The sequence below is a fragment of the Rhinolophus hipposideros genome (genome assembly GCF_964194185.1).
Source record: "Rhinolophus hipposideros genome assembly, chromosome: 20".
NCBI classification, from domain to species: Eukaryota; Metazoa; Chordata; class Mammalia; order Chiroptera; family Rhinolophidae; genus Rhinolophus; species Rhinolophus hipposideros.
Genome location: NC_138066.1, coordinates 39,598,344 through 39,720,239, shown reverse-complemented (window position 1 = coordinate 39,720,239; position 121,896 = coordinate 39,598,344). Strand labels below are relative to the sequence as shown.

Sequence of the window (121,896 nt, the reverse complement as noted above, 5' to 3'; positions counted from 1 at the left end):
CTACAGCCTTCAAATGGAGGGGCGAAACTAAAAGAACTAAGAGTTGAGTTTGTTGTTGTCATTCTTCTGATATGATATTTTTAAATTCTTCAATGGGAATAATAACTCCTACCTCCTAAGCGGCTATGAGAGAACGAGATATGATGGGCTTAGCAGGACGCGGCAGTAGAAGTGATGGCTGAGCTGGAACAGCCATCTTAGATCATGAATAAGGGTTACACGCTGCAATGCCACTAGATCAAAGGACCTTGTGGAGAATGGCTGCCATGCCAGCCCTGGACTGCCAACCTCAACTTCAGTGGGAGGGGAAAATACACTTTCATTCCTTTTAAGCCACTGTCTTTCGGTCTCCATAACTCACAGCCAAATATAATTGTAACTTGATACCGTGTTCTATAAATGTTGGTTGTTATCCGTCACATGATTACAAGCATTTAATGTCTGTCTTCCCGCTAGACTGTAAGCTCGTTGAGGGCAGGGGCCCCGTCTGTCTGGTTCAGTACATCCCCAGGTCCCAGCCAGTGACGTACACACATCAGGTACTCAGTAAATGTCTGTTGACTGACTCCTGTTCACACCCTACACGTGCTCCCTGGGTCTGAGCACCCACCTTCGGGCGTCTTTTTCCTTTTCCCATCTCCCCCAGAAAATCTTCCCTGTCCCACCTCACTTCCTTCTGATTCCTCTTCTTACGGGTCTCTTGGAACTTATACTCTGTGTTACATACATGAAGTTGTCCTGCTATTGTTATGCTCTTTGGGGACCATTCTCTACTTAGTCCCTGCATATCCTTGTTTACCTGGACTGTAAGATACTCTGGCCGGAAAACACTTTCAGTTTTTCAATAGTTGGGAGCCTTAACCCCAATTCCTCACACTTGTACACAGTGGACAATAAATACTTCATGAAGAAAGGAAGGAAGGAAGAAAGAAAAGAAGGAAGGAAGGAAGGAAGGAAAGGAGGAAGGAAGGAAGGGAGAGAGAGAAGAAAACTGGACAAGGCCCCACGACTGAAGAGGAATGTTGGCATTTCAAGTTAGGGAGGGTGATTATTAAAAAGGAGAAATAAATAAGTAAGGTCAAAAAAGAGCGGTCAGGATGGTTGGGAGTGAACAAGAGAAAAGACGGTACACATAAAAAGATTAAGATGGAATGTACTTAACGCTACAGAACTACACACTTAAAAATGGTTAAGATGGAAAATTTTATATTATATGTATTTTACCACAATATATTTTTTTAAAGCAGCAGCAGCAAGGACCTGGGATCCCCGGAGCTCCTGGTGTCCCTCTTCCTGCTTGCCACCTGGAGGTGAGACAAGGTGGAGAGTGAGCCTTGAAAGGAAACATAATTGCTGCTCACAACCCTTGAAATTGCAGACCCTTCCAGGACTCTCTGCTCATGGGTGTGACCCTCATATTTCTAGATGCATGGAAAGCCCTTGTCTCCCAGCTCCCATATACCACTTATTTCTGAGTGACATATATGAGACCTCAGATGACATTATCTCACATGTGTGCACGTGCAAACACACACACCTCAATTAATTAGCTAAAAAACAACAACAACCAACTCAGAGACTGGTCGGGATCAGGGAATGCGGCCCAGCCTTGCCAGAGCTGAGCGGTTGATTGACAGGGAGGGCTATGGGCTCCTGAGGTCCCTGGGCTGGTGTTTAGTGTTAAGTCCAGGGCTCCAGCTCAGTCACTCTGGGCCTCTCACTGACTCACCCTGGAAGGGCTAGATCCAAGGACCAGGCGCCTGGAACAAAGCGCCAGATGGAAAGGGCATCTCACCCTCCATACTCAGCCCCTTATCACAGACCCCGGGCCCTATCTGGGTGGCACCAAGCCCAGGGGAGCACAAGGAAGGGAGTGCAGAGGAACAGGGTCAAGAACACAGGCCAGGGCCACTCTTTCCCACCTGGGAGCCTGCACAGGAGGCGGTGGGCCTGAGGGAGTAAATGGTATGGCCTGGAGAGGCCCTGGGAGAGGCAGGAGGATGAGGGTCAAGAGAGGGCGCCAAAACCAGGGAGGGCAGGAGGCCGGGCAGGAAGGGAATGATGGGAGGGGACAGGAGCACGGAGAGTGCAGAGGAAATGATGGGAGGGGCCGGGCTGCTCTCCAGTCATGAACCCCTGCGGTTTCCTCTTCAGGGGTCAGGGCTGGGACAGAAGAGCTCTGGGACATGTGGTGTTGTTCCAAAGTCGCTGTGTGGACCCAGAAAGGACCAGGATGGAGAGTCTGTACTCACCTTGGAGGGATCTGCTTTACCCAGACATGATGTGCTTGACAAAGGCTGGGAAAGAAAACGGAAATCAGCCACTGCACTTGGCCCCTCTCAGCTCTTTATTGCCCTTTTGGCTCCTTAAACGTCTTCCCCTTCCCTATATGGCCTGATTTCAAACCTTCCCACTACCCCTTTCCCAGACTGTGATTCTTCCTTTTATTTGGGGGTTGATGGGAGAAGGTGGAAGAGGGAAGAGACCTCACCTCTGCTCTGTGTCCACTCTTTGCTGATACTCAACATAGATGAAATGAGCTACATTACCTCAACTAATCCCCACAACCTTGAGAAAGGTGCCTGCATTGTCCTATTTCTCAGATGAGAAAACTGAGGCTCAGATAAGGTAAGTGACTTGATGAAGGTCACACAGTTAGTACATCACAGAGCTACCTCCAAAGTCCATGCTCCTTCCATTATACCAAGATGGAAAAGAACAACACCAAAGCCTATCTGGTGGCCATGTCCTCTAGCTCCTGGATCGGTTCTGCTCTGCAGACCCGCCCAGCCCAAACTGTGCCCCCTCTCTCATCCCTGGGTGCACGGGGAAGTGAGGTGTGACTGGATACCTTCATAATTGATGCAGCCATTGGCATCCTCTTGCCCAGCTAACAGCTGCTCCACTTCTGCCTCAGTCATCTTCTCTCCTGGGGAGGCAGGGGTGGGGTCGCAGTGGGCTCTTAATTCCAGATGGCAGAGAAGGGACAAGCAAAGCCCAAGCACTCCCTCCAGTCTGAAGGCCCTAGACGACCTGATCTGGGGAGTGGTCATATGAGCCTCCCCCTAAGATGCTGGAGTGGAGCCAAGGATCTTAAGACCCTTCCTCACCCCCAAGCCCTCTCCCTATGCCTTACAGCCACCACTGGCTGAGCAGAGCAGGGCCCCAGTGACAGGCAACAACAAGGGCAGGAGCCCTGGGTCCCGCCCTCAGGCCTTAGCAATCATCCCTGCTCCACTCTCCTCTCCTCCCAAACCCTGCTGAGCACACCCAGCTGGGGCAGCTGGTTCCTGCAGAGCCCGAGGAGCAGGATGTGATCCTCAGGTTGCAAGGACCCCCAACACCTGCCACCTGGGCCCCTCCCACCTCTCATTCTGCCCATGGGCTCTGGCTTCCCAGAGGGCGTACCCAGGGTGGCCAGGACATGGCGCAGCTCAGCGCCCATGACCGTGCCATTGCTCTCCTTGTCAAATACACGTAGCCCCTCCACAAAGTCCTCGTAGGTGCCCTGTTCCTTGTTGCGTGAGATGTGCTGCAGGATGGGCAGGAAGGTCTCGAAGTCCAGCATCTTGGCATTCATCTCTTTAGGTGGCATGGGAAGGAGAGAGAGTGATGTGAGCAGAACTACACAGGGAGCAGCGGGCCAGGAGGGGCCTCACCCCAGCTCTGCCCGGCTAGAACCCATAGAACCCATCCTGGCAGCACCCAGGGCTTAGCTGTAGCCACTTGCAGGTGGGGCACCCAGTCGGTGATCCTGGAGGGTGCAGAGCCCACGGGAGCAAGGCAGGCGGCTGGCTCTGGGGTACTCCTCTCAGTGAGAGGACGGGGGACAGAAAGGAAAAAGAACCTTGACTCCACTCAGACCTCTGAGCTCCGAGGGGAGTCAAGGGTGGCAACAGCAGGATTTGAGGGGCCCAAAGGGCCACACAGCCCAGGCCTCACATTCACAACATAGACCTTTTGACATGTGACAGACATACAGTCACAGAGTAAACTGATAGGATCGCAAAAAGAAAAGTTTGCGCAATTCTGTATTTGGGTCCCATTACTAGACCACACTGCCTGGAGCTACTCTGAATCAATCATTTCCATAAATTTGCCAATCTCTGGTGACTAGCACACTTTCCCCACATTGTAGTATGTTAAAAGCTTCAATTTAATAGATTAGGCCAGTTTTAAATACTACAAATGTTGGCATTTCTTTCTTTTATTACAACCCAGGAAACCCCCAAAATGGAAGTGCCCAGATATCTTTTGACCTCCAAGAAGCCCTGCTGACATGGACAAGCTCCTGGCCCCCCGGCCCTTTCCTGCCACAACCTGCACCGCACACTGGTGTCTTCAGTAGCAAGAAGAGGAAGGGAAGGGGGCCACAACCACGGGCAGAAGGAGGGGACCTATATGGGGGCCCAAGAAGACTCCAGAAACGGTCCACCCTAGGTTGGCTCCGCCCAGGTTGGCCTGGCCCCCACCTGGCGCCTACACCTCTGAGGAGAAGGACATGTGTGTTAGGGCAGTTGTTAACTGTACTGCCTCACATGGCAGATGATATTCACCAATGGGACACACTCCCTTGCACCATTCTCTAAACCCTCATTCACCAAAAGCAAATGAGTGGAAGATATCACAGAGCTAATCTTGACTCTGCTCTCATTTACATTAAATGAGTATTTTGCAATCCTGGGTGCTCTAACCATCATCAGACACAAAGTATTTGTGACAACAACTCACAGTGGCCACAGGACACCTCAGTGCAGTGGCATCTCAATTAAGAGCTCCTGAGTTGACCGTCCGGGACGGGGGTGGGGGGGTGGAGCTTAGTTAGCAGATTCCCACCAAGCCTCCCTGCCCCAGTGTCCCTGGCACACTTGGGTGTCAGAGAAAGATGGAATGTCGCTCCTGCCCGCCAGGAACAAGCCCAGGCCACATTCTTCAAGGGTCAGCTAAATGCTTCGGGATAAATTGTCAAAATAGGAGCAGGTAACCTAAGGAAGGGAGGCTGGTCTTAAGGCCTAACGCGGGAAAGCGAGAGAGGGCGGCGGACAGGGGGCAGACGCGGGCCAGAGCCCAGCGCCGGCGGCAGCGCAGACCCCGCGGACCTTCGGGCTTGGGCTTGCCCAGGACGCGCAGCACCTCCGCGTTGGTGGGGTTCTGGCCCAGGGCCCGCAGCACGTCCCCGCACTGCGCGTAGGTGATCTTCATCTCTCCGGTCGGGGTCCGGTCAAACAGCGAAAAGGCCTCTTTGAACTCTGCAGAGAGAAGAGCGGGCTGCAGCCTGCTGGGCGGGCGAAGGCGGCTGGGGCTGAGCAGCCTTCACCCGCGCTGTAGAGCGGGTCGATGTGGTCGATAAAACATTCCAGTATTCCCCGTCGGCCATCGTCCCAGCCTCTCCCTGGAGCCCACCCGCACCCGGTTTTCTGACAACTAAAGAGGCCGCCTGGTGCCTCCGTGACGTGTTGCAGGGCTGGGCCTGGGATCTCTTCTATCAGTCGGTTGTCTCATGATTCAGGGTCTCCTCTGCCTTCACCCCTCCCATCCACCTCTCCTTCCCCGGTGCAGGTGAGGTTCCTGACTGTTGAAAGTGGCAGGGAAGTGAAAGTAGCATGGGTGCAGGAGTCAGGATCCCTGGGTTCTCATCTGGGCTTGGCAGAGTAGCACAGGATAAGCCGGCTGGGTCTCTCGTTCCTTGTGCACCCCGGGGAGCATGGCTCCCCCCACTCAACCCTCCCAGTTACTGGGAGTGTCAAGGAGGTGGCAGTGTGAAGAGACACTCTGCAAAGTGGTAAGACCCGCTGGAAAGTCAGCTAGTAATATTAGTACTGCCTGCTCCAGGCTGAAAGAGGGCTCCCGAGCCAGGCCAGGTGATATGGTGGAAACGGCCAGACCATCCCACTCTGCCATTGACCCGCACCTGACCTTGGGCAAACTACTAACCTCTGAGGGCCTTCCTTTTCTTAGCTCTAAGTGGGGATACAATGTCCACCTGAGTGGGTTGAGGGGGGGAGGATTATAAATGGTTATTACCACGTTTTCCTGGTTCTTGAGCCAGCTCAGACCTGTAGGGACTAGTGAGTCCCTGCAGGGACCAGGGCAGGTGTCCAAGGGGCAAAGCTGAATTAAGGCCCTCCTGGGCCCTTGCAAAAAACCTTAATTCCTCATTAATTTGGATTCAAGTAATTCATTACTGGGGATAATTTGGATTGGGAATGGTATTAAAGTTACCTTATATTATCCACAGAGAAGTGGTTTACTAAGCAGATTAACAATATAAACCAAAGAAGAATGTGTAAACTACTTAGGAGAAAAGCTGTTTTTAATCCTCTCCAAGTACCTCAGGGACACATATTTCCTAGAGAAATATGGATTATTTACAAATCGTTCCACATATCAAAGCAGGTTCCCCCTGCTTTGTATGAATTTCAAGACACAAAACTACTCACCTTTCACATTACTGAATAATTGAGTTTAAATGCCATTTCCATTGCTTACTAGCTGTGTGACCTTGGGCAAGCAAATACTTAATGTCTATAAACCTCTTCTCTTCTATAAATGGCACCTACACCACAGGATTCTTAAATTACATTCAAATTAAATACAAGAACTTATGTAAAAGAATCTTAACACAATGAATGGCATAGAGGAAATAAATGCTCAAACAACGCTAGTATTATCTTACTGAGTTTAATCCCAACTTTACCATTTAACGGTGTGACCTGGGCCAAGCCACTTAATTTTGATAAACCTTGTTTTCCTCCTCTGGAACAAAGAAATAACACTGATCTCACAGCTTTGTTAGAAGGGTTTACTTTTTTTTTTCTTTTAACTTTCAAAACAATTGGTATGGCTTCTGGCACAAATTCAGTGCTCAATAAATATATATTTGTTAGTTAAATCTGAACTCCAACTTCTTGATCTTTTCCTCATTTGTTCAGAAGAGTGAAGTCAGATTTAATACCTAAAAGAAGAGTCTCCTCATAAAAGAAGAATGTAATGATATTTAACAGGAGGGTGGAACATGAGAAGTAAAGCAATAAGAACAACAATGGGCCAGGCTCGGAGCCGATCATTTTGCATGGATTACCTCATTACTAGTTACAAAAACATTGGGTATTACTATCCTCATTTGCCAGCGTGGATGTGACTTCCAACCAACTATTAAGGAAGCCAAAGAAATGGTGAAGAGGAAAAAGGACGAGACCTGCTGTCCATGCTAAAGCTCCAGCTTGCTGGGAAGCCTTGTACACACATAAAAACCAAACACTGAAGTTTAGCATTGCTACAGAAAAAAACAAAGCCATTGTAATCTTGAGGTATATGAGAGGTGATGTTCATGGGCCCAGAAGAAACCTTCTCTCAATAGTCTATAGCAGTCAGCTGTTTGCTAAAGCAATAAGTAATGGTATTTGCTCCTTTCCAGAAGGACATGGAAATAAATCTGCAGAGGGACCAGAGAAGGATGTCAAGGGTTAGAAGCTAGTTACTACGAGAAAAAAAGCATAAGAGAAGTTGGGGCCATATCACCTGGAGAGTATAAAGCTACAAAGAAATTTGATAACTCTCTTCAAATAGATGGAGGGTATCTAAAGGATGCTGAATAGTCACAGAATTTCTGAACTGAAAAGAACTGCACTTGGCAAATGAGAAAATTAAGGTTTAAAGAAGTGACTTGCTCAACATCTCATGACCAATAGTGGCAGGATTAGGGCCACTACCAAAGTCTCCTAATTCCCAATAATGTTCTTTCCAGCACAACATAAGAAAACCATCTTCAGCTTCACCAAAGAACAAATGAAGAGACAGCAGGGATAAAATTAAAGCAGAGACAAATCAGATCCAACGTAAGGAAGAATGTCTTCAAAGTCAGAGGGATGAAAGACTGGAATGAGTTAGGCCCCCAGCCCTGAAAATCTTCATGGAGGAACAGGCAACTGGCTGTCCCAGGTGACTTTAACCTCAAATGATTCCTATTTGAGAAATGAAATATTTTTATCATTAGTTTTCTAGTCCTCCTGGGTGCCGCTGTGTTTGTATATACACAAAAGTATATACTTAACTAACATGCATTAAAATTAAATTTAAGAATTTCACAGAACCCCAAACTATGGACTGAAAATGAGTACCCACAGGGTATTACAAAACAGAGTTAGATTCAATTCACTAGTTTCAAAATTCATCCACCAGCTCTCATGACCTATTTGTGGGTAAACTGCTGTCATTTTTTGGAGAGCAATTTGGCAATAACTATTTATAATTTAAAATGCACATATCTTTTGACCCACTGCTAGAAAGGTCCCTGGAGAAAGCACGCTAGTACCCCTAACTGTACACAACATGGAGGTCTATCAGCGTAGACCTGATTAAATTAAAAGGTATATCCATATGTAACAATCTATATAATTGCTTAAAAAAATTAAAAAGCAGAACTGTTTGTGTTAGCTATAAAAGTATATCTAAATATATTATTAAATAATATATTACATATTATTAAACCCAAATATATATTAAATAAAAGCTGTGGGATATAGTATGTATCACATGATTTGATTTGTGTAAACCATATACATATATACACATTCTGGTATATCACTATATATTTTTCTCAAAGGATACATAGACCTATTAATAGTGGTTGTCTTCGGGAGAGGGATCAGCATGAAAGGAAAGCAAGGGAACATGTTTTTAATTATTTACTTTTAAGTAGTATATGATTATTTTTTCTGTGTGCATGAATTAGTTTAATTTTTAAAACATAATATATGCTTAAAATCAAGTGATTGGATCAGGTGGCCTTTTAAAGTCCCTTCCAACTCCTATGCTTTTATGTCTGGGAGCCATTTGGTGGGGGAAACAGAGGGATAAGTTGCAATGACAGTGAGCCGCCACTGTAAAAGAGATATTATGTGATGAAACATTTCATTCTCAAAAAGAAAGACTCCTACAGAAGACAGGCTAAGGGGCAACCATCAAGTTGAAAGGTGGTAAATCCTGTGGCTTGTCTTGAAGCTGCACTAAATAACACTTTATGTAAGACAGAAAATAAATTGTCTTCCTTAAAGATGGAGAAAGGTTGCTGGTAGAGATCACAGGCAGACCAGGGCACCCCAAGTCATCACTGGCCCTGCCACCATTACTGGGTGAGCATCCTGGCAGACTTCAGGATGAGGGGAGAGGAAGCTCGTAACCTAAGGAGGGATTTCCAATGACAGGCACAGAAAGGATGGCTTCTCAACATCTTGGATAGTAGATTTTTGGAGGGAAAAAAAATGGCTGTGCACCTATTATGTTCCACCAACTGCCCGTGTGAGACTGGGCAAGCCACCTAGCTTGTCTGTGCCTCAGCTTTACCACCTGTAAAATGGGGTGGTAGCAGTCCTTACTTCACAGGGTTGTTGTGAGAATTAAATGAGTTAATCCATGCTTAAGTAATAACATGTAGGAAAAGTGAGCAAATAGGAAACCTATAGCAAATAACAGTTTGCTATTATGATGATGATGATGATTACTTTTACCGTGATGATGACAATTCCTCCTCCTCTTCTTCCTCCAGGAAGTGCAACAGAGAGGGTGTGGTGGGGCAGGTGGGGGTGTTAGTACTCACCTTCAATCTGGTCAGCAGTGAAGTCTATCTGTGGAGAGAGAAACACAGAGGAATGAGACTGCTAAAGGCTCCCACTGCAGTCAGCCAGGTCACATCCAACAGGCCACTGATGAGGAGGGAAGGAGACTGGGGCTAAGTGTAAAACACCAGTGTCCTGATGAATGGGACACGACTGACAGGCTATAAAATAATGTAGCCTTCAAAGCTCCCTCAGTACCACTTGTTGAGTGATAGCTCCAAGTGAGAGGGAAAGAGAAGAAGTGCTCTGGATAACGCTGGAACCTTCATTAACTCCCTATTATAATTCCTTTGGGTCAAATGTAAATTCCTTGTCCCCTTGGCCATAAACTGCCCTCACTTTCATCCCTTCACACTTTCCCTATTCCACAATCGTCCCACCAGCCACGTTTCCTCTCCCTTTGGCCTCCCCCCACTCCCCAGCCTTGCCCTCCCCTTTCTACCTCCTATTGACTTTAAATCATCTCCTTCAATGAAGCCTTCCCTCACCCCATCCCACCCAATCCCTCCTTAGCACAGGTCCCTCTTAGGCACGCTGGGACAGCAAGAGTCGTTTGGGTGGACCCTCGATGCCTCATCACTGTTTTCCAGTCATGCCTGTATATCCTGGCAACTTGGGCTCCCGTGGGGCAGGAATGTTTATTGTTCACAGAAATGTCTGGCACAGAGTAGGCACTCCAAAAATATTTATTGAGCAAAAGAGTAGATTTTGGCTTCCCCTCCGATGAAAAATAATTCAATTCTGAGTAGTAAGAGGAAGATAGGAGGCTCTGAAAATGAATGACAATGACCAAGCATGAGTCATCATTTTCATTTAGGATCTTGGCTGTGTGACTTCGTTATGTATCTACCTCCACCCCCCCAAGTCCCCTCTCCACCGGTGGTGGTAACCAATCCTGGAGCACCTTCTTCATGAATCACCTTCCCTAGTCTTAATTCTGAGCTGTGTTATGCCCATCCCAGGCTGACCTCCATTAATGAGGATCCTTGGAGGTGGCTGGAATGAGCTAGGAGACCGGGAAGGGAACTAGCTGTGCCTGGGAGTGGACAGTATCAAAGCTGGGGTGTTGGGGTGGTCAGGAAGTTAAAGGAAGCCTCTAAATGGGCCTAAGGATGATTTACATGACCTCTCTGAGGAAAGGTGCAGTTTGCCTTACTTTGAAATGTTTTAAGTCCCAGGAGCATATGTGTAATTTATATAAAAACACAACATCGGAATATATGGTAAGAACTACACACATTGTGGTTAAGTTTACTTTTGCACTATCTTTGAACGAAGAATCTTCTAAGTAAAGGAAATGGGTGAGTACAAACAATAGGGAAAATAGCCTTCATGAAAGACACCTATTTTTTTTCCACTTTAAAGCAACTTCAACCACCCACAGGATTTGAAGATCCAGACATGGAAAAGAGGGTTGCATCCATGGAGGAGAAATTTAGGGAAGTGGTTGGATGGAGGGAAGTGATAGGCCCAGTGGAAGGCACTCGTCTGATGCCCCTAGGCAGCTGTTGCCCAGACACCAGGGCCCAAGCCTGACAGCGGGGGCGTCCCACAGGAGTGGTGCCTCATCAGAACAAATCAGAAGTACAGGCATCTTGACGGGGAGACAGACAACTTTCCTTGCCAGGCTCTGTCCATAGAGAGAGTGATGTATGATCCAGAAAACCTTCAGGTACTTTCAAGATCTTACACGATGGCTCAGTTTCCCTACAGTGTGCCATGACCAAGCCCAACTGCCTCCATCTCTTGGCCAAGCCAGTTCTGCTTAATTCCTGCCCCTAATAGGGATCACCATAGATCAACCCCAGAGTGCTTGGCACAACTGCAGGGTCTCTGGCACTGTGATGGCTGGGAGGGATCCTGAGAGGACCAGGGAGGGTCATCCAATGAGAACCCAGGGTTTTCGTTTCCTGCCTACTTGTCACACAACCTGGTCCTGAGCTCCTATTTTGCTCTGATTCCTCACTACTGCCAGCCCTGACCTAAGGCTGATATCCCCAGGGGCCCACCACTCCTAACCTGTTATTAATAGCTTTTCTTACCAGTGGCTACTTGACCCCTTACATTCTGGTGCCAAGGCTTAGAACTGCTTTGCTCTCCAGAGGCCTCTGACCTGCTCCTTCTTAGGCCCATCCCCTCCCCGTTCCATTCCTTCCGCAGCTAGGCCAGATAGCTGGGAGGCCTAAAATGACTGAGTCAGCATGCAGGGCCTACATCGGCTCCAGAAAGAGGAAACTTCCAGAGTGAGGGGAGCAGGGCAAGGCAGAGACAGAATAGGGCTGGGCGGCAAAGACAGGCTAGAGAGCCAGTCTCAGCCGGGATGGGCCGTCTCTGCATACTCCAGACAGGAGCCCAGGCTGAGGCCACAGAAGGAGAGGCCTCTTTCCCCCCTTCCCCCACCAAAGAGAAAAGAACACCAGGCTCCTCTCACCCGCTGGAAAGGTCCCTGAGGGTGAAGCCCCCCCAGGCACAGGGAGTACGGCCCCTCCCTGTTTACTTCACTTTTTCCAGGTGACACCCCGGCACTTATCATCGTGTCTTTCCTCCATGTAGATATCATACCAGCTCTGAAGAAAGGGTTAGTCTCTTTCGCTTCACTATGGTGGCCCCCACAGTAAAAAAGGTGGGATGTTTGGTTGGTTGCACCTCCCTGCCATTCCCAATTGTGCTGCGCAAATTTGGGGTGACAGAGCAGGGCTTCCTCAGACAGGACAGAAACCTGTTCTGGAGGGGAAAGGCCTACAACCCCAAACACCCCTCCCCGGCCCCCAACACTTGCTCCCCCACCCCATGGGACGGTGGTCTGGCATGGGGACACCATAGCCTTCACCCCAGCCCAGCTGCCTTGAAGTAGGTCTCTGAGCTCCAGGCGAACAAGATCCTGAATGTCATCCCCACCCAGCTGCCTGAGGCTGAGGCTCACTCACCTTTACGCTCTTGGGGTCAAAGGCAGGCTCCTTGGGGGGCTCAGGAGCTGGGGCAGGGGCTGGGGCTGGGGCTGCCTTGGCCGCTTCCTTCTTCGGCTCAGGCTTCTTGGGAGGCATGTTGCCTTGTCAGGATCTTCCGTGGAGGTGGGACCTAAAGGAATCAAGATGCTGCGGAGCCTGGAGAGCAAGACAGGAGACTGGGCCGCCTCCCTCCCCTTTTATTCTGGGCAGGAACCCCCACAGAGGGGCTGGGTGAGAGCAAGAGCAACTGTTGCTGACTATAAAAGGAAGAAACACCAGCAGGGGACAGCTGACAACTGTGTATTGTCACCAGGTTTGGGGCTACCAGCCCCCTCCCCCCACTCATACTCCTCAAAGCCTCCACCTCTGGGACACGTTGACCCCTTCCTGCCAATTGGTAGAAACCCAGAGGGGCCAGGAAAACAGGCCCTCTCAAAAATGCCAGCGTCCAGCCAGAGAGATGAGCTGACTTGAGCAGTTGATAACCTTCACACAAAGCCCAGGGGAGGGTCAGGCTTTTTTTAGCCCCTCCTGAGCAGAGGCAGCCCACTGCACATTCCTTTTAAGTCAAGATCCTTTAAGCTGAGAGCCACTCTGGGGCCTGCGCGCTTGCCCTGAGGCTCAACTCTCAGGCCCGGAGCCCTGAAGCAACAGCTGGTCCAGCCGACACACACTGTCCCACCCCCGCCCTGGAAGATGGGTGAGGCCTCCCATCTTCCAGAGCAGGCATCCCAGAAACTCCACAGACCTCCAGTTCCCAGGTCTACCACCCCCGCCAACCTTATTCATTCATTCAACAAGTATCGAGCGGTTCACCTATGCCCAGGGGACCAGGGTAAGAGGCAGACAGGTGTGGCTGAGGAGTAATGAGACCAGAGGTCAGAAAATTGGGTCTCATTTTTACTATACCTCAAACTCATTCTGTGCCCCCTCTGTGTGTGTGTGTGTGTGTGTGTGTGTGTGTGTGTGTGTGTGTAGTACTTACTATATACCAGGCACTATTAAGTGCTATTCATATAAAATCTCATCAAATCTTCACCACAATCCCAGAAGGTAGATACTATTATTATTCCTATTTTACACATGGGGAGATTAAAAGTGGTATCAAGTAACAAGGTCACTTGACTAACGAGCTATGAGCTGGATTAGAACCTAAGAGTGTCTGATTCTAAAGTTTATGCTTGAATAATAGATATTAGAATCCCACTTGGGGGAGGAAACACGTATGTTTGTACGTTTGTCAGGAAGGTCAGGATGAATACACACTGAACTGTTCGTGGGAGACACCCCGAGGACCTAGGGGGCGAGGGCGGAACGATGACAGCAATTTGCAGTTTTTTAACTTTTTCACTTCCTGTATTAATGGAAATGTTTGTAATGAGCATGTGCTGTTTTTGTGGAACACGTTCAAGTCACTAAAATGTGCAGGTAAACAACATAAAAAAGCTTATCTACCACACAGAATTGCTTCCAGCTGAACCTTGAGACTCCGCAGTTCAGAGGTAAGGCGAACTCGTGCTGAGAGCACCAGAAGAGTCGCTTGGCCTTTCGAGGCCCAGTTTCCTCACCTGTCAAACCAGATTGCTAGACTACAGAACGTCTGTCCCTGTTAGCGCCTAAGCCTGCAGTGACAGGTGCCCTGCAGCCCACATCTGCCTGCTCCTAGTTTCCCTAAGCACACGGTCCATGTCCCAGACCTTTCTGAGCCCAAAGGGCCCTTAGAGATCACTCCATCCCATCTAGTTTTATAGGTGAGGAATCTAAGGCCCAGGGAGACTTTGGAACTGTTTGAAGACATTCAGCTGTTTACAGCCAAAGCTGAGCAGCTAATTCTGGTCCTTTGTACGGTGCTCGGCCACCACCCTACCCTGTATCCTGGACAAGCTCTCACCCCTAGTGGGACAAGAAACCTTCAAAGGAAACTGAAGAGAGAAAAGGGGCCAGGAACTGCCCAAGGGGATGCTAGAGCAAGAACAGAGCCCAAACCCTAGGCTCGTCCTCTTCCTGGACTGCCACGAAGGCTCCTTTGATCTTTTCCTGTCACCTCTTCCCCACTTCTGCCTCCCCTTCTCTCTTCCTTCTGACGTCTTGCCACCTTCTCCCACAGGCCCCTGCTTGCATCCTTCTCTTTCCCTGTCTGTCCCCTCCCTGACTACTTCATTTCTCAGGAGGTTTGGAGCTCAGGTTGCTGGTGATGAGGAAAAAGAAAGAGGAAGCTCAGCCTCGCTCCCCTCTACTCGCACCTGCATCCCCTTCCTGGACCACGTGTCCTGCGAGGTTTGCAGATACACAAACAGGTTTCTGTAGAAAGCTGCAGGCCAGAAGCTGGACAACCCAGACACTAGTCTGACTTTGCCAGCCACTTCCGCTCTCTGGGCCTCAACTTGCTTATCTCTAAAATGAGAGATAATCAGGAGCTTTCAAATGGTGTTCAACAGACACCTAAGGCCCCTCTGACTTGCTTCGGCTGCAAGGGAGGCAGAGAGGCCAGGTCTTGGAGCTCCCCCATCCCTGCCATTTCAATCAACACCACTCCTGGGGGCTTTATTTACTGGGTGTCCCACGATCATTTTCTAAGAAATGGCTCCATGGTTTAAAAGTTTTAAAACAATCACTGGATGAGATGCTCTCATGTCACATTCCAGTTAAAAAACAAGTTATTCTAATCATTCTAGAAAAAAGTTTGATCTTCAAAAGACAGAGAGATGGGAGGTTGGCCTTTCCTTCCTCTCTCTCTCTCTCTCTCTCTCGCCTCAGTTATTGGAAAATTTTAAAGTATACTTGGAACAACTTAGGTATGTGAATCTACTTTTTCAACTGTGAATTTTATAAAATCTAAATACAGATCAAGTATTTCAGATGAAAATTTATCCAAATTGAGATATGCTATAAAACACGTAGTGGATTTCGAAGACAAAAAAAATAATGTAATACATCTCATTAGTAAATTTTGGATGAACTGGGTTAAAGAGAATAAGTTATTTAAACATTTTAAATATATGCATACTAGAAGTATTACCCATTATTCAAGAACACATACAAACAAACAAAATACACATTAAAAATATCTGATGGTTGCCCAGCATGTAGTTTGGATGGGATGGGGCAATAAGAATTTTCCTTTTGGGACTAAATACATAATTAAACAAGAGAGGCCTCGCATGGACCGTTGATGAAAGAAGGCTATAAAATCAAGGAGAATGAGTAAGCTGATCCTCTGCATCTAAGATTCCTTGCCACCAAGGAAGGAAGAAAAAAGCAATGAACAACCTGAAGTCTCAGAGTCGCTTAAAAGCCCAGAGCACCAAAGGTAAAGGCAGAAAAGGAGTGGAACGGTGTCTAAAGCCAAAGTTTCAAAGACCATGATAACATTGGCTCTCAGAGCACTTTAAACCATCCCCTTAAACTTCATTTCCTCCTCTGCTTTCGCACAGGTGGAGAATGCTGCATGTTTGGCCTAATCACTCAACAGTCAGCCAAAATGGTTGAAGTTAATTTCTCGGCTGCAATTAAGACAGTGCCACCTAGTGACACATTTCTGAACTGAACCAAGGGAGGAGGACCCTGGGAGGGGACCAACAACAGGGGGTTAGAGTCCCATTCAGGATTTAAAAGAGAGGGCAGGACAGCTGGTGTTTAGCAAAGAAATTTACTGTTGAAAAGCAGCAAAGAGCGAGTTGGAATCTTCACCAGTCATCCAGTCTGCATTCTCCCAGTCATCCTGACAGCTGCAAGGGACTTTAGAGGTCAGAGAGGAGTTGACTTGCCCAAGGTCACACTATGAGTCATGGCAGACCTGAGAATACAACCCAGGACACTAAAGCAACTGTAGGAGCTGACAGGGGTTCCGTCAGGGAGAGGCTGGAGCCCCGTGCGGGCATGGAGGCCAGAAGGCATCACTGAAAGAGCAGGCCTGGCACCCTCAAGATGGATGGCGCTCAGTAAAAATAAGACTCAAACCCTTAGCAGGCACTTTTACTCAGCATTTAGGGATAAGCTTTTAATGCTAAGAATGATTCTCTTTTCTTGGTTTCCCTTTCCACCAACTTCTTTTACTTCTTGAATTCTGACTTCCTCTCTAGCATTCCACCTGTGGCTAGATATTGTGGGCTTCTCTTTAGGGCTTCTCTGCTGTTCTTATACCACCCAAGTTCTGCCACCGACCCTCCTGTCTTTTACTCTCATTCATTCATTCATTCATTCAACTAATTGAGCACCTACAATCTGTAGGCCTTTTTACTAAGGTGAGTAAGAGGCCATCCCTGGAGCTCACTGTCTGATGTGGAGGATGGAGATATATAAATAAATAGTATTAATATGATGATAAATACTCTCACAAAGGTGTGACGAAATATTACATAACCAAAAAGAATGCACATAGTTCTACCTGAAAAAATCTGTAGGGGCGGCCGGTTGGTTCAATGGTTAGAGCGCAGTGCTCATAACACCAAGGTCGCCGCCAGTGAGCTGCGCCCTCCACAACTAGATTGAATACAACGACTTGACATGGAGCTGATGGGCCCTGGAAAAACATACTGTTCCCCAATATTCCCCAGTAAAAATTTTTTAAAAAATCTGTATCTCCAGTCCCAACTTCTTTCCTAAATTGTTCCAACTTCACATTTTCAATGAACATTTGGACATTTGTCACCTCAGGCGCTTCAAACACAGTATATTTTTTATTTTTATTTTTTTAAGAAGGGCGCAGCTCACAGTGGCCCATGCGGGGATCAAACCGGCAACCTTGGTGCTACCAGCACCGTGCTCTAACCAACTGAGCTAACCAGCCACCTGTACCAAACACAGTATATTTTAAACCCAGCTTATCACTTATCTCCCAAATCATATTTGTGACACAAAACAAACAACAACAAAGCCCATTCAAGCCAATTATAGTGTATACTAAAGACTGGAATATAATCAAGTCTGTGTTTAATACATGGCTGTGCAATATATTTAGAGAAAAATGAAAGTCTACCTAGAAAAAAGAGAAACAGAGAATCTATTATTTGGTTGACATCCTCTCCAGACAAAATAGATATTTTCTTGTTTATCTAGCAGTCAGGCATATTATGTCCCTTCTGAGGAAAAGGAGATAATAACCAATATCATTCAATTCACTCTTTTTGGTCTAAGTTTGTAGTCACCAAGCAGCCTTGGTTGGTGTTCAAATGCCCTAAGGAGAAGGAATTGGATAAGAATATTTCTCACTGTAAATGAGTATTTTCATTGTCTATCTTTTTTCAGCTTCGACCATCTAGGACCCTAGAATAATGGAAATTTAGATCTGCCTCGACTCCCTGGCAATCTCTTTGCTGCATTCTGGGCCCCTACTCTCATCTCACCTCCAATCCACATAATCTTCAGCTGTCCGCATAATCTTTCTCAGATTCCATTCTCATGATGTCACTCCCGAGCTCAATCAGCAGCACCAGCTCCCTCAGTCTACTTTGTCAAATCTGAAGGCATCAGCCTGAAACCCAAAAGCTTATCAACTGTCTTCAACACCACCATTTCAGCCCAGCTTACACAGCCTCCACTCCAGGCAAGCTAATGTGCTTACAGTTTATCTTTTTCCCTGTGCTTTTGAAGTCTGCCTACCCCTCCTAGCCATCAGCCATGGAGCACACCTCAGAACTCACCTCAGCCGAGATGCATTTTCTGATTAGCCTCAACACTTCAGACACTGCCTTGACTTCAAATTCCTTAAGGAGTTATGTTCAAGGCCAGTGTGTTCTCTAGGTCCAGAAAGGGGGAAATCAAAAAAAACATCAGGTTAGGGGTGGCTGGTTAGCTCAGTTGGTGTGGCGACAGAGTCCCAGAGAGCAGTTTCCAGGCTCTTGGCCTCACGTGGAAAGATGCTGGCTCGGATAGTAGATGGCAGTCATCTGTGACTAACTGACTATCAGCTGTAACCAGTTTGCCAATTAGCCACTAATATAACTGCCACGGCTATGTTGGTTGGTTGGTCGGTTGGTTGGCAGGCAGAGAAGCAGACAGCAGGTTGCAGGCCATGTGGACCCAGCCTCCAGTGAGACTATAGTGGTATGACTCCCCTACGTATGGCTCCATGGGTGTTCCTTTTTGGCCTAGCCATATCCTGCGTTCTTATGTGGGGAGCGGGACTAGAGGCCCCGCAGGCCGCCCCGCACAACAAATGGCACAGCAAGCAGGGTCCCCCGCTCGACAGTTGGTTAGAGTGCAGTGCTCTTAACAAGGTGCCAGTTCAATCCCCATTTGGGCCACTGTAAGCTGCGTCCTCCACAACTAGATTGAAACAACTACTTGATTTGGAGCTGATGGGTCCTGGAAAAACACATTTAAAATAAATAAAAATTAAAAAAAAACAAAAACAAAATATCAGGTTATGACCAGTAAGAGATCAAATTATGTGGTCAAGTCATTTAATCATCAGATAGATTTATAATATTGTAATGTTGTTTATATTTGTGCAGGGCACTATGATAGGTGATGAGGACATCATGGTGGGCTAAAGTCCCCGCCTTTGTGGGACTTATATTAAAATACATATAATTAAAACTATCATACATACTATGAAGGAAAAGAACAAAGATGTAAGAGAGAATCATAGGGTGGAGCTAATCACTTAGATTAGGTAGGACGAGATATTCTGAGGACGTGATATTAAGGCTGAGGCCTGAAGGATAAGTGGAGTTTAACTGGTTAAAGAGTAAGGGGAAAGTGTTTTAGGAAGAAGTACTATGTGTAAAGGCTCCCACTTCAATCGGTCAGTCAATATTTTTTAAACACCTACTAAATGTAATGTTTTTCAAAGAGCAATAAGAGAAATATGACTTGGCCCTCCTTCAGGGACACAAGGTATACATAAATAGAATAATGAATTATATTAGTCTGCTCAGGGTGTTATTACAAAATACCACAGACTGGGCAGCTTAAACAACAGAAATTTCTTTTCTCACTGTTTTGAAGGCTAGAAGTCCATGATCAAGGTGCTAGCAAATTTGGTTTCTGGTGAGAACCCTCTTCCTGGCCACCTTCTCACTACATCCTCATACCATGTTTCCCCGAAAATAAGACCTAGCCAGACAATCAGCTGTAATGCGTCTTTTGGAGCAAAAATTAATATAAGACCCGGTCTCATTTTACTATACGACCGAGTATAATATAATATAATATAATATAATATAATATAATATAATATAATATAATACAATACAATATAATACCGGATCTTATATTAATTTTTGCTCCAAAAGATGCATGAGAGCTGATTGTCCCGCTAGGTCTTATTTTCAGGGAACACGGTATAACTTTTCCTTAGTGCATGTGCACAGGGAAGTGTGGTAAGAAAAAGAGAGCGAGCTCTCTGGTGTCTCTTCTTATAATAACACTAATCCTGTTGGATAAAGACCCCACCCTCTGACCTCATTACCCTTAAAAGCCCCATATCCAAATATAGCAACAATGGGTGTTAGGGCTTCAACATATGAATTTCAAAGGCATACAAATATTAAGTATGTAATAACAATCAATAAACAAAACATAATTATAGCAACAGAAGGAGTTTATTCCATTCATTCATTAAACAAATAAGAATGAGTGCCAATTATGTACCAGATACTGTTCTAAGTGTGGAGACTACAAACAGCTTCTGTCCTCATGGAGCGTATAGGCTAGATAGGAAGTAGACAATTCAACAATTTCAGTGAAGGGTGATGACAGTAATGACACACATGGTTAACACTAGAGTAATAGCAGGGATAGCCAACCTATCCCTGTATTCTAGTAGGTCAGAAAAAGCCTGAAGAAGTATGTTTGTGAGACAGGTTAGTTAACATGTTGTTAGGCAGACAGAAAGATCCCTGGTGGAATAAACATAAGACCACCATATCCTGAAACTTCAGGTACTGAAATAACTCCTTTACTCCAGGACAAAATGTAACAGCGCCTTGAGGTTAATAAATTATCTCATAAAATTCCTTTTGCCAGAGCAGATCTGATACATAAGAATGGGTTTGTTAATCCCTTTAGGGTGGGCAAACAGAACAAACCTGGTAGATGAATTTCATTAGAAGGCGCCAGCTCCCCTTCCCCAAACAGGCAAGGGAAGATATAAAAGTAAATTATCTCATAAAATTCCTTTTGCCAGAGCAGATCTGATACATAAGAATGGGTTTGTTAATCCCTTTAGGGTGGGCAAACAGAACAAACCTGGTAGATGAATTTCATTAGAAGGCGCCAGCTCCCCTTCCCCAAACAGGCAAGGGAAGATATAAAAGTAAGAGCTTTTGCCTCAGTCAGGGGGCCACTCCCATTTGTGAACCACCTCCTGCTCAGGAGCTGCAACACTTTGCTTTTAATAAACTATCCTCTTTTACAACTCCTCACTTCTCCTTGGTCCGTGCTTCCATTCTTCCGTTTCACGGGACACAATCCCGGCACTCACTCAATCACTCACTCACTCACAGGAAATATTCCTACATCATTTGCAGGATGGGCAGAGATAGCCATGGAAGAGAGTTCTGGACAGAGAAAGCAATACATGGAAAGCTTCTGAGGCAAGAAAGTGGGTCAAGAACTTCCATGTAACTGGTGAAGGGGAGGGAAGGAAAGTTTTCCCTCTACCCTCTTAGGTTCAGTATCTGGGGCCCTGCAATGTAAACTGACAAAAGACAGATTAACATAATTTTTAAAACAAGAGTTTATTTACACATGAAACATGCACAAACACAGGAGAATTCAGTGAGAAGTAACTCAAAGAGGTGGTTAGAATATGGGCCAATAAATTTGTGGCGAAGTGGCAAGACAAAGGAAAAAGGGTTAGAGCTCCGAGGGGTGATAAATTGTGGAAAGGTAAGTATATAGAGAAACTTATGAAAGATAAGGGTTATTTTAGTAAGGTTTGTTTGTGCAGACACAACTTAGTGCAAATCTGTCTCCAGTGATAACAGTTGTTTTCCTTCTGCTGGTATAGAAGAGGGGTGAGAAACACCTTCATAAAGGGAAATTTATATCCTGCTTTTAAGCAACTAGGGGAGGGAAAAGAGCATTCTCTGTGTTTGCTGTTTCTTAATTGCTTTCAGTTCAAAATAATCCTTATGCCAAAGTGGAATGTTCTAATCTCTTCACTAGAATGTAGAGTAAAAGAGGGAGACAGGTGAGATAAAGCTGAATAAGGAGGCGAGGACTAGACCTTAGAGGGCCTTATAAGACAAGTTAAAGGGTTTGGACTATATCCTCAGAACAATGGGGAATCCTGAGTTATGGGGTAAGGTTTAGGGAGGGGAGTTCTGACATGACCAGACTTATTTTTGGAGGTAGGTAAAACTGGAAGCAGGAAGAGACATGAAGGTCTATTTAAGAGGTAAAGTTAGTAGCGCTTTGTGACTACCGTGTTTCCCTGAAAATAAGACCCAGCCAGACAATCAGCTCTAATGCACCTTTTGGAACAAAAATTAATATAAGACCCAATCTTATTTTACCATTATATAAACCCGGTCTTAATATAATATAATATAATATAATATAATATAATAATATAATATAATATAATATAATATAATATAATACCAGGTCATATTAACTTTTGCTCCAAAAGATGCATAGAGCTGATTGATCTGTTAGGTCTATATTTTTGGAGAAATATAGTATATGCTACGGTTAAAGAAAGAGAGTGGTCCAGGTTTGGACAGTGGAGAAGAGGATGATGCCTTAAACAGGGACAGGAAATATTTCAAGTACTGTGAGGAATGAGGAGTTTCCCTGAGAATAAAGTACCTGTGAGATATTCAGATAGAGACATCCAGTTGACAACTAGGCATTTGGGTCTGGAGTTCTAAGAAGCAGTCTGGCTGGAGATACAGATTTTGGAGTAATTTTAGATGAAAATTATGAGAATGGATGGGTTTGCCTAGGAATAATGTGTAAGGTGAGATGGCCTAGAACAGAAGCATTCTAATGTTAGAGGGGCTGCCAAGGAAACGAATAAAGAACAGAGCAGTAGAAGGAAAACGAGGAGACTGTGTGATCAGAGATGACAAAGGAAAGGGATGATTTCACCAAGAGGAGTCAACATGGGGGGCGGAAAGAGCCTCAAGGTCAGGTTATATAAGGAGGATAAAAGGCAGCATGCAACAGGGACAAAAGAAGGGTACAGATAAGGAGGACTGAAGGAATTCAGAATTCAGAGGTAAGCTTACTCTGGGCTATCTTTCAGTGGTACCTGCATCTTGCCAAAGATACCATGTCTAGCTTCTTGAATACTTTCCTAAATGCTGGCCTCAAAATCTGATGGAACATAAAACAGACCAAGAGGCAGGTTAAGGAGGAGAGATAATTTACCATGTTTGGGATAATGCTCATTGTAACCCAACTCCACTCACCAGAGAAACATATATGGATAATGGGTGACAGTGGGGTGCCCAAGTGCTTGCTGGATGGTGAGTTTAAGTAGGGCAATCAGGAACAGAGAAAGAAGTAAAAATCCTCTGAAAGATCCCATCACAGAACAGCTTCAAACAATGTGGTCTTGCTGCGCACATAGAAAACTACAACAGATGTGTTAGCCCACTGAACAATAGTCACAAAAGAGATGCCCTTTTTTAGGGGGGGGAAAAATCCTTTAGGCAAATTCTAAGCTTAAGAGCCAGAGTGCCAAACATCACAGACTGTTTAAATGCTGACTCTAGATACACATATTCACACACACAGCAATATCATCTTTATGGATCCTGTATTTTAAGTTCCTTCATTTAAGTTTATAAGAATCCATTGCACACGTGTAAGACTTGGGTTGGCAGCACATTCTATGGAAAAAGAGCTGTGTTTGTAAAATGAACACAAGCTTAGCCTGAGCGAAGTGTCATGCGACTGCTAAGAAATGCAAATACAACTTTAGTCTACTTTAATAGAAGTGTCCAGATAATAAACAAGTAGTTTTACTGCATTCTGAATTAGAATAAATCTGGAGTGTTGTGTCAGTTAAATGCATCAGACTTTAAGAATACTTCTTACCCATCCCTTTCTTTCCATTTCCACTACCAGATTTTCTCATCTTGTACCTGGTAGATGTACAAAGACGGACTAATTATCAAACGCTCTCATCGCACACGCCTTTGGGAATTTCACTTTGCCATCAATTCTCACATGAAGAACTGGAGTCTATTTCTCCTCTAGTTGAATGCAGGCTGGCCCTGTGTCTTTGGCCAACAAGAAGTGATGGGGTTTAACTGACCGGCCTAGGTCTTAAGGGGCCCAATAACTTCTGCTTCCATCCTCTTGGTTGCCAACCACCAAGTCAAGAAGCTAGAGCTAAACTACTGACTGACGAGAAGCCAAGGTTGAAAGACAGCTGTGGAGAACCGAGGAGCTCAGTCAGCAGCCAGCACCAAGGCCTGAAACATGTGAGTCCTTGCATCTTTCAGCCCCAGTCAGACCAATGATGGTAATACTCTTTATCTGTGCTATCCAGTATGGAGGTCGGCCACATGTCTATTAAGTCCTTGGAATTTGGCCAGGGCATCTAATGAACTTCATTTTTAATTTCACTTGAATTTAACTAAACTTTAAAACAGCGAGTAGCTACCGTACTGGACAGTGTAGAGTATTGCCATTCAAATTCACCCAGCATAACCCTGTTGAAAGAACAGGGCACAGAAAATCACCGTAGCACCTACCCTTTATGGGGCTACAAGTACATAAGCAGTGATTACAGAGGGCTGGTGGATACGCGAGTTGCTTTGTCGACTGTTGTTTATAAAAACAGTCACACAAAGGAAGAGAGTGACCTATTCTAATCTGATTGCATCTGTATAAAATAAGAACCAGAAAGGGAAATTTCCATACAGTGTAATATACTATGAGTACCACATGTAACCTAGAAATGTTCTAACTAGAAAATTAACCTTCTCGTGGCCCAGATGGTTGGAGTGCCATGCTAACGCTGAGATCGCCAGTTCGATTCCCACGTGGGCCAGTGAGCTGCGCCCTCTACAGCTAAGATTGTGAACAAGGGCTCTCCCTGGAGCTGGGCAGCCGTGAGCAGCCGTGAGCAGCTGGAGGTCGGCAAGGACTGCCAGGGCTGCTGGAGCTCCTGCGGGCTGCTGTGCTGCCGTGGGCTACCGTGTGCCGCCAGGAGCGGCCCGTGGCCAGCGTAAGTGGCCTGTAGCCATCGTGAGTGGCCAGCAGCCGGCAAGAGCTGCTGTGAGCTGCTGACTGACGACTGGCGACCGACTGCCTCAGCCGGGGGAGCGCAAGGCTCCTAACACCACGTGGGCCAGGGAGCTGTGTCCTACACAACTAGACTGAGACACAACGGCTTGAACCGGAGTCGGGGGAGGAGGTGGAAGAAGGGGGGAAATTAACCTTCAAAAATGATATTTCTCATCTCCTGAAAAACAAAGTTTTACTAGTTCTCTGGTTCACATATTTTTGGGGGGAGGGGGCATGAAAGTAATTTGAGAGAACCTACTGCATTCGACAGCCACATACATTAATGTATTCATCTTATTTTTTTCCGACTAAGCACATAGAAGTTCAGAGAGCTTATAACTTGCCTTAGGTCCTAAAAATACGTGGTAGTGCCAAATTCAAAAGCAAGCCTCTGCCTTTCCAATTCACCAGAATGCCTCTCCAATCAAGAATAAAAAATTGAGATTTTCCATGACCTGGTCACGTAATATTTCCAGTTAATGCCTTACCTCTTCACAGACTGATCTCATTTCTGCTTTCCTTCACTTATTCTCCTTTTTTCCCTTCTCATTCTAAACCATTCTTCAAAGCCCAATTTGTCCCGTTTTCCTTCTGTGAAAAGTTCCTCATCTTAATCCCAATTAATTTCCCTCTTCTCTGAATTTTTACATCATTTATAATGGGCACCACACAAGGTAGCAGCACTTTTTTCCCTTAAGTAGACCGCAATCTCTTTGAGGACAGGGGCCATACTAAAACTCGGAAGGGTGGAAATTTCCTATTTCCCTCTGAGCTATGAAGAGGTACCTCTGGAATGGAGAAATGACCTGAATTCAATAGGCACATACTTCATGATTAATTAAACTCAGCGTCAAACTCCCGAGTTTTACCCTTTGCTTAATTGACCGCACACGAATTAATCCAGAAAGCTGAGGGGCGAATCAAGACGGCAGCCGGGCCACGTGACGATCCCCTCCAGCTCCAGCACGACACGCCCAGCCCGCTGGGTGCTGATTGGGCGTGGCCCAACCGAGGGTGGCCGATTGGGCGTGGCGTGCGTGAGTAGAGGCGGGGCCGAGAAGAGGAACCTATGCTCTGGGTCAGACTCGGTAGCCTCCGATAATCCTCGACAATTTCCGGCACCGGTCTCCTCCTCCGCCGGTTGGCCTCGGGTTTTTCCGGCCTCCTTCGGGCTTTTCCGTCTGGCTCCCGCGCGGATCTCTTCACTTCGGGTATTTCCGTGTCCCGCTCGGAAGTGCTCGGCCATCGCTCGGCCGCCCCCATCCCCCGGTAACGGTCGCTGGTGAGTTTAAATGAGCCGGGGCTGGCCGGGCCGGAGCCGCTACGGGGGGGGGCCTGAGGCACTACAGAAAGTGGGTTTGAGCCTCAAGGATGACGGTGCTGCAGGAACCCGTCCAGGTAACGATAACCCCCTTCTCTGAGGCTTGGCTCGCGGCCCCAGTCGGGAAGCCGCGTATGGCTACTCCGCGGCCTGGTGCGGCCTAGGCCCGGCTGCTTCTCCCGCCTCTCCTTGTGCCGGGTCCTGCCTGTCTTCTCGTCAGTTCCGAGGCCTTGCCCACAACCTAAGCCGTGTTGTCGCTGGGCCTACGTTACTTCTGCCCCGAGTGCGAGCGGCATTCGGCGATAATACCTGCCTTTCCGAGCCGACGTCCGGCCAGCCCTGCTGTCAGTCTAGGGGCCTGGTCCTGGCCGGGGTGAGAGAGCAGGGGGGGCGGGGGGCGGGGGGAACTCGCCCCAGGTGCTCGGTTACCTCCAGGATGATTGGGAAGCACGTTTGATCAGAGCTTGCGCGGTCTTCCTCAAGGTGGGGCAAGTTTGTGAGCGGGAGGGGGGGTGGTGGTTTGGGTCGGGTTTTGTCTTAGGTGCGAGGTTGGAGGGATCGGTCTTTTTAATACCAATTTCTATTGCGGTAACAGACTGAGTAGCCCACGTTGCTTTTCTCGTTCGGTGAATTCCCCACTGAACAATCATCTGAGAACTCCCAAGGCCTAGTGCTAAGGTGCAAGCACCTATACAAGGGGTGGGGGTGGGGGTGGGGGTGGAAACGGCAAATCTGGGGGTTGTTTTCCCATAGCCTCTGATGGGGATCAAGAGTGTTTCAGTTCTTGTTTATAAGGCGTCCAGGAAATGAAAGACCAAGAGTGGTTTTTCCATCTATCTCATGTCCTTTCCGCACCAAGGTATGCTTTGCCGCACGCTGCTCTGTTGGCATGGGAGAAACCCTACTGGATTGTAAGTGTGCGACGCAGTGCCAAGTCATTTCCCCCCTGCCATCTGAAGAAACCGAGTCTTTTGTCCCTTGGTGAGGGACCAGGTCCGGGAGACTTTCAATGCACCCTTTGATCTTTGACTTGATTTAAAAAGTTGACCTCTATCAACTATTGTCATTGAGTCATGGGACTTTCTTTATTTTGAAGTTATAAAGCAAGGAGCATTGAGAAGTTAATTCATATTACCCTTAATAGGCCTGTGATAGCAAATAGTAGATTTTTTAAGACATTACTGCTTCCTGTTTCCTTAATTCTTCTTCACCAGATGAAATGCCAATTTTCTTCTAGTTGGCTTCTTCTCTAGCCCTTTACATATAGCAGCTATTATTGGTTGAATTCATATAATGTGGGATTCTAGCTTAGGAAATTCACCTGTTTGTAAGTTGTACCAGTGCTTCCAAAGCTATTTGTTAACATCCAGATTCCTCTTACTAGTAAAGCGTCCCTTTTAAGATTTTTTTTTTTTTTGAGGCCTAACATGAAATTAGAAGTTACTATCTGTACCTTAAATGGATAAGTAGATCACTCAGTTGTTTAATTTGTCTCATATTCTTGTAATTTTGCCTTAGTAATTGATACATTTGCCTTCTCTTACCCCAAAAGGCTTCTAAAATGATAAACTAGTTGTATTGCTAGTTTATAACCACTATTTAATGATCATTTCAACTCGTATAAAAACATGGAGAAGAAAAGAAATATATAGCCTATGCCTACATAGTATCCCTCAGGTTTCCTTTTTTTTTTTTCCTTAAACTACTCTTGGCAGTAATACACTTAGGTGTTTTTAAGGCTTAAAAGTCAGATTTGGTTTGCTTGGGGTTTTTTCACACTACCTTTGCTCATTATATTCAGGGATGGTGGTAAGAAGCTTTAGGATATGGCTAGGTGAGAATTTTGGTTGTGACTTATAGTATACAAGTAAGATACCATTCAGGAAGGGATCTGGAGCCACTTGAGAGGAACAAGCAACTTTGGCTACAGTGATAAAGATCAACTGATCAGGGATAGTGCTGAAAATGGAAAGAATTAGGAGGAAAATAAAAATAGGACAGATAAATAAGATACTTTTTTTTAACTATGGCGAGTGATTGGATGTATTTGTATAGGAATGGAGTAAGTTGGAAAGTTGTTTCCTTTCTTGGCATAACTCAAGGTATTACTGGGCATAGGAAAAAGTTGAGAGAAAAGATGAGCAACTGTTTTCTGCTTTTTTTCTTTAAAATTTTAATGTAGGATAGTCAGTATGATATACCATGTAAGCCTAAATATAAGCTCCTCCATATTATTTCTCATAGTAAAAGTGTTACTTGTCTGTGGGGGTGCAAAAAAACCAGCTTTCGCCCCACCTTCTGTTTTCTAGCTGGGCTAATTATCAGATTAACACGAGACAGGTTAACAGTAGAAAATGTCCAAATTTTATTACAGATGTGCATGATGGAGTGTTATAAGAATGAGACATGAAGACACATTGGACAATTGAGGTTTATGTGCCATTTTAGTCAAAGGTGAAGTGGAGCAGGGGTCTGGGATTTCAAAGGAAAGTAGGCAATTCACAGGTAGACAAGAAAGAGCAAACATGTGGTAAACAAATTCTTGCTGGGCTACCCAGAAACAATGGGTCACAGAAGTAAGCTCAACAAACAGGCTTTGCTAGGCTTCTCACTTTCTTCCACATTTAGTTTATATTGAGGCTAAAAGAAGGTGATGCTCCCCTTCTTTTTCGATCTGAATTCCTTTAGACAGGTAAGGGGGGAGAGTCAAAGGTTCTGAGTCTTTTGTTTCTTAATAACCAGCTTAAAATCAATATGCCAGAAGGCATATTTTGGGTTGGCAAAACTTTGGTTCCCCTCAGATCTCTCCTATTATGAGACAGAGTTCTGTTAATTATTTTTAATATGACTGTTTGGGAAAGAAACTCACATAAATGAGTTCAATCAGTGCTAATTTGGATGTTTATAAAAGTCACCTGATTAAATTGATCTAAAAAAGCAAACACATTTTAATAGATTTATCAATTATTCCTGGGAGTAGGGCTTCACAGTTAGAAATGTTAGATGAAGTTGTAAACAAGCCTTGTGAAAATCACCTTACTAAGCAGTATAGTAAGTGGGTACCATACACCTCATATCGTTTTAGAGATCATTAGATAGTGAAGGTATACTTTTGGCTTGGGATAAGATGTACAGGGACAACAATCTAACATGGATTCAAAGAGTACCCTATTTCAAATAACTTAAAATTGAAGGTGGTCAGAAAAATGGTGTTAGGTGACAAAAAAAGGCTTCATTGCTGTCAAAGATATATGTGAACAGTTTCAGTAAAATTGTTCTATTCATTGAGAATAGAAAAAAATGAAATTTCTAAATATGTTTTGTGATTTTTAAAATATATGTGTGTAACTATTGATTAATCAATAGGCGTTGGAGTGTTTGATCGTCATTCAAAAATGTATATATTCATGTTAACTGAAACACATTTGTTTATGAATTTTTCTTTCGGAAAGTAGAAGATCACCATATATTTAGGTACAATATAGTATCTTGAAGACAGTGCTACATAGTACCTGAACTGAAAGAATAAACTTTGGGGAGTGAGGGTGGAGGAAGAAGTCATTGCAAGTACATAATAATTTAATTCCTTTATGGATTCGTGTCCTGATGTAGCCCTTTCTGGGCTTATGGTCTGTTAAGAGAGAAAACATTAACCAAGTAATCACAAATTAATATACAGACTGTGATCAGGATATTATAAATAGGGTGTGAGGAGAGAGACCTAATAGGAGGATCCTGACGCAGGTTCAGGTGTCAGGTTTGTAACTGGACCACCGAAGGAGGTACTGCAAAACAGCAAAAAGTTAAGCAGCCTCAATGACAAAAATCAAATAGGAAAGAAGGTTATGCGTCTGCTGTGTACCAAGCACAAAAAGAATATAAAAGACATTTTAAAACCTCTTAAAAGGAAGTCAAGAAAGACCTTTTTGAGCAAATAATATTGAATGTTATGCAGATTCTGAGATCTGAAGATTGCAAAAGAAATAGTAATTTGAAGAGCATTTAAGAGAAAACAGCATGAGCAGAGTCTCTAAGACAGCAGAACGTGGAGTTGGAAGAACTGAAAGAAGTCCAGTGTGGCTGGAGTTGCATAATAATGGAAGGCCATTTTCATTTCAAGGATATTGGGGAATCGTTGAAGGATTTTTAGCAGAGGGTTGTGAATGTTAAGATCTCTCTGGCTACTGTATGAGAAATGTATTTGGAGGAGGGAGGCAAGAGTGAAAAAGTCTTAGGATAAAGGTAATGTACACTAAAATGGTAACAATGGAGTAGGAAAGAGGTAGATAAATTCAAGAGATGTTTTGGATTTAGAACCAATGAGACAGGAAAACTGATTGGATGGGGGGAGGTTAATGACGGCTGCCTGGATTTCATTTTGGTGGTGCCATTTAATAAATGGAAAATCTTTTGAGGAGGAGATACGTTTGAAGGCGGACAATTAAGAATTCTGTCTTGTCCAAATTGAGTTGGAGACATTTGTGACACCAGCCAATAGAAATGTGACGGTATAACCTCTAATTTTTGAGGGGTCTAGTCTTGTTGGGAAGGTAAGAATGCTTAACAGGAACGATTGGATAATGTTGTAAGTCATTATGTATTTGGTTGCACAGATAACAAAGGAATTCAGAAAAGAGATCCTTGCAGACTGGAAAAATAGGAAAGGTTTCTTGAAGGAGTAGAACTTAAAGCTTTAGAAGATGGGAAGTCTTTGAATTGGGAGAGAAGAGGAAAACCATTTCTGGCATGGAACAGCAGGAGCAAAAGCCCAAAGTTGGGAGTGATGTGCAGGAACAGAAGAGTGAAATATTACAGCTTTGGCAAGAATGGAATTGACAGCAGCAAGAGATAAGGTTCTGCTAGCCAGGGAGAATCAGGTTACAAGGGACTTAACATCCAGGCTGAGGAGTTTAGATTTAATGTATTGTAATAAATAGCCATTGTAGGTTTTTGAAGTGAAGAATTATGTAATGAAAGCACTACTTTGGGAAGATTGATCTAGTGCTGTTGGGAAGGAGGGATGAGACAAGAGCTGCGGAGACATGCAGACGAGTAGAAAAATCCAGTTACATGGTAATATACACCAAGGTTTCTCTATCTTGGCGCTATTGATGCTTTGGGCAAGCTACCCTGTTTCCCCGAAAATAAGACGTAGCTGGACAATCAGCTGTAATGCGTCTTGTGGAGCAAAAATTAATATAAGACCCAGTCTTATGTAATATAAATATATATAGTAAAATAAAACTGGGTCTTATATTAATTTTTGCTCCACAGACGCATTAGAGTTGATTGTCCTGCGAGGTCTTATTTTCGGGGAAACAGTAATTTATTGTGGGGGACACTGTCTGGTGTATTGTAGAGTGTTTTGCAGCATCGCTGGCCTCTACCCACGAGATGCCCCCTCACAACCAAAATTGCCCCCCCCCCCACGTTGCTAAATGTCCCTTAGGGGGCAAAATTGCCCAGATTAAAAACCGCTGATGTAGATCTAAACTAGAGTTGTAGAAATTAGATTGTAATGTATAATAGTAAAATTGCAGAGTGGTTTTTTTTCTTATATTGTCTGAGGCTTTTATTATCAATTTTTTATGGTCTAAAAAAGCAGTTATTTTCTTTTTTGACAAGAACAAAACAAAATTATGTCATCACATTTAAGTCTGAATTAGTTATACAACTTATAGAAGTTGTTTGTATTTTAAATAGTATTTTGTATTTAAGAAGAGCAAGCAAGGAACTTTGCCATTTAATTTTTATGCTGTTGATTTATCTTTTGAATTAATGCAATCTAGGACTAATGCATTAATTTAATCAGTAGGATTTCTCTTGTAAACTTTTTTTGGGTGGGAGGTGTTGCTCTCTTTGGCTTCCTGACTCTTAACAGCATTTCATCTATGTGGCTTTAATTTGTAGAGCTCTTGAGGTGCTGTACGGAATAATACTCTTTTAGGGGCAGATCCACACAAGTACTTGGACAGAATTGGATGAATAACTAGGGGGCTAATCTTAGCCCTTCTCATCATCAGCTATCAATTTGCAGTGCCTTAGAGAATGGTTCATTCCCCACTGCGTTCCCCAAAAGAGACACCATTACTCAGGAATGCAGAGGTGCTTGAGCTGAGTACTGTGTTTCCCAAAAAAAGACTTAGCTGGACCATCAGCTCTAATGCGTCTTTTGGAGCAAAAATTAATATAAGACTCGGTCCCGGGTATAAAATAATGCAATATAAATACAAATACAATACCAGGTCTTATATAAGCCCAGGTCTTATATATAAGACTGGCTCTTATATTAATTTTTGCTCCAAAAGACACATTAGAGCTGATTGTCCAGCTAGGTCTTATTTTCGGGGAAATACGGTACTGATGGAAGCTATATGTGGTGTTCTCTTAAGTGGCAAGTTTTACTACTGGGATTTATGGGAACTTGAGTTTGCTGAATTCACTTTGCCTTTATGACCCTCTCAAGAATTGGTGATAAAGGATTGTTGTTCTGAACAAAGCTTGACTTTAAATCAGAAATGGATAGAACTCTTGAATATACTGCTTTTATTTTTCTCTTTCATTTCTTTGATTTTAAAAAGGAAAGAATTCAAAGTTCTAGGACTTTATGGCTGTAGTATATATGTGTCAAATTTTCCTGGTGATCAGTAGTACTAAGGTAGCTGGTGAATCATTGCATCTTTTGTGACTTAAGCGTCACAGAATAAATAATTGTGGCAGATATGCTGGGAGATGCTATATGATGGAAACTGTAAATTATATAATATATATAAATTATTTATATTAAGAGATGGGAAAGAAAATGTGTTTTTTTTAAGATTTTTATTGGGGGAGGGGAACAGGACTTTATTGGGGAACAGTGTGTACTTCCAGGACTTTTTTCCAAGTCAAGTTGTTCTTTCAATCTTAGTTGTGGAGAGTGCCGTTCAGCTTCCAGTTGTTGTCCTTTCAGTCTTAGTTGTGGAGGGCACAGCTCAGCTCCAGGTCCAGTTGCCGTTTTCTAGTTGCAAGGGGCGCAGCCCACCATCCCTTTCGGGAGTCGAACCGGCAACCTTGTGGTTGAAGAGCCTGCACTCCAACCAACTGAGCCATCCGGGAGCTCAGCGGCAGCTCAGCTCAAGGTGCTGTGTTCAATCTTAGTTGCTTGGGGCACTGCCCACCATCCCTTGCGGGACTCGAGGAATCGAACTGGCAACCCTTCGGAGTTAGGAGCACGGAGCTCTAACCGCCCGAGCAACCAGGCACTTAAGAAAATGGTTTTAAGTGCCTAATGTGTGCCAGTCAGTATACTAGGAGCACTACATATGTATCATTTCGTTTAATTCACACAAATCCAAGAAATAGAGCTGCAATTTTCAGATGAGGAAATTGAGGCTGAAAAAAGTTAAATAATCACCCCCAAAGTCACACTGCTGAAAGTACTGGCACACAACTTTGAACAAAGATCTCCAACATCAAATCCTGAGTATATTCTCTCTACTCACCATGTTTTTTCATTTACAACAAAATTAAACAAGTTCTTAAGAAATCCCCATGTTTTATAAAGGAGTAATTAGGTGGTGATTATTTGCAATACAAAATAATTCTTCTATGTGCCACAAAGTTTCCTCTAATAGAGATTTCCAGAGATCCTTAAGTATGTATGGAATATACAAGAATGCAGAGAGACTTAAGGCTAAGAGTAACTGAAGATGCTAGTAATTGGAGGACTGCCAGAGTCAAGGATCGTTTGTGTATTCATTCTACATACATTACTGCTTAAAAAGTACCCAGTAGGTGCTGGGATTATAATAGTGAGCAAAAACAGATGTCCCTACCTTTCTAGTGTTTATGTTATAGTGAGGAAGACATTATGCAGTACTATCCTACATAAATATAAATTACAACAGTGAGAAGTGTAACAAAGGAAAGGTACTTGGTGCTATTAGAGTGTATAATAAGGATGCCTGACCTCATGTAGGGGTCCCAAAAAAGCCTTTCCTGAGAAAGAAGTCCAAAAAATGACTAGAATCTGCATGGTTTGGAGGAAAGGAGGAGCCTGACAGGTAAAGTGCATTGTGACAGGAGGGTAACATGGCAGGTTTGAGGAGCTGAAAGAAGGTTGTTGTGCTAGAATGGAAAGCATGATACAAGATGAATTGGAGAGGTAAGCATGGACTATACCACACTGCCTGGTTTGGTGCCTTTGGTTTTTATTGTTAAGGACAATGGGAAGCCCCTGAGGATTTTAGCAGAGGGGTGATATCAGATCTGATTTGGGAGAAGCTCACAGAGAGAATGGATCATCGGTGAAAAAGAATTCAGAAAGGCCAAATAAGACTCTATTATTAAAGCAGTCTAGGAAAAAAATGGTCTGCCTTAAAAAGGAAATGTTTATTGAGTTTCTCTCTTTCATTATTACTTTAGTTGTCTAATTTAAATATCATTTTGAAAGCTACCTCTATGCGTGGTTCCAGAACTGTAGGTCATATATGGTCTGGTAGGTCACCAGAAGGCCACATCAGTTCTTAGCTCAGAGAAGTGCCATGGTCATCTTGATTAGTGTCAGAGAGATCCCCTTTATCTGACCTGGATTGGGGTGTGGAGATCATATTAAGCATTTAAGAAATAGTTGTTGAGTCAAATTAGGTTTGAATACCCTTTAGCCTATCAGGAGATTTTTGGGGGTTTTTTTGTTGTTTTTTTTTTTTTGTTCAAGTTACTATGTAGTCCCAATGTTGAAATTTTCTGAAGAGAACACTCATAGATTATCACATTACCTTTTATCTATCTCTTTTGCTGTGTTGTAATATAAAGGAGATGTAGGTTAGACAGCAGTGATTCTGTAGTATATTTAAAACCTGCACTTAAATTTACCCCTTTCCAACACCACATGTTTTTGTTCTGAGGTTCAGCTTCCCAATTGTTTGATTGAAAAATAAAAAAAAGCACAGAGACTGCAATGACAGTGACCAAATAGGTGCCTATGGAATAATGAATGCCTAGCTTACTCACAGTTTCTTATTGTTAGTAGAGATCTGAAAATCCAAAATGTTAAGGCTTTGTACAGCTGAAGAACTTGATTTTCTCAAGTTGGTTAAGTTTTTTACTGAGATCGGGATCACATAGCAAACAAAGTAGATGCTCAGTAAATGTTTACTGAATGGATGACTGATTGTTTCAAAAGTGGTAGGTATATTGAGTATATTGAGATAAGGCAAACGATCTGAATAGTACGGAGGAAAGTCTAGAGGAAAGTCGACCGTGTGATCTAAGCTGCTATTAACTAGGAAAATCTAGGTGTCTTCCAGGTATTTGTAGATCACACCATTAAGAGATTTTATTGCCCCCAAACCTGATCTATTCTAACCCTTCTGTCAGACTGACCTATATCTCCTTATCAGATTTTTGCTTTTTAATACTTTGTTTATTGTGTCAAGAAAGAAACAACTAGATGTTGTTTTGTATTTATATTGTCAACATTAATGTTCCATCTGATTCATGTAAAATCAATTGTAGTAGGAATGTCTTAACTTGTGTTTTATCTCCAGATTGGGTTTCTAAAAGTTTGTAGGTCAGTGGAAAGTGGAAAATGCATTCAGAATTCCAAAATAAATATTCAACAAACATTTGTTGAACATTCATTATGTTTAAGGGCAGTTATCCAGGATAACTAGGGAAATAGCTAGTAAAGTAGGATAACCAGGGAGTTATGGAGAAAAATAGAATCTGATTTTTGTCTTCAAGAAGTTGCAACCTATGTAGTTAACCAAGTAATATAACCAAATTTAGTAAACAGTCTGATTATTTTTTTAAAGCATAAACAAAACTGTCTAGAGTCCCATAGGATGGAGTTATTAATATCGTATGGGATAGATCAGTGAAGGCTTCATGAAAGATAGAGGAACATGTAGGCTGAATTTTGAGGAAAGGATGACTAAAATTTCAGGAGATAGAAGGTAAAGACAAAGTACAGCCCAAACACAGGCAACAATGTTAGCAAAAACCTTGAAGTATTAAAATACAGTGGATGTTTAGGGACCTATAGAGGCTTTTTCTAGTTCTAGACCATAGGCAGCTTTAGTGAGATGTGAAAACAGAGCTGTCAAAGGAAGAGTAAAAGCCAGATGGGATTTGAATAGTTTACTAAGGAGTTTGTATTTTATTCTGTAGATGTTTATTTTATAAATTTTGTGAGGCTGTCCAAGAGGAATTGTTAGAAAGTTTTGATCAGAGAGGAAGACATGATGATGATGATGGCAGCAGCTAAAAGTATAGTAGTTCCCCCTTATCCACGTTTTGAAAATGTTAAATGGAAAATTCCAGAAATAAACAATTCATAAGTTTTGATTTGCACACTATTCTGAGTAGTGTAATGAAATCTAGCACCATCCTGCTTCATCCCACCTAGGATGTGACTCATCCCTTTGTTTAGTATTCACGCTGTTTAAACTACCTGCTCCTTAGTCACTTTGTAGGCTTCTCATTATGAGATTGACTATTGTGTTATCACAGTGCTTGTGTTCAAGCAACCATTATTTTACTTAATAATGGCCCCACAGCACAAGAGCAGTGATGCTGGTGATTTGGATATGCCAAAGAGAAGCTGTAAAGTGCTTCTTTTAAAGAGTGAAAAGGTGAATACAGTACAAATGAGATCTTTTGAGAGAGGGAGACCACAGTCACATAATTTTTGTTACAGTATATTGTTACAATTGTTCTATTTTATTATTAGTTATTGTTAATCTCTTATTGTGTCTAATTTATAAATTAAACTTTATGGTAGGTATGTATATATAGGAAAAAGCATAGTATGTATACTAAAAGCATAGTATGTATACTAAAAGCATAGTATGTATACTAAAAGCATAGTATGTATAGGTACTATTCACTGTTTCAGGCATCCATTGGGAGTCTTAGAATATATCCCCCAAGGATAAAGGGGGGCTACTATATCTAATTTCAACTCCACAAATATATCTATCACCTGTTATGTATCAGGCTCTAATACTGTCTCCCATCAGCTAGACCAGTGATTCTTAATAAACCAAGATATCTGCAAACCCCAGCACTATATACAGGTTTTCTGTGTATAGGTGCATGTGCTTTTTTCTGGGGAGCCTCATAGCTTTCATAAGTTTTTCAAGAGTGTGCTATAAAAGGAAAAGGGGCCGGACTGGTAGCTCAGGTGGTTGGAGCTCCATGCTCCTAACTCGAAGGCTGCCGGTTCGATTCCCACATGGGCCAGTGGGCTCTCAACCACAAGGTTGCCGGTTCAACTACTGGAGTCCCGCAAGGGATGGTGGGCTCCTCCCCCTGCAACTAAGATTGAACACAGCACCTTGAGCTGCGCTGCCTCCCGGATGGCTCAGATGGCTGGAGCGTGGGCTCTCAACCATAAAGTTGCCAGTTTGATTCCTCAAGTCCTGCAAGGGATGGTGGGCAGCTCCCCCTGCAACTAAGATTGAAAAGACAACAACTTGACTTGGAAAAAAGTGCTGGAAGTACACACTGTTCCCCAATAAAGTCCTGTACCCCTTCCCCAATAAAATCTTAAAAAAAAAAGGAGGGAGAACTAAGTACTTACCTAGAAATGGAGAAGAATTGTTCTGAACCCTGAATGCTTACCAGTAAAAAGGTTTAAAAATAAGGATACCTAAACTCAATCCCAACTGCCAGGGACTGTGATTGAGTCAGTGGCTTTGAAGTAGAGCACTATCAAGCAAGAGTTGATAGCCACTGATCTCGTCAGGAGTGACACTGAAAGGTACCCCATGGGAACGGAAACTATTAATTACTGTACTCCCACTCTAGAAAGTGCCTGGCACATAGTAGGTACTCAGTAAATACTTCTTGAATGAATGAGTACTAGAGCCCCCCAGTTCAGAAAAGTTAAAAAGACCCCATGTCCCCCCCGCCCCCTCCAATTGCTTTATCATTCATGGTAAGTCACCCTGGAATCAGTAAAAACATTTCCTCACACAAATGATAGTATACCCTTTTACTCTAAATAGCTAAGTATAATGTTGATATCCATCACAGGCAGATGTCATCAGAGGTAAAACCAAGGAGCAGTAAGGACTAGGGGCCTTAGATCCTTGGCCAATGGTACACGGAAGAGTTAGGAGCAGCAGAGATGGGAACATTTTATTGAGGGTTCTGGCTGTTTCAGCATAGCCTGTTTTGGGTACCTTTTTCGTTTAGATGGCTCTAATTAGGGAAGAATCATATAGTGATCTAACAGTACTTCTTAACAGGTCCTATTGGTATTTAGTGACCTTTTATTTTCTCTTCCTGTCTTTATTCCCCAGTAGAGAGTACCCTCCAATTACTGAGTCTTTTTTTAATGTGATACGATATATTGGTATTCTCAGTATTCTTTTCTATGAGATTGAGAGGAATTGTGGGATTAATTTATGTGGAGGTATTTCAGAAACGATATGCCAGCTGGCAGAAAACTGAACTGTGGCAAAATTACAATTGTATGAACCCCATTCTCTTCTGAAAATAATGAGTTGGGATAAATCAGTCTTTTGGGAACAAATTATCTTTTGTTTTCTTTTTTTTAAAGATTTTATTGGGGAAGGGAACAGGACTTTATTGGGAAACAATGTGTGCTGCTAGGCCTTTTTCTTTTTTTTTTTTTTCCCAAGTCAAGTTGTTGTCCTTTCAATCTTAGTTGTGGAGGGCGCAACTCAGCTCCAGGTCCAGTTGCCCTTGCTAGTTGCAGGGGGTGCAGCCCATGGGGAGTCGAACCGGCAAGCTTTTGGTTGAGAGGACGCGCTCCAACCAACTGAGCCATCCGGGAGCTTAGCTGCAGCTCAGCTCAAGGTGCCATGTTCAATCTTAGTTGCAGGGGGCGCTGCCCACCATCCCTTGCAGGGGGCGCTGCCCACCATCCCTTGCGGGACTCGAGGAATTGAACCAGCAACCTTGTGGTTGAGAGCCCACTGTCCCATGAGGGAATCGAACTGGAGCCTTCGGAGTTAGGCACATGGAGCTCCAACCGCCTGAGCTACCAGGCCAGCCCCGGGAACAAATTATCTTTTGTATGGATTCTATAAACATCTGAAAATTCCAGGATTTCTCTTATTTAGAGCAGATAAGTTTTATGCACATATATTGGAATCATTTTACGGAATATGCCAACTACTGAAAATATTGGGGGCGAGTGAAATGGTAGTTGCTATTACATTTCTTACCAAAGGGAAATTTCTTTGTAGCCCAATTAATTTGGGTGGTTTATGAAAGGTGATGGTATTATGATTCATTTCCATTAATATCTAGGATGTTTTAATAGGAATAAGAAGTGGGTTAGGGCTGAGAAGGAACATGAAGGCCTAAGGCCATGGAACTTGAGTAATTCAAGTCTTTCCTTTAAAGCAAAGGGACATGACCTGAAGGATTCGAAATTATTTTATTCATGGCACCTGAATTAACATTAAATGAGACAACCTCTTTGACTTTGGGGATTCTGCTGAATAGGGACGTTTTTAATTAGAGTAAGTCTTCTAGGTCAGTCCTTTTCAAACTTTAACATGCATAAAAATCACCTGGGGATCTTGTTTAAATGCATTCTGATTTACCGTGTTTCCCCCAAAATAAGACCTAGCCGGACAATCAGCTCTAAAGCGTCTTTTGGAGCAAAAATTAATATAAGACCTGGTCTTATATTACTATAAGACCGGATCTATACTATACTATACTATACTATACTATACTATACTATACTATACTATACTATACTATATAATACTGGACCTTATATTAATTTTTGCTCAAAAAGATGCATTAGAACTGATGGTCTGGCTAGGTCTTATTTTCGGGGAAACACGGTTGTAGGTCTGGGATGGGTCTGAGATTCCACACTTCTAGAAAGCTCCCAGAAGATGCTAGTATTTGAAGTAGCAGGCAATGACTGGATTAAGAACACTAACATTGGAGGAAAAAATGCTGGCAGTGTTGGTATAGTTTACTCAAAAGTTAAGTTTAAATTCTCTCTTTCTTCCTATCCGTTGTATCTGGATGGGAATGGTCAGATAAGACATCTCTGAGATAGTATATAATACTATATAGATAATAAGGTTAAGTAAACAAGAGGCTCTACAGACCCCAAATGAAGTTACTTTACCATTTATTTGTTGAGGAAATAGAAAAATATACTCCAGGGCTAAGTCATCAAGTACTGTTAGGACTTCTAATTTTAAAAATTATAATTAATACTCATAGCAATGTTATTAAACATTTGCTTGTTCGTTTAAATACTTGAGCTTTACTATATCCAAGGTGTATTAATCACTTATAATGTAATCCAGATTTATTGTTATAATGTTAGCTAATGATCTTCATTAGGTAATCAGATCTTACTTGTGAGCTAGTGTACATGCTAAAAATAAAAAAAATTGTTATATCATGATCAGTTGTGAAATATCTCAAAAATAGTTACTAAAAATATGTCAGCTTATGAATGATTTATTTTCAAAAAAGTTAATTGGAGACTTTCATATCTTATGACAGACTAAAAGTTAAAAGAAACCCAAGTGGGTTAAAAGAAACTCCTGTGGTTTAGTGCTCCTAAAAATTCTGGGTAAAACAGTAAGAAGACAAATCACCTAACAGAAATGTATGACACATAAACCAGCAGTTTCAGAAAATAATTTAACATTACCCAGTAAAGATGTACATGTGTATACTCAACAATCCAGTAATTTTATTCTTAAGTATATATTCTAATTTAGAGAGATTCTTACACATGTACCCCAAGAGATGAATACAAGAGTTTTCATTGCAGCATTATTATAACTGAAAAACAAAAACAATCAAACAACTAGAAATAACCCAAATGTTCATATGCTGTAAAATTGATAAAATACGTTTTGGTATATTTACACAGTGGAAATATTTATTCAGGCATCAAAATGAATGAACTCCAGCTGCACAGGACACTGAGGATGAATTTTCAGAACATAATATTGGGTTATAAAAGTAAATCATCGGACAATACATGTAATATGATTGTATTTATTTAAAATTCAAGACAGAGAAAACTAAATGTGACATTGCTTAAAGATGATAGATACAAATGTGTAAAAATTGTGAAGAAAACCAAAAGAAAGATTAACAAAATTCAGGGTAGTGGTTTCCTCATTAAGTCAGAGAGAGGTTATGTGACAGATGAAGAGCGCATAATGGGCTTCAGAGATGTTGGTAATCTTTTATTTCTTGAGCTGGATAGGGAGTACGTGGGTCAAAGTGCTTTTGTTCGTTATTATTTAAAATGTTCTATCTGATACATGCGAGTACTCAATGTTTCATAATTCTAAAAAAGAAAAAATATGTTCAAGTAGATTAAAGGTTATACCTGTGATAGCTTTACTCATTTGTATTTCAGTATGCTTCCGTGAGTGGGTGAGAACAGGGTGGCATTGAGGGTATGCGACGGGGAAGTTTTTGTAGGTAACATGCCTTTGAACATCTCTCTCATATGTGTCATGAAAAATGGTTGAAAACCACTGCTGTAAGTTTAGAGCAATGAATAACTAATATGAGTGCTCATACTAGAAGAGGTATGTTTCCATGTTCCCCCTGTACCCCCCCAAAAAATCCTAGAGATCAGCCTGAAAAGCTCTATGAAGTAGATGTTATTTAAGCTGGGTCTTTAGGGTGAGCAATTTATAAGGGGAGGTAGGTAAGGGAACCCACATTTCCCAGTGAAGGAAAAGGAAGTTACAAAGGCACAGAGGCCCAAAAGTCCATGGAGAGTCCAGTGAGTAAGTTCAGATATGTGAAGAGCCTTATCTAACACACTTTGGAGTTTGCACTGTGGGCATTGAGGTTTTATTACTTAAATTAGGGGTGTTGATTTAAGGATCATATGCAAGGCTCTGTGCTAGGAGTTACCGTCAACTCTATATGTATATTTATGTTCTTTTCCTCCTCTTTCAGGCTGCTATATGGCAAGCACTAAACCACTATGCTTACCGAGATGCAGTTTTCCTCGCAGAACGACTGTATGCAGAAGGTTTGTAATGCATTCGTTTCTGTTGAACCACAAATGAATAAAATACATGAATTCCATCACTTTTGAGGACTGTAACAAGATTCTGAGCATCACATTGTTTTCCTTATGACTGACATTGGTTCATAAAAACCTTTCCTGTATCTGTGTAGTCCCATTATAGGCTACTTTTAATAATTGTGTAGAGTTGCTTCAGGTTTTACACTATGTTTTGTTTAATCTTTTTCAATCTTTAGGTATTTTTCCCCAAGTTTTTTTTATTAGAACAGAGTCTGTATTCTGTGGTGAAGAGTATGGATAAGAGTCTATGGCTTCAGCACAGACCCTAACCCTGTCACCTAAATATGCAGTTGTATACTTTGGGCAAGTTGCTTAAGTCTGAGTATTTTAGATTTCTCATCTATAAAATAAAGATAATAATTATTGCCTCATACAATTGAAGAATTAAATGAGGTAATGTATTTAAAGCACTTGGCACAATCTTCTGGCATGGTAATAAAATGCTCAATAAACTCTGCTAGTAATGGATGTTTTGTTTCTGTCATTAATTATTCTCTAAGATGGTAATGTAGATAATTATGTACAGTTTTTTTTTTAGACTTTTATTTGTAAGTGTGTTTTTCTAGGACCCATCAGCTCCAAGTCAAATAGTTGTTTCAGTCTAGTGGTGGAGGGCACAGCTCACAGTGGCCCATGTGGGGATTGAACCAGCAACCTGGTTGTTAAGAGCACCCGTGCTCTAACCAGCTGAGCTAACCAGCCACCCCCGTACAGTTTTTTTTTAAGTCATTTCCTTCGCTTATATACTCTGAAATGGCATATACAAGTCAAACAATGTGATCAATTCTACAACAAATTACTTTTTGCCCAGTTAATAACCCAGCTGAGAGAGGTATAATAATCTGGGGTGTCACCAACAGTATAAAACTTCCTTCAGAGTCCTATCAGTATCAGATTTGACCATTTTAAGGTATTTTTGCTTACTTGAGAATTGTGAGATATTTTGTCTTGCATTTTTATAACCATAAGGGATTATGAGTGTTTTCTCAAAATGTTTGTTTTAAATTTTTTCGTATTTTGTGAGCTATATCTTTATTACATATTTGCCCCAGATTGTTGCTTTTTAATCTTAATTCTACTTATTTTTTGTTATTCTGATATTTAAAATTGTTATGTAGTTGAACTCACCAGCTTTGTCCTATTCCTTCAATAGCTGGAAAATTGTCATCTTTCTATCTATAATAAATATATGGATCTTGGTAGTTTAAAAAATTTAAAGAATTTATCATGGTATTAGTACTTAATTTATTCAGTGTTATTTATTAAATAATGCTTTTTTTTCTCTCCCACATGATATTTCACTTGGTTTTATATTAAACTTTTAAAAAATGTTTTGCTGTCTCCAGAATCTCCTCTTTCATTAGTTAATTTACTATTTTTAACCCAGTATCATTCCATTTTATAATTAATTCTTTATATTGTCTTTTAGAGTTTAATAAGGTCTATCTCTTCTTCCATCATTTTTTTTTTTCCCTTTCCAATTCATTCTTTGGTAAGAAGTCTTTACTTTTTTCTTATCCTTCCATATTTCCATATGTATTTTATTATTGCTTTGAAATTTCACAGATATTTTGATCAATGCTGACCTGTAACTACACAAGTCTGTAAATTGATTTAGGAAATACTAACACCATGCTATATATATACACGTATATATATACATATAGCCTTCCCAGCCAGAAACAGTGCTGCATTCTTTTTACTCTGGTATTTATTTGTTTGTTTAATTTTCCTACTTTTTGTGTAAGCGCCCATTGGATTACTTGCCAAGAATTTTTATTTCTTATGGTTGTAGATGAGCTTTATTTTGTGTATTTTGTGTGTTCCTGCATGAATTGATAGTGGAACCTTTTTTCACAGTTTTATGATTTCAGTCTAATAGTAAATGTTTAGTAACCTAACTAGAAGCATAAGAAGGTAGATATTAGGGGTTTGCTAGGCATGTGTCACAAAAGGACAAGAAATAAAAACATAAAGAATAGACAAGATGTGGATCGGGAAATACAATCTACATAGGAAAGTTAATACAGAAAGGGATTGGTAAGTAAGAGAGGATATAGAGAGGTACCAGAAGTCCAGATGATGTTGAATTGGGAGATGTATGGGAATAATGTAGAAGAGGAAGACCATGAAACAGGTGTGCAAAATTCTTTTGTTTAATGAAGCAGAATGTGCTGAATCACATAGCTGAGAGTTATGAGAAGAAAGAATGAATCTCAGGAGCAGGGGATTTCACAAAAGGGCAAAGAGGAATGCTTAGAAATAATTTTGAGAAGCAAGGAGGAAACCAACCTTACCTTGACGCTGATATAAGTGAGGTATGAGAGAATGAGCATCTCAGAGGAGACTGGGCATGCAGTTAGGAAAGTGGGGAAGATCTGTGGAGCAGGAGTCTGGGGTCCCAATGAAAACATTTAGAAGAGTGAGGGAAAGAAGATAATACAGTAGATTACCCTACTTTCCTCAATTATGTAAAAGGGTTTATTATGAGTAATCTACTTACATATATTTTCATCGATAACTAGGCAACCCTCATGTTTTGCCGTCTTACACTTTTTCGTTTTTGAATTTGTTTATTAAAGATAGGCAATTTCTAGTTTATTATAGTTAGGCTCCAAAAGATTGTAAATTAGTGGTTTCAAATTGAGACAATTAGTTTTCCCATAGAATTCGGGCAGGATCCAAATTAATCCCCATAAAGTTGTTTAATCTACTTTCTATCTGTGTCTGATACAATGCTTAACACTTGGGAAGTTGCTTAGTGTTAATTTCTCTCAATATAGAAATTAACCACTTTGTATTTCTATGAGGGAAGATTTTACAGGTTAAGTGCAGTGGGAACAGATACTATCCTGACTTAATAATAATGACAACAGTAACTTCTGCCATTTATTGATTACTTACTGTGTACTAGGTCCTCTAGATACTTATCAATATTAATTCGTTACTTAGTCTTCAATAATCCTATGAAATAGACACTGCTATTGCCATTTTAGAAATGAAAAAACTAAGACCAGTGTTCACAAGCCGTAAGTGGTAGATCTGACTCTACTTCTCTGAGGGTAGCAAATACCGGGGTGCCAAAAAAATATATATACATGTGACTTGTATATCGGTATATATTGAGTATTAGAATTTTAATACAGTTTTTTTCTTTTCTTAAGATGTGTATACCTTCTTTTTGGCCCCTTCTGTACATGCCACTCCTCTGATTTATCATTAGATGTCACTGATCATCACAGTACTCATTCCCACTGAACCAGCCTCAGAATTCTTGTCAACACAGTGTTGCTGGCTGACACTTCGTTGACCAGAGTTAGTATGCTAGAAGTGACCTATTTATTTGCCCCTTTGCTCAGTGGCTTCCTATGCTACCAGCAGTAGCTCCTCTGTTTTAGAGAAAGACATCCAACAGGCATGAAGCTAAAGAAGCTGATGGGCAGGATCCTCTGTAAGTCAAATTCTTGAAATAATTTCTCAGTTTTACCAGTTCCTTGTCACTCGTTTTTCTCCTAAGCGTTCCATAGATAGCCTGCCTAAGACTGTGGTATAAGCAGATGGTATAAGAGAAAATCTCAACTCAGGTATTCATTAACCACTTGGTCTTAGTGAAGAACTTATTCTGAGCCTAATTGTCCTCATCTTTAAAATGAGAAGAGAATCTATTTAACAAGATGACTTTAAGTACTAAATATAATCTGTAGTTTCTGGCACATAGGAAGTCCTTTACAAGTGTTTCCCCGAAAATAAGACCGTATTAATTATGTATTACGTATAATGTATTATGTATTAATTACGTAATTATGTATATTAATTTTTGCTCCAATAGATGCATTAGGGCTTATGTTCAGGGGATGGCATCCTGAAAAATTATGCTAGGGCTTATTTTATGGTTGGGTCTTATTTTCGGGGAAACACGGTTCATCACGCATATCCTAATATAGTGACTTTTCAGATTTTTTTTTACTGTTATTATATATCATGCACTCTGATACTTTCTATTTGCAGGTTGGTACCCAATAAATTGACTTCACAATCCACTAGTGAAGTGAGACTTACTGTTTGGAAAAACTGTCCTAATCTTATCATTTCCCTCCACATCTCCTTCCACCATTGTAAACACCTATTTTTCCTTCCCACTGCCAATACCTGATCTCCTTGACCAAGGTTTTTATCCATTCCTAATTGATTAACTGTTGGAAAGAACACAGATTCAAAGCTTTCCCCCTTGTTCTGGTAGATGGCACGTGGGACTTATAAAATTTTCTAAGGTTTCTAATTGTAATTATATACACTATGTTTCCCTGAAAATAAGACCTAGCCGGACAATCAGCTCTAATGCGTCTTTTGAAAGACCTGGTCTTATTTTACTGTAATATAAGACCGGGTCTTATCTAACATGATATAGTATAAGACCTTATATTACTTTTTGCTCCAAAAGATGCATTAGGGCTTATGTTCAGGGGATGTCATCCTGAAATATCATGCTAGGGCTTATTTTCCAGTTAGGTCTTATTTTCAGGAAACATGGTATTTAACTGTTAGAAATGAATACAAATGGGTAGTCAGGCACATATAGAAATACTCTTAGATGATATGGGCAAAGAATACATTAGTACAACTAACATGATAGGTCCTTGGGGGGGTGGAGAGAGAGAGACGATTTATTTATATTCAGAAAATTAACCAGATGTAGGTTTTATGTGCATTTTTTTTTTAAAATAAGGAAATGCTCAGGGCCTCTAGGAAGAGATGAAAAGTTGCTATCTTTAAAGACCATATGGGACTGGCAATTGTATCTGTTGAAAGAAAAGGAAAAAGAAATAGCTGAAAGCATTGTGGCAACATGCATTCCTTAAGTATTTTGAGGGTCCTAGTCTAAAGTTCAAAATTGCTTGAAATCTAGTGTTTCATTTTAATATAGGTTTGCATCCTACACTACAAAATGTTTATTTTCAATATGAATACATTTTAAGTTAAAATGTTCACCAGTTTTCTACCTGTCTTAATGATTAATGGGCCAGATGTAGAAATTGCACTGGGTGTATAAATTTCAGTAAATTGGGCTCAGTTGATGAGAACTGAGTCACAGTAAAACATTCAGCATCTGTTTCTCTTCTCTAACTTAACCATGATATTGAAAACCCCAATTCAGAAATATGTGACTACAAATGGTAACATTAAAAAAAATCATTTAGGGGGCAACTGATTAGCTCAGTTGGTTAAAGTGCAGTGCTCTTAACAACAGGGTTGCCGGTTCGATCCCCACATGGGCCACTGTGAGCTGCGCCCTCCACAACTAGATTGAAACAACCACTTGACCTGGAGCTGGTGGGTCCTGGAAAAACACACTTAAAATAAATAAAAGTTTTTAAAAAATCATTGAGGGGAAATGTCCAGCATACTATGAAAAATGTGGGCCATTATTGGTGGGAAACTTGATAAATATATCCTGTTGCTAAAAATTCAAGTCACTTTGTTATCTGAAAGGAACGGAAGGATGCCTGGCCCATTGGCCTGTCCTTTTACTGTCATAATTAAATGCTTGCCAGTGAAGAAGATCATGCTATTTTTAAAATCTTCGTAGTTTTCATTTTTGTTATGTGTTAGTAAATTAAGATTCTAGTCTTCTCAATGAACATTTTTTGTCCAAGACTCAACTGTTTCAGTTCATTATCTTAGATGTTTCACACAAACGTCATGCACATCAAACTCAATGCATTCAAAGCTGGATTCATAATCCTACCCTAATCTGAGACACCACTGTCACTTACTAGAAAATCTTCCTAATTTTCCCATATCTGCCCTTCCCTGCTTTTTCCCTTTCCCCCTCCCAAATCAACTCATTCTCTTTTCTGTTTAAAACCCTTAGATTACTATAAGGATCTATCCCTAAATCTTTAACATAGGTTGCAAAGCCATGCACAATCTGGCCATCTGCTTTCTCCTCGTGTATTGCCACTTTCCCCCTCAAACACTAAGGAGTCTTTTTGAATTTCCTCCAGCCCTCTTATCTGTGGTATATTTACTCCAAGCATGGTTTCAAAGTATTTAAAAACAGTATTAACCCCGTCATATACAACAAATACAAAACCAGTTAGTACTGGTGTTTAGAATGTAGACAAAATACAGAGAAAATAAAAAGAGGGTGTAGTATCAAAATACTGAACTTGTATATGTAGATGAAATGTTCAACAACAGAAATGACTCTGAAAGATGGAACAAATCATACAATATGAAAAGTACAGCACTGAAGCAATTGAAAACAGTCAGCAAAAAAGGCAAAAAAGTTAATGATGAAATGGAATTTACTTGAGCCACTTATGTGGTTCAGTGTCACATATGTACACCCCACATTAATATCAGGTGACTATTCAGGTATTCTAAGTTTAGGAGAAGGCTAATAATAATTTAATAATAGCACATATAGCTCGTACTGTGTCACGCACTATCTTAAGTACTCTACATATATTAACTCATTTAATCCTAAAAGCAACCCTTAGAGCTAGGGATCACTATGTCCTTATTTTACAGATAAGAAAACGGAGGATCAGAGAAGTTAACTTGCCCTAAGTCACATAGCTAATAAGTGGTGGTGTCAGAATCTGGCTCCAAGCAGTTTGGCTCTAAGAGTTAGTATTCTAATCCAGGTGCTGTAATGCCTATAGTTGATATAAGAACTTAAAAGATAATCAAGACAAAACGTGTATCACAAATCATAGCTGATCCATAGTTTCTACGCCCTATAAACACTTACAACATCAGCGTTCATGACAGCACAGCAAGCAGAACTCTAACATCTAAGGAATTCTCTATGGTATTTGTAGAGTTTATCAAGGCTGGATAAAGGACACTCACCTCAACAAACTTAAGTCTTGCCAAAACTGGTCCCTTTTTGAAACGGCTGCTCATTTACATTGTACGTCAACATGAAGAGGTGTCTATCTGGGTTGAAAGCACTGAAAGACTAATTCACCTTCTTATTTGATGGAAATGTATCTGAAGGATGTAAGCTTAAATCCCTCTTATTTATTTTGGACTTACATTAAATGACCTTTCAACTTTTGAAGCCTGTTTGTAAGAAGAGGAGCTTCAGTATTGTTCTGTAATTTCTTGTTTTCTGGAACTCTTTTCTTTTTTTTCTTACCACAGTGAAATGTTTCATCATATAGATCAGGGGTGTCCAAAGTGCGGCCTGCGGGCCAAGTGCAGCCCGCAATCCATTTTTAACTGGCCCCCAGCAAATTCCCAAAATATATTTAGTTTACTTAAATAAACCAGGTGAGGCAGTACATACTTCACCTTGAGTGAGTGGCCGCTGTTTGTGTATTTTACCACATATGGCCCTTGGTAAAAAAGCGTTGAAAAAAGTTTGGACACCCCTGTTATAGATGTACCATAATTTAACTAGCACATGATTGATTTCTCAATATTACTTTAAAAGTGACTTAATAGAGTCAATGCTTATATCACTCCCGATTATAAAATATATTATGGACCTTAATAATTCTCAATCACATATTTTAATTAAGACTCTAAAGTATGGTAAATCAATGTCATATAGATATCTGTAACTAGTTTCTAGATCCTGTTATTTTGATCTCTGTACACTTACTAGCTAAGTTATGATCAGCCTTAGAATTTTTCTGAATTTAGTACTTGAAGCAGCCTCTATCAATCAATTGGAGTTACTGTTTCGGATGAAATCTATTTGTCAATTTATTATAGATTTATTATAGCTGCTTACTGTTGGCTCACTAATTGTGTTAGGACTGTCAGGGTATGTCTGGGGAGCCTCAAAAACCACTTATGTCTCTCCATGTTTTTCACAACCCTTCAAGTAGTTGTAGATGATTTCCATCATCTGTTTCATTAATCTTAAAGTTTGCTTAAACCTCCGTAATTCCATTTGAACATACAGTTTTTAATTTAGTACACTTCAAAAGGTAACTGTAGTACGACACTAAAATCAGTTTCTCTGTTTCTCTCTCTCTCTCTGTTTCTGTCACACACACACACACACACACACACACAATATTTGGCATCTTTATGTTATTAGGGAATTTTTACTGCAGTGAAATATGGACCTAAACATAATCAACTGTTTTAAGCCATACATTTGATAAAACATTATTATGGCTGAAAGTTAGACAAGTTTTTGGGAGCCATTGTTTATTGGTATCACCAGTAGTTTTTGAAAATTTGTTTATGAGGTGACAAGATACTAGGTCTTTGCAAAATCTAGAAGAAATCACTAATTTTCTAATTCATGTGAATTAGCACCTGTAGTTCAGTAAAATTAACAATTTGTTCCCACTGCGGTAGAGCTCCCCATTCATTTTTTTGCTTATGATGCACTACTATTGTACATCCCATTAACACATTTGTGCTAAAATATCATTTACTACATACTATTCATTGTATATTATCTTTTTATACTAGGGTTTCATCAAAATATTAAGATGGACCTGAGAAGGGTTCTGTTGGGTTTTGCTTGCACATATATATGACCCAAAAAAACAAAAAACTTTTGAGTAAAATTTCAAATTATTTTTTTATCCCACATCTTTGAGTGACGTTAACTTTTCAGGAAGATGTGAACAGTGATTCTCAAACTTTAGTGCCCATCAGGATCACCTGAAGAGTTTGTTACAACAGATTGCTGGTCCCCACTCCCAGAATTACTGATGGTAGTGGGCCTGAGGTAGGGCCAAAGAATTTCCATTTCTAACAAGCTCCCAAGTCATGGTGACACTGGTACTTTGAGAAACACTGGCTTAGAGGATCCCTCAGCCCACTGAGATTATTATATAAGCCATTTTTAGAAGCACAGATTGGTGATTTTCCCTTTTTCTGTCCCCTCTGTTCTTGCCTCCATATAATCATCTAGATTGATTGGTAGATTGTCAGGATAGAATTGAGGTAACGGTCAGTTTGGGAGAGAGTTAAATAAGGGGAAAAAATGCCACATTTTATTAACTAAGATGGAAGGATATTTCCCAATGTGAAGATAGGGGACAGGTTGATGAATTATTCAGCTCTTGCCATTGGAGAGCAGTTTAATTATTGCAACTGTGCAGGTGTAAAGTCTGTCAGTTAAATGTTTAAATGGTGTGGGTATTCACAATTTAGAAATTTTGTAAATCTTAAATTATCTTGAATATAATTTAGTGTATATTTATTGTTAGAAATAAGTGTTTTTTTTCAACCTGGTCCTTTTTCAATGTAGAAATTATTTCAGATTGGTAATTTATAACCCTGAGTTTTTCTCTCTAATGAAATTTGACTTCTATCCTCTCAAAGGGTCTATTAGAAAAATATTACATAAAAAGAAGATGCTTTACTGGTAGTCTATTTAAAGGTGTGTGTGTGTGTGTGTGTGCGCGCGCGCGCGCGCGTTTGTTTTTCTTAAGGATTTACAGAGAATACCACGATTGTCTTCACTGTATCCCCTTGGTTCCTTGTAGGAAGGACTCAGGGAACTAACTTTTCTATCAATAAAGTATTTCTCCTTTATTCAAATTTGGGTTAATGTTTCAAATTAAATAACATGCCTAATTTTTTTGTTGCTAAACTTGTTTATTGCCAGATAAACAATGATTAACATTCAACCTACTGAATAATAGCCTTTTTTTTCCCCGTATGTGTTCTTAGTACACTCAGAAGAAGCCTTGTTTTTATTGGCAACCTGTTATTACCGCTCAGGAAAGGCATATAAAGCGTATAGACTCTTGAAAGGACACAGTTGTACAACACCACAATGTAAATACCTGCTTGCAAAATGTTGTGTAGATCTCAGCAAGTAAGTTTTTACAAATCTTTTCTAATTTCGTCCCTACTTATACTCTGATTTTCCTTTTTCCCCTCTTTTTTGGTAGTAGAGATTTGTCTAGTTCAGTAACTTTTGAAATGTTTATACTATTGCCTATGATATTTATTTTTGTTAGGAAAGATTTCATTGTTATGGTAATAAGTAATAGAATTTAACTCTGGAGAAACTGAAGTTATAACTAATTTCTATCATTTTCTAAAGTCCCAAGGATTACTTCCTTTGCTTTGTTTTCATTGTTAGTCCAATGGAATAAGCCTAAAAACCCACTTACCCGTTCACCTGACATTAATGCTCCCTTGTATCTAGGGAGTTGTGTAATTATTTCCCTTTCAATATGATTCTGTTTGGGAACCACTACTCCTACCCTTTTGAAGCAGTGGGGCAGATTCAGGAGAGTATGTACTTCCTTTGCACATTATAATTAAACCCAATCAGCTGTCCCAATTCTGAATCTGGAGGTAGCAAGAGGTATAAGCAGTTACGTTCTGTTAAACTCTCTTTCTGTGCTGTAAGAGACGGAGTCATGGTAAAAGTGACTAGACAGATTGTTGTAAAAGCCTGTATGTGTATTCAGTTTATAAGTTTGCAGTGAAAGATACAAATAAGCTTCATAAAGTCTCCATAATTTAATAAGTATTTTATTTGCCCAGTGTCTGATTGATGACTTTTAAAGCTAGCTACCATATCTATAAAGTTTCTGAGACATTTGTTACTGAATTACTTTTATTCCAAAGATTCTGATGTTAAATTCTTTAATATCTATTTATTTAATTTACCAGCTTCTTAAGCCACTTCTTACATAAAATATCCTTACACCATTTACAAATAGTTACAGTTTTTTAAAAATCCCACTGACGGTAAAAAGAACTTTAGATATTATCTTTTAAGTGTAAACGGACTTGAGAGTTTTCTGCATGATTGGAAAAAACTTCAAAATACAAACCATTATAAATTGATATACTGAAAATATATACTGAAATCAGGCAAATTTTTTTTTCCATAGGGAACATTTGTGATTTTCTATAATTGACAAATAAAAAGAGATGAAGTGCTATTCAGGTTTCATTTATAAACCTAAAAATGACTGAGGCCATTAAGCATGCAATTTTTAATTAAAATATGTTAGTCTTATTTAATTTGCTTGCAAATTTCTATTTCAAGGAATTACAGAAGTGAGAAGGGTCACCACATCTGTTAATGAAAAACCATTCATATTTTTCCGGCAGCATAATGGTCTTCCATTTCTTTTGACATGAGTAATGTGTATGTTGTTCAGATGAGATTTGCATATACAGAGACTAAATTTAACTGGTTCTATTTTTAAAGGCAAGACTGGGATTTTAAGATCATAAATTCCCAGTCTTACAAATGATTTCTAAATACAAGTTTATTGGTATTCTAAAGGTACCATGAACTTTTTACTTCATCTCTCTCTAGTAAGAGGTATTGGTAATGAACAATGTCTTTACACTCAGGGATTTTTGTATTGACTTATTTTAATCTGTAAATTCGTGTTTTAAAGGCTTGCAGAAGGGGAACAGATCTTATCTGGTGGAGTATTTAATAAACAGAAAAGCCATGATGATATTGTCACTGAGTTTGGTGATTCAGCTTGCTTTACTCTTTCATTGTTGGGACATGTATATTGGTAAGTAATCATTCAAATTACAAAAAAATTGTTTTCAATACTGGAATGATTTGTGTTTTTAAAAACCTATGTTGATCTGTGTTTATCATATAGCACTTGGCTGAGTAGTCCACAGTCTTCTAGTTCCATGATCTTGGTAAGCCTGTAAAATAGTAGAGATGTTGATGCCATTTTTGACTATCCACTTCTCCTTAATAATAATAGCTACAGCAGCACTAGCTAACAATTTGAGTGCCCAAGTGGATTTTTAACCTTGGTTGAGAATATCTTCATGTGATCCATTGAGGAAAAAGAAGAAAAGAGTGAAGTTTTTTCTCTAATATTGAATATCATTGCTATTCCTTAGAAAGAGACTTGAAGGCAAGTTTCAGTATAGTAATTCCATATCTGGCTTCTTCCCCAGTTAGCTCTTATATCATATATATATATATATATATATATATATATATATATATATATATATACATATGTGTGTGTGTCTTTCTTTTTGCCTATATATGTGTGTGTGTGTGCATAGCTAATCTCTTCCAAACAGACATTAATTTTGTTTTAAATTTCTTCTATTTTATAGTCTGTTCATCAGATCATGGCTTATAAAAATTAGCCTTGTCAACTTACCAAAGTTGAAAAGAATTTTCCTTTCACTAAAATAAAATATAGTTTAAATAATACTGGAGTAGAGGAGTTTCAACACAAATGATCACCTGTTACATTTCCAGAAAATTTTTCCATGAATAAATTATCTTTGCTTAAATCAGTTTGTCCACCACTTTTCTGGCCATTATATAATTCATGTGGTCTACTCATTACAACTTTAAAAATTACTAACAAAAGTGTCTGTTTTATATTACTTTGTGCAAGAAAAGCAAGGGGGTGATGCTATTTGAAATCAGGAAAGAGATAATATAAAACTGAGAAAGATCTAATTTCCTGTCTGCAGAAAGCTTATAATCAATTTCAAAAGAGATGAGGGGACTATTAACATGAATTACTTCAGGTGAGAAGCAATAAGAACTCTTGGAAAATTAGGATAATTCTCAAACATTGAGATTTCACTATATTTTCCTTTTCTTGGCCTTATGCTAAAAGTTCCCACTTTCTACTCCTGTTACTTTGAAAAAAATGTTTTATATGTCTTTTTTTTTCATTTCCTATTCTTAGATTACCTTTCAATCCATGGTAAATGATTATATAATTTTTGTGACAATTATTTTTCCTTTAACAAATTCCATCTGACGGTCTGAGATACAGACTTTGATAAAACTTATATTTTCTGAAGTCTGTCACCTGCCCCTACTTCCCTCTGCCTGTGTTTATTGGCAAGTTTGGAAGCTAAATAGCCTTCAACTGGTGGTACTTTCTTTAGTACATAATTTATTCTAGTTTCTACTCACTTGCAAAATTTGGAAATAATGCAAACTAATATGTAGTTAGTTACCCCAGGGGATCTTTACATTTCTCTGAGATTACACTGACAGCGCATAAACAGATGGTATGTTTATGTTTTGATACATGAGGGTTCTTTTGAAAACCTTCGTTAGATGCCATCTGGTTCTTTATAAAACCTTAGAGTTTTGGAAGAATTACTGTATCTTAATTTTTTTCCATTAGACAATGAGGAATTTCAACCTTAAACCAGATGAAAGTTTAAGTGAAAGTGTCAATAAGGCTCACTAACCCTCAACCCAATCCTCCCTTCCATTTAAAAGCTAGGGAGGTAACAGGGCTGGTCTAATATTAATTTCCAGAATTCCAAGTATATAGGGTTTCAGGGATAAATGTAAGCTTTTATACACCTGATTTATAAAGAAACAAATTTTTCTTTCATTAAGAGCTACTACCTCTACTTTGTTAGAAAATCTGATCGTGTAAATATGCTATATTTAAAGCATGTATGTCACTTTCAAAATAACTGTTGGGATATTATATTAAAAATTAAGAATGAGACTGAAATATTTGTATGTTTGTCATATCTCCTTCAGTAATTCTAGTATCTGACAGTAAATTTAAAGCATTGTAGTATTCAAGAAGGCAATGATAGTTTATTTTATTAGCATTCCTTTCAATTCATTTTCTGTTTGCTTTCACCTGACTTTTGACTTGAACTGCCCTAAATAACAGAGATTGGAGGATGGTGAGAAGGAGAAATGGGTGATCTAGCGAAGCATCAAGAATTCTCAGAACTTTATATAAGACTTACCTAATTTCTGTACGAAAAATTTCTTTACAATAAATATTTTTAGTTTTATATCTTGCCTAATTTACTTGTTTGTCTTTGCAGCAAGACAGATCGGCTTGCCAAAGGATCAGAATGTTACCAAAAGAGCCTTAGTTTAAATCCTTTCCTCTGGTCCCCCTTTGAATCGTTATGTGAAATAGGTAGGTTTGTAGAGGTGGTTGGGGGAGAGATGCCCCATTACCTCTTCCTTTTTTACCCCCTGCTTAGTTTTTGTAAAATGATACAAATTATCCACAAGAAAAATATTTTTCAAAGCTAAGGTTTGTTAAAATTGACAACAAGAAATAAGGTAGCTATGTCTCAGGAATAATGTGGCCTTTCTTTTGTCCTCTAGAATGAGTTGTATTATAACACTAGCCAAAATAGCTTTTCGGATAAGGAAAGAAATGAATAGCATGCCCAAAGCAGAAACTGTTACATAAGTAAGACCTGGAAAATGCGGGGCGAGAGTATCTCAGTATATGTGCTCTGGGATAGATGAAGGATCATTTTAAAATATTGTCGTGTCTATATACATGGAAGCGTTTGAAGCTCTACTGTAGTATCTACTGGGTTTCAACTCTCCACCCTCACTCCTTACCTTGAGCAAAATGAGATATCTAGATCTTTGCTTTCTGCTTTAAAACAAACAAATCTGCATTTTTCTCGGATTTATTATATTTAAAATCAATGTCATTGCAGTGTAGTTTACTTCCTAAATTTACAGTTTTATCTTAGGGGTAAATTTTTGCAATAAATTGATGGATGGGCTTTTGGGAGGTAAATTTGATTAGCTGAAACAGACAGGAGAACTTCAAAACTCTGGATAAGGGCTTATTTCCACTTATTTATGCATAGCGGAGAAAAAAACAAAATATCCTCATTTCTTCAGAACTTTTTTTTTCCCTTCACAGGTGAAAAGCCAGATCCTGACCAAACGTTTAAATTAACATCTTTACAGAACTTTAGCAACTGTCTGCCCAACTCTTGCACAACAGTAGTATCTAATCATAATTTAGCTCACAGACAGCCTGAGACAGTTCTTACGGAAACACCCCAGGACACAATTGTAAGTGTATCATACGCTAGTATTCAAAATATTATGAAAACAAAAAAGAATGATCTGAACTAAATAATGTATTGTAAATGACATGGTAGAAATTTTCTGTTTCAGGAATTAAACAGACTGAATTTAGAATCTTCCAATTCAAAGTATTCCTTGAATACAGATTCCTCAGTGTCTTATATTGATTCAGCTGTAATTTCACCAGATACTGTCCCTCTTGGAACAGGAACTTCCATATTATCTAAACAGGTTCAAAATAAACCAAAAACTGGTCGAAGCTTATTAGGAGGACCAGCTGCTCTTAGCCCATTAACCCCCAGGTAAGACAAGCAAAAGATAGTTTAAAATGTGCTGTAATATTAAATGATCTTATAATAATTTATATTATTAGTAATATAAATTAACATGAACAGCAACTTCTAAATCATGGAAATAGAGGCATTTAATAAGTCAATAATGGATCTATTCTGTTTTCAGAAAATGAAGTAAAAAAAATACAATGCCTGTGACTAAAAAATTAATATTAAGTATTGGAGAAAATTTAAAACTCAAATATGCCTTATTCAGCTAGTGTTTGCGTTAAAAGATAGTGTCTTTATGGCTGTGCATCAGTGAATAGCAGTGAACCTCTTGAAATGTTGGAATGCTTATGATATAATGCTTATGTTGGAGTTGCTGTAATATTAAATGATCTTATAATAATTTATATTATTAGTAATATAAATTAACATGAACAGCAACTTCTAAATCATGGAAATAGAGGCATTTAATAAGTCAATAATGGATCTATTCTGTTTTCAGAAAATGAAGTAAAAAAAATACAATGCCTGTGACTAAAAAATTAATATTAAGTATTGGAGAAAATTTAAAACTCAAATATGCCTTATTCAGCTAGTGTTTGCGTTAAAAGATAGTGTCTTTATGGCTGTGCATCAGTGAATAGCAGTGAACCTCTTGAAATGTTGGAATGCTTATGATATAATCAGAGTGGTATCAGTGGTTACTGTTAAAGTGCTGTTTTCCAAAACATGGAGGAAGGAATGACACCTATCAATATGAAATATTTTGTCAAAATTAGTAGATATATATGCATGTATAAATATAGGAAACCAGCCCAGAGGATACATACGTAAAAATTATCAAAATAAAAAAATTGTGCGTTAGAACAGGCTATGAATTGGGTTCCAAGGCCAGGGAGCTAATAAAGTAGCATAACCATGAGATTACAACAACTCATTGACCCACAAATGGATTCAATGGTCTCTAGAGACATTTTCTGTATAATAGTGTCTAAATTCCAAGAATTTGAAGTAATTTGATCATTTGGAACTTAGCTTTTACAAAGCCACTCTTTATTTCTAATAAATCTCCTGAGATCGGTAGTTGCTAGTCAGTTTAGTCTTGTTTGATTGATTTTTTAAATTTTAGTTATGGTGGGTGGAATAGTCTACATTCATGGCTTATTTTTAATCTGCCCCTTAGATCCTCACTGCCCCCAAGACTGATTTGCCATTCTCTTCCTTTTAGACCTTCTAATTTAAGTATACTGCTGCTTTATATATGCCTTGATGACTTTTTGACACCTTGATTTCAACCTCTTCTCAGTTTTGGGATTTTGCCATTAGAAACCCCAAGTCCTGGAGATGGATCCTATTTACAAAACTACACTAATACATCTTCTGTAATTGACGTGCCACCCACCGGAGCCCCTTCAAAAAAGGTATTTTCCATGTAAAATACAATTTTGGTATTGATGAAAGAAATTGATTTAAAATTCCAATCTGTTAAAAGCATTGTCAGAGAAACTCTAACCTTATATAATTGTTGCTGCCTTAGAGTTGTTGATCTGAATGTAAAAGGTTATCATTCTCATAGCCTCCTGGTTATAGTTGGAGACATAAAGCTGGTCGCTCTTTTGGCCACATAAAATTATAACTCAAAAGTAGAGTTTATTTCAGCATAGAGCATATACAGATTTTTACTTTTAATTTCCTCTTTTTAATGAAATTCAGGTTGTTTCTGTCACTTGGAATATAAATAAGAAATTATACCTGCCATAGTTTTTACTTGTCCCCACCTTTTGTTTTTTGTTATACTAACATTAAAACAAAAAAAAGATTGACTTGCATAAAGCCAGCTGTTTCCAATAATAAAATTCTTATGGTGGACCCTCATAGATGTGTAGTAAATTCATAGTAAACGTGTAATAAAATAAAAATTATTTGACATTATTTTTATAGTTAATACTGTAACAAGTTTTGAGATTCTTTTTATGTTCTTTTATAAAGGTCTATGGCCAAATTAGTAAAGGCCAAAGTGCCATTTATTTAAAGGATATCTGTGGTGCAGGGTATCTTCTGTGAGAATTAAAGTGGTTTATGTATGTAAAATGCGAGTTGCCGTGCTTAACAGATGTTTAAGAAATGGAAGCTAAATAAGTCAGACTAGTATGTGAATAACATATAGCCCATTTACTCTCCTAGAGACATATTTCTTCTGGGTTTTATTCTTTTACTTCCTTGGAGTCTGTAAAAATGTTTTTCTATATTAGCTCCTTAGTGAGTGATAATAGGAACTCCAAGAGTGGTATGAAAGGGGACTACAAAGTAGTTAATGTGTGGATAATTTTAAATGTGATTTCTAAAAGTAGGCAACTCCCTGCTATTGTACTGTTAAGGGGAGTGAAATATAATTGTGGAAATTAATTTATTACAGTTATAAGAAGGCATAGTAGCATGGTAGTTAGCAAAACCAGGCAAGCCATTATAATCAAGGACAAGTTAGGCAGTGAAGAGGTATATGATTTTAGTGCCCAGATAATAAAAGCCACTTATTGTCTCATCCCCTTATGCTTCTGTTCTCTTGTTATCTGATTGCAAGACAGTCTTAGAAAAGCTATACTTGTAGGTCTGTATGCAGTATCAACTAAAAATATCAAACCAAGTAGTGAGTGCAGTACGTACTTCTTTGTTAAATGAGGAAGGACCAGAATTGACTTGAAGTTTTGTCCCTTGGGTGAATGGAGGAGGAGGAGGAGGAGGAGGATGAAGGAATATAAAGTTTTATTTTGAGGTAGGGGTAGACTAGATGAGAATATTCAGTGGATAGTTAGTCATAGAGGAAAGAATATGGCCTGGTGATAGAAATAATAATTAAGGCTGTTAAAATGGCCGTGCTCTCCTAGAGAAAGAGGAGCACATTAGTGGAAGGAACAGGGGCCAGCAAATCAAGAGGTAAGACAAATAATAAAGATACTATGCTATTTTGGAAGTTATACAAAGTTTCAAAAAGGAAGGGATGATGAGTGATGATGAATGCAGGAAAGACCAAAAGAAGGCTTTCATATCTGGTGAGAAAATGATTATTAGTGATTATTTGTAATGTGCAATTTGAGAATCATGTATAGTGGCTACCAAAGTAGCAGTTAAGTTCTGAAGAAAATTATCTTGTAGTTAAAAAATTTTAAATATCCATTAACAGTTGTCATAGATCACTTTATAAAGAAGCTAAGTGAGAAAATGAATAGAAATAAGGTGGTAAATTAGAAAAATACAGGGGCAAGCAAAGGTTGTTTTATCCCCCTCCAAGGGAGCAGAAACTAGTTAATGAAAGATTAAATACACCAGAAAGAAATATTAACTCTAAGAGCAATATCCTTAGAATTTGGAAAATTATTGGACGATTTTATTTTTAATCTAACTACTATAGGTTTCCCCTGCTATCTAAAAGTAGAGCATTCATGAAACCTTTGTAAGCCAAAATGGCTTGAAGCAAAGACGCAGTTACCATTAATTTAGATGGAAAAATTTTGAGGATTCCCAGACCCAAAATTCAGTGCACGCACAATGTCTTTATTTCATTCACCAGGATTGAAACAATTACATCCAGTTATTCGCTAAGCATAACATCCTTACGATCTCTCTTAGGCTCACCTGATACTTTAGGGCACATCTTGCTAACAGATGCACAAAATAAATTGAGAAATAAATAGCACAGATCCTCACAGACCCAATTCAAAGCTATGGCAGCTCAATGTCGAAATGCTGAGTGTAGTTCCCAGGGAAGGAGCTTGGTGGTGCCACTGTCGCTGCCAGGGGCTCAAGATGCTCTCTAACAGCTCACTGCAAAAGAAACGCTGAACGCTGTTTTTGCTTTTCACTATTTTCATAAAATTCAGATTTCTTTTGGTTTTTGAAAACAGGTACTGATGTAGGTCTTTTGTAAACACAAAGTTGTGTAACACGAACTTTCAAAAGGTGGGAAATACCTATATAGCACTGTTTTTGGCAAAGAAGGAATATAAAAAGAATTATTATTACTTTTTATGTATACTTTTTATGTATTATTACTTTTTATATATACAAAGCTAGATCCTAAATCTTGAGACTACAGCTGTCTTAAAATTCTTTAGCACTTAGCCCAAACTGAAAAAGATGTGTAATAAATGGCTTCCAGGAATTTTGAGCCTTTCCTTAGAAACTAAAGTGAAAGATGAAAGGATAGTATAAAGACAAAAATACTGAGGTTAAAATGTAAAAATAGGCTGATGTTCTTTCTAATGACATAAGTAATGACATTAATAGTTTGTGTTTTAATAGTTTGTGTTTTAGATGACAGCATATATTATGAAATCTTTGGGGAAAATGTAGATGGGAGCATCATGGTGTCTTTCATCATTTACAGTGCAGTTTATAATTCACAAACCTTAGACTTTTTGTGTTTTACAGTCTGTTGCCAGAATCGGCCAAACTGGAACAAAGTCTGTCTTCTCACAGAGTGGAAATAGTCGAGAGGTAACTCCAGTTCTTGTTGCACAAACACAAAGTTCTGGCCCACAAACAAGGTATTTATTATGGTGTCATTATTTGATGTTGTTCAGCTTTTCCTCCTATAAATTATATATGATTATATATAATCATATGATTATACTTTAATTTAGGCAGATTTTGACTCTCAAAAATTCTAAAATGACTATTACAAATTTTGAATACAAGTATGTCAGATTTGAGATTTCTGACTTGCTGAAAAGGCTAGTGTAATTTTTAGTTGTGTATTATAATGCAAATCAAGACAAGAATTAGCCAAAATATCTTTTTAATTTTACTCTCATGAATTTATTTAAACTGGATATTCTGAACACTCCTCCAAAATAATTTTCTTATTTACATGGCTTTCTCCGTTGGTCAAGTTACAGATAGGCTTCATTCCCCCTGTTCCCTATTATACATTTCTGTAAACAGATCGTAAAATTAATCTTCCAGTAAATCTTCAAATAATGAATTCATTTCCACACAGAAATGGTGTTAAATGGGATTTATTTTCCTATTCAAGGACTCAAAAATAAATTGTAGCTAATATTTTAAAAGATACAACTCTGTCTCCTAAAATAGTGAACATGTACCAGTAAGTCTTAAAACAGTCACACATGTGCATATACCTTGACTATGTAAAAGGCTTCAATATTTCTAAAACTCCAGGATGGTGAGTGTCATTATGAGTGCCAGCTCTAGACAAGTGACAGTGATTGCCTGGGGCTCAGTTATGAGAAGGAGCCTGAGGCCTCCTGCAGAGTAACATTATATAGGCTGAGTATATGCTAGTGCTAAAGAATATATAAACCATTTCTTACACATTTCATTTAAAACTAAACAAATACATAGTATGTTCATTATAATGAGCATCAACTGTTAATAATTTTGTGTTCTTTGTATTATTGATTCCATTTTATCTCCTTTATTGCCTATATTAGTTTCCTACAGCTACTGTAACAGAGTACCATATACTGGATAGCTTAAAACAACAGAAATTTATTCACTCACAGTTCTACGTACCATAATCCAAAAGTAAGATGTTGATAGGGCCATTCAACCTCTGCAGCCTCTAGATGGGGATCCTTCCTTTCCTCTTTCAGCTTCTGGCAGCCCTAGGCATTCCTTAGTATGCGGTAGCGTAATTCAGGATCTACCTCCATCCCCACATGGCCATCTTCCCTGGGTGCCTCTGTATCCAACTTTCTTATTTTAAGGACATCAGTAATATTGAATTATGGCCCACCCTAATGACCTCACCTTGGCTACAACGATCCTATTTCCAAATAAGGTCCCATTCACAGATACTGGGCGTAGGAATTCAACATACCTTTTTGGGAGACACAATTCAACACATAATATTACTTTATTACCAGTTACTCTTCATTTTTTATTTTTAGAGGTTGTGTTAGGGTTTATAGCATACATTTTAAATTATCAAAGATTACCTTCTAGTAATAATATACCAAGTCAGGTATAGTATAAAACCTTATTACAATATATTTTTATGCTCCTCTCCCAGTCTTTATGCTATTGTTGTCATATAGTTTGCTTCTACATGTTATAAACCACAGAGTGCATTGTTGTAGTTTTTGCTTTAGTTATACATAATTTTTTTGAATAAGGAAAAGAAGTCTATTTTATATTTAGTCACATATTTACAATTTTTGGTGCTCTTTATTTCTTTCTGTGATCTAAATTTCAATTTCGTATCTTTTTCTTTCATCTTTAAAGGCTTCCTTTAACATTTCCTGTAGTCCAGGTCTGCAGATAATGAATTTTTTTAGCATTTGTATCTCAGAAGAAAGTTTTTATTTCACTTTTTGTTTTTCAATTACCGTTGACATCCAACATTATTTTTTGTTTTAGAAAGAATTTTTGAATGGATATAGACTTCTAGTTGACAGATTTCTTTCTCTTTAAAGATTTTATTGTACTGTCTTCTAGCCTGCATTGTGTTTGACAAGAAGTCTGCTGCCCTTCTCATTTTTGTTCCTCTATATTTAATTAATGTCTCTTTTCTCTGTTTTAAGATATCCTCTGTCACTAATTTTAAGCCATTTGATTATGTTGTGTTGTAGTGTACTTTTCTTCTTTTTTGGCCTTCGGATTCATTGAGCTTCTTGGACCTGAGTTTATCGTTTTCATCAAATTTAACTTATTTCTACCATTTTTTTTTCAAATAATTTTTCTGTCCATGTCCATGTCCTCTCCCCTTCTGGGACTCCAAGTACTTGTATGTTAGACTGTTTTCAATTGTCCCAAGGTTCACCAATACTGATCATTTTATTTCCAGTCTTCTTCCTCTGTTTCATTTTGGATAGTGTTTATTGCCATGTCTTCAAATTGACTTGTCTTTTTTTTTTTGCAGTATCTAATCTGCTGTTAATCCCATTTAGTGTGTGTGTGTATGTATATATATATAAATTTTTGTCTTAGGCATTCTGTCTTTCATCTTTAGAAGTTTGATTTGGTTCTCTCCTTAACATACCCGTTCCTTCTTCTACCTTTTTGACCATATGGAATATATTGATAATAGTTCTTTTTAATGACCTTGTCTTCTAAGTCTTACCGGGTCATTTCTAGGTCTGTTTTATTTTTTTGTTAATTGGTTTTTCTCTATAGGTTATGGTATCCTGCTTCTTTGTATACCTAGTATTTGATTGAATGCCAGTTATTGGAAATTTTACATTGTTGAGGGCTGGACTTTTTTGTATTCTTTTGAATATATTTAAGTTTTGTTCTGGGATACAGTTAAGTTACTTGTTAGCATTTTATCCTTTTAGGTCTTGCTTTTTGTGGGTGGGGCAAGAGCAGCTGTAAGTCTGGACTAATTTTGCCCCTTTGAGTACTCTACTTAATGGCCTATTTAGTATGAAATTTCTTTACTCTGACTATTGAAAATGTGAACTATTCTTAGCCCAAGGTGAGCTCCAAGAATTATTCTGCCTGCTTATTTCCAGTAGTTCTTTCCCCAGATTCAGGTACTTTCCTTGCTTCAGTAGTGTAAAGCAATTCTGATGCTAGCTACCCAGACTTAGCACTGACTCTGCAGGCTAAGGCCAGAGTCCCAACGAGATTATCATCAAGGCTCGTTGACGTGCCAGTTGAAAGCAGAGGTTTCCCAGGCCACCCACACTCTGACCAACGGCCCACAAATTTGAGGATTCCCACTACCCCCTGATGTTTAATAATTTTCTAGAACAACTCACAGAATCTAGGCTATACTTAACGGTTTTATTATAAAGGATACAAAGCCAGATCAGAGAAATGAGGCCCATAGGGTAAGGAATGGGAGAGTCCTGAACACAGAACTTCTGTGTCCTCACCCTGTGAATTAAGATGTGTCACCCTCTTGGCACTCTGGTATCTTCACCAGCCAGGAAGCTCAACCAAGCTTTGATGTTCAGAGTTTTTATTGGGGTTTCATTATGTAGGCATGGTAGATTGCCATCATTGCCCACATAACTGAGCTCAGTCTCCAGCCCCCCCTCCCCTTCTGGAAGATGTCAGGCTAATATCACAGGGCTCAACGCCCCAGCCCTCTAATCACATGGTGGATCTTTCCGACATGGCCAGCCCCTCGTGTTGAAACTATCTGGGGTAGTTTCAAAAATCGAACACTTACACTGATCAGTTTTCAGTTGAAGACTAGGGACGCCTTCTGCAGATCTTTGAAGCTCCGCTCTTTGTAGCTCTCTCCTTTCAGGTACTCTGACCTGCAAATTCTAGCTGCCTTGGCTTCCCTGAATTCTTCACATTTTCTTCTCAACACAGGGAGACCTCTGAACTCTGTTTATGTTCTCTATCCCTGCACTGCATCCTCAGAACTTTCCTCAGACACATGCTGCCTGCTCTCCAGTGTCTGAAAAGCATTGTTTCGTGTATTTGTTCAGTGTGATACTTGTTTAAGATGGGAGAATAAATCTGGTTCATATTACTTCTTCATAATTGGCAGCAGAAGTCTGTTCTTTTATTTAGAAAGTTGTTTTTTAGAAATGATTGGAATAGCACAGTACTCTTAGCTAAATCACCCAAGAAAGTTTTTGTCATCATTTTATCCACATATGCTAGCCTCTAAAAATCATTCCTATAACTTTCCAAGGCATTATTTATAACTACTAGGACATTCCATATTTTATTACAAAGCCATAAAATGATGCTAGTTACAAAAACTTTTTTAAAAAAGTATTTAATATAACTAGCATATAATCACATTAGTAAGTGGGGTGCAAGCATATTGAATGCATATTTTTAATATACCTGAGTTGAAGCAATAGTTAATGATCATAAACTCAGTTTTTTAAAAAGTCTACGTTTATAATTTTTTTTTAGTACAACACCTCAGGTATTGAGCCCCACTATCACATCTCCCCCAAATGCACTGCCTCGAAGAAGTTCACGACTTTTTACTAGTGACAGCTCTACAACCAAGGTAATTGAAAGATTTTGTATGTCACATTTGCTTAATGCTTCTGCCTCTAAAGTTTCTGTTCATCAATGACTCAATCTCTAATAAATAAATTAGGTGAGTGTTTAAAATTTTTTTAATGTTTTTTAGTTTGAAGGGCCGTCTATAACATTTGTAAATTTTCTTGGGCCTTTAATGAATATTTTATAATATTGTTGAAATGACAAATTATGATGAAGAGCAGATCAGTGGTTATTAGGAGATAAGACTCGAGGGAGGTGTGACTATGAAAGCATAGCACCAGGGAATTTCTTTGTGTTCTGGTAGTACAGTCCTGTATCTATTGTGACAGTTGATTACACAAATCCATACATGTGATAAAATTCATAGAACTATGCACACCAAAAAAAAAAAAAAAAGATGCATGTAAAAGTTGATGAAATCCAAATAAGATGTGTAGTTTAGTTGATAGTATTGTACCAATTCCAATTTCCTGGAATGGATGATGTAGTATAGTTATTTCAGATATTATCATTAGTGAAAATTGGGGGGAAAAATATATGGAAATGTTTTCTTTGCACATTTCTTTGCACAGTTGAGGGCCTTGTTATGCCTCTGGTAAATTGTTTTGGCCCATGGACAATCTTTAACTCTGACATATAAAGTTCAACAGTTTTATGATGCCCTGAGACTATTAGATAGTATTGCATCCACTTATTTTCTTATTTTTCAATAATAAATGAAAGTGATATACTTTCAGAAAAGAGCAATAATATTAGGTTGGTTTGAAAGTAATTGTGGTTTTTGCAATTTTTACCTTTTAAACCACAATTACTTTTGCACCAACCTAATATATTTAATGCTAATTCACCTTAAATACTAGTTAATATGATCTATTTTCAGAATTATTTCATTTAAAATTAAATGACTTTGAAGACTTGCTTTATAAAATATCTTCCAAGAAAAATATACATCAATCAAGATTGTACATTTATTTGTATCTAATATTTGAAAAAGGGTTGGGGGAATGTCTAAAATACGAGTGTAACAAGTGTGGGGCTTTCCTCCTTTTTACAGGAGAATAGCAAAAAATTGAAAATGAAGTTTCCACCTAAAATCCCAAACAGAAAAACAAAAAGTAAAACTAATAAAGGAGGAATAACTCAACCAAACATAAATGATAGCCTGGAAATTACAAAATTGGACTCTTCCATCATTTCAGAAGGAAAAATCTCCACTATCACACCCCAGATCCAGGCATTTAATCTACAGAAAGCAGCAGCAGGTCTGTTTTAAATGCTTAATATTTTTTTATTTTATTTTATTCACTTATTTTAAGTAAATTTCCTTATGTTCATTAAAGTTCCTTCATTCTTTTCTAGATAGATGTTGGAATTTTTAATGAATTATTTTGTAATTAGCCTTTCTAGAAAACAACTGTTGTATTGTGTTTTTCTCCTTTGTTAACTAAGTTGTTTTCTCCTAGAAGGTTTGATGAGCCTTCTTCGTGAAATGGGGAAAGGTTATTTAGCTTTGTGTTCATACAACTGTAAAGAAGCTATAAATATCTTGAGCCACCTACCTTCTCATCACTACAATACTGGTTGGGTACTGTGCCAAATTGGAAGGGCCTATTTTGAACTTTCAGAGTACATGCAAGTAAGTATAGAAAACTGTTATATATGCCTTTGTACAGATAATTTAAATTTAATTAAAATGCCTATGCTTGAGAAGGCTAGGTCTAAAAGATCAATATTTATTATATAATGTCTATATTTATTTTCTTTGTATATTTATAATTTTTAAATACAGTTCTTTCTTTGTGTTAAGACGTGAGTAATTTAAATTATTTGGGATTATTTGAGATAGATTTGTAGAGAACCCAAGACATCCATATATTCTTGTGTGGAACATTTATACTCAGTTGGATCTGAAAATATATACCATGTAATAGATATTTATAGTCAAAATTCTTCTATATTCAGAGTTCTTAGTGAAATGAATTTTTGGCATTTAATATATTTTATAAACTTAAGGGATGTTATGAAGAAATTGTGTGTAATTGAGGACACAGTGTCCTTATTACAATTTATACTTTTAATTTTAATTTTATTTATACCAGAAAAGAAGATGATTAACCTAAAGCCAAAGAAAATTTTAACTTTCAATTTAAGTTTCCTCTCCAATTCTCCTTCCAAAGCATTTTCTCCTCCTACCCTCTATACTTAAAAAAAAAAAAAAACTTAAGAAGCCCATATATTAATAAAATTTCTCTAATATAAATTATTTAAAGTTGATAATAAGGTTATTTTTTGGCCTATCTACTTTCGGTTCATTTATTCAGTGTATATTTGAGTGCATGTCATGTCCTCCACTCACTTCCAGACTCTATAATTAGACAGATATTGCTTGCCTTCATAGAGCTTACATTCTAATTTTAGTAAAAGAGACAGATTATTAGCCAATAAGTCTATAAAGAAAAACAGGTGGCAGGAAGTCCTAGGAAGAGGAAACGAAGCATGGTAAGGAAACGGGGGTCAGTACAGTATGGTGCTATTTTTTTAAAAGCTTGCTCAGAAAAAGAATTTTACACGTCCCTTTATGAGCCATGCAAAGATCTAGAGGTGAAGCGTTCTTCCAGGTGGATAATAAATGCAGAAGATACCTGTTCGTGTAATTTTGTACACTAAAGGAAAAGAGCTGTAGATAGAAAGCCTCATTCATTGCTTGAAGATCCGTGTTTGGATTACGGTCCTTTACTGGTACACAAGCAAAAGCTGTGTTTGGCAAGCCCTTTTCAAAATTATTTATTGTTTCACAGGTAATTTAAAATACATGAGTTTTGTTGTTTCCCCTAATTATAGAGCAGATATACAGACATAGATATTTAACTAAAGGAAGCCTTTGTTTTGACTTAATTTTGTGTGTGTGTGTGTTTTCCATTTTTCTTTTCTATACCACAGTCACGTCAGAGGAAGCAATAGATTCTGAAAAATTTGAAACCAAAAAGTTTCCAAAACCTGTATTTAGCTGGTGGTTAGGTTTGTCTTCTCATAACCAATGCCTATTTAAAAAATGCCCCTTTGAAAAACTTACCTGTATAATTTGTAAGGGATTTCAGAGAAATTACAAATCATCAAATTAGCCTAGATAGCATAAGGCCATTTCTTAGAATTAAGTTCCTAATTTTATAACTTCCTTATTTTCTGTCTAATTTTATAATTTCCTATTTCCTTATTTTTCTATCATCTTCATTTCGTTAAGAACAGACCAGCTATTCCTTAATTCTAAACTAAACTTGACTTTCAGAATTTTGAACTTACTGAATCAATAAACTAGGGAACAAATTGGTTTTGTATAACCCAAAGCTTCAAACTTCAGGGGAAGAGAAGCACAGTTCTGGGAGCTGTGAGTGTGGTGAGGAAAAAAAATCTGATCTAATTGCTGAGGAGGGACCCTAAGTCAAGAGAGTGCTGCGATGGGAAAAGAATTTTCTAGGCAGGGACTACAGTTCCTGGCAGGTATGGTATTGGTGCGTATAGTTAGTGCTCAACATGCCATAGAGCTAGTGGCCAACGGAACCTGTTTTTCCCCTAAAGTTTTCAGTTCAGCCTCTTAATAAACGTCAGTACAAAAATAGGTTTTGTGTTACAGAAGTCATTCTTCTCTCACCTTTCCTGAGAATGTTATTCTGTGAAGCCTTTGTTAAAAGTTGGAAATGTGTTTTTTGAGAGTAAAATAATTGGCTTGTCCTTTTTAAATTGTTAACTTTGCGTAGATCTCTCATCATTTTTTTAAATTTTTGCTGGAAACTTAAAAGTTTCTTTTCAGAACTCATGTTTCTACCATCACTTTTGTTTAAAAATTAAGTTAAGTGTGAATATGATTACATCAATATTTGACCTACCATGGAAGGTTGCTCAATTGGGCCTTTTGTTATTACTAATTCACATAAACACCATGAAACAGGCAGCATTTAGGTCCTATGAGATGAGTACCCAATGCTCTCCCTGTAGATGTGTAAACTGTATCAAGTTGTTTTCCTCTTACTAGTTTTTATATTTCAGGCTGAAAGAATATTCTCAGAGGTTAGAAGAATTGAGAATTATAGAGTTGAAGGCATGGAAATCTACTCTACAACACTTTGGCATCTTCAAAAGGATGTTGCTCTTTCAGTTCTTTCAAAAGATTTAACAGACATGGATAAAAATTCACCAGAGGTGGGTTAACTAAAACGCTTTGCTTATGTAGCTATCTTTTGATCACCCTTACCAAATGGACATGAACCAAATAATTTCAGGACCATTTAGCATCACCCACACCCTTCTCTATAGGCAGAACTCAGAGAAGAGCACAGAGACCTAAAATAGATGGTACAAATAGAAAAATCACAAAGCAGATATTTCATTCAAGATTAATCAAGATTTGGCTGTGTTAAAATTCTTATCACCAAGATTAGAGTTCATGTAGCAGAAATTATATAGATTGAAAAAGTGCTAATTTTAAATTGAAATAAAATAGTAATTTTAATTGTCATTTTAAGACATAGGCACAATTCATTTACATGCTGCAATCCTGTAAGAATTGTATTTCAGTGCATCCCAAGAATATTTAGTGGTACTTTTTTTTTTTTTAATTTTTATTGAGGAATATTGGGGAACAGTGTGTTTTTCCAGGGACCATCAGCTCCAAGTTGTTTTCAGTCTAGTTGTGGAGGGCACAGCTCAGCTCCAAGTCCAGTTGTTGTTCTCAATCTAGTTATGGAGGGAGCAGCTCACTGGCCCATGTGGGAATCGGACCGGCGACCTGAGTGTTAGGAGCACTGCGCTCTAACCACCTGAGCCAACCGGCAGTCCCTAGTGGTACTTTTATAACATATTTAAGCTTAGAATTTAAAACAGTCTGTTCTTATTATTCTTGGTAGTTATGTTCTGTAGTCTCCATGAACATTGAATTAGCAAATACTGACCATTGCTCTTAGGGGAAATACACACCTACTTCACACAGATTATAATCTTAAATCCTAAAAACAACTCCGCCAGATACATTTTATTTTACAAAAGAGAAAATGAAGTTCAGAAGTGTTAAGGTGACTTGCCAGAGGCCACCTTACAAATAGGTACCAGAGTTGGCATTCAAACTCTGTCCATCTGGCCCTCGAACCTGAGCTGCTTGCACCGCACTGCACTGCCCTCCAGTCTGACCTGCTGGAAAAAGGAGGCAGAGGGTTACCTTTTTTGACCTCAACAGAGAATGTGCCTGTTGGGCAACTCATTTTGAGTCCACCAATGACCACTAAAGCAATGTGAGTATTGATTTGGGTTTTACAAATTTAGCAAGTAGACAATTTTGCAAATATGGAATCCATGAATAATGAGAATTGACTATATCTAGTAGAACTTCAGTTTTTTTCTTTCTGTTCTAAGCGAGATCTGAGTCTTGATTTTAGCTATAGATATGGTTTTGTTAGAAAAAATAAAATTTTAATTGTGCATTTGATTTTTGTTTCCATTTTTTTAAGGCCTGGTGTGCTGCAGGGAACTGTTTCAGTTTGCAACGGGAACATGATATTGCAATTAAATTCTTCCAGAGAGCTATCCAGGTTGATCCAAATTATGCTTATGCCTATACTCTATTAGGGCATGAGTTTGTGTTAACTGAAGAATTAGACAAAGCATTAGCTTGTTTTCGAAATGCTATCAGAGTCAATCCTAGACATTATAATGCATGGTAAGTGCTAATGAAGTGCAGACAATGCTTATTGATGGGGCTGATACTTGGTAATTTTTCTTATTAGGCATCTTTTTGTTGTAATGAATTTGATTACTTAAGATTGGTACATGCTGGTTGATAATTTCTGACCAAAGTATTTTTTATGTGAAACATATACCTTTAACAAACTTTTAAATTAACTAATGATAATACCAGATCCTTGTACTCAATAGTTTCAACCTTTTCTCTTACCAAATTTTTGCAAATAGTTTGTTTTGTTACTTTGATTTGTTACTTTTTCTTAGAACACTAAAATGGTGATTGGGATAAAAAGTGGTTGGGAAAGTGGAAAGGAATAATATAATTCACCTATTGGATAATACAAAATAAACATTGAAAACTATCCACTGGTTAAGGTACTGCCTGGCTCATATTGTTACCAAGCAAAGAAGACATGAAAAGCTTTGTTCTTATTTCTGTCTCAACATATTTATTGCTGACGTTTTCTTATATTTTTCTTGACTGACTGAATAGTTAAAATATCAAGAGGTGTTCTTCTGTTATCATAGCTCTATGGTAGTTTTTATGTCAGACATGGTTTATTTGTCTGTTGGGTTAATCATTATAGCAGTGGAATTTTATCATTCTGTTTCTTATTAAATCTGAAGCACTAGATTACTAACATATATTTTTTATTTATGTGTATATTTCAGTGGATTTTATCTCATTTCTAAGTAGTTACGTTGCCTGAAAGAGGACCTTGTATAAAAGTGCTAGTGTCTGGTGACACATTAAAGTCAAGCCTTGCCAACACTGCCTCTTCACATAAATGTAAAGTGCTCTGTAGTATTTTCAGAATTCCATTCTTAATAAGACTTGTGTTGTTTTTTAGATGTATAGTGTCTGTTCTGCTACATTGCAATAATTGCATTCTTAAACTATTGTATCAAAAATTGTTATAAAAATAGTTTAATTTGAAAAAAGGAATATTCAGATCAGCAGGCTTTTACTAGGAAGAATTTAAATGGGAGGTATTTAGGTAACTATAAGTAACTAAACACCAAGTAAATTTATTATTCCACCTCCAAAGTAAATAGTCTTTTGTTCTCTCTACCTTCACCATAATTAGTACAGAGCTTTTTATACCGTTTCTTCACTTCTAACACCATTATAATGATAAAATCACTCAAAGCAAATATATTGTGCTTCTTTTCTTCTTCATTTGGTGCTTATTCCCCATCATCATTGTCTAGTTATAGCCAAGAGAGGTCTCAATTTCCTTATTTGAAAATGTGAATGATAATAGTACTTATCTCCTTGGTTCCTCTTAAGATTAAATGAGATAATTTACATAAAGAATTTAACAAAGTTATTGGCACTCACATAATAACCACTCAGTAAAAATTAGTATTAAATATAGATTGTAGTGGTGGATTTAAGGATGTGGTTTCTTTTTTTACCCAAATTGTCATAATTTTGTCTGATGGATTGATTGACTAATACATAGTTTTTACTTGTAAAGGTGACTTGTCTAAAATGTTTTGATGATTTTTCTATTTTTCTACTGGTTTATTAAAATGCCAGATTCCATACATGTTTTATTAGTTGAACTAAATGAGCCACCACAGTGTATGTCCCTAAAATTATACTTTTTATACTTTCAGGTATGGTTTAGGAATGATTTATTACAAGCAAGAAAAATTCAGCCTTGCAGAAATGCATTTCCAGAAAGCACTTGATATCAACCCTCAGAGTTCAGTTTTACTTTGCCACATTGGAGTAGTAAGTAGCTTTCTAAACATTGTTCAATTAATCTCCCATTTGAAATGTGTTTATTATTGACTTAATTATTATAATGGGAATTAGAATTTTTTTTTATGTTGTTATTCTTGAAACAATATCCTGGATTCCTTTATAGCCCAAAATACCACCTTTTTGCTTGGCATAAAGAGAAATGGCTGAAGTATGTTCATCTCTTGGGCAGGTCACCGAGTTTCTCTGAGCCACTTTATGAATAATACCACTTTGCTTACCTCATAGGCAAGACTATTACAAGATTCGGATGAGCTACTTCATCTTTTTTAAAGTACTTTTCCATGTTAATATTAACTCCTAAATTAAGTAATTAATATTTTAAGGCAAATGGTTTCCTGTGGTTCAGCCTCTGAGTGATAGAGGTCAGAACTAATTCAAATTCTTAAAAGGCAATATGGATCAACAATTTTATGTTTATGTTTTTCAAATGTATCTGATAATAAGTTGTACTTTGATAGGAGAAAAGGTATGTTTGCTTTTTAAAATTTCATTTATTAGTTTTTCTATTCTTGCTCTCTTACCCCTCTCTCCTCTATCTTCCCCTGTTCCCCTCCCCTCGCCCTTTATCTTTCTCTTAGCAAATTTGGTTTTGTGAGAATGGGCATACAATATGAGGAAATTATGTTATTTTGAATTTTACTATCCATTTATTTGCGGGAAGAATTCTAGTTTTTTTTTTATATTTAATTAAATTTATTGGGGAGACAATGGTTAGTAAAATTACACAGGTTTCAAGTGTACAATCCTGTAATACATAACCTATATATCACACTGTGTGTTCAGCACCCAGAGTCAGTTCTCCTTCCATCACCATATATTTGACCCCTTTACCCTCTTCTTCTATCCCTCTTCCCCCTTAGTTCTTTATAATTTTCTTAAAAATTGACATGGTAACTTCTTTTATAGTTACATGCTATACAGAAAATATATTGACTTAAACATTATTTTTTACATCACTTAAGGAAATCGAACTTGAGTGTCTCTTGATACCATTTAGTAAAGTTCGACATTTTTTAAAGTAGGCTTTCTTCTAACGTTATTGTGTAAGAGGTCATTTTAACATTTTCAGTGGTTTTTTGAAGAAGTTTTCAGATAAAAAGAGTATACTTTTCTCTTAGGAAACTAGTATTTGGGATTTCAATCCTATGGGCAGAATGGCCACATGTAATGATAATCATTGCATAGATGAATTTAACAACCAGATGTTGGCAGTACCTACTCTTATTACAGTGATTTTTGTTAAAGTTCCACAGCCACATCCATTCACTCCACTTTATTTTTAACATATAATTCATCCAAGGAGGAACATAGCAGAATATGAGTATATGCAAATGAATAATAATGAGGCTTGGTTTGTTTTTTAAGTTATTTAAAATAAATTATTTATTTCCCAGTATTACAGGTCAATTGTTTTCAAATATATACAGCAGAATTTTTTTATAATAAATTCCTAAAATAGGTAAAAGTATAAATATTCTAAGTGAAAAAGGTTGTTAATGTTCAGAGCCAAATTCTCTAGGGGTTTTTTGGAACACATGTTTGAAAATCCTAATACTTAGAGGACCATAATAGACCTGTTGAATTGCTAGCATTATCTAGCTAAATACGTAGTATACAGATTTTTGTGCGAGAGGAAAAACAAGGTTTTTCTTTTCTTTTAGACGTAAAGGTAACCAAATATTTTCTCTAAAGACAGATTCTTGATTATTGTTATGGTTATTGTTATGTTGAATTGGGCACTAGAGGACCTAGGTTCTGATGCCAGAGCAACTTATTTAACATCTCTGGACTTTAACATTCTCATCTTTAAAGTGAAGTGCTTTCACTGGAGTAGGAAGAGATTTTAGAGGTAATCTATTGCTAGTTTGGTAATCAGTCACTAAATCCACTTAACCCGGTGAGCAACCCAGTAAGTCCATACAACCTTATCCCTCGTGGTTTTATTATCTTTATGTTGGTTTGAGTGGCATTATTTGTTTCTCACCTTTCTTCATAAATATCAAAAGGTTAACATTAATGGGATCTTTATTTCCTATAGGTTCAGCATGCACTGAAAAAATCTGAGAAGGCTTTGGATACTCTAAACAAAGCCATTGTTATTGATCCCAAAAACCCTCTATGCAAATTTCACAGAGCCTCAGTTTTATTTGCAAATGAAAAATATAAGGTAAGACATATATCTTAATGGTCTTCTGCATTGTGTTACTTAAGCTTTGTCCCCTTTTTTAATAAACCAATAGTTATTTATACTCTTTTATCTCAATTCATTTTCCCCATTCTCAAGAGCTATTAACTTTATTGTCTTTGTGATTTCATTCATAAAATGCTCATAGGAAGGATGGGTATTTGGATATTTAAGAATATGTGGTTATCCTTTGTAAAGATTCCGTATATAGAAAGACAATTTTCCCATTAGGGAGTTATCTTAAAGCTAAGACTTAAACAGTCCTCTTAATACCAAACTGTGAACAGGGGACAAATTAATGTGTGTGCGTTATTCAACAAATATTTATTGAGTACCTAGTATGTCAGGCACTGGGAATATTTGTTGCTCTTGCAAGCAAAGCAACCTCATTTCCTGCCTTTGAAGAGCTTACCATCTAATCCCCTTCTATTAGGTTGGTGCAAAAGTAATTGAGATTTTTGCAATTTTTTTAACCTTTTAAACCGCAATTACTTTTTTTTTTTTTTAATTTTTATTGGGGAATGTTGGGGAACAGTGTTTTTCCAGGACCCATTAGCTCCAAGTCAAGTCATTGTTCTCAATCTAGTTGTGGAGGGCGACGCTTAGCTCCAAGTCAAGCCATTGTTTTCAATCTAGTTGTGGAGGGCGAAGCTCACTGGCCCATGTGGGGATCAACCCGGCAACCTTGGTGTTAGACCACTGCGCTCTAACCAACTGAGCCAACTGGCCGCCCCAAAACCGCGGTTACTTTTGCACCAACCTAATATAAAGAGAACAATCAAATAATCACAAAAATAATGTATGTGAGAACACAAAGGAAAAATATAGTGAGTTATGCAAGCTAATAATGAGACTAGGTCTAGTCTGATGTGTTTCTTCTCACTGTTTTTCAAATGATGGAGCTATAGCGTGAAAAAAGGTATTAAGGAAAGAAGGTCAGGAAAATTGTGAAAGAGAAGAGACATAAAGAGACACAGGATTTTTTGTTATCATTTATTGTCATAAACCATGAATACAAAGTTTTAATTTTGAAGTTCAGGTTACTTTTCTAAAACATTCAGGCTCTTACTGAAAGGAGTAAAAACTTACCAAAAATATATCCAAAATTTAAGTGCACAGAAGAACTTGGGCCAAGTAATTCATTTTAGTATTTAGTAGACTCTTTCCCTAGAAATCTGTTCTTTCAGGACACATTGAAATTTGCTGAAAATTGAAAAATATAAAGCCAGTGATACATTTTTAACTTTTTTCAAGACTGCTGAAGATACATAAGAAATCAAATGTGTGATTTATTTTTTCTTATTTGTTCAGTAATTCTTCTAGCCTTATTCTATTTTTCTTTATGAAGAAGTAGATGTCTAGTCCTACTGTTTTTGTCCTTTTAATATAGCTTCTTTTAAATTTAATAAACACTTTTCAACTTTTACCTTACTCTTTGAGGTACTCTAATTGTAATTCAGTATTTGTTTTCATGTTTTTTGCTTCATCGTATGTCTTTAGATATGTGGTTAGGTTATTCATTTGAAGGAATGTATTCAATTTGTTATTCTTAAAGCCACTGTAATGCCAACACACCTACCATGCCATATAAATCATCCCTGTACTTGCTTCTAGAAACCGAAGTTCTAATCTGACCCATTGTTCAAGCTGCAAGGGTTGTAGCCATTTTTGAGTATCAGTTTGGGGCTTGGCTAAATTATAAGCCCTACTTTGATACATGGATTGGATATAGGTATGTCCAATATGCCTATATTAAATTAACACAAAAGGGGCCATAAGGAAAAGTTACTGATTGCTTCTGAAATGCCTTGGCTCCAAAATGAAGATCAAATAGTGTTAGAGAGCCACCTCAACATCTCTGTGGCAAAAACATTGCTAAACACGACCTTATTTAATGTGTTTTATTGCTATCTAATCTTGTAAGTCTTAAGTCTTTTAGTGCAAAAGTGAGAACTCTATTGCTATGTTTGACACTTTCTCACGGGGGGGACACGATAGGTGCATAAAATTTTGATAACAGTTCTAACGTGCACTCATGGAAAGAAGACGCATCAGTTCTGAACCATGTGTGCTATAGCAGGAGTGGGGTGTGTCATCCTGGTGATGATTTCTTTAAAGCAGTGGTTCTTGAAGGTGGTCTGGGAACTTCTGGCGGTCCCAAAAAATTCTTTCAAGAGGTCCACAAGGTCAAAACTACATGCATAATAATATTTAGATGTTATTTGCCTTTTTCACTCATTCTCTCATGAATGTACACTGGAATTTTCCAAAAGCTGTATGACATGATGTCGTTACAGACTGAATGCAGAAGCATAAAAGAAAATCCAGCTGTCTTGTTAATGAGAGATTTGCAAAAATATTAAGCAGTGCCACTCTTCTCACTAATTGTTATGAAAAATAGTGACTTTATATTTTAAAATAGTATCTGTGTTAACATGTAATGGGTGTGTTATTGTTACCTTTAAATTAATGGATAAATGAAAAGTTTTGATTTCTAATATGATAAGTAATGATTTCTATAACCCACATTGACAAAACTCTTTGGGTTACTCAGTAAGCTTTAAGAGTATAAAGAGGTCCAGAGACCAAAAAATGTGAGAACTACTGCTTTGCAGTATTAAAATGAGTCTCAGGCTTCTTCTTTGTGATACAGGCTTTGTCAGTCCTCATCAGGAATGTTTGACAGATGTAGCTGAGAGGTCTTAAGTAACTAATACCCATGACCACAGATCATTCATTTTGCTACTCTATTATATGTGTATTTTACAACATTCAACACTATGGAAGGAAAAAAGAACATCTACTTCACAAAATTTTCATGGGTAATAAATTTTTCATTTCCTGACATGCGGGTATGGTTCTCCGACACGTTCAGTCTGACAGTCATTTTGAGTTTATTTCTCTTGGATTGTCAGCAATTAGGAAGAGAGTGAAGTGTAAGAATGCATCAGAGCCCCCTACATATACTTGTATAAAAAACAGCATTTTAAACAAATATACTGCCTGTGAAAGTGTGTGTATGTGTGTTGCCTTCAGTCTTCTTTTTCATTCTTTTTATTACAGAAAATTTCAAATATCACTATGATAATGAATCCCTATGAACCTACCAGCCAGCTACGTTCACATGTTCACATTACATTCCACAAAAAAGATTTTAAATGTATCTTTTTTTTTAAGATAATACCAATAAGAAATTTACAAAAGCCAAGAAATTACATTTGACTTTAGGTTAGGGGGGGAAATGTGTAAATTTTTTGGAACTGTGAAATAGGATTGGTTCCTTATTCTTTATACCCTCTTTAAAGACATAAAACTAAAGTCTTACACCAATCATGAAGAAAGAAATCCCTTTATGTTATCTAAATTCCATAATCATCTGATACCTTTACTAGCCAACTGTCTTTGATCACTGCTTTATTCTTTATAACTTTGTGGGGCTTTTTTACAAAAAATTTTTTGTTAACAAAAAAAGTTCAAATAATATGAAAGTATAAAAAATACAGAGTATGCCTCATAAGCTCACCCTCAGGGAGAGTCACTATTAACAGCTCAGAACGTACACCTCTAGTTCTTTTTATTATTATTTGTATATTTTTGAATTGTTTGTAACAGTGGAGGCTTATACTATGGAGGCAGGATAATGGGCCCATGTCCATGCTCTAATCCTCCGTACCTGTGAATATGTTACCTTATGTGGCCAAAAAGACTGCAGATGTGATTAAGTACATGGACCTTGAGGTGGGGACAGTACCCTGGATTATTTAGATGGGCCCAGTCTAATCACATAAATCCTTAAAAGTGGAGGATCTTTCCTCACTGTAGTCAGAACCAGCACGAGAAGGACTCAATCTGACCTTGCTGCCTTTGAAAACAGGAAGGAATCAACAGATCAAGGAACATGAGCAGCTTGTAGATGCAGAGAAAGGCAAGGAAACAGATTACCCCCAGAAGGGAAGGCAGCGGTGCAGACACTTGATTTTAGCCCAGTGAAACTCGTAATGGACTTCTAACCCACAGAACTGTGATAAAAGATGACTTGTTTTAAGCCATCAGATTTGTTGTAATTTGTTATGACAGCACTAGGAAACTAATACAACTACACATACAGTTCTACAACTTGCTTTTTTCACTTAACACCCCTGGTAATAGATATTTGGTATTGGTATTTATCTCTCTCTTTTTTTTTTAACCTAACTTACATTGGATTTTGTTTCACTTTGAAGAGGTGTAGAGAAGAAAACAAAAAGTAGATAACTTGTGTGCACACGTTAGAGAACTTCAAAAAGTAGAGAAAGCTGCTAAGTAAAAAATAGAAGGCTCACCCCACCCCCTCAAGCATCCCCTCTCCAAAGGTGAACCATGCTTACCTTGTTTAGGGGCATATCTGCATTGATTTGTCAGGAAAAAGAAAAAAGAAAAATGCATGCATATGCCCACATAAATGTATTTATAAAATTTTATTAAAATGCCCATATAAATATTTGTATGTGTGTGGTATGTATGTTTTCTTACAAAATAGTACTGTACATACTCTTGCATCTTGCTTATACCCCATTCCCCCCCTTTTTTTTGATGAACAGTAATTTATTTAAGTAGGCTGTGATTAGATGCACCTTGATTGTGTCTAGTGTTTTGCAATAATATGATGGGTTGAATATTCTTATAAAGATGATTTAGTAAAATTTTTTGAGCATATCCCTGGAATAAATTTTTAGGAGTGGGGATGCTGAATCAATGGTTACATGCACTTTTTAACTTAATAAGTAATGCTAAATTGTTCTCACAAACAGTTTACATCAGTTTATAGTTCCACCCTCAATGATGAGAAAACCAGATTCTCCTCATTCATGGTAACTTTATGTAATGTCAGATTACTTTGATTTTTGTCCATTTGCTAGGTGAAAAATGGACAATATCTCATTTGAGGGACCAGCTAATCATCATATCATTCCTTTAAATACAAATTCTATCTTCTCAGTCTCCCCAAGCCTGTAGCAATGGTCAAAAGATTACTGGACAGTTTTAATTCTGTTCAGAGGGTTAAATTTGAGGCTCTTTCATCATTAGTTAAAATGGCGGTTGGTATTCAAAGCTTAGTGCTTTGTCAGGGAGAAGGGCTTGTAATAGATCTTTGGATTTGTTTTGTTCTGCAATTAGTTGTCAAAATATTTTCACACACAATGTGATGGAGTATTGCTATTTTCAATAAAATGGTGACAAAAGCAAGAGTTGTCACCACCTGAGTGTGTTTTCAGTATACTCTGGTGAATTCATCATTTCTTGGTTCTTGTTGTCATAAGTGTTTTTTATGCATTTTATTTTCACAACAAGAAGAAGTAACGCCATAGGAATTACATCGATTAAGATCTAGTAAGCTTTAAGTTAAGATGATTTGGGAAATCAAATAGTTTTGCTTAGTCAAAACTTTGCTATTCTGTTTTTCTTTGCTTTTTTTCAGTCTGCATTACAAGAACTTGAAGAATTGAAACAAATTGTTCCCAAAGAATCCCTCGTGTACTTCCTAATAGGAAAGGTAAAGATTGGGGCCATAGTCCTAAACTGTGGCTTTCATAACAAATATTAACTTTTGAACAATAAATATAATACTTATTGTGCAACATCTATGGAGCAAATTCAACTAGATCTCTGAACTAAATGCTCTGGGAATAAAGAATGGATTTAGTTTTAACACTTACAAAAAATGATATCCTAACGAAGGGGCAAGAAAACACACCATAATCCTAACCCTCCTATGCTTTGGAAGTATACGAGCAAGGACTTGCAAGCAATGGCCAGTAATGAGTTCCTATCTGGAGACTACCTCATTGAACGTCCTGAGCTTCCAATTATCAATAAAATACTTACCAAACAAAGAAAATTAATGGCAGTATAGACTGGGCTCCCAGATGCCATTGGTTAAGGGTAGCTGGGAACAATGGACAAATATTGAGAATTGAAATAACTGCATTTAAAACTAGTGTAAATGAGTGCTAATCAAGCAGTATACAGTCCATTTCTTCCCAATGTCATTGTTCCATTCAGAGTGATTTTATTGGAAGCTCACTCACTACCTGAGAGAGGCAAGAAATTCTAACATGAATATATTAAAAAGAATTCAAAAGTTTGGTATGAGTTTTTCTATGGGGTGAAAATGCCCTACTCATCAGAATGGGTTTGTAGCACACAAATCAGGAGCCTAACTTAAATTACAAATGCTTAAGATTTTATAGTTGAAGCTCACAACTTAATGAAAAATGTAGTGCTACTGTTTATTTTTAGGTTTACAAGAAGTTAGGTCAGACGCACCTCGCCCTGATGAATTTCTCTTGGGCTATGGATTTAGATCCTAAAGGAGCCAATAACCAGATTAAAGAGGCAATTGATAAGCGCTACCTTCCAGATGATGAGGAGCCAATAACCCAAGAAGAACAGATCAGTGAGTATCATTTATGTGAATTAGATTTGTTGTTACTTAAACCAGAGAACTAGTGAAACACCACATCAGAGTTAAGTAAGATGGACCCGATGTTCCTTTAATTTTTTTTTTTTACCATGGTATATTTTTTATAAGAAATGGAATTTTAAGGAAATTTAACAGCATGATATAATAACAAAGTACATATGGAGTCAGGTAACTAGTCTCAGTTCTGGTTCAAGTTTGTTGGGTGGCTTTGACAAATTCATTGCTGATTTCTTCCTGGGCTTCAATATATGTTTGAATATGTAATGAATGCTTACCTTACCTTTGTAGGAATGTGTGTGTGGGGGGGGAACGATGATAGATGTGATGGTTTGTTGAAATCATAAGTGCTAAGCGAACAAATAGTAAATTTGTCCACATTTTAATGTATTGGCAGATTTTGTAGTAGTGGCTATTCAAATTCTGTATAGCGCTGGCAAATCCAAATGCATGGCTAATATATATAAACTGAGGGGCAAGAAAAGAGGAGGGAACAAAGAATTAAAGTTTAAGGCAGTGAGTACTCTATCCCTAAATTGAGTGTATATCTTAAAATAACTAGTGAGAACCAAAACTTAATGTATCAATATTTTTTAATAAGAGAATTCAATAACTTCTGATGAGATAAACTAAGGTGCTCTGTCCCAGAAAACTTAATGAAGGGCTTTAATTAAAATTATAATACAGGCCTGTGAGCCTTTGGGCTGCAGCCTTTTGAGCCGCTTCATTTGCTCGGGCCAGCTCCTAACTCTTTAGAGTGTGCTATCTCTTCTAATAAACTTCTCTTTCACCACTTTAAAAAAATATAACACGTACAAGTCCCAATAATTTTGAAACTGAAGGTTATATTCTATATTTCTGTGGACTAGCAGGGACTGTCTCCAAAATGGAGGGAACGTCAGTCTTTTTTTAATGCCTCAGAAAACATCCTAATTACTAGGGTGGGAATAAGGAATTCATTGGGAAGTAGCAGTTTTAGTAGTTAAAACCTTTAGAAGTTAAATGCAATAAACTAATCTCAGATATTGCTGTAAAATGAGGCACTTGAATTGCAGTGTATTGAAGGATATCAGGATTTTTAAAGGCCTTTATTTAGCGTCGCATTTCCCTGAGTATAATTTTCATGATTTGTTTTCATGAACCCACAAGAATTGTCAGGCCCCTTACTGTAGACTTTCTGTTTTGTTTTTTTAAAGTGGGAACAGATGAATCCCAGGAGAGCAGCATGACAGATGCGGACGATACACAACTTCATGCAGCTGAAAGTGATGAATTTTAACTTCTGGAAATCAGACTTTTACAACTGGATGTGTGGCTAGTGCTGACGTGTTTCTTGTCCCTCCATATACTGAGTCTTCACTCTTGAGCCACAGTGTCATCATACGTCACTTATACCATGAGTGTGCCACTTTCATTGGACCCTGACTACACAGAATGAAAGGCAGTGCAATATTTAGCTGCTAACAAGACTGGCTCTTTCACCAGTATGAATGACAATTTAGGGGGATAGGGTGGGGAACTTTCTTTTCTTTTTTTCTTTAATCTCCCTTTGTTGGAAAGCTATCATGGAAGGAAGAGTTATGTTTGATCTTGAAGGAACCATTAGATATGGAAAATAGTGATGAACCAGAATTTCTTGGTCATTTTTCCAAAAATTTGTTTTTATTTGGTTCTGTTCCTGATAAACAGAGTGACTGACCTTTATTTCTAGGTTCTTCAAGAATTAGCAAGTGTTAGCAAGTGCCAGGTGGAACAATAAAAGACATTGCCTATAACAGAATAACTTGATTGCCAAGGAATATAAATTACCTTAAACTTGCAGTGTCTCCCATAAGCAAATGTAATTGGCATACTGGGACTCGTGTGTAGGAATTAAATACCCTCCAAACAGTGTACACTTATTCTTGGCAAGAATTCTAACCAAGAATTTTAATTTATTCATCTTGCTTCAGTGTTGATCATTGTTGTCTTGATATTGCAAACTTTAAAGTTGGTCCTTACCATATTGCCTGTTCTCTAAGCTCTGTGGGATCACCTTTAACATTCAGAGATGATAAAGTGGTCGCCCACTGAAAAGCGAAAACAAGTCCCTTCATAACCATTTTAAGTTCACCGTAAGAATCAAAATGAGAACACTAAAGTAGAGAGACTTTAAGAGATCATGATAGTGAAAGCCTTAATACAATCAGAATTGTACCGTAACCTTGACTCTATGTTTGTTCAAGACAGTACCCTTTGACTTTTCTAAGTGTTTAAGCAGGTGCAAGAATGTGTGTGGTCACCTTTGGGTGAGGTCATTTCCATTCTTTTCGGCTCTCCCTGCTTCACATTATTTTCAGTTAATGTGAGTCACCAAAACATTTACTGAGAGTGATTGAGTTTAGGATATTGGAAATTTTTAGCTGCAAAAAAAAAAACCAAAAAAAGTCCTGTGAAAGAGATGAGTTCTCTCCTGAGTTTATCATAATATAGGTTGGTGTCTTTGGGGAATGGCCACAATTTTAAAGATCTAATTATGCATAATAAAATGGAAATTATTGGAATTTCACAGTAACAGATTTAAAGTCTTAAATTGTGTATTGTTTATTGTAATGTATTGAAATTTTTAGAGAAACTTTAGTTGTTAACATTTTATTAAGTGCCAATGTCAGAATATAACAAATTATAGTTTCTTATGAATGACAGGCCGACAGTTATTATTTTGGATTATTTGATGAAGGACAAACTTATATACTGGTTACCTGTATTAGTCAAGCTGTGAAAATGAGGTGGATTACAGAAGATGTGAAAAAAATTTAGCCTATAGACTCGGTAATTTTCTATCATTTACTACTAATCTGCTCATTTAAATTTGGATTAGATACCATTATAAATTAATTCAAATCAGAGTCGTAGATTAGGTATTGGGTGCCAGAGAGGTACTTAACAAAATTTCCTACCTAAACCTATGTATATGTGCTGCCTAAAAAAATATATAAGAAAAAAAAAGGAAAAGTTGGGAGTAAATGAATATCATTAAAAATTCCTAAAGGCTAGCACTTGGATTCTAACAAATATTCCATTTTATTATCCATTAGTTCTGTAATATTTAATTTTATATTCTTTTAATTTTTTTTAATTGGCAAATCATAAGCCAGCTGTATAACAGTATCAAAGAGTTTCATAGAAAGCTTCAACCTGAGCTCTATGTTACAAAGCCTAGAAAAAAACTAAGCTCAGAAAATAATTTGCTGATATATAATTAGCTATCTTTTTGTAGCAAAAATTTATGTCCTGTGCCCGAGGTGAGTGAGAGTCTTTCTGGTACTAATTTTGAGACCAAGGATAGAAGGATAGTTGTGGAAGGCACACATGGCCGTGGTTGGTTGAGGGACAGACACCCAGCCCAAGCTTGGCCTGATTGCGCAATTCCTCACACTTACTTTCAAAGTCATTTAGGTATTTGCAGCCTTATTACCCACCTAGTAACTTTCTGGTTTTCTCCCCTAACCGGTCCCCGCCCCGACTGCCCCCTCCCCCATGGAATGGGGATCAAACAACCAGAAGAGGACATACATTTTGATAAAGAAAAAGGATGTTTGCTTCAAATTTCAGAAGTTACTTTGAAGGAAATTAAAAATACTAAGTACTTTGACATCCTTTTTTTTTCTCTCTAAGCTTTTCACACATATACATACATATATATACACGCATACACTTTTGTTGTTCAAAAGTTATGTTGTGGCATTGGATATGTCCCCCCCTTGGAAATGGTCCTTAACTCTGGGATTTTAGAAGGTTGGCAATATTTTTTCAAGAGAACAATGGTACTCAGAATAATGAAAGGTGATCCCTACTTTTTCTGTATTTCATTACTTTAAAATTTTTATTTTTTCCAAGAACTGCAAGTAACATTTGAACCATGCTGCTGTTGTACCTTAAACAAGAACTCAGTGATAACCAGTATTTAGTCTATTAAAAATGCTCTTTTTGAAGAAAAAAGTTTGGAAGTCTCTGATTAGCCAGAGTATGGTATGGGTCTTCACTGAAAAATATGGTGACCCGTTTTCTTTGTGACAACCTGGGAAAATGCAAGTGTGGGTGTGATGTGTGTGTTCTATTTGCATTGAAACAATGTAATTTTGTGTCTTTTTGTTTTTCCTGCCCTATTTTAGAAATTGTACAGTCTTGGAGTGGGGGGTCTTTTCTGTTAATATATTTGCAATTCATTAAAGGATATGGAAAATCCAAATAAATTACTTTTGAAAGCAATTTATAATCAAGTTGTTAAAGCTATATAAGAACTGTGCCATCTGTATCTTTATGGTAAGGCACAGCAAAATAGTGAAAGATTACAGTTTTATGTTCCACAAAAGTCTAGGGCAGTGTTTCTTTAATATTTTTTTTAATTTAAGCCCTCTTTTAATACATATATGTTTTTTAAAAGTCACATTCGTTTTTAGTGTTATTTGGAATTTCAAAATAAATATTGTGGCAAAAAATGGTGATTTTTAGAATACACATATTTTTTCAAACTGTAGAAGCCCTTTGTCAGCAGCTGTTAAATTGCAAGTCAACTGCTTATTCTTTAATCGTGTGATTTTTAAAAGATATACAAAGCTTCTTTGTTCCAATTAAAATCTATTTTAAAAATCAAGATCTGAAAGAATATGCAAACTAAATTTTACGCTAATTTGATATCTTGGAGAAAGTGGAGACAGTTGAAGGGTTTTGTGCAGACTTAAAACATTAAGTGTTAGCGACAAGGAAAAACACGAAATGGGATGAGCTAGGCAGATCAGAGGGAACAACTCATACTTCATAACCTTCCCTAAGGCCTGCCGTGTACTATCAGCTGGGCAGGGATAGCTGCAAGTGTAGATAGGAAGTATTTGGATTGTTTAGCTGCTAATTAATGGTAATGAAAGTTCAGTATAGGTTTTATTTTTCTTTATAAGTACACACGTCACTAAATAGTTATGTTTAATGTAATCTTGGCACGTGTACTATGTTACTTTTTGTACAATCTTTTCAGTCCTAAACCTATAAGGTAGTTACTACTCATATTTTAATGAAAGAGAAAGCTGAAGCTCAGCTGCTAGATAATAGAGCTGGACACTTTTGGACTTAGAGTTCAAATCGTCTTCCTGAGTTTTGAACTTCCTCTGAAAGTTTCAAATCATGTCTGAAATTTCATGAAAGTTTCGAACGTTAACTGATAGGTGTCCTCCTAGCTACACAGCGTCATAGAAGTTCAGGTTTTACAGAAGAAACTTGATTTTAACCATAGATTCAGATTTATCTTGTGTATAGTCTTTGGATGGGGCTTTGATATGCATCCTGCCTCTCTGCTTCTCACACTGAAATTGAAAGTGTGTCATCCCTTCTAGAATTGGAATCCCCGTCTGGAATTTGCTATAAAACAGAAAATTTTAAATCCTCAATTTTCTTTTAGTTATGTATTTTATTACCAATTTTCCCTATCATATGCATTCTTTTTACATTCAGCACCCTCAACATAGAATTTTCAATTTGGGGCTAAAAGCTGTATTTGAGAAAATTCAAGTCCTTGAAAATGCATAATGTTTCACTGGACTTTGAATAAGGAAAAGTAACTGGACACTAAGAAAGTGAAGTAGAATTAAGGTTTCTACTCATGTATTTTTAAAACGCACTAAACTGGTATCTAGGAAATGTAGATTTTGCTCCTTAGGTGCTGTGTAACCCTGAACAGTTCACCTAAACCTTTTTCTTATCAACACAGAGAAGATCACATCTATCCTTCGCTCACAGAGAACTGAGGATCAAATGTCTTAAATCGTCATGGATGTGCTTTGTAAAATTAAAGCACCGTGCAAATACCCAGTGATACTAAAGGGATGTTATGGATAACAGATTGATCCCAAAACATGGTCCTGCAAGAAAAGGTCACCGCAGAACAGTAAACTTTTAATCTAGAACAGGGATTGTGTATGGTCTTCCTACCAGTCGGCCCATTGCCTGTTTGATTTTATTGGAACACAGCATGTCCTTTTGTTTATGTATTGTCTGTGGCTGCGTTCTCACTTCAGTGACAGAGTTGAGTAGTTGCACAGAGACTGGCCTACAAAGCCTTAGTATTTATTTACTATTTGATATTTTATAGTGTATATACATATATATATATATATGTATATACACATTACATGTATAGATTATACTGGACCTATAACCTGACATTTTATATTTTGCACCCCCTGATCCAGAATTTATAGCTGTATTGGCATAATATTTTGTGAATCACCCAAATAATATGCTGTGTGAGTTGCTAGATTCTGTTCAATACTTTGTGAATTAACATATTACTGGACCGGGTTCCACACAAGAAGAAAAATCCGTCAGTAGTTCTTAGTTTCTTAATGAAAAGACTTGATTGGGTGAATGGATTTCCTTGTATATAATGGCACTCCTTATACTTTCTGCCAGTGTGTAGCACTTAATACCAATTGATGCTATCTCTGTAGCATCATAATCATTTGCCCATAATCGTTTGCATATCTTGAATAATATTAGCATGAATTTGCTTTTTGGCATTTGTGGATTACGTTGATACAAGAATAATATTTCATCTTTACAGTCTTTTAAGGTACTGCTTTATACTAGAGGAAACTAAGGCTTAGAGAAACCAAAGCATTTGCAAAAAAAGTAGAAAATCTTTGCCAGGAACAACTGGGCAGAATTTTGCTTACATATTATTGGCCAGGACTGGGTCACATAATCATTCCTAGTTGCAAGGTATGCTGGCAAATTCAGAATCTGGTAAAAGGGAGTGAGTTTGCCATGACTTGTTTAGATAAATCATGACGTATCTCTGGGGTTGGACACAAGGAAACAGATTTTGTTAGCAAAGATGACAACCTGGTGGTTGTCTCAGCAGCCAAGAGCACCTGCCACACTCATTGATCTTGTATTCAACTTGGTGAACTTTCTTATTCTAAGAGTTTGTAGGGTTTCTATTTAAGATACCTGTAAATAATGATATTAATTCCTTTTTAATCCTTGTATAAATTACCACATTTTTTTAAACTGCTATGTCTAGGATCACCAATATTACGTTAAACAGTAGCAGCTATAATGGTAAGCACTCATTGCCTTATTCCCTATCTTTATTTTTATTTATTTATTTATTTTTATTCCCAATCTTAAAATGCTTAATTTTCATAAGCTTTTAAACCCAATGATAGTCTAAAGCCACTGATATGCATTATGTTCTCTTTGCTAATCTCATTGTCAAACAACACTCAATTCCCACTTTACCATTTATAACCATGGATACTCAGTTAAGATACCCTCATTTCTATTGCTAGTTTTCAATGGTTTTTTGTTTTGTTTTGTTTTTTCGTTTTTTTTTAATCAAGAGTAGGTGCTGAAATGTATCTTTTAAAAAAGCATCTTGAGACTTTTGGGCCTGGCAAACAATGGCAGTAGCCTGATTACAAAGGTGGTTCTCACTGTCTACCAAAACAATAATAAAATCAAGCAGAACAAATAAAAATTACACAGAGTTCATTACTAGGAGAATGCTGTAACTTCAAATTATCTGTAAGAAAAAATTTCCAGTAGGGATTTTGCTACCACCATAAGCCTGTGGGTGTAGAGAATGAGGAAGAAGGTTAAATCAGTCTGCGACAGCAGAATAAAGTAGAAGACTTGGAGGAAAAACAGAATCCACAGGAAAGAAAATGAAATAAATGCAAAATACTGAAACAGATTGGGACCTGGTAGATCACAGCCCTCACTTCAGGGAAAGGTTTGAAAATGTGTGGGACCAAGAGGTAGCCTCATAGCAGTGTTTCTGGGGGAGATTCAGATACAAGAAGAGGAGGTGAAAGGAAGCGTAAGACTTCACAGAAAAGAGAAGGTACATTGACCTTTCTTCCCACTCTCACCAGCAAATTCCTTAAACTACACAAAAGAAAGTGGAACAGATAGATAAGGGCTCTAAAACTAAGAATTCTGTCCATGAAATTATTTAGAATAGAGTATAACAATCCACATGTGAGGTGTGATTAAGTTCTCCAACTTGTTGCAATGACATTGCTAACCTTTTTTGAGATCAGAGGGATTATTCATTATGAATTTGTACCAACTGGACAGTTAACTAAGTTTACTATTCTGAAGTGCTGAAAAGGCTGCGTGAAAAACTTAGACGACCTGAACTTTTCGCCAACAATACATGGCTCTTGCATCACGACAATGCACCAGCTCACACAGCACTGTCTGTGAGGGAGTTTTTAACCAGTAAACAAATAACTATTGGAACACCCTCCCTACTCACCTGATCTGGCCCCCAATGACTTCTTTCTTTACCTGAAGATAAAATGTTGAAAGACATTTTGATGATATTTAGGACATCAAGGGTAATATGACGACAGCTCTGATGACCATTCCAAAAAAAGAGTTCCAAAATTGCTTTGAAGGGTGGACTAGGCACTGGTGTCAGTGCATAGTGTCCCAAGGGGAGTCCTTTGAAGGTGACCATAGTGATATTCAGCAATGAGGTGTGTAGCACCTTTTCAAGGATGAGTCCGTGAACATAACTGTCTGACCTCATCTATACAAAACTATTGCAAAAAGTCAGAAAATGTAAGACTTTCTGCTAATGAAAAATCTCCTCCCCCAAACAACCACAAAGCTAAAGAAAAGAAATAATCCTTTTAAAATCATGAGAAAGTGAAAAACCACCATAAATTAGAAGGAAAAAAAGTTGATAAATTTGACTATATTAGAAACCCTTTGCATGACAAAAAAAAAGACACACTGGGAAGAAATGTTTGCCCATATAACAGATAAAGGACAAATACTCCTGATACAGAAAATGTTTTTAAATTTTCAGAGGAAAAGACATGAACAGACAATTCATACACCAAAAAAATGTAAAAATGGCCCTTAAACATGAAAAGTTCAACTTCACTCAGTAGGAAATTCACATTAAAACTCCATTGAGATGCAATTTCCCACCCAACAGACTGACAAAAATTCAAAACTTGAGTATACACTCAGCAAAGCTATGGGAAATGGACACTCTCCTCCATTGGTGGTGGGAAACAAAATGGTACAACCCTATGAAGAGGAATTTGACAGTATACAGCAAAACTCCATGTGCATTTCCTCTTCATCTCAGCAACCCCACTTCTAGGAATTTACCTGGAAAACACGCCTCAAAAACATGAAAATACATTTGCATAGCTTATTCATTATAGCATTATTTGTAATTGCAAAATATTGGAAACTAAATGTCCAAGCATAGAAGATTGGTTGGATAAATTGTGGGACACACATAATAAAGTACTATGCATCTGTTTAAAAAAAGATTGTCTCTATGAACTGTTATGAAATAGTTTTCGGGAAATGGTAAGTGAAAAATAAAATGAAAAAGTTCATGCTACCTTTTGTGTAAAAAAAGAAAACAAAGTGAAAACATACAGCTGTCTGCTTCACAAAAGGAAACATTGGAAGGATAAACCAGAAAAGAGTGAAGTTAGTTACTTATGACGGGTGAAGAGGAATGGAGTGGAAGAAGGGATTTGGGAGGGAATGACACTTCTCTGAGTACATTTTTATAATATTTTTACTTTTAAGAGCATATTAACAAGCTACATTTTAAAAAAAAACACAGTAAGGATTGGGAGGGAGATAAAACTGAAAAATCAAACTGTAATGAACCTAACTGTAGAATTTCAATTACATGCTATAACCAGACTGGGAAGGGGAGTGGAGGAGAGAACTAAGAAGAATTAATTGAAGTAACTTACGAAGACTGTATTTGTCTACATACCCTCAGTCTTGGACAGGGTAGGGTGTGTGTTGGAGTGGTGATGGGGGATAAAAGTGCAAACAAATCCTGAACTCTATAGTAGGTTAGCTTATTTTAGTGATGTGCATGAATGAAGCAATGGGAAACTAAGATATATTACAGGATTGAACAAATGAATAAATATGTTAATATCATTGGGGATCAGAGTTCTCGCTATGGCAGAAGGTACGTTATAAATATGTAAAGGAAACAAGCAAGCAAGAAACAACCCTGTGGGATTAATTGCAATTGAAATTATTGTTTTGAACTCATGATTTCTAAAACATGTATATTTATACATACATTATGTCTATGTTATGTGTATAGACATATACCTAACACGCATTATGTACACATATATTTATGTATTATATGTATACTTGTAGGTATGTATATATGTAGGTATGTGTGTGCATACCTGTGTGTGCATATGTATATATGTAGGTATGTAGGTGTGCATATGTATATATGTGCATACCTGTGTGTGCATATATATATGCATTTTCAACCCTGTCCACTGAAAGGGCCAAGAAGCAAAGACATCCAAGTAGCAATGAGCATACTTAGTGCCCAAATCTTGGGCTAAGACAGGGAAAGCACACATCTTGCTACGCCAAAAAGTAAGGAAGCGCTTTTAAAAAAAAGAAAAAAAGATGGAGTTGTGTCACAAGAACACAGGAGCTAACTTGAAAGGGCTCCCACTGGCCAAACCTGAGACATTTGATCACCAAATAAGTATAATAATAAATGATAAGCCATTGGAGAAAAATAGGAATTCATGACCTTGTACTAATAATAAATGAATGAAGCAAGCAAGAAAGAAGAAAGGGCGTTCAGGCTGCTGTAACAAAAATATCACAGACTGGATGGTACAACATTCTCAGTTCTGAAGCCTGTGAAGTCCAAGATCAAGGTGCCAGCAGTTTCAGTGTCTGATGAGAGCCTGCTTCCTGGTTCACAGAAGGTGGTCTTCTAGCTCTGTCCTCACCTGGTGGAAGGAGGCCGGGAGCCCTCTGGGGTCTCTTTTATAAGGGCACTAATCCCATTCGTGAGGGCTCCACCCTCATGACCTCGTCATCGCCCAAGCCCCCAGCACCTAATGCCATCATATTGGGGGTTAGGATTTCAACATGAATTTGGGGAGGGTATAAACATTCAGCCCATTGCATTCTTCCCTTGGCCCCCCAAGATTCATGTCCTTCTCACATGCAAAATACATTTATTCCACCCCAACAGCCCAAAAGTCTTATCTCATTCCCACATTAACTCAAGCTGAAGTTCAAAGCCTACATATCACCTAAATCAGGTATGGATGAGACTTGGGGTGCGATTCATCCTGGGGGCAAATTCCTCTCCAGTTGTGAACCTGTGGATCCAAATAAGTTATGTGTTTCCAAAATACAATGGTGGGACAGGCATAGAACAGACATTCTCATCCCAAATGAGAGAAGAGTTAAAAAAGGAAAAGTCTCAAGTAAGTTCAAAATCTAACAGGGCAAATTTCATTAGCCCTTACAGCTTGAGACTAATCCTCTTTGGCTCCATACTCTGCCTTCTGGACCCACTGGGGTGGCAATGTCACCCCATGGCCAAAGGCTAACTGGTAAATCTGGCAGGGAGTGCTCCCTTGATTCTGTAATCATGATAGTAAAGGTTGAATCAGGCAAGAATCATCAATGGATGCTAAATCTAGGGGGACATTTTGATAAGAAGCACTATATTGGTTTTAAATTGTCTCCCTCCCACACCATTTATTAATTGCAAAGGTGAAAAAAAAATTAGCGGAGAAATTGAACAACACCTTAACTGGATAGTCAAAATTACATCACCAATGAAGGACATATGGATACTGTGTGCCTCCAGATGTAATATCCTAAAAGAGACACATCACCTCTACAGTATTCCAGCTGAGAATGCATAACGTTAATTTACACAAAGGAAGTATTGAACAAATACAAAGTAAAGAATATTCTATTTTTCAAATCAAAGCAGGGGCGGCCAGATGGCTCAATTGGTTAGAGCGCGAGCTCTTAACTACAGGGTTGCCAGTTCAATCCCCACATGGGCCACTGTGAGCTGTGCCCTCCACAACTAGATTGAAACAACTACTTGACTTGGAGCTTATGGGTCCTGGAAAAATGCACTTAAATAAAATAAAAACTGAGTTTTTCCCTTCATAATTAATGACTTCACCTTAATTATATGACCAAAATTAACGTCAGGAATGGGACCAGTTGATAGCACGTGCTTCCTGATAGGATGCATGGAGAAGTCCACAGCATCACTTCTGGCAATATTTCTGCCCCAAATGCGTAACTTAAATCTAATTATGGAGAAATACCAGACACACTCATAGCCAGGGAGACTGTACATAATAAGTAGCCTGAAATCCTCAAGTGTCTAGGTTATGAAAGACAAAGACAGACTACAGAACTTTTCCAGATTAAAGGAGACTAAATTGACCAGTAAATGCAATGTGTGATGCTGGATTGGTGTCTGGACCAGAAAGTTTTTTTAAAAATGTTTTTTTCCTGTAAAGCATATTAATGAAACAACTGGCAAATGTGAATAAGCTCTATGGATTAAATAATAATGTCAATGTTCATTTCTTGATTTTGATAACTGTACTGATATAAGAGAATAGCCTTATTTTTAGGAAATACAAGTATTTAGAGTACCAGGGCATAATGTCTCCAATTTATTCTCAAACAGTTCTGAAAAAAAGTGTGTGTGTGTGTGTGTGTGTGTGTGTGTGTGTGTGTGTAGGGAGTGAGAATATAAAGCAAACTTTCTAAAATGTTAACATTTGAGGAATCTCAATGAAGAATAGATGGTAATTTGTATTATTTTTGTATTACGATATCATATATAATATAATACATTTAGATATACTTTTTAATTTTTTAATTTATAAAATAAATATATTTATAATATATGAGTTATAATGTCAATCATATTTCAATTAAAAAAAGATTTTGGTGAATTGGTTGGTAATTTGGTTAATTCGTCAGCTTATTGTTCTTCCACAGAGTTCACCAGGCATGAATGAGGATAAAAGTCATGGTATCCAGGAGACCAAAGTGAAAAGGTAACCGCACTGTCAAAGGCATCCTTTACAAGGAAGGGCATAAAGAATAAACCGGGGTCAAGGACCCTGAGACAAAGCCCCTTGTCTGACACTGTCCTGTTCAGCTTCTAGAAAATGACAGTGCCTTCTTGTATACTCCACCGAGTCTCTTAGACTACGCCTGCTCTACTGGTCCCTGCTCCTTGAACCACTGCCTTCCTTCAGCTTTTGGCCTGACTCTAACTACAGAGTCAGTTAGAAAAGATCAGTTTCTAGAAAGTGGTTGCTATCCCTCACCTTCTGAGCTTTGCACGTGCTATTCCCTCTGTGTTTCCTCATCCCAGCCTCACCCCATACTTCCCGCTATCTCAGCCCTTTTATCCTACTGTAATGGCTTTGCCTGTTTTTGTCTGTCCTCCCCACTTCTGTGTGAACTTTGAAGACGGGACACCATCTTCATCGTCACATCTTCAGGGCCTTGGCAGTGCCTGGCACATAGCAGGTGTTCAACAACTATTTTCTTAATGACTGTTGAGGTTGGGATGGATAGAAACCTAATTGCTAAAAGCAGGCAGCACTCAGCTGCTGGGCTTCATGAAGGAGGACCCAGTGACCCACGTTATTATTTACAAATAGAGTCAACGTAGCTATTTACATTTTACTGTAGCCCTACTGAATATCACTGCCTGGTGATCTCTTAACTAAGCTGATGACAGTGAGAATAAAAAGAAATTATAAATACGTGATATTGTAAAGGAAAATCAATACAAATGGATGGGTATAGGGGCGATACTTACAACTCAGGATCGCTTCTCTTATTTTAATTCAGAAGGCCAGAATCCTAAGGATGAACAATAACAGCATCAGCCAATCTTTATTGAGTACCTACTACGTGCAACACTTTACCTGTGTTAATCTTTACAATAACCGTTGAGAAAACTGAGGGATAGAGTTATTAAATATTTGCCTGGGATTCTTCATGGTAAAACCACTGCTATTGCTTTCTTATCCTTCTTAAATTTTTAATAAGTATTTTAGCCAACAATTATTTATTTAGGCTTCTGTGCCTGACAGTACATTGTGTAAAATAACATATAGAAAACAGTTTCTGCCCTTAAGGAGCTTATGATCCATTTAAAATGTTTAATTTATTTTTTGAATAAATGTTTAATTTAAATTATTTCTTGACATGGTTCAAAAGTTCAAAAAGAGAAAAATTCTCCTCACACTTCATCTTCCAGCTACTTGTTTACCCTTCTAAGAAGCAACCAGTGTTATTTAAAGTGTATCCTGCTAGAAACATGATTTAAGTGTATACAAGTACATATGGAAAGGCATTTTTTCTTTCATACCTTACACAAAGAAAAACATATCACAAACATTATTTGATTCCTTTTTTGTTTTTTCATTTAATATATTCCAGAGATCACTCTCTAGTAGTACATGTAGGTAGGACTTCCTCTTTCTTTTTTATGGCTGGATATTTGATAATAGCCACACAGCAATAATGAGAATGACATTAAATACTTACATGGTAGCTAAATACTATTCCAAGAGTCTTACTTATATTAGCATATTTACTCCTTTCAACAATACTATGAAATAAGTATGATTATTATTCCCATATTGCAGAGATGGAAACTGAGGCACTGAGTGTTTAAATAACTTGCCCAATGTCATAAAATTAGCAAGTAATGAACAGGACCAGCTACTTAGTTTGTGGGGTCTAGTACAAAATGAAAGTGTGGGCCTCTTGTTCAAAAAGTAGGGGAGAAAGTGCCACTGAATGGCACTAAAATATAAAGATTTTCCTTTCTTTCATGGTCTCTGTCTAGACTTGTCATGGTGTTTTTTATTTGTTGTTTAATGTCATCTAAGTAAAGAAAAAATTTTAAATTTAAATCATCAACAGGAATTTTGCCATCTATCTTTATCTTGTGCTCTTGTGCAATGCCAGTTTTCAAGAGCATTTAATTCTTATTTTGAATTGCTGAAATTATACAATTTGGATTTTGTTGCTTGTATCATCAGCACATGTATTTTGTTCTTATCAGAATAGTGGGAACTCTGGATGAACTAACGCAAAGGTTTTGATTTCACTTCTTGATGTGTGCATATTCTACTCTACTTTCAGCTTACTGATAAGTAAGGAAGGACGGAAAGAAAAAGGAAGTCTGGATTGCCTTTTCCTTCTGTCATCATTTTCAGCATCAGTGACTGGCTAATACAAAGAAGTAACATGAATAAGAAATGATACGGTTCCTTGGTCTTTCATGTTTCTTAGAATGCATTTCCTTCTTTCTCAGTTGGAAGCAAGTTCTAGTTCGAATGGAAAACAGCCTCTCAGGACTTACTAAGTCACATATGTCACACCTACCTTGTACTCACTTTGTATCTTGTTGAACTCCCACACATCACAGATCCACCAGAATTCTATGCTCATGGGGCATCACAAATGCTGTCTGTAATTGGGGTGACAAGGAAGGTTGATGCCTAATTGTGCCTATCTCCTTTGCTTGCTCAGGCATTTGCTTCAATGCCCCATTGGACTTCATTTACAAAACCCAAGTTCAAAAGTAAAATTATTAAGAATTTCAAGGTGGCAACAACAGAACCTAGGACCTTTATGAGTGTGGGGCCCTGTGTGACCGCACAGGTCATATGCCCATGAAGCCAACCCTGGTAACAGCACAGGAGCCAAATCATAATTTACTTAACCAGTCCGCTAATGAAGTGTATTTGTTTCATTTTCTTCATCTTTTGCTATTAGAAACAATGTTTGTTGAAAAAACAAACAAACAATGTATACATCGATTATCTCAAACTTTGGAAGTAGGGAAAATATTTATTATACTTTTTTCATTTTATTTAACGTGTTCTGATATAATCTTAACTATATTCCCTGGTTGAGATTCAAGGCTTCTTCCTCATGAGCAACTCTATGATAATAACGAAATAAACAGCCCCATATTTCCAGACTTTTCAGAGAATATATTAGTAAGATAAATTCTAGAGCATAAAATAGTGCCTGCCACATTGTTGTTGCTCAATAAATATTTAGGGAATGAATGAATACGTTGTTAGAGATGGAATTGCTGAATTAAAAGGGTATTTGCATTTATAGTTTTGATGGCTATTGCCTAATTGCCCTCTGTAGATATTGGAACAACTAATATTTTCACCACCCCCCACCCCAAAAAAAGGCTATTTCCCCTCTCCATTGCCAACACAATGTATTAGCAAACGTTATCTTCATGACCTGTTAGATGAAAACAGTATCTCAATGGAAATTTAAATGCTTGTCTTTTAGTGAGTTGAACATCTTTTCATTCATTTACCAGCCATTCCTATGTCCTTTCTTGTAAAATTTCCGTAGAATCTTTTGTCCATTTTTCTAGAGAGAGACTGTTCTTCTAAAAAAATATTTTTTCATTGTGAAGTATCCATACAGAAAAATATACAAAGGTTTTGTACATTTTGCTAAACAGTTATAGAGCAATTACCTGTGTACCCATCACCTGATCAAAAAGAAGAACACTGAAAGGAAAAGGAACTCTGGATTGCCTTAGGAACTCTGGAACTGCCTGTTCCTAAGAAAAACCTCCACCCTCAATCAAACAAAACTCTCTCTGCCCCGTTAGCCGGCCTGACTTTCAGTATTGTGTTCATTTCCTTCCTTTTTAAAAATAATTATACCACCTATCTATGCATCCCTATGCAATATAGTTTAGTTTTGCCTGCTTTTAAACTTTATATAAATGGAATCATACTTTGTATATTTTTTTGTGTCTTGCTTTTTTTGTGTTTTTGTTTTTGTTTTGTTTTTTGTTTTGTTTTGTGTTTTGTGTTTTTAATATTACCTTTGTGAATATTTATTTATATTGTTGAACATACCATAGTTTATTAATTTTCGTTGTATGAATATACCACAATTTAACCATTTTATGCTTGATAAACATTTGGGAGGTTTCCAGTGTGGAGTGCTGAGGAACAAAGCTGCTATGACTATTCTTGTACAGTGATCCTGACATTTACAATTCTGCATTTCTTTATAATACATATCCAGTAGTGTGACTGCTGGGACACAGTATACATAGCTTCAGTTTTATTAGATTTTATCAGAGTCTTTTTCCAAAATGGCTGTGCCAGTTTACACTCCCACCAGCAGGGTAAGGATGAAGATGGCTGGTATTTATTTATTGATTTGTAGGAGGTCTTTATAGACAGTATTATAGAAATTAGCCCTTTGTAATAGGAGTAGCAAATATTCCCCCCCCCCCCAAGTTTACAGTCTCTTTAAAAAGGTACTGATGTTCTTCCAACCCCCCCTAGAGGAATGAAAATGTAACTGGAAGAAATGGAGTATTCTAATTTTGAAGCATTTAAATGAAAAAATGTTCTGGGTTATCCACTTTATCACTCTTAATGTGCAATCGTATATGTCATCAGTACAAATAATCATACCAGAAATTTTCATGGAATGCTCTGGAATACAAGATGTCAATATAATAATGATTATAGTTAAAACTGTTGACCTTGTGTTAGGCACTGTTTTAAATCCATTACATATATTAACTAATTTAATCCTTACAATAACCCTAGCAGGTGGGTACTATTTTTTGCTCCATTTTACAGATACATGAAATAAGGAGCTGGATTAAAGATGTTTTCTAGGGCCGATTTAAGCAAAATTAATAAACTCAGAAAAGATTCTTAACTAATAAAGATGTTTTGTTTTTATAATTTCTTTTTCATCTTGGGAATGAATGATACCCCATCTGGGTTTCTTTTCTCCATCTCAGATCTGCAATATACCCCATAGCTTTCTCTTTTTTCTTTGAAGAAAGACAAAATGTATATATCGTTCTTCCAATCTTTACTCACAATTCCTTGTTCTTTGTGTCACAGGGACATCAGAAATCTGCAGGTATCACTGGGAACCAGAGAGTGTTTGGAGCAAGTGGAAAATGGAAAGAGACAGACAGAGATAAGGGGTGAAGGACAGGGCCACAGCCTGGCATGGGTGTGTGAAGGGTGGGAAGGATGCTTTCTTATGGTAGTGTTTCTTAACCTGCAGTCCACAGATTAGGAAATCCATGAATTTAGATCAGGGAAAGTGATATGCCTTTATTTTTGCTAAAATGTTAGCAGAAAACTAGCATTTCCTTCAGTTATGAATGGAGACGACAAACCAAGTCGTATTAGCAGTGCCTGTGATTTTGTCATCGGTAGAAATCACAGATATTTTCCTAATAATATGACAGCTGTCACAGCGATCTTGAAATATTATTTATGCTCATTTACTACCTGAAAATTATGGTGGTCATTAGGTCTGCCATTAGATCTTATTATTTAATACATTAATATAAAGCCCAGATATTACTACATCACACCTTTCAAAATATTTTGAAAATTGTATTTTAATGTCATTGCTTTCCTTTAAATTCCTCTGTATGTTTGTTACACATAAAAAGTATTCTGAGAAGAGGTCCATATGTTTCACCAGACTGCCAAAGGGTCCACGGTGTGAAAAAGTTAAGAACTCTGCTTTATGGATATTTCGACTTTCATTCTTATTGAATGAGCCTTTAGAGAGTCCCAGAAATGAATCTCAAGACCGGTGAGGCTGTCATAGTTTTATTATTTCTATTTTTCCAGAGACCCTTCCTCACATAACTTTCATGCCTCTTCAATGTCCTGTTTTTTCTTACCTCACTGCCCCTCTTTCTGTTCTTTTCATTCTCCTGTGGGTGTCTTTTTACACTTCTCTGGGTAGTTTATCCTTCAGCATATCATCAATCAACATATTTAGGTAGAGAACTCCAAACCTTCCCTAGTCCAGATTGGCCATCCTCTCCCAAATTCCATATTTCCAGTTGCCTCTGGGACACTTCCACTTAGTTTTACCACTCCTATCTGGAACTGAACATATTAAAAACTAAGATTTCTCCCAAAATTTGCACATTGTCCCACTTTGCCTGGACGACCATCTTGTCTGTCCCCCTGGTTTTCCGACATTAGAATTATTTTAAAATTTAAATAAATTACTTAAAAAAGCAAACCCTTGGAATCTTTGTAAATGGCACAAAAATCAAAAGATACAAAAGGATATACAATGAAATGTAAGTCTTCCTTCCACCCGGTCCCCTAGGCACTCAGTTATCAGCCCAGTTGGAAAGCACTTTGAGTCATTTTGATTCCTTATTATATTGGCTACATCTCAAGTCCTTCCCGTTTGTGAGATGTGTGCCCTTTCCTCTCCAGGCTCTTGTGACCTTATATCTGGTTGGCTTTATATATATATGTATGTGTATATTTTATATTCATATATAAAATCTCTCCTATGGCCTTCCGGCCTCGAGTTTTCATCACGTCGCTTCCTGGATGAAGAACCCACAGGGGTGAGGGGCCGGGGTTGGGGGTGATGGAGAAGAGGACCCAAAGGGGACTTAGGTAGGGGGTTCGGAGTGGCCGACTGGTTGGAAGCTCTGCCAGGATTCCTATTTATATCTTTCCCACCGCGGGCCCCCCTCCAGTCGCCTTGTCCAAATGTCTCTCATTTCCAAGAGCCAAGACAGAGACAGCGAGATACAGAGACAGAGACGCCGAGGCACCAGCATCCCTCTCCCCTCCTGTCCCGCCCCACCGCTCTGACGGACACCCGCCATTATCCAATGGCGCTCACGATGTGCCCCGGAAAGACCAATGAGAGACAGAGGAGGGCAGAAGATTCCCCGCCTCCACTTCTAGGCTTGGTTGAGCCGTGCAGGTAGGTCCGGGGCCGGGGGAGCAGCCGTTGGCACTGGTGCCGCGGGGGTAGGGGGCACGAGTCGTTAGGGGTGATGATGGGAAGGGGGAGGTGGCCCTATCGGCCGGAGTTTGAGGGGGTGACCAGGCGGGAGGCGGGGGGCCGGCGGGCCCGGGGAGCGGGCGCCGCCGAGGGCCCTGGAAGCGGCTGGACTTGGGGGAGCGGGGACGCGTGTATGAGGCACAGGGACCCCCGCCCCGCGCCCACTCGCAGGCCTGGGCCGCGGGCTGCCGGCCGAGCGGCTGGGGGCCTGGTGCCCGGGGGCGGGCCGGGGCCGGGCCTGGGGCCGGGGGCGCCGAGCAGAGCCCGGGGCGCCAGGCCGAGCCGAGGTGGGACGGACCGACGCGCAGAGGAAGGGAAGCCGCATCCCTCGGGCCGCCCCTCCTGAAGCGAGCCGGGGCAACGGCCGCAGGCGCCCCTGCCCGGAGCCCACTTCCCCATTCGCCCCCTCCCTGACAATGGGGATGGGACAGAAGGAGTCGCCCCACTGCGGGAAGCTGGCGGGGGGTGTAGGTTTGGGACTAGGGTCCAAGGTGGGGGGAGGGGTGAGAACTCGGGCTCTCCCCTTTCTCTTCTTCCCATGTCTTTTGCGATGGGGATCATGGAGGGTCTATTAAACCCTCCTGAGACTTGGGTCAAGAGTCAAACTCCCCCTTACCCCCCCCCAAAAAAAAAACAACAACCGATGAGCGGTAAGAAAAGTGATGCCAAGTCTTCGAAGCCCAAGTGACAAACGCAAAGCAGGAACAAATCTACTCCAGAGGTTTATATTTAATTTTTTTTTTTCAAAATGAGGGTATTGTAGTTTTTGATGTTTTGAAATTTATTTTACAGAGGTGGGTGCTGTTATTCTTGTCTCTACTCGGGCAAGCCTCCATTTTAAGCGAAGCAGTAACTGGTTAAGCTGGAATTTTCATTCAGGCCTAGGACTTGAACGAGGATCCTAGGAGAGGTCATTTAATCCATCCTCCTGCCTCCAGGCAAACTTGCCTCCCTCCTTCCTCAAAATTAAGTTGTTTGGTCTGCTTTTAACGATCTCCAGGGAAGAAGGCTCTTTTATTTGCTTGTAGCACTTCAGTCAAGAATGGATTTTGTTTTTTATGTAGATGGGTCCTGAAACTTAATAAAATTTAGGACAGTGAGAATGATCAGAGAGCTTTTTATTAAAGAAAATTAAATGTGACAAGGGTCTGTTTTAGATGGTCAGTTAAATCACTTTTCAGTAGTGTTTATGAAGTACCCGGAAGAATCATTTTTCTACCTGGGATTTTGGTTTTCTAACTATTTGATAAGCAATTTTATATTATATACAACATGTATTACACAGTTAATTCACCGTTTATGTAAACTATATTTCTACATGTAGATGGATATACACATATATACATTTGCCTCTTTCCAAAGGGGACTGTTTTGTACATCTTTTTAGGATGGTGAAGCAAATAGTACTTCAAATCTCTGTCCAGATACTTAAACTATTTGCTTATTCTTGATTATTTTTTAGTCTAAATGAAAGTCCTCTCTTTCAGATACCTTCTTGAAACAAAAAAATTTCCTACCTGCTCATACTCGGTGACTGAGGGATTACTAAGACTCCCTGCTTGCTCATTTTTGAGAGAATCGTCTGAACTATTCCTGACACTATGAATGCTATGTGGATGCCTCCTAAGGTAAGATGTGTTATTTTTTTTTTTAATTAAAGGCCTCATTTTATTTTTCTTTAGAATTGAGAATATTCTTCTCGAATTTGCAATTCTTCAACCTGTTACCTGACCCCTCAAAAACTACTCTCATGTTTGCTTCCTAGGACTCATTGGTTACTCTTTACTTTGTATTGCTACTGTTCTTAATTGTTGGTGTTAAAATATGAATGAAGTTTCTCAAGTTAACTTTCATTATAATGATGTGTTAATTTTTTAACTTTAAATTATGACAACCCACATAGCTGTAAAATTATCCTCCTATCTCAGTAGGATGGATTGGCAGTTCAGACATCCAGGTCCACTTTCAAACAGATAGTCATAGGTAGAAGGGTGTGTCTCACTCTTGCGAATCTGTAGCTGATTCATGTATTACAAGTGATGTGTCATTAACCATTTGTTTACTCTGAAACTTCATGTAGAATTTTCTGAGACCTGTTGGTTTGCGTGTACAACTCTGCTGGAGAGCCCTGCTACTTCCTAGTCCTTTGCATAGGAATTAACACTCCTTTTCTCCACAGGTAGCACTTTTGGGCTGATGATCTTTAGATGAAAAAGCTCTTATTGATGTGGTTCTCAAGTCCCTTCACTCCTTCCAATTTCTTGTACATAGATGGCCAAAGGACACTTCATTAGGACTAAGCAAAGGGCAAAGCTGAAGACATTTGTAGGGAGGAAAATGAGAGGAAGGATGGACAGAGAAAGATAAGGAGTGATGGAAGCCCTCACCAGTTTCGCCAAGTGGCTCAGGTTGCCTTCCTTTGGAGCTAGGTATTAGTGTATTTAAGATCGTTGTGTGGTATCTGCCCTGTGGAATTCCAATTTAATGCAATGAATAAATCAGAATAATGTAACCTAAATATTTGGACGGTTGGAAATCTTTAGGTAAATGTAGACTGAGTTCTCTTCTTCATTTATGTTCCAGCTCTTGTTGTTGCTTATATTAGTGTAAAAGAAGTCAAAGTGACAGTTTACCAGCCATTCTCCGTGTAGAGTTGGAGGGGTTGTATGGGGAACCCACCCAGAAGTCCTGAACCCTTAGGAATTGGAAAACCTTATATAAGAGTGTTCTCTTTGGTACCAAGTGTTTAGCGCCAGGACCTGGTGACCTCTGTTATCTTTAGGAAGCAGGCAAGGGGATATCAGCGGGTACTAGGTCCCTAGAAACCCAAGGAAATTAGGATTCACATATTGAATTTTATTTTATCATTACCTTGGTTTTAACTAATGTATTAGGTACATAGAGCCTCCTTCTTAAGACATATATGATGTTTAAGATTTTACCACTAAATCTCTGAACTTGGGGTGTTATGTGGTTGACTGTTGAACAACCCCAGGGGTTAGGGGTGCCGACCCCCACCCCACACACAGTCGAAAATAATGAATAACTTTTGACTGCCCCCAAACTTAACTTCTAATAGCTTACTGTTGACTGGAAGCTCAACCAATAACATAACATATCACATATTTTGTATGTTATATGTATTATATACTGTATTCTTAGAATAAAGTAAGCTAGAGAAGAAAATTTATTAAGAAAATCTTAAGGAAGAGAAATGCATTTATTGTATTGAAAAAAATTCGCACAGTTCAAACTCATTGTTCAAAGGTCAACTGTAGGTCCACAACAACCCCTGAAGTTGTACCAAAGACCTCTGGCATGGCAGGAGTACAGAGCTCCCTACTATATGAGTTACCACCTGTTAACTACTTAAGAATGTAATTATGTGGCTGCCTTAATTTTATGTTTCCTACCAGTTCTTTGATCAGTGGAAGATCTCTTCTGAATCTGAGCGGATTTTTTATTTGCTAACATTTTCCTCCTCCTTTTACTACTTAGAAAAACTTAGTTATAGTGTTTGATTAGGACAGGGGGGAAAAAGGCACTTTTTTAGGGGGAAGAGGATAACATTGAATTTGCAGGATGGGAAATAAAAAGGGAGGGAGAGAACTTTATTCTCTTTCTCAGTTGTAAATATCCTTAAAATGTTTCTGAGATGTATTTTCAGGTTACAGCTGTTCATTTTTAGTAAAAAAAAATGATAGCCTAATTAAAGTGTATACTTTGGAGCCAAAGTGTTCATTTTTTGTAGTTCTTACACTTTGTTTCTGATTATCTCATTTCAGAATGAACTCCAGTTCTGTTAGGCATTACATCAATGTCAGGCCTTAATATGTACTTGTTTCCATGCTTATAGAAAACAGTGCCAATCCTCACCCTTTTCATAAACCAAAGTACCAAAGGAAACCTAAGTAACAAAGAAAAAGTAACTCCAAACAGAAACTCCTCAGTTGAAAGCACAGTTGTTAATTCGAAGTTACCATGGAAATTATTTACCCCTTTCTTTCTATATCCGGGGTCTACAGCGTTTTTCTTGCTAGCCATGACTAAGCAATGCCAATGATGTTTGCTGTTTTTAGGTCCAGTTGTCAGGGTTAGGGGATGGGTGAGATGGGAGAGGAACAGGGAGAAGGAGAACTTGGGTAAGCTGGAGAAAAGAGCAAAGTGAAGAAGAAGAGGCAGAGAGAAAGGAAAGATGGTCTTTGGTGTGTGATGTGCCACCATTAGTTGTGTCAGATAGCTCTTAGGGGCTGCTGGTTGTCCTGTGTGCAAGACTGAACTATGGTGAGAGCAAATAAAAAGTATTCTTGACAAACAAAAGGACAGAATTAAAACAATTCAGTATGATTTGGAAAGATCTCAAAGATACACAGTTAAGTGATAAAAGCAAGATGCAGAACAGTGTGAATGGTATGGTACCCTTTGTATTTTTTGCAAAAGAAACGGAGGAAAGAAAATTTGTGTTGGCTTGTTGTATATACATTAAAAAAACAACAAAAAGCTAGAGGAATAAACAAGAAGATGGTGACATTGGTTGCCTGTTAAGTCTAAGGAACTGAGCAGCGAGAGGATACTGTGGGAAGGAGACAGCTTACTGCATTATAATTTTTTATACTTTCTGATATTTGTATCAAAAATCAAAAAATTCAAGTTAAGAAAAACCTTAAAAAACAGTATCTCAATCCTTACATCTTTTCTTCTCCTGTGTCTGGAAGTCAGAGAAACATGAGGGGCCCAACTGACAGAGCAGGTAGCCCTTCAACGATGGGTGAAGGGGTACATGCACATCGGGTACTGTAATCTAGAACACATTCTCCTGGTATCTTGACGAAGTGTGAATTTATAGATGTGTATTTCTAGTACTGAATTGTGAAATCAGGCATTAAAAATTTTCACTTGCTCTTCAAGTTTTAGTATAAAAAGATTTTTATTGTTTATTCCTTCAGGTTGGCAATTAGATTCACTGTCGCATTCTTGGTTGTGTGATTTGGGGCAATTTCTTAACCTGTCTGAGATTCAGGGTCCTTCTTTGTACTGGAAATAATACTAACATTTATTTCAGAGAATTGGTGTATATTTGTAAAAGCTCTTGAGTCTGACTCAGTGAACTACGACTGTTCTTATAATTACGATTGATAATAGTTCTTTATAGCCTAGTGATAAGAGTGGGACTTCGGCTAATGTTGGGCAAGTTCTTTAACCTCTTAGAACTTTGGTGTCCTCATTTGTAGAAAGGGAATAATCCGAATACCTAGAACCTGGGATGAACTTTGTAAGGGCTGAATGAGTTATTGGTGCCAAGTGCCCAGAATGACACTTGGTATGTGCAAACACGAGCTGCTGATTTTCTGCATGCCACCTGTCTGCGCGGGCTGCCGTAACAGCGTCACAAACTCGGTGGCTGAACACAACGGAAATCGATGGTCTCAGTTCTGCAGGCAGAAGTCTGAGGGCAGGAGCATGCTCCCTCCGAAGGTGCTAGGCCAGGATCTGGTCCAGGCCTCTCTTCTAGTTTCTGGTGGTTCCTTGGCTTGTGGCAGCATAACTCCTTTGTACATAGAGTTCTCCCTGTATGCGTGTTTTGTGTTCCAAAATTCTCCTTTTTAAAAGGACAACAGCCACGTTAGATTGGGGCCCACCCTAATGACCTCATTTTAACTTGATTACCTCTGTAAAGACCCTATCTCCCACTAAGGTTACATTCTGAGCGAATGGGGGTTAGGAGTCCAAAACTACTTTTTTTTGGGGGGGGGGGCGGGAGCAGTGCACAGTTCAACCCATAACAACACCGTGTCATTCATTAAGAGTGGCAGACCTTCAACACCGATATATAGGAAATGAACATTTTGGTACAAATTGGTAACGTGATTTAAAGAAGTAGATTATTTCTTTAGGCTTCTCATTTATCTTTAATATGTACAGAATTTTGTTATCATTGAAACTTTAGATTTATATAAAAGTGAATCTTTAGAAAGTAAGGTTATTCTTTTTTTTGGTATCAGTAATATTCTGATTTGAAAAATTAGGATCAAGATTACAGTCTTGCTCTCCATGTCTCATCATTTGTAGAAATTGATGGAAATTTGAGATTTCCTTAATCTGTAAGAATTAGGCCCAGATATCTGTCTCTAGGGGTTTGGGAGGAAAGGATACCCAGTAATGTGGAATTTACACCCCCTTCTCTGTGTGAATAAAGAGATGTTTTATATTCAGTCAGATGCCACATTTGAAAAAGCTGTTAGGTTGGTGCAAAAGTAATTGCAGTTTTTGCAATTATTTCTAACCGTTTAAACAGCAATTACTTCTGCACCAGCCTACTAATAGCATGGTTATTCTCCAGCCTTTGCCTTCAAACTGTCATTTTTGAGGCAGACAGTATGGGTCACCTGAGAAATAGTAAGACCATGAGGAAGTCCCTCCTCTGGCCTGACTAATTTGGCCAGCCCTCTGCTTGTGTCCCCCCACCCCCCGGCTTCTAGGTAAAGTTCAGACTTAAACTTAGAGCATAGGGCCCTGATGATGCGGCTGCTGCTGGCCTTTCTGTTTGGTTTTTAAACTTTACCTTTCACCATTGGCCTGTGTGCACCTCTGCTTCATGGTTTCCTCTGTTTCAAAGGCTTGTCTGCCTCCTTAAAGCACCCTGAACAAAATTTTGCCTTTTAATAATAATCCAAAATTATTGAAGATTCTTCACGATGCCCATCAGTTACTGTGTTGTGTCTTTGGAGACCATGAACTCTACTGTATTGGTGGACTAGTATGTACTCTTGAGCTATTCTTTATATTCTTTTGTGTGTTATTATTTATTTGCATGATCTCCTACCTTAGTATCAGATAATTACTGTTCTTGTTACTGTCCTTGTTCCAGCCTCCAGCACCCCTTCCCTCTAATTTAATGCTTGTATAAATTATTTGCCAAGGAAGAGGAAATAGATCTTTACTGATAGTGGGAGGAACTTTTCTATGGATAAAATACATGAAGAATGACAATTTTTTTGGCAGCCAGGTGCAAAATGATGTGGTTTTGCCATGTGCATTTTATGGAGAGGAAGGGTCCATTGTTTTCATCAGATTTTTACAATGATCTAGGGCTGCTCTTGATAGAAAGTCATGTTATAAAGTTGCATCAGAGTCTAGTTCCCAGATTCCTTCTATCCCCCTATGCTGAAGTGAAGGAGTTCATAGTACGGAGTATTGTTGGGGCTGTGGGAGGAAGGACCACTGGACTAGTCCTGGGAGAGCTGACAGGCTGAGGCAGAGTAACAGTGGTAGGGGGTGGAGTGAGGAAATGAAGTTAGGTAGTGGACAGGAGAGCAGCTGTGGGTATTGGCCTTGCAGAAGTAATTGAACATCTCTGTGCCTCAGTTACCTCGTCTGAAAAATGGGAAAAATAATAAAAAAATACAAATAATAACACCTACCTCACAGGACGGTTGTGAGGAGGAAATGAGTTAATACATGAGAAGCGCACGGAAGAGCGCCCGGCACATAGTAAATTACAAGTGGTATGTGTGCTGGCTCTGTCATCATCGTTATCCCTGGCTGCTCTTTCCCAGAGTTCTTTGTAAACTTTTTCCCTCTTTCACATCAGTGTTTGCCTTAACTTGGCTCTCTCTCCTCTCACCCTCTGCAGTTCTTGGGAGATATCTTAGTTGAGTTTGTGTCTCATTCACCATCCATTTAATACTGATGGTTTGCAAATGTGTTTTTTCCAGCTCTAAGTGGTCTTCTGATCTCCAATCCCACACACAGAACTGCCTCCTGGACATTTGCACTTGGATGTCCCTTGTTCATTTCAAACTGACCTCCTCGTCTATTTCCCCAAGTCCATCCTCTTCCTATCTTCCATCTCCCAGTGAGTGGTACCATCACCCACCCCGTCACTAAATTCCCCCTTGTGGCATATTAGTCACCAGGTTCTTGAGATCCTAGATGGTAATGTTTCCCTGGTCACTCCCACTTCTCCCTTCTGGGATCATACCTTCGTCACCCTTTGTTTGCCTTCATGACCTTCAATCACCTTTTGATCATCGTCTTTGACTGCCCTCCAAGTTGCTGTCAAAGTGATCCTTATAAAATGCAGATTTCATCATCTGATGATGTGCCTCCTCCCCAATGGCTAATGTGGCTCAAGGTAAAGGTCAAGTTTTTTTGCTAAGCACCCAGGACCTTGGCGATCGGGCTTCTGTCAGATCATCGCTGCTCCTGCCTGAGCACCTCTGTACTCAACGGTGCTGACCTGCTTGCAGTGCCTTCTGTGCACCTGTTGCTCCTCTGCCTCTGGGCCTTCACACTTGCAGTTGCCTGTTTAAAATGGCCTCCACCCTGTTCTAGAAACTAACAGTGGTGTTGGTAACAGTAACCACAACAGTAGCTGACGCTGAGAGCTTCGTACGTACCCACGCATGGCCTTTGAGCATGGATGTATACCTAGCACTTCTATACAGTGATTGCAGGTTTTCTTCTCTCACCCAGTTCGTCTCTGAGTTCTTGGAGAGTAGGGGCTGTCTCATCTTGTATCATCACTGCTTGCCGTGTGATGGCACTGAGTACGTGTGCGTTTAATGGATGGTCTGAGGGCTGCATCGCCTTACCTGGGAGGTGCATCTGAGGAGGGTACTAGTAGAAAAACCACAGTAATCCCATCCACGTGCAAATCCTGGCCTTCCCCTTGGGAACTCGAGGATCCGATCTTCAATGTGAGCAGTTTTGTAGCTTTGGAATAAGGATTACAAAGAGGTGGGGGTTTTTTTTGTTTTTTGTTTTTGTTTTGTTAATCTTTCCATTGAGTGATGAAGGATACAGGTGTTTTTGTTTTCTTATTGAGAGCCAGTTTGCTGACAACCCAGTGTCATCTGGTAACTAGAATGTTTTCATTCACATTATTAGAATGAAGTATAGGAAAATAAATATTTCGGTGTGTGGTGATAGTTTTAGAGATTAGTTCTTATTCATTAGCAATCACATGTTCCCTCTCTCCTTCTCCTTCATGGCTCTGTTAAGTATGAGTTTAGATACATAACATTTTATCTTTTGTCACTGCATATAAATTGTGTTTGTAGCAAACAGCCCAGAAAATGGACAAGCTTGTAATTGGAGCCTGTTTATTTTTATCTAGGTCTTGATCATGATAGTCATTTTTTGGCCAGCAGGGGGAGCTGAAGTCACTGATATGTGACTCTATCTCTTGATTTGCAAAAAGTTTGTTAGAGCTAGAAGAAAAGCCTTACTGACAAAGAACATGATCGAGTTCACAAAGAAGAAATACAAATGGCCAAGAGGCATAGAAGAAACATTTTTATTCTGATAAGTAACCAAAGGAATGCAGATTAAAATAATATGCTATTTTTTAACCTGTCAGATGGCAATTTAAGTTTGTTGTCAATGGTGGTAAGGGGATAGCCTCCAAACCCGCTAGTGGAACTGTACATTGGGTTCAATTTTTCTGAAAGATATTTTGCAAAGCATCTGAAGATGTCCTTAACTCAGTAGTTCCACTTGCAGGAATTTATTTTAAGGAGAAAAAACAGACATACATAGAAAGATTTGTAAACAAAGATATTCATTGAAACATTATTTATACTAGTGAGAATTGAAAATAAACTTCAATGAGCAGTAAGATTAATGGGTAAATTATGGCATATTTAAAGGTGGATGATTACACAGCCATAAAACAATATTTTTGAAGAATTTTTAATGTCTTAGAATGTTGAGTACATGATAAATGAAAAATTCAGGATACATAGCTGTATAAGGAGGACTCTAAATTTATAAAAATTAAAGAGTATATATCACACACATATACACAGTACATAGACAAAAGAATGAAAGAAACTATACCAACAAGTGGCACTGAGTCTATTAGAGAGGGAGGCTATCAGCCAATTTTTTGGTCTCAATTGGCACCAACGGATGTCTGGAAGTGAGCCATTGTTATCTTATAAGATGTTAATCTCAGAAATTTAAGGCCTCAACTCATACATTGCTTCTATCCTATAGGACCCCAGAGTGGACTTAATATACATAAATTTATGCACTTCTTGAGTAGTCTTAACCTTAAATACCTCTTGGTGATACATTCTACAAGTTTCTTTTTAATCTGTTGTAGAAAAAAAGACTCAACCTTTTCAAGTTTAAAAGCTTAACATCTGAGACTTGGTGAATAAGTTAGTTTTTACCATATTGATACATTTTCTGATTTTGATCATAGTGCCCCTTCTTGGCTTCTGTGGTTCTCAACTGAAAATGATTGATTTTAAAATGTAGTCTCCAATGAAGCCTCCTTCAGCCTCCAGTCCTTCCATCTACACTTCTCTGGATCTTTGTCAACATTGCTTTGCCTTTCTGGACTTATCGTAACCAATCAGAACTGCATTTCAGATATAGCTAAATTATGATTTATTAGGATGGGAAAATATGTTCTATTTACAGTCTTCTCCTTGTTGTGGCCAATAGAATTTGCAACCCCTGCCCCCTCTTTTTTTTGCATATAACATCACACTGTCTTTAGGGAACATTCTATAATTATTCAAAAATTCCTTTTTGACTAGAAGCTGTGAATTCTTTAGGTACAACTAGATTGTTTTTCCTGTAAATGCCTTACTTTTGATTTGTCCATGCTGTAAGCAACACCTGTCATTTTCCTGACTTCAGTATTTTAGCCTCTTCTATCTTAGTGGGTCTTAGAGGTAACTCAGGGTAAGAATCACCTTTTTAGTAAGATCTGGTGGTTAGAAAACTTGACCTAATGTTGAGGTGAAATGTGCCTCTGCTGTTTTCAGTTTGGGCCTTATTTGTCTGTACAGGAACTGCCTAGTGCAACTCTAGTTCCTCTTTTGCTGGACAGCCCTTCAGATATTTAGACAACTTTCGTGCTTGCCAAAGGATTTGATTCTAAGCTGAAAATAAACCGTAGTGTTTGCAAATGTTTCTCGTTTGATACACTTAAAAATCCTTCCCATCTCTTAGTTTCCTTGTTTTTTCAACTCAGTGTAGTATTATCAGGAAGCTCATCATTCCATTTGAAAAATGGAGAATTTTCTGTATATTTTTCATACAGTTTATTAAAATGTTAAATACAGCATTTCCAAACCATTACCTAGATCAATTTTCTGCTTATATTTCTTAATTTGGGGAAGTGCCTCCACTTCCACCCATAATTTTCTGTGTCTAAATCATGCCCCATCTATGGTAAGCATTCTCAATTTTGTGGTTGCACTCAGCTTTTTTTTTTTTTTTTAATAAACTTATATTTAGGATCTTCTTTTATAGAAGCCCACATGCATTATATACTTTTATAAAAGCCCACATGCTTACTTTCTCCTTTTGAGAATTTGAGTAGACTGTTGTGTGATTTCCTCTTTTATTCTTTTAAAGTAATTTATTTAATTTATTTTTTAATTGGGGAATATTGGGGTGAACAGTGTGTTTCTCCAGGGCCATCAGCTCCAAGTCGTTGTCCTTCAATCTAGTTGTGGAGGGCGCAGCTCAGCTCCAAGTCCAGTCGCCAATTTCAATCTTAGTTGCAGGGGACTCAATCCCATGTGGGAATTGAACCGGCAAGACAACCTTGTTGTTAAGTGCTCACGGCTCTAACCAACTGAGCCATTCTGCTGCCCGGTGATTTCCTCTTTTAGAAGCCATGTTGTCTTTTCCTCAGAAGGTTATTCATGCTGATGTTTCTTCTGATCCCATCCTCTATGAGAGATTTGCCAATTTGGCTGATTTGAAGCTTGCAGCTAGAGCCCTTCTCTTGACTACATGGGACTTATATTGATGGCATAGTTTTGTTCATTTTATTCAGAAAATATTTATTAAGTGCCTAAGTATGCCAGGAGTTAAGCAAGGGGCTGGGTAAATGTTGAAGGGCACAGATCCAGATTCTGTCTTGGGTTTATAGGAGGTCACTCCCCTCACATGACTGTCAGCCAGGAGGTTCTTCCCTGCAGTTTTTTAATTTTTGTATTTAAATTCTTTTAAAATGCATAGAATACTTTGGGACTCCATGAGTAACATCTGATACATTGGTTTGGAAGCATCTTTGTTTAATGATGAATTTGATTCACTATCAGTGATTTGTATGCTTTGAAGAATAATTTAGAAATAGGTTTTTCTTCCTTATGTCTTCCTCAATAAATATTGAAACAAATTAAAGTTAGGCCTATCAGCTGTCTTGCTTTTATCACTGTTTATGGCCTATCCTTCAAACAACCCATCCCATCGTTATTTGGCACCTGGCTTTTTATATACCTAGTATTTAAGCCATCTCTTTGTGGCTTTGCATTTCCTTGCAAGGTTTTCATTGTTTTGCCTACAAAGGTCTTCTTAGTGCTCCTGATTAGCTACAATTTATGGTCTTTTAGTACTTTTCCTCGTTTTTGTTAAAGTCTATTTTGAGAAAAGTTGTTTTCCTCCTCCTCTCCTGATCCCCCATTTGTCTCCCTCACCCCCACACTACTTAGCAATTCAAAAATTATGGTGGAGCACCTGACTTTTTTGATCTCTTACATTCAGTAAAGTATTTTAAAGTCCATCTCTAGGATTTGTATTACACATTTGCTTTTTAAGCATAATTTTATCTAAAGTCTAGATTTTCTTTTCTAAAATTGGGTGGCAATATATATTTTTAGTTTTTCCTGACTTATAGAATGTTGGTTATGTATTTTTTTATGTCTTATTACTAGTGGGTCATACATGTCATTTTTTCGTTATAATTTAGAACGAAGTTCTGTTATATGTGTATGTCTTAGTAGGGTCTAATATTTTTTTGAGAAAGCATTTATTGTATTATTTAAAATTTTACATCAGTTCCCTCCCAGAGAAGTTTTATGTTGTTAAACATTTAGATTGTTGAGCACTGCGTTATTGTTATTGTTGTACTTTTCAAGTTTCTGAATCAATGAGCTTTAAAGTTGAAAAGAAACCTTGATTTAAGTTAGTCAAGCTCTCTTATTTTATACATGAAGAAACTAAGAGCAGTGAAGTCATTTCCCCACAGTCACATAGCTACTTAGTGGTAGTCGGTAGAGCTAGAACTTGAATGCCAGTCTAGCATTAATTGTGTTAGTCTAGTGATTATTGGGGAATAGATTTAGCTGCTAATCACGTTTATATTGGACCACATGCAAACAACAAGTGTTGACTTATGGGGGTAAAAAATAAAATGAACAGTCTGGTTTGGAAATGAGTTGACTCATGTTTTTTCCTGTTCAGCACATACTCTTTCTCTTACATCCTATATTTGTGGATCAGGGCATCTTTGCACTCCGGATAGTGCCGGGATGACAACACCAAATTTTTTCTCTTTAAACTACCCTATTATAGAAGGCTTGCCAACCATGTGTTATAATATTCTTCAGGCAGAGTATAATGTTACTGCTTTTGTTGAAGCTTTTAAAATAATAAAACATTCCAATCCTATCTCACTGAAGACAACCCTTTTTCCAGTAATAGGATTTTGTGTTCCTTAAACTCTTCACTTACTGATGTCCTAGTTTGTACTATTATTCCTATAGATGACTGTACGGATGACATCTTGGGTCTTCCTCATTTAATTCTCACATAGAGTAATTTAGAATAACTTGAGTTTGATGGGAACCTGATTTTTTTCTCTTGCTGGCAATGAGTTTGCAGATGTAACATACAGGCAGATTAGTGCTCTGAGGTAATCTCTCAAGGGGAAATAAATGGCAGAGTTATGGCTTGCCTTCGGATACTTTCACAAGTGATTCAACTTTTTTTGGGGGGGGGAGCAAAGTGAAATTGTTTAGAAACTAAGTGTTATTTTGACTTTGTCTTTTTTTTTTTACAGCTTTATTGAGATACACTTTGTGTATCATAAAATTTACTAAAATACACAAATTTTGTTTAGTATATTCAGTTGTGCATTAATCACCACAATCTAATTTTAGAACATTTCAATACCCAAAAAGAAACCCTGTATCTATTAGTAGTCACTCTCTATTCCCTTTGTCCCAGCCCCTGGCAATCACTAACCTACTTTCTGTCTCCATGGTTTGCCTGTGCAGGATATTTCATATCAATGAAATCATATAATATGTGTTCTTTTGTGACAGGCTTCTTTCACTGAGCATGTTTTCAAAGTTCATCTATGTTGTAGCATATATCAGTATTTCAGTCCTTTTTATGCCAACTAATATTCCATTGTAAGGCTAAGCCCCATAAATCACTAGGTTATATGATAACTCTTTAACTTTTGGAGGAACCACCAAACTGTTTTCTAAAGCAGCTATACCATTTTACATTCCCATCGCAATGTCTGAGGGTTCTTATTTCTCCACATTTTTGCTAACAGTTGCAATTGTCCGTCATTTTGATTATAGCCATGCTAGTGTGGGTGTGAAGTGGTATCTCATTGTGGTTTTGAATTCATTTTCCTGATGACTAATGATGATGAGATTTTTTCAGGTGCTTAATAGCCATTTGTGTATCTTCTTTTGGAGAAATCTCTATTTCTGCCCAATCCTTTGCTTAACTGGATTGTATTTTTATTGCTTAGTTGTAGGAGTTCTTTAGATATTCTGGATACAAGTCCCTCATCACATGATTTTTCAGTATTCTGCCCCATTTTATCGGTTATATTTTCACTTTCTTGATGGGGACCTTTAATGCACAAAACTTTATAATTTTGATGATGTCCAATCTATGTATTTTTTTGTTATTTGTTCTCTTGGTGCCATAGCTAAAAACCATTGCCTAACCTAAGATAATGAAGATTTACTATTGTTCTCTTCTAGGAATTTTATGGTTTTACCTCATATATTTAGGCCTGTGATCCATTTTGAATTACCGTAATTTTTGTGTATGGTGTGAGATAGGGCTCCATCTTCATTCTGCTGTATGTCAATATCCAGTTGTCCCAGTACTGTTTGCTGAAAAGACTATTCCTCCACCTACACCCCCTCCCTCAATTGCATTGTTCTGGCTTTGCCCCAGGGTAATAGCAAATATTTGAGAATGAAAGGGAGATACAAAGTTAAATACAATTGGATTGGGTCACACATTTTCCTTTTCTACACCTTTTGCCTATCTTGAGACATTCAGGATAGAGGTTCCAAGTCAAGCACTTTAGATCCTTGCCTCCTACTTAGGTCCTTAATCTCTTCTCTTAGTTTTATTTCGGAGTACTTGCTTTGTTACCTCATTTTGGTTATGCTGTAAATAACACCTAATTTTTTCTTTTTTTAATTAAATTTATTGGGGTGACAATTGTTAGTAAATTTACATAGATTTCAGGTGTACAATTCTGTATTACATCGTCTATAAATCCCATTGTGTGTTCACCACCCAGAGTCAGTTCTCCTTCCATCACCATATATTTGATCCCCTTTACCCTCATCACCCACCCCCCACCCCCTTACCCTCTGGTAACCACTAAATTATTGTCTGTGTCTATGAGTTTTTGTTTCTCATTTGTTTGTCTTGTTCTTTTTGGTTTATATACCACATATCAGTGAAATCATAGGGTTCTCTGCTTTTTCTGTCTGACTTATTTCACTTAGCATTATACTCTCAAGATCCATCCATGTTGTCACAAATGCTCCTATATCATCTTTCCTTAACGCCGAATAGTATTCCATTGTGTATATGTACCACAACTTCTTTATCCATTCATCTATCGAAGGACATTTTGGTTGTTTCCATGTCTTGGCCACCGTAAACAAAGCTGCAATGAACATTGGCGTACACGTGTCTCTATAGAGAAATGCTTTTATATTTTTGGGGTAGATACCCAGGAGAGCGATTGCTGGGTCATGTGGTAATTCCATTCGTAATTTCTTGAGGAACCTGCACACTGCCTTCCATAGCGGCTGCACCAGTCTGCATTCCCACCAACAGTGTATGAGGGTTCCTTTTTCTCCACAGCCTCTCCAACACTTGTTACTATTTGTTTTGTTGATGAAAGCCATTCTGACTGGGGTGAGGTGATATTCATTGTGGTTTTCATTTGCATTTCTCTGATGATTACCGATGTTGAGCATTTTTTCATATGTCTATTTGCCATTTGTATATCCTCTTTGGAGAAATGTCTCTTCAGGTCCTCTGTCCATTTTTCAATTGGGTTGTTTGTTTTTTTGTTGTTGAGTTTCATGAGTTCCTTGTATATTTTGGATATTAGCCCCTTATCAGAGGAACTGTTTGCAAAAATCTTCTCCCATTCAGTTGGTTGCCTCATTATTTTGTCAATAGTTTCTTTTGCTGTGCAGAAGCTTTTCAGTTTCATATAATCCCATTTAAATAACACCTAATTTTAGCATTCTTGGGGTGGTTGTTTAGGAAAGCTTCACCAAAGGGCCAGAAGAGAGTGGAATTGGAAGCATAAAGCAGTAAAATTTTGCTAATTGTTCTCTTCTTATTTCTTAGCTTTGAATTTTTAACCATTTAAAATATCAGTAAATAGGGATTTTTCTTGACTACTGCATAGCTTATCATGGTGACTCAGTTTTTTTTCCTCCAGAGGTACTACAGTGTTTAGCATCCAGTAGGCATTCAATAAATATTTATGAATGAATGGGAATTAATGATAGAACTTTAAGGGGATCTCCAGCTTTACTGAAAATCATTCAAGGCAAGAATGCAAAATATTACTGTTGTATTGTTATAAAAATGTAATGCACTGGCCTATTACCAGCAATATCACATTTTGATACTGCCCCCATAGATACTTTAGGAAGTGTGAGTAGTTTTTCTCCTTCCCTACACAGAGTGAATTTTTTTTTTCTTCTTTACACCACAGAAGATGTAGTTTCATTTAGCTCTTTTATTATTTTTTGTTCTGCTAGTTGAAGTTAGTTTATTTGGGACAAACTTTGTTAGTTGAATTTGTCTCTAAATTTAATTGTGAGCATTAATTTGAAATCTAGTTGAAAATACCAAATACTGTATTCTGGTTTGTTTGTTTTTTTAAGATTTTATTGGGGAAGGGGAACAGGACTTTATTGGGGAACAGTGTGTACTTCCAGGACTTTTTTCCAAGTCAAGTTGTTGTTCTTTCAGTCTTAGTTGTGGAGGGTGCCGTTCAGCTTCAAGTTGTTGTCCTTTCAGTCTTAGTTGTGGAGGGTGCAGCTCAACTCCAGGTCTAGCTACAGTTTTCTAGTTGCAGGGGGCTCTGCCCACCATCCCTTGCGGGAGTCGAACCAGCAACCTTGTGGTTGAGAGCCCGTGCTCCAACCAACAGCCATCTGGGAGGCAGCTCAGTGCAAGGTGCCGTGTTCAATTTTAGTTGCAGGGGGTGCTGCCCACCATCCCTTGCGGGACTCGAGGAATTGAACTGGCAACCTTGTGGTTGAGAGGACGCACTCCAACCCACTGAGCCATCCGGGAGCTCAGCGGCAGCTCAGCTCAAGGTGCCGTGTTCAATCTTAGTTGCAGGGGGCGGAGCCCACCATCCCTTGCAGGACTCCAGGAGTTGAACCGGTAACCTTGTGGTTGAGAGCCCACTGGCCCATGTGGGAATGGAACCGGCAGCCTTCGGAGTTAGGAGCACGGAGCTTCAACCTCCTGAGCCACTGGGCCAGCCCCCTGTATTCTGTTTTTGTCAGTCTAATTCAGAGGTGAAAAAAGATTGCTGTTAAGAAAATTATATATGATTTAGTAAATGAGTGACAGAGATAAGACAGGGACTTTAGCATTTCCTGAATTCTAGTTACGTATTCAATACCTTATGGTCTCATTTATAATGCTGTACCCGTGACAATTTTTACATTAGATTTTTTTCAGGTTTCATTATCTGTATAAAGGGACTATGTTTAGGTTTTTGTATTTTTTGTTTGTTTGTTTTTTGGCATGCTTATTTAGCTATAAATGTTCTAAAGTAGTGCTTCTCCAACTTTTCCTTTAAAGTACTGTCAGCGTCTGGGATTGTCCAGAGCAGCTTGTCACAAAAAGGACATTTCTCTGAAGACTCCTCCTCTCTCTTGAGAAAACTGAAAGTTTTGCATTTTGCTCCGTAATGTTTTTGTGTTTATTTTAACAAAAGTGTGTCTGCCTTTACTGTCATCTTTAAATTGACACTTCAGTTAAGTCTGTACTGTTTATTGAGTGGCTCCAGTTACTCCCTAGCTATATATTCCAGAGTGTACACGAGAACCCAGTTCAAGAATCTAGGAATTAGTGGATTAAAAAGTAATGTTTCTTTCCAAGAATGGAGTGCCTCTCCATTGGAAGGAACAGGTGTGCTTGCTCCAAAATTTCTAGGTTTGCTTTGCCCTCAGAGCAAGAATTTAGAAGTTGCATCTTCACTTTTGACTCAGAAACTGACTTAAAAAAATTTTTTTAAATGCCTTTTGCCTTATGCACCTGTTGCCTCTTTCTCTTTGAACGTTTTTTTGCCCTCTGACTCTCTTTTATCAGGCCCTGCACAGCTTAGCTGCTCATAGTTCCCTTGAGGTTCTTCTACATGTTTACCTTTACATTTCATTTGGAAAAGAAACCAGGTAGTTTCTTGGTAAATTTTGGGCAAATTCTGACATTCAAGTTTATTATCTGATAGTGTTTAGGTCCTGGGAAGACTGCTTCATTTGACATTGCCTCACCTGCAAAATCAGTCTTATTAGAGCCCTCCTTTTGTTATGTTTGGTCAGTTAACTTTTTTGGTTAATTCTAATTATTTGGGAATTTTACAATGTTCTATACTGAAGTTCAAAGCATTAGAATTAATTAAAGTCCACATAAATAATCAATTTAGTTCTTTCACTCCTTGAGAAACTATTAAAATATTCATAGAAAGTCCTGGTGGAAATGCATGCATTAGAAGTCAGTGCTTGTGTAGTTGCTTTGAAGTCTGGGACTGCAGAAGATAAAACCATCAATCTTGGATGTTAGATCTTAATTTAGCTGATAGCCTGAGAGCACCTGACTTGTTTCTTTAAGTGATATAGTTGTATTCAGTTGAATTTTAGTGCTATCTTCTGAATTATCCCCACATAAATTATTTCTAGATTTAGGAGTGCTTTCAGGGTTAACCTGTAACTTTAGTTATTGTTTTCATAACTAATAAGCGTTACATCATGAGGTTGCCTAAGATTAGTTTTTCTTAATAGTTATGGGATTACTTCTATGGAGAGATGGTAAAATAATATATTTATATAAATTCTTAAATCTATCTCTAGTACAAGGATGACAATCACCTAGATAAGTGGGTTTGAAACTAAGGAATGTCATGCATTCTTATAATACTTTGCCATTTACAAGTTTTTCAAATTACTTAAATTGTTTAATCTTAATGAGTTTGTTGCTATTGCACTGAGTACATAACAATAATGATATTTTGAATCAGTTGAGACCTCCATTTAATGAAAAATCTTGATTTCTGAGCTTTATAGTCATTGTAATTAGTGTGAGCATTTTCTTTTACTTATATTTGGCTAAATCTTGATACTTGTGAAACTGAAATAGGTAGTATTGTTTGGGTTTCATACTTTTATCATGTTTGCACTTATTTACTAAGTGAGTAGCATGTTTTTGTTGGGAGGATATAAGTCTAGAGGATAAGTCTAGCCGGTGATGCAGTAGGAAAAGTGAAAATTGGAGACTGGACACCCTGATCCCAGCATGTCCTTCAACTTTGAGGCTTTGAGCAGTTTCCTAACTGTTCTCGCTTGGCCTCATTTCCCACTAATAAAATTTGGAGGTTGAACTAGTTGGCCTTTCATATTCCTTCTACATCCAAAATTCTTTGATTTAAATTTCTTAACTTTGGTTCAGTTTATTGTGGCTTTCTATTTAACATTTAGTTGGTTAAATATTAACATGAGAACATGCATCAATTTCAGTTTAAAGATGTTTCTTTCATGGTATAATTTTAATATTGTCTTAGATTGATGTGTTCATTTCTGTGATATCTAGGACAGGTAT

General features: G+C 38.4%; 3 protein-coding genes across 5 annotated transcripts in view; 2 read left to right on the top strand and 1 right to left on the bottom strand.

Moving 5' to 3' along the window:
• Positions 1–1,136: 1,136 nt before the first annotated feature.
• On the bottom strand, positions 1,137–12,730 carry MYL4 (myosin light chain 4). The gene is made up of 7 exons (XM_081028516.1): positions 12,545–12,730; positions 9,599–9,626; positions 5,100–5,249; positions 3,409–3,582; positions 2,852–2,929; positions 2,253–2,297; positions 1,137–1,304 (listed from the first exon to the last, which is right to left on the bottom strand). The coding sequence occupies exons 1-6, from the start codon at positions 12,659–12,661 to the stop codon at positions 2,269–2,271; spliced, it is 576 nt and encodes a 191-aa protein (XP_080884642.1). The 5' UTR covers positions 12,662–12,730; the 3' UTR covers positions 1,137–1,304; positions 2,253–2,268.
• A 13,253-nt stretch (positions 12,731–25,983) lies between these two features.
• Positions 25,984–86,917, top strand: CDC27 (cell division cycle 27). 2 transcript variants are annotated; one of them, XM_081029916.1, is made up of 19 exons: positions 25,984–26,155; positions 42,003–42,078; positions 51,790–51,937; positions 53,490–53,615; positions 55,897–55,994; positions 56,748–56,902; positions 57,008–57,219; positions 58,505–58,619; positions 61,627–61,742; positions 66,043–66,142; positions 67,196–67,403; positions 67,608–67,777; positions 70,186–70,338; positions 71,640–71,848; positions 73,495–73,612; positions 75,684–75,812; positions 81,289–81,363; positions 82,110–82,266; positions 83,487–86,917. In XM_081029916.1, the coding sequence occupies exons 1-19, from the start codon at positions 26,129–26,131 to the stop codon at positions 83,567–83,569; spliced, it is 2,475 nt and encodes an 824-aa protein (XP_080886042.1). In that variant the 5' UTR covers positions 25,984–26,128; the 3' UTR covers positions 83,570–86,917. The 2 variants fall into 2 exon arrangements, with proteins under 2 accessions (XP_080886042.1, XP_080886041.1); XM_081029915.1 differs by having other exon boundaries at positions 67,605–67,777.
• A 14,992-nt stretch (positions 86,918–101,909) lies between these two features.
• Positions 101,910–121,896, top strand: part of KANSL1 (KAT8 regulatory NSL complex subunit 1) — a 157,767-nt gene continuing 137,780 nt past the window's right edge. The window contains exons 1-2 of one of the 2 annotated variants that reach the window (XM_081028406.1): positions 101,910–101,940; positions 103,509–103,649. The gene's annotated coding sequence lies outside the window, so the exon portion shown is untranslated. Of the gene's footprint in view, positions 101,941–103,508; positions 103,650–121,896 lie in introns of those variants that run through there. The other variant, XM_081028407.1, reaches the window with a different exon arrangement.

Coding starts and splice junctions, on each gene's coding strand:
- MYL4 (XM_081028516.1), bottom strand. CDS start 12,661: ATGCCTCCCAAGAAGCCTGAGCCGAAGAAGGAAGCGGCCAAGGCAGCC. Junction 9,627..12,544: donor TTGACCCCAAGAGCGTAAAG/GTGAGTGAGCCT, acceptor CTCTCTCCACAG/ATAGACTTCACTGCTGACCA. Junction 3,583..5,099: donor GGGCAAGCCCAAGCCCGAAG/GTCCGCGGGGTC, acceptor TGCCACCTAAAG/AGATGAATGCCAAGATGCTG.
- CDC27 (XM_081029915.1), top strand. CDS start 26,129: ATGACGGTGCTGCAGGAACCCGTCCAG. Junction 66,143..67,195: donor GTGACAGCTCTACAACCAAG/GTAATTGAAAGA, acceptor TCCTTTTTACAG/GAGAATAGCAAAAAATTGAA. Junction 82,267..83,486: donor AACCCAAGAAGAACAGATCA/GTGAGTATCATT, acceptor GTTTTTTTAAAG/TGGGAACAGATGAATCCCAG.